At 40.8% G+C, this 144179-nt stretch overlaps 3 protein-coding genes, 2 long non-coding RNA genes and 1 pseudogene across 11 annotated transcripts; 3 read left to right on the top strand and 3 right to left on the bottom strand.

The window, feature by feature from the left end:
- Positions 1–3244: 3244 nt before the first annotated feature.
- On the top strand, positions 3245–6562 carry LOC147316948 (uncharacterized). Of its 2 annotated transcripts, XM_086313485.1 has the most exons (6): positions 3245–3903; positions 4394–4439; positions 4797–4888; positions 4978–5088; positions 5206–5424; positions 5748–6562. In XM_086313485.1, exons 1-6 carry the CDS (start codon positions 3245–3247, stop codon positions 5959–5961), a joined length of 1341 nt encoding a protein of 446 aa, XP_086169611.1. In that variant the 3' UTR covers positions 5962–6562. The 2 variants fall into 2 exon arrangements, with proteins under 2 accessions (XP_086169611.1, XP_086169612.1); XM_086313486.1 differs by lacking the exon at positions 4978–5088 and having other exon boundaries at positions 4797–4878; positions 5384–5424.
- Positions 5384–10207, bottom strand: LOC147316947 (uncharacterized). Of its 4 annotated transcripts, none has more exons than XM_086313480.1 (15): positions 10061–10206; positions 9814–9953; positions 9381–9606; positions 9193–9268; positions 8790–9070; positions 8672–8710; positions 8492–8565; positions 8311–8388; positions 7837–8042; positions 7656–7755; positions 7396–7558; positions 7187–7293; positions 6951–7095; positions 6687–6813; positions 5384–6535 (listed from the first exon to the last, which is right to left on the bottom strand). In XM_086313480.1, exons 1-15 carry the CDS (start codon positions 10106–10108, stop codon positions 6198–6200), a joined length of 2148 nt encoding a protein of 715 aa, XP_086169606.1. In that variant the 5' UTR covers positions 10109–10206; the 3' UTR covers positions 5384–6197. The 4 variants fall into 4 exon arrangements, with proteins under 4 accessions (XP_086169606.1, XP_086169609.1, XP_086169608.1 ...); XM_086313483.1 differs by having other exon boundaries at positions 5385–6535; positions 9814–9877; positions 10061–10207; XM_086313482.1 differs by having other exon boundaries at positions 5385–6502.
- Positions 10208–51849: 41642 nt separating this feature from the next.
- LOC147316946 (uncharacterized) lies at positions 51850–71181 on the bottom strand. Its single transcript, XM_086313068.1, has 5 exons — positions 69835–71181; positions 68803–69765; positions 53218–53290; positions 52845–52863; positions 51850–52300 (listed from the first exon to the last, which is right to left on the bottom strand). The coding sequence occupies exons 1-5, from the start codon at positions 71179–71181 to the stop codon at positions 51850–51852; spliced, it is 2853 nt and encodes a 950-aa protein (XP_086169194.1).
- A 6515-nt stretch (positions 71182–77696) lies between these two features.
- LOC147316945 (uncharacterized) lies at positions 77697–80543 on the top strand. Of its 2 annotated transcripts, none has more exons than XR_015131761.1 (3): positions 77697–77836; positions 78552–78740; positions 79698–80543. It is a non-coding gene; the product is annotated as an uncharacterized LOC147316945 (long non-coding RNA). The 2 variants fall into 2 exon arrangements; XR_015131760.1 differs by having other exon boundaries at positions 78552–78754.
- Positions 80544–87128: 6585 nt separating this feature from the next.
- Positions 87129–87849, bottom strand: LOC147316944 (uncharacterized). The gene is made up of 3 exons (XR_015131657.1): positions 87665–87849; positions 87454–87578; positions 87129–87371 (listed from the first exon to the last, which is right to left on the bottom strand). It is a non-coding gene; the product is annotated as an uncharacterized LOC147316944 (long non-coding RNA).
- A 3344-nt stretch (positions 87850–91193) lies between these two features.
- LOC147316943 (uncharacterized) lies at positions 91194–96358 on the top strand (annotated as a pseudogene). The gene is made up of 6 exons (XR_015131697.1): positions 91194–91266; positions 91652–91712; positions 94562–94688; positions 94846–94998; positions 95284–95367; positions 95465–96358. The product of XR_015131697.1 is annotated as an uncharacterized LOC147316943 (transcript).
- The last annotated feature ends 47821 nt before the right edge of the window (positions 96359–144179 follow it).

Here is a 144179-nt window from a genome sequence, read left to right as displayed (position 1 = left end):
TTTGTGTTAAATACTTTTGAGCTGGTTTAAGTTTTAACAAACCAATAATGCGTAAATAATTCTTGCTTTAATTTTTCCCTTCATCTTTACATAGGGGAGATCTCTAAATAATCCCTTCAGGCTTCTTTCTGCTCCTGCACTGTAATTATTGGCTTTTGTATTGTATGCAATTTGCATAGTTTTTTTGTGTGTGTGTGTGTGTGGAAATGAACTAAACTAAACTAAAATTTTTAAGTCACCAACGACAATTATGTCTCATGGGGGTGGTTCAAATGAGAACTTACCCTCAAATTAGCCTCTGTTAGTCAGGCTCAGTAAGTGATTGCATGTATTATAGCCTCGAGAGTGACTCTAATTTTATTGAAGAGTCTGTGCAAACATTTTGTTAAGGGGACTGACAATTTAGACATTAGTTGTGTAGTTATGTATTTTCACACAATTAATTTTTGAAATTATATCATTTGATAGATCCCTCTTTATTTTGACTGGCATACATGGTACACTTTTTAAATACAGATCAGAGACTGGATACACATTACTGCTGGATCCAGCGCACTCAAATGCTGGTTGGCCTTTTAGGGCCAATTGCAAAAGTAGATTTGATACATGCATCACATATTCTCATATTTAAAATTTCCACCTACTTATGTGTTTGCATTTCTGTATTTCTTAAATAAACCAAGATACACCCTTGTGACAAAAAAAGTTTTTAGTTAGAGCGTACTTAGTTTTTTACAGGTCTGCACAAAGTCCTGTGAAAAACAAAGTACACTTGTTTTTTACCTGACTAACACATTCAAAGGCTTCAAAGGCTAATATTGACAATTACATTAAGTTTATGTAGAGTCAAAATTGACAATGTTGGCTGTTGTTTTTCAAGACCTCTTCAGTTCATCCTGTCATGCAGTTAATCAATTTCTAGCCCAAATCCTGACTGATGGCGGTAATGAATGCTTGACTTTGTCAGAATTCGTGGGTTATCGTTGATCCACCAGCCACTTGAGAATTGATCCTCATATTGGCTATTGGCTGCTGAGGATACCATTTTTTATTCCTGGCTGTGTTCTTGGACAAAATTGTACGTGAACCCACTCCATTGGAATGAAAAGCAACCCATCCATCCATCCATCCATCCATCTTCATCCGCTTTATCCGGGGCTGGGTCGCGGGGGCAGCAGCCTAAGCAAAGAGGCCCAGACCTCCCTCTCCCCAGCCACCTCCTCCAGCTTATCCGGGGGAATACCAAGGCGTTCCCAGGCCAGCCGAGAGATATAATCTCTCCAGCGTGTCCTGGGTCTGCCCCGGGGCCTCCTCCCGGTGGGACATGCCTGGAACACCTCACCCAGGAGGCGCCCAGGGTCATCCTTGTCAGATGCCCGAACCACCTCAGCTGGCTCCTTTCGATGTGGAGCAGCAGCTGCTCTACTCTGAGCCCCTCCCGGATGGCCGAACTTCTCACCCTATCTCTAAGGGAGAGGCCAGCCACCCTTCGGAGGAAGCTCATTTCTGCCGCTTGTATCCGCGATCTCGTTCTTTCGGTCACTACCCACAGCTCGTGGCCATAGGTGAGGGTAGGGACGTAGATCGACCGGTAAATTGAGAGCTTCGCTTTTACACTCAGCTCCCTCTTCACCACGATGGACCGGTGCAGCGTCCGCATTACTGCAGCTGCAGCCCCAATCCATCTGTCGATCTCCAGCTCCCTTCTCCCATCACTCGCGAACAAGACCCCGAGATACTTGAACTCCTCCACTTGGGGCAGGAACTCATCCCCGACCCAGAGTGGGCACTCCACTCTTTTCCGGCTGAGAACCATGGCCTCAGATTTGGAGGTGCTGATCCTCATTCCCGCTGCTTCACACTCGGCTGCGAACCGTTCCAGTGCGAGCTGGAGGCCCTCACCCGATCAAGCCAACAGAACCACATCATCTGCAAAAATCAGAGATGAGATTCTGAGGCCACCAAAGCGAAAGCCCTCCGCCACTTGGCTGCGCCTAGAAATTCCGTCCATAAAAATTATGAACAGAACCGGAGACAAAGGGCAGCCCTGGCGGAGCCCATCACCCACCGGGAACGAGTCCGACTTATTGCCGGCAATGCGAACCAAGCTCTTGCAACGGTTTTATAGGGATCGAATGGCCCGTAGCAATGGGCCAGACACCCCATATTCCCGCAACACCTCCCACAGGACACCCCGAGGGACACGGTCGAATGCCTTCTCCAAGTCCACAAAACACATGTAGACTGGTTGGGCAAACTCCCATGCACCCTCAAGTATCCTGGAGAGGATAAAGAGCTGGTCCAGTGTTCCGCGACCAGGACGAAAACCGCATTGTTCCTCCTGTATCCGAGGTTCGACTAACGGACGAACTCTCCTTTCCAGCACCCTGGCATATATGGCGTTATTTTTGTGCCACTATTCTGAGCGGACGTAAAAAAAAAAATTGAGCGCACGTAAAAAAAAATTGCAGGTGCAAGTGTTGCATTTTGAGGAGAAATTTATTTTGAGCTTACAAAAGCTGAATTTGAGTGAACAAAATTCATTGCTGCGTGCAAAAAACGTATTTCAGTGTTTGCGCTTATCCATATACACACACAATAGCACCCCCTCTCGCTCAGTTTTTTCATTTGCGCTTGCTCGCAATGTGTTGCTTGCGCTCACAACATTCTCTGCTTCGTACGCTCAACTCTCTGTACACCGTTATAAGTGTGCCACAAAACCAACCAATCACAGACTTGGTTTCAAAAATTCTGATTGGCTCTTACGGTCTCCAATCAGCTGGCTAGCTACTGCTTTCCGGAAACACTGTCCGAAATGTAGCTAAATCCAGCTAAAATCTCTTAAACCCCAATTTGCGGATAATATCTTTAATCATTTTATTTTAAAATATATTATTTTTTAAGACTATTGTTGGTGTAGTAGAATGTAGTTGCATCATACAACCATGCCAACTGACTAATTTTTCCAAATTATACTTGAGTAGCTCTCTTTTATGTCGTCGAATACTGAATAGCAGCACGAAAAGAGCATGTCCCGGCCACATGTAAGTAATATAAAATCATTTTGTTAATTATTATTCGCTTGATAACTGACGTTAGCTAATTTGCAAACTATGCAAACTTGAAAAATGATGTACCTCATGTAGTTTGTTTTATGGGTTGTTTATTTTTGTCTGAGATACATCATTTCATTGTACTTGTCCATGTTCCTTGCTGCTTTTAACAGGACATACTGAGACAGCAAATGATGCATAGACTCCTCTCTAAACTGAAAGCTGCTTTAAACCAACAACCACTAAATCTGGATTATTTGGAGTTCTTGACTCGTCATGAGCTTGTTCTGTTTGAATCTTTCTCTCAGCAAATAGGCGGTCTGTCAGAGATTACAGAGGCTCTACAAAACGTTCATCATCTGGTTCAGTGTGAAATTAACATCAGCTCTGTGGCCATTATTGAACTGGAAACAGAAGTTGGTCTGGGACCTGGCCACCCCAAAATCGTACTAGAGAGAGAAAGACTCAAGAATTTGTTGGACATTCAGCTGCCAGTCAGCTGCATTGCTAAATGTCTTGGTGTTTCAAGAAGAACAATCTACAGGAGGATGCAAGAATTTGACTTGTCTGTGAGAGGAACATACAGCACAATGAATGACCAAGAGCTGGACAACATCATATCGGCTATCAAAAATCAGATGCCAAATGCTGGCTATCGAATGGTTCAAGGACATTTGGTTTCTATGGGTCTCCGTGTTCAGTGGTGGAGAATGATGGCCTCCATGCATCGAGTTGATGCTGTAGGGATCTTCAAACGGATCACAGAACTAGGCTGTGTTGTGCGAAGAAGCTACTCGGTGCGAGGCCCTCTCTCCCTGGTCCACATAGACACAAATCACAAGCTAATAAGGTAAAATACCCACTTATATAGCTCTAACACAAGTTGGGCAGAAAGATGCACGTTATACTTTAAATCTGCTTTAATCAACCTTATCTGATAGGTCTTTCAGTGTATTTATAATATTTTAAAAAGCACTTGATAGAGTAATATTAAGTAAAAGGAATACAGGATGTGTAACAAAACCAGCAATATTGTTAATTGTAAATTTTCTTGAGCAATTATTTACACTTTGTATATCGATATTTTCCATGATAACAAGCCTATCAACACATAATATGTTAAGTGCTCCAGAAAACTTAAAAAAAATCATGACAAGAGAACTAAAATATTTAGTCTCATTGAACTTATAAACATATAAAAATGTTGGTATTATTTTCAGCACACCTGACAAGTGTCCAGTTTAAGTCAGTGGCAAGTGTGCATACTGAAAAATTTATTTTCAATGTCTTACATGTTCTGCAAATCAAGCCTTAGTGAGATTGTTTTCCCTCTGAAACAGGTACAATGTTGTGATCTTTGGTGGAGTGGATGGCTACTCAAGGAAGGTAAAAGTGTAACTGTTATGTAGAATATTTGGTAGTTTTGAAATGAGAGCTTTATTAGGTTGTTTTTTTATGAACATCAATTATTCAGCAAGCCAACATAGTGGACGATTTGCAATTATTATTTTTTTAAATTTCTAATCAGTTCTTTACCAAAAAAGGTTAAACTAAAAGGCCATTTTCATTTTTTGATAAGTACTACCAATATTGATGTATAGACTACTCAAGCTTTGAATTATGGTTATGAACATAGAACCGTACAATATTCCTTGAACACTTATTATGAAACTGCATTATTAACTGAAAAACTATACATGATCTGAAACCAGATCTTTAATTTTCCATTTGTTTTTACTGCAGGTCCTGTACTTGGATGCAGCAACTAACAACAGGGCAAAAACTGCATTCTCATTTTTCCTGAGATCAGCCCAGCTTCACGGCTTGCCATCAAGGTTTTATGCCCTGATTTAATTTATATGCTAGCAACAAGTATCATTAAAGAAAACTTTAAAAATTCCTTAAAAATGTATTTTTATCATAGGGTTAGGGCAGATCAAGGAGTAGAAAACCTGGACATTGCACATTTCATGTTTGCCACAAGAGGAACAGGGAGAGCGAGTTTCATATCTGGAAAGAGTGTCCACAATCAGAGGTTAGTCTTTTGATGTTTTTTATATTATTATTGACTGCATGGGTAGATTGTTGTAGCAGTTCTGATATTGATTTGAAGCATGAAATACCTGAAATCCAAATTCAAATGTATTTACAGAGTAGAACGACTTTGGCGTGATGTCTGGATTGCAGTCACTAGCAAGTACCATGATATTCTTCACTCACTCGAGGAGGATGGCCTGCTTGACATTTCAGATGTCATTCATCTTTTTGGTGTCCACTACATCTTTGTCCCTCGACAGAAGGTGGTCTCACTCCTGAACAGCTCTGGTGTATGGGACATCTACAAGAGCTGGACGAGGGCGAGAGACTTGAGGTACCAGCTCATAATCTGATTTTTTTTTTTTTTTTTTTATTTAAATGTTGAATTTCAAAATTTTAGTTAGCAGTTAACTCTGCTCTTCTGAAATTAACAAATTAAAACACTTGCAGCACATCTGGGAGATGCTTCTGGTGATTTTATACATTCTTGCTTATCAATTACCACTAATCTAAATTACAGTAAGAAGAACATGAAAACAAAGGCATTCTTTTTAAATTGTTGTATTTTAATGGAAAAAACGCTTACACAAAATAACATTCCTCCCAAAAGTACCTATTCTGGAATAATGACCATTATATATGTTTGTGGATTTGAAGGAGCTTCGGGATCCAGGCATTGACTGGGAGAGTGCTGTACTGCAAGAAGAATCTAACAGCACAGTTGTGGTTCCTGAAGTTGAATGCCCACTGGATGAGGAAACCCTGGAGGGGCTTCAGAGAACTATTAATCCCTTGGAACATTCTGAGTCACACGGTCGTGACCTGTACATACAATTCTTGCTACAGGTGTCAAACCAACAGTGACACTTAACATGGACGTGAAAGTCAACGTTCTTTTAAGTTCTCAAATACTGGATTTCTTTGCTAAAACATTCAGATTACAAGTAGACAAGCAAACAAAGCACTTGCTTATTATCTATCAACGTAGGACCCTACACAAAGTTTTGAAGTCTTGTCATTTTCATGAAACGGCTACGAACATCTTAACAGCTAATGTTTACAAACATTTTTACTCATTTAGTTTCCAAATTACAAGACAACAATGTGTTAAACTCTGTGGAATCCACCACCATATTTAACTGCTGCACTCATTATGGTTTTAAACACTGTGTAAGTGTCCAGATGCTGCACTGGAAAAGTCACAGTACAAGTGCATGCACTCACAACTGGGTAACAAATGGAGTGATCTCCCAGCCGCTCCTTACATTCATGGTCAAACTTGCATGTTATTTTGAAATGTCTCTTTTCATCAGGAAGGATGGGAACATGGGACTGGCCGGTCATCCACTGGAGCACATGGTGGACAGCAAGAGACTCTGATTTTTCACCACCTGCACCGCCTGTGTTTCCATCTGTGATGTTTGAAAATGTTTCTGAAGTCTTTTCTAAATAAAAAGCAATCTGGATTACAATGTTTTAAATTAACAACTAAGAATACTTTCTAGTGCCCTGCATGTTAAAGCAAAAATATTTAACAGATGCATACGGTATATATACAATACTATAGGTATATACAATACTAATACTATATAGTACCTGATACTTCAATCTCCTGCAAGAAATCTTGCAAAAAATTTATGATCTTCCTCTCAGTTCTCTCCCTAGATGTCCCTTTTTCACTGAAATGTGGTTGGCAGCTCATCATAATGAAATCAGCGTCTGGCTGTAAATAAGGAAATAAAGTAGATTATATTATAGATATATTGTTCATTCAAAACTAATAAATAAATACAGGATAACTACAGTACAGATAAGTGGACTGTCTTTGGATCAGACTGAAGCTGCTATGTTAATACTTACTTTGAGGATTTTCCCAGGAACAAACAAACTGTGGCAAGCTTCAGGATTTACAGCCATCAGGTTCACAAGACCATACAGTTCCATGCCCTTTCGGAGCTGCTGTAGCATTGGAATCAGTCTTGTTGTAGAGTGTAAGACAATAGCACTTAAAAAAAAAAAAAAAAAAAAAAAAAAAAAAAAAGAAAAACTAGTTGGGGAGGGGGGGTTAATGATCTCTCTGATTTTTTCTCCCTTACCGGATCATGCTTTCCTTACTATCCATCTTTATCTGGTTTGTGTATCCACAGCTGACAATTTCATCAGCCCACATCATCAGAGACTGTATGTCTGCTGCATCTTCAACCTGGAAATGTATAATGTGAAAGAGGAAATACAGAAGGTTAAAAGTGTTTAAAAACACCATACTCATAATATATCATGTGCCAGAGCTAAACCAGGTGCTCACTTTGCGGATGAGCAGGGAAGATTCCACATCTGCAACATCCTCCTTAGACAGACAGCTGAAATCAACCTCTCCTGAGCAGAGGAAATTGTAGCACCATTCTTTGAAAAAGGCAGGAGATGGGCCTCCTTGGGCGAGGCTGACTGCAATTATTTCACCAACAGTTCTGTGTAGACAAATGATTATAATTCATTTTCAGGTAACATTTACAAAAATATCGGATGCGTATTAAATGTAATACACAAAGCTCGTATGTAACCAACCTGAAGTTTTCATTATCAAGATCGGTCAGAGAATACTTGGGGTTTTTGCCCTTGTTCTCAAGTCCTTCAAAGAATCTGCTTTCAATACCTGAAATCATGTCTTTCATACAAAAAATATCCGCATTTTTAAGTTATCCATTATTTATTGACACTAGGACAAAACAGGTAATAGGCAACTCACCACTCAAAAACTCTTTCCTAAGTGCTCCTGTATCCACGCCTGCCTCTCCAATGAAAACCACCCTAAGAACACTGGTGGGAGATGCAGCTTTTTTTCTCTGCCACTGGAGAATGCCTCTGTCTGGAAGGTCTTCTCTGTCCACACACAACTTAAATTCTGTTGTGGTGTCGACTTGTTGTTCAAGGCAATGCAATACATCTTCCACGCTTAACAAAAACAGGGTAGAAAACATCCTAAGCTCTCAAAGAAAAATAATCATCTTTAGATTAAAAGAGGCTACCACATTAAACGTGATTAGAAATTATTGCAGCATGTTCTGTGCAACAACCTTTAACAATAATTTAAAGTAGTGTGATCATAAAATGTTTTATATGAAATTAAACCCCAGGTATTGTGTAAAAGATCTTACACATAATTTTAACAAATGGTTCTGCATAATAGTGTGTATATGAATTATAATAGAGCAAAAAGTACCTGTCTGTTGTGCATACTGAAGTTTGAGCTGGTGTCCCTGTAGTTTGGTCATTTTCTTCAGGCACCATGCATTGAAAGCTGATGACAAAACAAAGTTTAAAAAAAATAAAATAAAAATACATATGTTTGCGTGGACTGTTACTGATTAACATTTTTTCATAAACGGCTGAAAAAAGATTACCTATCCCCACACAGACTCGCATGGACTGTGATCTCATCTTCAGGAAAATCCTTAGTGCATATTGGACAAATAACCTACAATTCCAAAAATGGGTACATGTTAGGCATAGTGGGAAAAAGATCATTACCGATACAAAATTCATTGTAGTTACTATGGTTTTTAGTAATGTGCTAGGTTTACCTTGCATTTGCTTTTCACAATGCATAACTCCGATTCCTGCTGAATCAAAAAACAGTAATTGTGATACTATATTATTTAATCAAAATTGCTCATTTTGATTTCATCAAAATTGTCTCACCTCATCATCAGTCTCATCAGGAGAGAATTTTCCTTTGCACGTATTGATGTGTACTGCAAGCATCTGCAGAGGCATAACTTCATTACACTGGTAACATATCTTCTTTCGCATCTTTGAAAAGTGCTGTGAGTCGGGAGGTAGAGGAGATGTGTCTAATGTTTCCTGAAGAGGTACTATGTAAAAAGTGGATTTGCCACCTCCTGACACAGCTTTCAGTGTTTTGACAGAATATCCTTCTGTTTCAGGTGGAATTACAGTGAGCTTTCGTCGACCACTGCCACCTTTATTGACAGAAAAATAGCATAAACAATCAAGCAGCAAAAGTATCAACTACATAATCATAATGCAGTATGAGCACGCAAGAATGCCAAAAAAATACATAAAAACTGAATTAACAACAAACCTGTTGCCTTATGTAAGAGCCATCCTCCACAAAGATATTCCATTTTTGGAAAGGTTTCTTCCAGAAGTCTAGAAATCTTAGTTAAAAACACCGTTAAGCAGAATGGAACACTAAATGGACTGTGGCATATGATTCAGGCTAAATGCGTCTGCCAATGACTGATTTTAATACTGACTACACAAACTTACCTCTGCATGGTCACCATCTTCTGGAAGAGACACTGTTTGTCTCCCCATGCCAGCTTGTAGGAGTTCAAGCTCCTCAGCTGGCAAAGGTGTGTAGGATGTGTTTTTTGACAGCAAATAAAAACTGAGGCCTGTGGTCTTACTGCCTGCCTTAACAAGCTGCTTAGTAGATGTTAAACATCTCTTTTTACCACGGCTCAAGTGTGATTTGAAATATCCTGGAAATGATCTGTGGGATGAAAATGCATGAGTTTAAAAAATGCAGTGTTGCATAACATAAGGGTTATTGTTTAATAAAGTTATTAAATATGACATCAGTCCTTAATAGCACATTTTAATTTAAAAATCAATGTTGATAAATCCACAAACCAAATAACTTTAACAGAAAAGATTGCAAAAAGTTAAAATAAAAAAAACACACAAAAAAAGCAAAAACCTTGTCATCTCTTGCTGGATAGTCAGATTTCTAGGCTCCGGCTGCCCACTCTCTGTTGGCCTCCCTGAAGGATTTGTGGATATGTTGTTAAGCAGCAAAGACACCAGATTTCTTACTGCTGACTCAACTGCACCATTACCCTAAAAAACATGATTAGGATACACTGCCTCAGTAAGACAACTACGCTGGTATATTAAACAGAAAGGACAGCAAATTACTAAATTCACACAAAAAAAATTAAACTCACCTGATACTGTGGTGTAGTATTATTGGAGCCATTGTTTGATTCTGCCATCTCTTCTTTAGCTGCAGAGTAAATCAAAAATCCCTCTATCTGCAAGAAGCGAGGCTGAGTGGACAGTGTTTCCGGTGTCCGGAAAGCAGTAGCTAGCGAGCTGATTGGAGACTGTAAGAGCCAATCAGAATTTTTGAAACCAAGTCTGTGATTGGTTGGTTTTGTGGCACACTTATAACGGTGTACAGAGAGTTGAGCGTACGAAGCAGAGAATGTTGTGAGCGCAAGCAACACATTGCGAGCAAGCGCAAATGAAAAAACTGAGCGAGAGGGGGTGCTATTGTGTGTGTATATGGATAAGCGCAAACACTGAAATACGTTTTTTGCACGCAGCAATGAATTTTGTTCACTCAAATTCAGCTTTTGTAAGCTCAAAATAAATTTCTCCTCAAAATGCAACACTTGCACCTGCAATTTTTTTTTACGTGCGCTCAATTTTTTTTTACGTGCGCTCAGAATAGTGGCACAAAAATAACGCCATAGGCATAGACTTTCCCAGGGAGGCTGAGGAGTGTGATCCCCCTGTAGTTGGAACACACCCTCCGGTCCCCCTTCTTAAAGATGGGGACCACCACCCCGGTCTGCCAATCCACAGGTACTGCCCCTGATCTCCACGCAACATTGCAGAGGCGTGTCAACCAGGACAGCCCTACAACGTCCAGAGCCTTCAGGAACTCGGGGCGGACCTCATCAACACCAGGGGCTCTGCCACCAAGGAGTTGTTTAACTGCCTCAGTGACCTCGCCCCCGGAAATTGGCAGGTCATTCCCCTCATCCCCAGACTCTGCTTCCTCCTCGGAAGACGTGTCAGTGGGATTAAGGAGGTCCTCGAAGTATTCCTTCCACCGCCTGACAATTTCCTCAGTCGACGTCAGCAGCGCTCCGCCAGCACTATACACAGTGCAGGTAGAGCATCGCTTTCCCCTCCTGAGACGTCTGACGGTTTGCCAGAATCTCTTCGAGGCAGTCCGAAAGTCTTTTTCCATGGTCTCTCCGAACTCCTCCCACACCCGAGTTTTTGCTTCAGCCACTGCCCGAGCCGCATTCCGCTTGGCCTGTCGATACCTGTCAGCTGCCTCCGGAGTCCCACAGGCTAACCAAGCCCGATAGGACTCCTTCTTCAGCCTGGTGGCTCCCTTCACCTCTGGTGTCCACCATTTGGTTCGGGGTTTACCACCACGGCAGGCACCAACCACCTTGCGGCCGCAGCTCAATGCAGCAGCTTCGGCAATGGAGACGCTGAACATGGTCCATTCAGACTCAATGTCCCCAGTCTCCCTCGGAATGCTGTTGAAGCTCTGCCGGAGGTGTGCGTTGAAGATCTCGCAGACTGGGGCCTCTGCTAGACGTTCCCAGCACACCCTCACTACGCGTTTAGGTGCACCAGGTCTGTCCAGCGTCCTCCCCCGCCACCTGATCCAACTCACCACCAGGTGGTGATCAGTTGACAGCTCAGCCCCTCTCTTTACCCGAGTGTCCAGAACATATGGTCGCAGGTCTGCTGATACGATTACAAAATCGATCATCGACCTACGGCCTAGAGCGTCCTGGTGCCACGTGCACTTATGGACACTCTTATGTTCGAACAGGGTGTTCGTTATGGCCAAACTGTGATTAGCACAGAAGTCCAATAACAAAGCACCGCTCGGTTTCAGATCAGGGAGGCCGTTCCTCCCAATCACGCCCCTCCAGGTCTCGCTGTCGTTACCCACGTGAGCATTGAAGTCTCCCAGCAGGACAACAGAGTCTCCAGGTGGAGCACCCTCCAGCACCCCCCCCCCCCCCAGGGACTCTAAGAAGGCTGGGTACTCTGAACTGCCACTCGGCGCATAAGCGCAGATGACAGTCAGGACCCGTTCCCCGACCCTAAGGCGCAGGGAACAAACCCTCTCGTCCACCGGGAAAAACCCCAACGTACCGGCAGCAAGCTGAGGGGATATTAGAATACCCAGCCCGCCGCCTCTCACCAGGGGCAACTCCAGACTGAGACAGAGTCCAGCCCCTCTCCAGGAGACTGGTTCCAGAGCCCAAGCCATGCGTAGAGGTGAGCCCGACTATATCTAGCCGGTACCTCTCAACCTCACCCACTAACTCAGGCTCCTTCCCCACCAGAGAGGTGACATTCCATGTCCCTATTGCCAGTCTTGGCAGCCGGGGGTCAGTCCGCCAGGGCCTCCGCTCCTGGCCGCCACCCGGCACACAATGCACCCGACCCCTATGGCGCCTCCTGCGGGTGGTGGGCCTGCGGGAGGATGGGCCCATGTCTCCTCTTCGGGCTGTGCCCGGCCGGGCCCCATGGACTAAGGCCCGGCCACCAGACGCTCGCCCTCGGGCACCCTCCCCGGGCCTGGCTCCAGGGCGGGGCCCCGGTAACCCTATCCCGGGCAGGGTAAACTGTTCCCTCGGTGTCCTTTTCATAAGGGTCTTATGAATCGCTCTTTGTCTGGTCCCTCACCCAGGGCCAGTTTGCCATGGGAGACCCTACCAGGGGGCAAAAGCCCCCAGACAACATAGCCCCTGGGATCCCTGGGACACACAAACCCCTCCACCACGATAAGGTAGCGATTCAAGGAAAAGCAACCCCACAGACGAATTGTGCCAGGATCAATACTGCCCTAGTCCTGAAGCTGAATGTCTTTAGGTGATGGTCCTAGCACTTGGTGGACTTACGTTGGTTGTTGAGTGGTTGTGAAGACTTCTACAGAACACCTGTCCTTGAGGTTCTTGATGATCTGACAATTGGCTGATTTAGGTGCAATCTTGTGCCAGAAATATCTTTCCCTGTAAAGCCCTTTTTATGCAAAGCAAAGATGACTCCACATGTTTCCTTGCAAGTAACCATGATCAACAGAGTAAGAACATTTATTTCAAGCATCAAACATCCAGTTGCTATTCTACCTCAGTCAGCATGACAGAGTGTTCTTCAGCCTCATCCTCATCAACACTCTGACCTGCGTTAATGAGAGGATCACTCCAATGATTTCAGCAGATCTTTTTGTGAGAATGCTGAAATGTACTGGAAATGGGGTTTTTTTGGGGATTAACTTGCTTTTCACGGCGAAGAGGGACTTTGCAATTAATTGCAATTTATCTTTATAACATTCTCAAATGTTTGCTAATTCCCATCATAAAGACTGAAGCAGCAAGCTTTGTAAAAACCAAGGTTTTCTGCTTGGTAGGTGGCAGTCAGTTTAATACTCCTTGCCAAATCCAAAATATCTGAAAACAAGAGATAGGTTACTTGTCTATTAGATTGGTGAATTTTGGGAAGACTATAAAAGATTAGGGTTAGTAGGTACTGATTAATTAAATAAGCATACTCCTTTTTAAAATGAAATGAAAATATGCATTTTTAGTTCATTTAAGTGACACTGTTTAAATATATTTTTGTAATGGTAAAATTCACTTTTTACCAGTTATGAAGACGAGAGAAAAAAAAGAAAGAGTTATTTCATGAATATTCTCTGAATGGCAGTGACTACCACCAAAAGACACATCTCATTTAGTAATCTATATTTTCCATCATTCGTTTGATATTTTTTGATTACTACTCTCAACTTTTGTTCCTTTCTGAACAAAAAACTGACAAATGTTACTGCCACCTTTCATTTTGCTCATAACGACACTGTGAATGAAAGCTGACGGTAATAAAACTGCACTTGCACTTGAATCAATAACTGAGAACACTATCTATCATAAGACCGTACAATTACCCAGTACACTATGAATATGCATTAAATAAGAAATACTGCTGTCTACATAAATTACAGAAGCAGAGCAACCGAAATGATTGGTAGTTGTTGAAAACGTGAAATACTGATATAGGGGGGATTTCCTAGTTTCATTGTCCTACTATACTGACACCTGTGAGTTAATTCTTAAGCAGCTGATGTGAAAACTTTGTCACTTTGTTTTAAGACAAAGAAGTGAAGTACAAATTAGCACACCAAAGTGTCAGACTGCAGCTTTTATGATGAGACTTGAACAAGCTCTCATTGTAAGCTGGAAACAGAGACAGTTCAAAATCCCAGCAGCAGTTGCATCTTTTTTCTACACCAAAATAAACTGAAAAAATAATGAACATAAATCACAGGGTGTGCCTAAACTGCTGCACAGTCATGTTTGTGTCACTGTTCAACAACTGACTGCCTGTGAGTGTGACCGCTTGAGTGCTGTGAGTATCGTGATTCAGATATGTTTGGAATGACTCAGTCATTCATTCAGTCTTTGTCTGTTACTTGGGGTGAATATTAAAGCCAGTGGTGGTGCGACCCGTGATTAATCTGACTCAGAGTTTATTTGTCTTCAATATGAACTTTATTGCAGTGGTTCCGTTGTCATGACAACAACATCAACCTAGCCATTAAAAATCCAATAATTTTCTCATTGCACATCACATTGCAGTGGACAGTTAGTTGCTAGCAGCTATTCCAGACTCCAGTTGCCTAGGTAACCGTGTAAAGCATTTCCCACCCTGTTGTGTGTCAGTCACTGAAGCAACTACCAATGAGAGGCAGGATACCAACCACTTGGCTTGAAGTTGAGAAATGTTTAACCCATAAAGGAATCAATTCACAATGCAGGTGTGTCAGTCACTTTCTCTTTTATTTCTAGTTGCCATGTCACTGCAAGTCACTTCTTGCATATACACAACTTAAAAGAAATCCACATAAATGGAATAAACAAGCTTTCTTTCTTTCTTTCTTTCTTTCTTTCTTTCTTTCTTCTTAAAGAGAGTTAAATATGTGTTTAAAATCTTGGATGTCATCAAGATAATCAGCAGTGTTTTTCACCTTGGAACTCTACCGTGAGTGTTATTTTTGTCAGTGTCTTCATTATTGCTGAATTACAACCATGACTGTAACTGAGGCAAGTGAGGCCTGCCTTCTTTAGATGTTGTTCTGGGTCCTTCTGTGACCTCTTGGATGAGTAGCTGATGCGCTCTGAGTGTAATGTTGGTAGGCCCGTCACACCTAGCGAGGTTCACCATTATTCCAAGTTTTCTCTATTTGTGAATAATGGCTCTCACTGTGGCTCACTATAGTCCCAAAACCTAAGAAATGACTTCTAGAATGATGGCTGTCAGTGCCTTTGATTCTCATTTGTTTTTTCAGATATTGGCATGATGTGTGGGTTTTTAAGATCTTGTTACTTCTCTTTGTCAGAGAGGTTTTTTTTTTATTAAAATGATATATTGATTCTAAAGGTCTGGCAGTAATCATGCCAGAGTGTTGCCAATGAAATTTAACTTAGCTTTCACAAATATGTGGTAATTAGGTTGGTTTCAAACCGAATGGGACATCCCATTTGAGTAACAATCCGATCGTTCAGTCTGACGTCACTAGCCGTGTCTGGGCCTAAACTCTGCTGCAGGTCCATATATCAAATGATCACTGTGGCATTACTGAGAGTTAAAAACTGCTGTGCGCATGCGCCAACCAGCGTGCAGCCTGTTACAGTCGCTCCTGCTTTTTCTCTTAGTTTAGCTCTTTTTTCTTACGTATTCTTTTTTTTTCTGACTTGTATTTTCATCCGTTTATTATCTTTTACTCAATCATGTGGATTGAGAGAGTTTTTGTTCTTCTGGTGGCTGTGGAACTGTTACTTTTATCAAGGAACGGCACCGCGGCACATCTCCTACACTCACGGACTGTTTACTCTAAAGATCAGCTGATCGCCCTGATGCCGGCCAGCTCGCTGGCCAGGCCCGCAGTAGCACCAGCTGAAATTTGGAGGAAAACACATCGGGGATGCAGAGGTCAAGGACAGAAGAGAAGAAAGAAGGAGGCGGTGAGACAGCGGAGGCTCGAAGCAAGGAGGAGGTATAAACCGTGTCTGCCGTCTATCGTGATGGGAAATGTGCAATCGTTGGCAAATAAAATCGACGAGCTCTCAGCACTGGTACGGAGTCAGAGGGTGTAGCCTGATGTGTTTCACCGAATCATGGATGCACCAGGACATTCCTGATGAGAATGCTTCCGTGGAAGACTTCCACACTCTTCGGGCGGACAGGGACAGCATTGCTAGCGGTAAGAGGAAAGGAGGTGGGCTTGCTGTTTTAGTTAACAACCGGTGGTGTAACCCTGCCAACATAACAATCAAAGAAAAGATTTGTTGCCCGGACATTGAACTGTGTGCTGTTGGACTCAGGCGGTATTATTTACCCAGGGAATTCTCTCACGTCATCTTGGTGGCTGTTTATGTTCCTCCCTCTGCTAACCCCACAGCTGCATGTGACACTATCCACTTCTCCTCCCTCCCCCCACTTGGTAGGTCAGATCATAACCTGATTCACCTCACCCCCCGCTATGTGCCAATTGTGAGGAGGGAACCTGTGACCACCAGGACTGTTAGGAGGTGGTCAGAGGAGGCAATAGCGGAACTACAGGGCTGTTTCGAGGTGACCAACTGGGAAACACTCTGTGAGCCTCACGCCGAGGACATCAATGGGCTTACTGAGTGTATCACAGACTACATAACTTTCTGCACCGACTCCATTGTTCCAGCTCAGACTGTTCATTGTTACCCAAATAACAAGCCGTGGGTGACTAAGGACATCAAAGCCCTCCTCAACAACAAGAAGAGGGCTTTCAGAGGGGGCAATAAAGAGGAGGTGAGGAAGGTCCAGGTGTTACTAAAGGACAAGATCAGAGAGGCTAAGGACAATTACAGGAGGAAGCTGGAGTGGAAACTGAACAGCATGATAGAGGTGTGGAGGGGCATGAAGACCATCACTGGATTCAGGCCAACCAACAGCAGGGGAGGTGAGAATAGAGCTAACGAGTTGAATCTGTTTTTCAATAGATTCGACACCACAGTGTCTGCTCCCACACCCACAACCTCACCTGTAGTCAGCCTGGAATCCAGAGCCACACCACTGTGCCAGCCTCTCTCTTCACATGGCGCTGTTGCCTCCTGTGAGATTCCTGACACCCCTCCCCCACCCATCACCTTCACTCAATACCAGGTTGAGATGCAAATGAGGAGACTTCACTCAGGCAAGTCTGCTGGACCAGACGGAGTGAGTCCCCTCGTCCTCAAGACCTGTGCCCCCCAGCTGTGTGGAGTCTTTCATAAACTGTTTATGCTGAGTCTGAGTCTGCAGAGGGTCCCAGTGGTGTGGAAGACATCATGCCTCGTCCCTGTACCAAAGATGCCACGTCCCAGTGGCCCCCAAGATTACATGCCCGTGGCACTGACCTCCCACATCATGAAGACCCTGGAAAGGCTCATCCTGGACCAGCTGCGACCCACAGTAAGACCACACCTGGATCCCCTTCAGTTCGCTTATCAGCCTCGTCGTGGAACTGAGGACGCCATCATCTACCTGCTCAATCGTGTCTACACCCATCTGGACCAGCCGGCGAGCACTGGGAGGGTCATGTTTTTGGACTTTTCTAGTGCTCTCAATACCATCAGGCCGACCCTCCTGGGTGATAAGTTAGCAGCGATGCAGGTGGATGCTTCTCTGGTGTCCTGGATTGTTGATTACCTGACAGGAAGACCACAATATGTACGTCTCCCACAGTGTGTGTCTGACAAGGTGATCAGCAACACAGGGGCACCACAGGGGACTGTCCTCTCCCCCTTCCTCTTCACCCTCTACACCACAGACTTCAGCCACTGCACAGAGACCTGCCATCTTCAGAAATTTTCTGATGACTCTGCGGTGGTTGGATGCATCAGCAGGGATGATGAGACAGAGTACCGGGCTGTGGTCGACTCCTTTGTCACGTGGTGTGAGCAGAATCATCTGCAGCTCAACGTGGCAAAGACCAAGGAACTGATCGTGGACTTCAGGAAGACCAGGAAACACTTGACCCCTGTTTCAATCCAGGGGGTCAGTGTTGACATTGTGGAGGACTATAAATACCTTGGAGTACACATTGACAATAAACTGGATTGGGCTAAAAACACCACAGCACTTTACAGGAAGGGCCAGAGTCGTCTTTATTTTTTGAGGCAACTGAGATCCTTCAACATCTGCCAGAAAATGCTCAGGATTTTCTATGAGTTTGTTGTGGCCAGTGCGATCCTCTATGCTGTTGCATGCTGGGGGAGCAGGCTGAGGGTCGCAGATGCCAACAGACTTAATAAACTAATCCGTAAGGCCAGCAATGTTGTGGGGGTGGAGCTGGACTCCCTCAAGGTGGTGTCGGAGAGGCGGATGCTGTCCAAGATAAAGACAATGTTGGATAACACCTCCCACCCACTCCATGACATGCTGGTCAGTCACAGGAGCACGTTCAGTGAGAGACTGAGATTACCAAAAAGCACCACTGAACAACACAGGAAATCTTTCCTGCCTGTGACTGTCTCCCTGTACAACGCATCCACTTAACACACTGGTTACTGCTACAACTACACGTTTCTTTTCCAGCTATTTATTTATGAGTGACTTATGTATATATATATATGTATATATTGTACTATTCTTAGTTAGCGTATTGTCTGTCTTGTCTTAATGTTGGTTTATGTTGGTTTATATTGGAGCACTGTAACAAAAAATAATTTCCCCCAGGGATCAATAAAGTATTCTGATTCTGATTAAGTCTTTCATCTTTAATAAAATGATCAGCGTTCTGCTCTACCAGGTGTAACAACTGAGTTTAACATCCAGGCATCCATGAAAACGGAATTTATGACATTTAACGGAGTTAGAAGTTAGCAGGAAGTTAGCTCGCTAGCTTCTATCTAAATACAATATAGCATATCCTGACTGCGGGGTTTTGGAAACAAATTAAAACATACAGCTTTCTTATCACTTCCAACATAAATGAAGACAGAAAACTAAACAGCAGTGACGTTTGTAGGGTTACTGAAGTTTGGCTAGCTGGTATATAATGATGTGCTATGTGACCGCTAGCGACACAGCTATGTTAGCATAATATAAACAAGCTAACCTTTTTTCCACTCGATAAAAGTTAACGTGAGGGTTCTCAGTGGTCAGGAACAAATGTAATCGCATGGCAGGATGCTGTAAAAGGACCAAACTTCAGCCAGGAGAACAACTGAGATAATCCATCCACAATACGAGGTTAGTCATTCATATACTGCTGCATGGGCTGGGCTGTAGTTACATCGTAAGGTTTTAAAAACTGAGCTTAAATAAATGATTAGTGGTAATAAAAGCCGAGGGAGGTCAACGGTGATCACTGACTTTTTTTAGGAGCTTTTTGAGATTAAATAGAAGAAAATACAAAGCATTAAACATGTTAACAACACAAAAGCCATATTAAATGCAGACTACTTTAGGCCCGGAAGTAGGATTCGTCACGTCATCACTTAATAATCGGATAGGATATCACTTAAATTCATATGTGTGAAGGTAGACAAGTGTATCTGTAGTCTTCTGAGTTTTGTAGTTTTTTGAGTGTTTTCCTTTTCCAAGTGCTTCCTGTGTTCCCCCTTTGTGTCCAACTATTGTCTGTGTGTGTTTGTGTGTGTGTTTGGCCTTTTGTCCACCCATCCACTTTGCTTCCTGTTTTAAAAGTTAGAACCTCACGTGGCTTTTAGTTTTCTTACTTACCCACTTTGTTCTTTTTCTTGCACTCATTAGTGTCTGATTGAGGTCACTTGCTCCTTATTAGCCTCTACTCCATGTTGTGTATTTACTGTGTGTTTATTCCTTTGGTTTTTTGTCATGCTGTTGTCTCTACTCTCCCTTATTCCAGAATCTCTGTTGTTGTTGGATTTTGAATTAGCATGTCTAATGTGGTGCTTTTTCTATTTTTAAGAAATTCCTTTTTTTCCCTAGCCATCTCTCATCGGCGTTGTGAGTCCTATTGAGAGCATTTCAGAATTTGAGAAGTGTGACATAATTATTTCCTCCACCTGTATATCATTCATTAAAATTGCATATATCCAACATGACAACATGTAATTTATTTCATCCCCTGCTGAATTTGTAAGTTTGCTCACTTACAAAGAAAATTCTATTGCAGTTTTGGTTTAATAGAGAAAGAATATATATATTAAAAGTCCAGAAATACAATCTGGTTAAGAGTTTTAAATTGATATCATTACATGAAATAAGTAGTTGATCCACAACCACGTTCCTTGTTCGTGTATTCAAGGCAGAGTCAATGTGTCAAAGCTCTAGCAGTATATCACTTGACTTGGCGCTGGCACGGCTGGCAGCCTTAACCCAATTTCCCTCGGGATGAATAAAGTATGATCAATCAATCAATCATTCTCGAGCATTCTTTGCCCTTTCCTCCATGTGTATGTAGTGCATTGTTCTCTTACATAAATCTGGGGTGGCTGTAGCTCAGGCGGTAGAGCAGGTCATCCACGGATCGGAAGGTTGGTGGTTCGATTCCTGGCTTCCCCTACATGCCAAATATCCTTGGGCAAGATACTAACCCCAAATTGCTCTCCGATGCATCCATCGGAGTATTTGTGTGTGAATGTTAGCTATGAAGCACTTAGAAAGATGTGCTTGTGGGAATGGGTGAATGCACAAGTTGTGTAAAGCGCTTTGAGTGCTCAGATTAGTAGAAAAGTGCTATATAAGAACCAGTCCATTTACCATAAATATCAATTAAGTGTTATTAAATGTTCTGGACATAACTGCAAAGTTCAAAACTGTGTCAAGACATTTGGACCTTGCTCACCCTCAAAATGCATACCTATAAAATGTTACATTGGCCAACTTAAGAGCATTAAAAAGAATATTTACAGCCGGAAAAGAAAGTTTGGGCCTCAATGGACAGTTTCTGATTTCAGACGAATGCTGAGCGAATTTATTCACAGATAGCTAGAACTGATCCCTTTCTGCTAGGTCTCTTCGCTGCATTTGTACTGCTGGAGGAGCCTTTTGGATGGATTATTAATAAATAATAAATAAATAATAATAAAATATGATAAAAACATAAATTATGGCTTAATGTGTGGTCCATTCCAGAAGAAGGACCACATAACTGTGTTTTGCACCTATATAGTTACTGAATTAAGCTGCTGATCAAACTAGGCACCTGTAAGTGATACCGTAGAACTCTTATCCTCTTATCCAAATATAAGGATTAAAAAAAAAAAAATCAAGGTGGCAGCAACAGTGCCATCGAGGCATCTTAAAGAGTAATATGCTTGTGAGGGCTGTGGTTTTTTTTTTATTATCTATTGTGATTTACAGTAATCAAAAAAATCTATTACTCATAACATCAACCCCCTGGTCTTCTTGATGAATTTTGTTTGGGATGTGTAATTTGCTTTTTCCTGTTTGTTGTTAGAGGCTCCAGTATTCACTGTGTGTAGAAATGTCCTAACCTTGTGCCTAAAAATTAACAGTAAAGCGTGTGCCAAAGTCTGGGTATATTCAGAATCTTCAGTCTGCATATTCACATATCTAGTGTGTCTATACTGAAAAAAACCATTAACCTTAGGGAGAAAGCTGTAGAGCTATTCTAAGAGAGAAATTTTGCCTAAAGGCTAAAGAAATAAATAAAATGAGAATTTTGAAAAACCGAAACAATGGTGACCAAAGAGGAAGCCAAAAAAGGCACAGCTTTCTGAACTTGGGCTGCAATAACCTAGATCAGGGGTGTCAAACTCAAATACACAGTGGGCCAAAATTCAAAACTGGAACAAAGTCGCGGGCTAACGTTAATATTTATTGAAATATATTTATTCCTCCAGATATAAGAATGAATCTTTTCTTATGGACTCAAACACATTTTGCTAAATATGGAACAAGCAAAGCTTAATACTAAATATATGTATTAGCTGTAGAGCAGGGCGATATGGCCAAAAATATTTATCACGATATATATTTGAAAATTTGCGATAACGATATAACTGACGATATAATTGATGCGAGACAAAATACAACTCCACAACATTACTAGCACAAAAAGACAACCTTCCATTTATTTTCACTTAAACAAGAAGCTGGTTTTTATGTACATTAAAGCTTTATAAAAATTTAACAGTGCAAATGCAAATTCCTTGCTGAAAGTTTAACCAAAAGGCATTTCCAGTAGAAATGGGCTGACATATCCTGAGCATAACCATGTATAATATCCACTGAAGTTAAAAAGAGGTGCTTTGCAACATTAAACTGCAGTGTGCAGTACGTATTTTTCGGACCATGAGGTGCACAGGATTATATGGCACATTAAGCGAAACAAAGCAGTCAGATAAATCAAACTTTATTAAACTCATTCTTCTTGCTTCCTCCACTTCTGTACCATTGATTCATTAATGTTGAATTCTCTGGCAGCTGCTCTATTCCCATGTTGTTGCAGTATATTAATGACTAACCTCGTATTGTGGATGGATTATCTCAGTTGTTCTCCTGACTGAAGTTTGGTCCGTTTACAGCATCCTGCCATGCGATTGCATTTGTCTCTAACCATAAGGAACCGTCACGTTAACTTTTATAAGTGGAAAAGTGTTAGTGTTCGTCCTCCAGCTTCACTGTTTATGTTATGCTAACATAGCTGTGTCGCTAGCGATCACGTAGCACATCATTATATACCAGCTAGCCCAACTTCAGTAACCCTACAAACGTCACTGCTGTTTAGTCTCCTGTCTTCATTTATGTTGGAAGTGATAGAGCTATACGTTTGATTTTTTTCAGAAATCTCTCAGTCAAAACATGCAATATCATGCTTAGGTAACTAGCAAAACTAGCGAGCTAACTTCCGCTAGCTTCCTGCTAACTTCTAACTCCGTTAAATGTAATCCTTTTTGTTCTCATGGATGCCTGGAAGTTAAACTTCATAGTTACACCTGGTAAAGCAGTAAAGAATTTAGACAGTTTTTAACTCTCAGTGATGCTGCAGTGTTCGTTTGACCTGAAGAGGGGGGTTTAGGACCCAGATTACTCCCAGATTTAAGAGCATCTTAGTCCGACAAATACGACAATAACGACGGCCGCTTGCATCATCTGCAAAAAAAATGCTTTGTCATGTATCTGACGGACAAACACCAAACCAGTTCCACATCACTGAAGTTGCACCATTTTTACAAACCAATTCTGGTTCATCTGTTTCACTCAACAATCGGCCATGTACGTATGAAAACAAAGGCACTGCGCATGCGCGTTTTACTTATATTCTATCGCGATATTTCATTTTCCTATCGTTGCCTAACATTATACCGGTATTACCGTGAACGGTATAATATGGCCCAGCCCTAATTAGCTGTATAAAACCAGTAGGCCAGCTCTGATAGTAATTTGGTATGGCTTCGCGGGCCAAATGTAATTAGGCTGTGGGCCAAATTTGGCCCGCGGGCCAGAGTTTGACACCTATGACCTAGATGGTAAATGTTGTCTCTCTTGGGGGGGGGGAAAGTTTGCCATCAAAAAAGAAAAACAGACCAGTAGAAAAGCAAGGAAGTCAGGGAAGAAAAAGGACCACCTGAGCTGTCTTCAAAACAACAACAATTGGCTCAAGGCATTTTATATGGTAAGGTAAAGACCCTACAATTGTACAGAGAAAACCACGACAATCAGATGACCCCTACAAGCAAGCACTTGGTGACAGTGGGAAGGAAAAACTCCAGTTCTGATAACCTCCAGTCTGCAAAGTTCACCATCCAGATGATGAAGACAGCAAGGGCATCTGATTTGTTCTCTTTAAAATGCCCGACCGACTGCCCCTGCATCTCTGGACACTGTAGGTTACTTTTAGAAACCTTGACAAATATTAAGTGAGTAGTAGTGCAATTTATTAAAACTGTGTAGGCAGAATTTCATATTTTTGACTGAGGTCCTCAGGGACTCCAAAGAGGTTTGGACAAAATGGCCATATTTGATGCCCTGGGAATGATAACAGGGCCCAGCAGCCTGATAAAATATAAATCCAACTGACCAAACATAATCCTGTTTATTGGAATATTAAAATACTCAGTTTTAAATCCAGGAATAGTTTTTTTGGCTGTTGCAGTGTGTTAAAAACAGCCATCTCTGACATGAGTGCTCCAGTTCTTTTTGCAGTCTTGCTGTCAGATGATTTGTGTGAACACAGATTTCACACTTTATGACCCACTGAGAGACAGATTTGAGAAGACTCAGTGAGCCGTAGATGCAGTAATAAAAACTAGTCCACAGAGCACATACAAATATAATTTGTTCGCGTGGTTTGGAAGTCGTCTTCCTGTTTGTGAACTTTTCTGCAGTCTCAAATGTTAGAGGGAAAAAGGACTTTTTTTTTTTCCCGAATGCATAACTCGAGAGCGGAGATGTAAGGCACAAACACAGGGCTTTATTTTCCTATTCATATCATTCATATTTTCCACATGGTGTCCCTTATAATCCTTGTGATGGCATTTTCCACAGGTAACCTGAAAGTGTCAGAGAATCTTCCCCCTGTTAATCCACTAACTCATTACTAATGCACAGCTAAACCTCAGACACAGCCCAAGTGTCTTATAGCAGCTGCTTAATTCATCTGCACATCACACTCCACCCCCTCCATTTGGGGCACGCTGACAGATATTCCCTCGTTATTTTGCATTGATTGCTGTTGTAGCAACTCAAACAATCACTCCACTTGCCTTTACTGTGGGCTCAATATAATGTTGCTGCCACGTTATTCACATTTAATTAACCTGCTCAACCCAAGACATAAATCAATATAGAGAACAAGAAATCCAGCAGCATTTGGCTTAGGCATACAGAAATCCTTCCCCAAACAGCATTGCTTTACTGATGGTTATGCAGATCAGGTTGGTTCAGAGTTGAACTGGGACTCTTGTTAGGATTGGACTCCCTCTACATGTGACTCTCAAATGACTGTTCTTGATTTCAGCACCACGTGGATTTGTTTGCTCGCTAATAGGAAGCTGTCAAAAGCCTTGCTCATGGCTGGTTGAACTTACCAGGGGGGCCAATTGAAGCGAGGGAAAGAACTCAGAAGTCATCCATGTTCTACCCTTTATCTGGATGTGGCTCCCTGGGAGAACTGTCCTCCCTCCTACCAACTTCCAGCTCCTCATGGGGGATACTGAGGTGTTCAAAAGCCAGTCAGGTGACATAAACTTTCCAGTCTGTTCTAGATCTGCCTCAGGGTTTCTTTCTCCTAGCCAAGATGTTTCTTGCATCGTCCAAAAAGCTGCATGAAATACCTCAGCTAGGAGGTGTCTAGGCAGCATTTCACCTGATTCCTTTTGATGTGGAGGGCCAACAGTGCTACTCCAAGAAAGTTAAAAGCGGTGTGACAAGTTCAATCTTCCCCTGAAAGATTCAACTTGTCACACCGCCTTTAATGGTGCATTCACGCCGAAGGCCAAGCAAAATCATGTTGGAAACCTAGACGTTCACCGAAAACAGCCAGCAACAGAAGCACAACGCAAAGCAAGAATTAAATTACAGTAATATATTTTCATAACTTCAGAACAACGTCTGCTCAATAGCATGAAACATTGTGTTTTTGGCCCTTTTTTTGGCATGGGAAGAGTGCAAGAGCTGCAAAGCATACTAGGTCTGGTTATTCGCAGATCAAGTTTTCTGCATTTGATGCTTACAAATGATCACCATACAAGCCTGGCAGTGCCTTGCTTGTTTGCCAGGCAGTCCCATCCTGGTCTGTGTCAAGTGTTCTCTGTCTGTGAGGTGCCCACACTTGAAAAAAACCAGACTTTGAATTTCACTCAATTTATTTTGACCAGTTTCAAGTTCATTCAGTCAATCAGGTAGTTAGCTAGTTAGATAGCCGTTTTGCTAGATAGGTAGGTGAAAAACCTTAAGAACCCAGACCTATTTCTACTTTCATGAAAATTACGGGGGTTGTAAGTTATATCAAATGAATCATATATAACACATTTCTGAAGTTTTTTTTGTAATAGCTCCACCCACTGCCCCAGATCTGAAATGTCACATATGCGTCACATTGGGCATACAAGGTACATTTGTTCCATATTTAGAAAGTAATTCTGTAAACACTTTCTTGCTTTTAAAAGCAGAATTCTGTTCTGTGATGGGCGCCCCCTGTGTGATTTCCAAAGGATCAGGCTTGTGGCAACTTCTGCCTGGAAGCTTCTTTCTTTCAGTGGCTTTTGGACACCAAGTAGCTTGCAGTCACGACGGTAAATCAACCATGCGTTGACAACACCGAGCATGGTGGTTTGCCAGAACAGAGATACCACCTCCGTGACTTCATGTGGTACTTGTACCTTGCAATGCAGGCGTCAAGCAGGTCAATACCCCCCATGAATGTGTTGTACTCCTTCACAATGTGTGGCCTTTTGACCTCAACAAATGCCTTGCCCGATTTGCTCCAGCGACGGACTGTATCTTGAGGCTCAGTTGCACAATAGGATGAGATGAGGGTAACAGATTTGTTGTCATACCACTTCACAATAATCATGCTCTCCTCCTTAGTCACCCTGGCATCAACAGATCCTCTGCCTCTCTGGGCAAGACTTTTTTTCATCTTCAAGCTGACAACCTGCTAAGCGATTTCCACGAAGTGTTCCTACAAAGCAGATCTGTCGCTGAAGAAGTGTGAGCACAAGTGGGGCTGAGGAGAAGAAGTTATCAGCAAATCTTTGTAGTTTTGCTCAGCTGGCAGAGTTTCACACAACTTCACCACAACATCTCCTCCAATCCCAAGTAAAGTCTTCTTCCCAGTACCACCTTGATAAACAACAAAATCATGGAGCATACCAGAGGATGAGCACTGGGCCCAGATTTTCAATCCCCAGGGGTGGGGCTTTCCCTTCACATACTGCCTTCTTGGGCTGTGTGTCCCCTTGAAGGGTACCATTTGCTCATCAACAGAGTTGTACTCCTCTGGGACGATATCCAGGCATTGTTTGCGAAACATTTCAAGCCATGGACAGATCTTCCAGCACTTGTCTTCTGCATCTCTGTGTAATAAATCTGTATTGTCAGTGAAATGTAGAGATCCCAACAGGGTTTGAAATCGGTTGCGGGACATGTTATCTGCTACCATAGGACACCTGGTGTCATTTTCCCAGTATGCTCGATTTCCAGGCATTTGGCATAGACCCATCCTCAGATAGAGACCAATGAGTATTTCTAGTTCTTTAACAGTGGTATTTACATTTCTCAGGTGGTTGGATTTTTGTACACTGTATAAATTTGTTTGTTCCATTAACAACAGCAGCATATCATGAAGTTTTTGAAGTACTCCAGTGGAGTGTGGATCTCATCTGGAGGTTTGGCACAGGGTCCCTTGAATGTGGTCTCAGAGGTTTCGAACGTTTTCTTTCTCCAGGAGAATTTTTGTCCTTTGATAGCTGCCTTGGGCTGCCCAGTGTCCATATGGCTGTGGCTCTGTCTCTAAATCACTTGAATCACAACTGTCTGAATCACTGGATTCACTTGATTCATCACTCTCCACATCTTTGTGGGGGATGTAATTAGGGTCTCCAGAATCTTTCACATCCCTCATACTCACTCTCCTCTGCAGTGATAAACTCTAGCGCATCTTGAACACTATATTTTTTTCTTTTTATCCATTCTACCAAAGAGTGAAAATGACAAAAAAAAAAAGCTAAAGTAAAGTTCCATCACAAATTTAGGTAATTTAATAAATTAGTTATGCTTGAATTTAGTTAAATATGACTGAGAATTAACAACAAAGAATACATTTACTTAAAATAACTGAATGAGCTAAACTGACTAAGCAAATGATCAGTTTTTGTCTTTTTGTGACAAATATGTCACAACATTTTTTTTAAGAAAATTTGGAGTTTAATGCCCGATGTGACATATTTGTCACAGCGATATTTAACAAACTGATTCTAGATCAAATTGTTTCAGAAATATTACCAAACTAGGTTACAAATGACCTATGACATCTTATCTATAGTTTAGAATTGCTGAATGAGTAAAAGCTTACCTTTGCAAAAAGAAAAGAAAGTTTTTAAAATTAGCATAGTGGTCTCATTAGCTAACCAGGTGGACCAAGACTTTGAAAATGGTGTCTTGAACACCCAGAGTGCCTCACTTGTCACATGACTGAACTAGTTTGTGCAGTAGATGTCACTTAGGGACTTTATTAGTTAAAAGTCAAAGTTAAACCATTATAAATAGTTTTTCTCTAAGTGTAAAGGGGCGGTGACACCAGTGTCACTGTGGGTCCTTAAGGGTTAAACACAAAAAATAAAGAACATTTCGTTAATCATTCAGATAAATTAAATGCATTATACCGTAAAGCCATTTAACATAGACAAAAGTATTTAGTTTTAGCTAAACTATCATTTAACCCAGTTTAAGTTAGTTTTACATTCATTGGTTTTTTAATCACAGAGCTGGGTAATGTCAAACAAACAAAGATGAAATAAACTGTGGTTCTTAAATACACAAAATGTGTCTACCTTGCCTTTTATACTTTTTATAAACAATTACATTTTTAAAGTATACATTATAAAGGTGAGAAAGGTTCAAGGAGCGGTCTGGGAGTGAAACCACTACAACTAGCAAGCAAATACATTTGCCAGTACCACCACATTTTACGTCCATTTTACACGTCCATTTAAAAAAAAATGTTTGGTGTCATGTAATATTAATAGCATTATGTCCAAAACTGTAAGTGCCTGACATCTGCATTAGCATTTGACTATATTAGACTTTTAGACAGGTTTTCAGTGGAATCCTAAATCACTGAAAATGAGGTAAAAGAGAGGCATAGCAGATCCTGTGACAGTAGCCAAGTCAAAATTTCAGATAAGGCCCAGCCAAGATTGAGACATGGGAAGGGATTACCCGACGAGCTTTCTTGAGTTGTCAGTAGTGATGTGTGATACCACTGATTTCCTTTCCAATCCAATACCAAGTAATATTCAGGGTGGTATCGACGATACTGATCCGATACAGATACAAAAACTTATTTTATTTATTGTATCTCAAATTATAGCGTCATAATGATTACAGGACATCAGATTTCTTGTTCTTATCACTTAATAATGCAGAGTTCAGTAGAAATAAAAAAAACTGAAGTTGTGCGCTATTTGAACACCTTGCCTGCCTGCAGCACTAAAGGACTCCGTGAGAGACGTCTGTCTCGCCCTAGCAGCACCTGTCCCTGTCCTCCTCTTCAGTTTGCCTCAACATACGCTCATCATATTCTGTGATATGATTTACTCTGAGGTGTTTGACAAGGTTAGTGATGTTGCCACAACCATACATGCCAACCCTCCCGATTTTTCCGGGAGAATCCCAAATTTCAGTGCCCCTCCCGAAAATCTCCCGGAGCCACCATTCTCCCGATTTTCCACCTGGACAACAAAATTGAAAAACCATATCGCAGAATTCATAGCGCAGCCCAGCCAATTCCAGTCTCTAACAATGGCGGCAGATACTTAGTTTTAATATTACTCTTATTTCTCTTTCTGGGTCGCAAAAAAACTTTTAACATATTTTCAGGTGATAATGTAGCCGTGTAAACTTCAAATATCTGAGCCAACCCGACACATCGTTTTCAAACCCCCGCGGTCTTTCGCTACTCGGGTTAAACATGATATATAAGTCACTTTGATAACTTAAAAATGTTATTGTTTGGCTTTTTCAGTGTTTTATTTATTCGTGAGTAAATCGGTTTGGCTGAGATTAAAGTTATTAGATTAGATTAAATTAAATTTAACTTTATTAATCCATCGGGTGGGTTCCTCTGGGTTTTCACACAGCTGAATAAACGTCAAACAGAAAACTGATTAAACAGAAGTGTGAGACGGTCGAGAGTTTACTATTTTAGATAGCAAGGAGCAGACGGCAGAGTTTCACTCCACCGAGGGAGCTCGTGACGTATACCCGTCTTTCTTTAGACCACGAAGTCCTCAGGTGGAAGCAGCCTCTGAATTTGGACACCCCCGCTGTTTCCGGGCCGGCCAATAATAATGGTGACATTTAACGTATTTTATCCGATAAATAAACACTGTAAAATTTATTTATCACTCCCCCCCACCCCAACAGGTTGGAGAGTATGGCCACAACACCTCACTTTTTTGCCACATGTATCGCAAACCATGTCTCAGCTGTTTGTGGAGGTAAAATATGTGAGTGCGCACGCCAGCGACTGTGAGACATTTATACAGCCGTATTTCGCACACAACTATGAAAGGCGGAAGAGGAAGTAGTTCCTTTGAATGTAGACAATCCGAATGATATAGTTTCTTTCCACTGTGTTCCTGTTAATGATAAACTATAAATTTACCCTAAATTACTAAAATATCGATATTTTAATGTGAGAATCGATTCTAGAACATAAATGATTGGTATCGGAGGAATCGATATTTCCGGATCGATCCGCACATCACTAGTTGTCAGACAGTTGACAGTATTTCCTTTAAGTGTTGGAAGTATGCGTGCATACTTGGGAACTGTATATCTTGCACTTGGTGACAATTTCTTTAGACAGCCAACATCTGTTTGCCGTTGGAGCTTGTGGGACAGCGTGACTGAATGCCCTAGCAGTAGGTGGATACGCAATGGCCAAATTTGCTTGTGAAAGTGATGGCTACAGTATATGTCAAGTGGCAACTTTAAAAACATGAAGGTGGTGCTGAAATTCCAGTTTGTTAATGTTTTATTGCTTGAAAAAACTAGTTGACCAAAAACTTTACCAGATTACCTGCAGTTATTGTGTTACAAAATGTTGGTCAAATAGTTGTGATTCATAAAAACTAACATTAGCGTACAGGCCCAATTGCAGTGACTGATAGAGGACAGACCTGTAAAACAGGAGAAATGACTGTTGCTACAAACAGGCAGTGTTGGGAAGGTTACTTTTAAAATGTATTCCACTACAGATTACAGAAAACATGCTTCAAAATGTATTTTGTCACGTATTCCGTTATGTTACTCAATGAGAGTAACGTATACTGAATACTTTGGATTACTTAATATATTATCATGCTTTTTAAAACCACATGAATGTACTATTTCTGTGTGATTTATTATTATTATTGAAGGCTACTCGTCATACCAATACCAACTAGATTTTTAAATCTTAATAAAAATGAGTAACAGTAGGGTGGACATTAGGTAAGGCTACACTTTTTGCAGCGCTTTCGTATAGAAAACTATTCCGCGCATATATAAAACAGGTCCACGACTCCGAACCGTAGTAAATGGACCTCTGGCTAATATGTCGGGTTCTGTGTCGGGCTCGTAACCAAAAACTAGCTTTACTTTGTTGTCTGGATCAACTTTGCTAGTGAGAGACAGAGAGAGGCGCTGAAAGTACAGTTGTGTACAGTCAAGTCTTAACAGCTTACTTACAACTACGCTATACTGCCCATGAGGCTTCATTCTTTAGGGCTATACCTATAACACTCTGCCTATTGCCTTCATATTAAATAATTTGTTTGAACAAGAATTTAACATTCTTTTTCTTCATGTCATTATACGAGCTGCAAGTAGAGGTGACATGAGCCGCGAGATTGAGACACGGGCATTAGAGCCTCTTAATGCGTGTTTTGTTTGGGTTTCCACTGGCGTGGAATTACTAAACATAGAGAGGGGACAGCCTAACATATGAAACAGGAAAATCCCTTTATTTCCACAAAGTAACTGTTTTCGGAATACCACATTTTTAAACGGTAACTGTAACATAATACAGTTACTCATATTTTGTATTTTAAATACATAACGCCAGCACATGTATTCCGTTACTCCCCAACACTCCAAACAGGACAGTCAGTCGTAGGCTTTGTGTATACTTTTCACTTTTATTCTTAAAGCTGTTGCAGCTTCAGATATTCCGCTGATATCCATCCACTCATACTTGCTTGCTTACTACTGCAGGGCAAATCAGTTAATGTTGAACGTGAACCAGGTAAAAAGCTACTTGCTGTCTATCATCAATATCTGAACTTAGAAAAGTTTTATATTTTGTTTCATCTCTAATTTTCACATTTTAGGATTTCAAATACAGCAACAAACAAAAGTCACAAAATACATCATATATGCTAAATTATAGGACTAGAAGCTAAATGTCATGTCCACATAACAAAGAGGCAACTTTGAGCAAGTGACATGGATTGTTTTAAAAACATTTTAGTTCTTTCAAAAGATATTCTGTTTTCTTCCATTCTATAAATATCACCAACATTTTTAGACATATAACATTTTATACCTTTTTATTGAACCATACCAAGCTTGTATAAATGAAAGTACAAACAGTAGCTGCTCATAATTGTTTTATTTACATTCATTTATGTTTGATAAATCTTGTTTGGATTGTTGTTAAATCAAACCGTTAGATTTTTCTAGTTAAACGGGAACCAGGTGCAGCAGTTCATTTAAACAGGACATGATACATGGAAATGCAGTATATAAATGAAAAATGGAGTTTATAAAAATTCTAATAAGTTTCAAAGTCATAGCCTTTGGAAAGATATTGTTTTTGGAAAAACAAGGTTGTGGCTGCACCAAATACTTTCACCAGAAGAATATTGTTTGACAGGTTGTCTCTACGAAGTATTGCCACAGCTTTGAGGAAACAGAAGCGATATTGTTTTAAACAGAGCAGGATATCTTTATATCCCAGCTTGATCATTATTTGTTGCGTGTACTGTACAGTAACATACTAGGCATACTGAGAAACACTTGCACACCTGCTCCAAACTCTGCAGTGTAAGAGCAGCATGTGAAATGAAGTCCATCAGTCTTTCCATGAAAAATTATGTTCTTAAATTTATAACCCTAAGTGTGGCAATTTGTAAGATGATTGAGGTCTATTCACCATTTGCGAGGATACTCAAATCTGGGCATTATTAGAATTGGAGATTACTTTCCTGTGACTCAACTGTAGCAGGTACAGGGATCATTGCTGCTGTGATTGAGCACGTGAATATGTCTGCATGACAGGTGACCTGCACATAGCAGCTCTCTTCACAATGAAGGGTTGGGGTAATTCATTCTGGGCATAATTCACTGCAGGTTGCTTTTAATGAGCTCAATCCATGAGATTAAATTGACTTCACAGTCAGAGCATTTACTTATTTATAATTTTTTTCTCTTAGATACATTCTAGAGGGATTAAGCTTCTTTGCAACTTAAGCTGACTGAATGTAGATAAATTGCCTGGGGAAAAAAATGTGCAGCCCTCCTCCCAAAGGCTGTTGATAGAGGATCTATCTTTCCTGCTCCCCGGCAGCTGCCAGGGAAATGAGACCTTGAGAGAGGCTTGGGGAATTTCACATTTTGTCATGTTCATTGTTTGCTCCTTCATATTTCCCTGCGTGCAAGTTAATGGCAAAGGCACATCCGGTGACAAGATAACAAGGCTGTTTAAAGATGAAAAATGAGTGCCTCTCTCTCCCCCCCACCCACCCTGTTCATATTATTAATGTTTATTTATGATATTAAGATTTTCTTTTTATTCAGTTTATGAATATCTTCCAAAAATAGCTTATCTAAGTGAAGAATATTTAAAAGCATTAATAATGATAAACACTTACCATCTGATTGCATGTGCTGATATTTGATTGATCTCCTAATCGTCTTAAATATGTAATCACCTTCTATATAGTAAATGTTTTGTATATAATAGATTTTTTCTGCAAATTCTGTAAATGCTGTGTCATGTTCATCCTATCCTTTCATAAATAATATAAATATCGTATGTGGGTCATATCTAAAAGCGAAAACATAGTCTGACAGTACAGTACAGTGACCACCATGATGTCACTGTCTCTGGAATTTGTTAGGTTTGTGTGTTTTAGTCTTTTGGTTTATATTAATAAATTTTGGTTTCGGTTTTTACTGCTGCTTAAGCTTATGAACTTTTTTATGAATATTTTAAAAACGTTTTCCTTTTTTTCATTTAAGTTTTAACTTGCTTTGCTTTATCTTCCTTGATTCATTTCAGCTGTGTTTTATTTTTGCACTTTGGTTTCTTTCTTGATTTGATCAAAACAAATATTGAAATTTTTTTTTTTTAATTGCATTCTAAAAAAGTAAAGCATGTTGTAAAATTTTCACTGGTGCCAAAAGGCCATTTCATGTTAACCAATACCTTTTAAATCTGAGCAAACATTTTTTACAAAAATGTAAAAAACAAAAAAACAAACAAAAAAACTTTGTTTAACTGTCTTTTGCATTTTATATTATTGTGGATGCTAAATTTTGGTTATCGTGAACCTGCATGATTTTCTTATGCTATTTTTATATTTAAACCAAAAATCTCAATTTAGGCTTCATCACTGTTCCAAAATTATTGTTTGAGACTTTTTTAAGGGTGTCTGAAAACGTGCCTAATTCGCATGTGGCTAAAAAAGCAAAACACAAAACAAAAACTAAGCCTAACTCAAACCTTCTTTACTGTAACCTGGCATTTATTGAACCAGGTAAGTAATCAGGCATTCATTTATATCCACACTGGTAACTTGAAAAAAAGCCATATGCTCTGAAATGAAAATATGATTAGGGCTAAAAGTAAATATGAAAAGTTAAAAGAATAAATCATCAAAAAGCATCTATGCCTACACAGCTGTCAAGCGGTGATGAAAGTTTTACATTTTGCAAAGTAAATGAATGGATCTTCATAAACCTATACAGATAACATGTAGTAGAGTATGCAACAGTATTTACTGGCACTTGTTTCCATCTTAAAGTTCTTAAAAGTCCTTCAGTTTGACCTTTCATATCCTAAACTAATAATAATAACAATGATAATAACAATAATAATACATACATACTTACATACAATTGTGACTAAGGCATTCAGAATTCGGCCAATATGGTCTTACGACAGTTGGTACAATAGTCTAAATTTATATCTATTGATTTGTGTCAATGTTCATTTGCGGCACGAAACTAAAAACATCAGATAACCACATTTTTATCTTGTGGCTTTGTTTTAGCATCAGCCTAAATATTCACATGAATTTGGATTTACATGTGGTTCTGGAGGAACAATGTAATTAAGCTGCATAAGAGAGTTATATATCTAAGTTATTTGCTGCTCCACCACTTGATATTGCTTCCTTAATTTTCAGTGTAAACCAAACAATATTATTTTTTCAGTACGTGCTGAGTTTCGTGGAAAGATTGAATGTCCATATTCGCATACAACAACCATCTATTGATTCTATTTTGTAACTGCTTTTGCCGGGCTGGTTGGGCAGTTGCTTAAAAAAAGCAATCCCAAGTTGTCTATTTTTTCCTGTCGAGGTTTTGTGGTATTGCTGACAAAGTGCAGCAGCTCAGACTCTGACTACCTCCCATCAGGTTCCATTGACAGTTTGAGTCGATAGAGGATGTTAGAAGGTAGGGGTAAATATTCTATGACATCTGTCATGTATCAAATATGAGGAGGCCAAGAAAGGAGTCAATACAGAAAAAGGAATTTCTTATGTTCTGGAGAGTCTTTATCTTTAAGGCTTCCCTTGTCCCATCAAAAGAAGAACCGCACTTGTGCTGATGCACTTTTGATGTAATGCACTTTCATTTGGCTCTTGATGTGTCTCTTAGTTAGACAGGTGAGACAACCCCCAGCTGGAAGTACACACTTTGAAATGTAGAGCTTCTTTCACAGACGTTAATTAAATCTAGCCTTTGAGTAAAATGTCTTTCTCTGGAGACTAGCACTCAGTGGGACTAGGATGGGACTTAATCTAAACTTCACTGTTGCACTGAAAAGGATGCTACATGCTGTCTAATTAAGATCAGGTACTGAGTACAATTTCAGAGCTGGGATTTGGATATTAAGGATTTATAGAGCCATTAGATCAGTTAAAGTCTCCCAATGTTTAATAATAGGCAGTATACCTAACACACCTCTGCATTTTTCAAAATATACTTGAGGTGATTTGTTTTTTTATGCATATAAAATATGCATAATCCATACACTTCAATATAAGTGGTCCACTAATGCAGAATATTCTACATAACGTTTCATTGTTGATAATATCTGCTTCAGTCTCCCTGTTAGATTTGTGGACCTCTCAAATTTGCCACCATGGTTGGGTTTGGCAGAGACTGACCTAAAATCTCATTATGGGTCTGGGGTTGCTGGCTGCTAGCTAAAAGGGCAAATTTGATATGTTATTTTTTACTTTCAGTCATTCAATGGTTATTGAAAAAACTGTATATGCAAGTAACAATATAATTGCTAAATTAATGTGTTATGCCCAACACAGGTTTTTACAGTTGCTATGTGGTGTGCTTGCATTTAGTGTTTGGCCACAGGATAATTCAAGTTGCCAATACAAATGGTATACATATAGTGAAGGCACCTGTGCCTATTCTATGTATTATTTTTTTTACTAAAATACAACAACAGGTTGATGTTTAAAGTCTTTAGCCCAATCAAATAAAAGCATTTTCTAATGTTATTTTAATTACTTTTATTACATCATTATAGCTTAAAGATGAAATCACTTTACCACTGGCTGTGTTTCAATGCCTTGTAAACATTTGGTAGTTCTTTTAAGCTAACCCATCCCCCACCCTCCCCCAGGCCACTGTTCTAATGGGGATGGATTCCCAATGATTTCCCTGACTAAGCTTACTTGCCATAACAACTTGCCATAACAACTTTATTTTTTTCAATTATTCAATTAATAATAAAGACTCAAAAGACACAAATGGTGTTTTGCAATAACATGTTAAAACGACTCGTTATCAACTCTAAACAGGAGTTTAGAGCACTGTATCGGGGCTATACTCAGTCCAATCCAGATTTAAAATTCCTTGCTCTGTTCTCCTGCAATGGATTGTACAAAAGAAAATGAATAAATAAACAAATAAAGGATGGTAATGGAGCAGTTTCAGGTAGAGAGTAATTATCTTTTTTGCTGAGTATTTAAAGGTGACATTATTAAATTCTCACTGTTGAAATGAAAACTATAAATCGTGATCATATTCCTGCACGTGTAGTGATCAGCTTAACATTCCTGTTTGTCAAACAAATTCAAGTGCAGGCCTAACAGTCTCTGATTAACATGCACCCAGCTGTATCTAACTACACGAGTAAAGCAAGCATTTGTGCGTGTGCATAATGTCCACAATGGAGACACTGTGAACCTGATTGTTCCCATAGGTGCAGTACATCCCTTTTACATAACTGCATTGTGTATCAACTCCCCGCAATGAGCTATGCTGTCTGCACATATCTGTGAGTAATTAAACCCTAACAAATATTATACCCTTATATACAAAAGCAATTTGCAAGTATTATTAGCTCTTCAGTGGAGAGTTTTGAGCTTTTAAAGACTGCTGGAAGACATTTTCCTATAATAGGAGTGTAAGATGAAACATCATTATGTTGAGCACACAAGCTCACTTCTACAGGGAGTGCAGAATTATTAGGCAAATGAGTATTTTGTCCACATCATCCTCTTGATGCATGTTGTCTTATATAGGCTGTATAGGCTCGAAAGCCTACTACCAATTAAGCATATTAGGTGATGTGCATCTCTGTAATGAGAAGGGGTGTGGTCTAATGACATCAACACCCTATATCAGGTGTGCATAATTATTAGGCAACGTCCTTTCCTTTGGCAAAATGGGTCAAAAGAAGGACTTGACAGGCTCAGAAAAGTCAAAAATAGTGAGATATCTTGCAGAGGGATGCAGTGTAGCTCCCGTCAGCCACCACGCGGACAAGTTCTTGTTTACAGATGATTTATTCAATGTTCGGCGACAAGATCACTCAGCGTCGTCATCATCATCATCATCATCATCGTGAGAACTACCCAAACAAAACAATTACAATAAGCAACATGTTTACAATAACTCTTATCACAGTAAATCCAAACAACAAAGGTATAGACACATAAATGCCTTTTTATGGCACTTTCATTGAAACTGAAATTAACAGAGGCACCCTGAACACACCTCATTGCCTGCTGTAGCCAAACGGGAGAAAGTCCGTTCTTCGCGCAAGCCGCTACTCCTCTCAACGGTAAGTCCACAACTGGGTTTAATTTAACTTAACTTAACTTATGTGTTCTTTAAAACTTAAGTCCAGTTTAAAGCAGTAGGACGATGCAGCTGAACTCACAGAGCGCCATGCTTCTCTGCTCTAGTGTCACCACAAACTCAGTCCGTGCTGCACGTTACTTCCGCTACCACCAATTACAAAACAAAGTTCCACAATTAAAGGAAACTTACAAATATAAACACAAGAAAAACATTGGAACACTTCACTGTTAGTTACACTCCCACCAAATCACCTGTGATTTTCCCATAAAACTTAACATGTATGGATATAACAAGAAATCACATTTAATATTAATTGAACTGGTGGATTGGCAAAGTGACTCTTCAGTTAGCCTCCAGTAGAGTTACAGTCTTTTGAATGGGTCTCTCCAGATGGGTTGGTTTTGTGGTGCGCCTTCCTCTAGCATCTAGAGTTGAGTCACTGATCAACAACCTCACACTTCTCACCTTTCCATCCTGTCCCAGATAGACATCTATGATCCTTCCCATCTTCCATTGACTACGTGGAGCAGAATCATCCTTGAGAAGTACAATATCATTGACTTTCGCATTTCGTCTTGCTCTGTTCCATTTCAAATTCAAATTCAAATTCAAATTTTATTTGTCATGTACACAGTCATACACAGTACGATATGTAGTGAAATGCTTGGACAACTGCTCGTGACCTAAAGAAAACAAAAAAGGAAAAGGCTATGAATAAGATAGGAAATAAATATGAAAAATTAAAAAGGGTAAATTTAACTAGGAAGGAATAGAATATAAATTAAGGTTAAAAATGAAATAACTGTACAACACAAATTAGAATGAAGGGTAAATTTAACTGGGAAGAATAAGATAAAGATAAATATATAAATTAAAGTTGAAAATAAAATAACTGTACAACAAAATACACAATATAGAACTATATAAGAATGTATGAAGAAATCTAAATCTAAATAAATATATACACAATAACAGCAGCTGTACAAGTATTAACCGGAAATGAAGAATATAGTGACCAGTGTTGTGCAAAACCAAAGTCCAGAAAGTCCAGTGTGTGTGTAAGAACTGTATGTGTGGGTCAGTACTGTGTGGTGGTGTGATTGAGAGACCGTATCGCCTGCGGGAAGAAGCTCCTCCTCAGTCTCTCTGTGTTGGTCTTCAGGGAGCGGAATCGCTTTCCTGACCTCAACAGAGAGAACAGTCTGTTGTTGGGATGGCTGAGGTCCTTCACGATCTTCCTGGCCTTGGTCCAGCACCGCCTGCTGTAGATTGAGTGCAGGTCAGGGAGCTCGGAGCGGATGGTGCGCTCAGCTGACCGCACAACCCTCTGTAGAGGGTTTTTGTCTGCTCTGAAGATTCAACAGATATTCCCTTTTCCACCGTTCCCAGAAGCTGTTGGCTAAGAACTGTACTCTGCGCCATCGTTTTTGCAGGTACACATCTTCCTTGATAAACTTTCCAGGAGGTGGGGGAATAATGCTTGACTTCATTGTCAGAATGTGGTTAGGTGTCAAGGGTTCTGGACCAGATGGATTGTGCAAATGCTCTGTTGTTAATGGCCTGCTGTTCACAATTGCCATAACTTCGTAGAGGAAGGTTCTTAACGAACTGCTGTTGAGCCTTTTAACTGCTTGGTCGAGAACGGATGCCAGAACATTACGCACGGTGCGTATTTGGCGTTCCCAAACCCCACCTTTATGACTTGCAGATGGTGTGTTCATGACAAACTCACATCCAATTTTCTTGAGGTTCTCTCCATCCATCTCTTTCATGGAGGTTTTGTAGTCCTGGTAATATCTGCTGTTTCTCCTTAATTTCCTTTCTAAGTGCTTAAGGCGATGGATAGCACACACCATATTGTCTGGCAAGCTCGGCCTTTCTCGTTTAAATGGAAGAGGCATCTCAATATGACCATCTTCTTTGTGTTTGATTCCTTGTTTCAATTTCGACAAAAACTGGAGGTCATCTTGAGAGAAGTGATTGTCCTCAGCAACTCTCTCATTAAAGTCACATTCAAGCGCTTTAATTATGTCAGATGAGATGACTTCCTTGATCTGTGTTCTGCATACATAGTGAACTTCCTGTTTGGGACTTGATGGAAGCTGAAGTTCCGGTGTCACTTGCCTTGTGATGACTTGATGACTCACTCCAATAGTGTCTCCACAGTCTACGTATGGGCTGCCATGTCCAATAATGCTCCATCCCAAGTCTGTTCTCTGTGCAAATGGTTGATTTTCTTCACCGCACACCACATCTCTAGGAAGAAGTGCCTGAGAACAGTTGTAGCCAATTAGTAGACCAACATCACACCCTTGACGAGGAGCAATCTTATCTGCAATCTGCTCAAGATGGGGCCATGCCATTGCTGTCTCTGGTGTGGGTATGTGGTCTCTGATCGCCGGAATGAACTTTCTTGTGTAGGTTGTAGGAAGAGTTATTTTCTTCTCCGAGTTGAATCCTCTAACTTGCAACCCAGAAATCCTTTGGCAAGCTACAACTTTGTTTGTAGAGGCCATAGTAGATAACTTTAGCTTGACCTGTTCCCCCTTTGCATTTAGAGAATCTGCTGCCTCCTCAAGAATGAAAGTTGTGTCACTTTGCGTATCAAGGAGAGCATACACAAGTGTTTCTCTGTCAGGCTCTTTCATTATTGAAACCCACACAGGAATGATTGTAGATGTCTGAATGTTTGTGTTGTCATGCTGAACTCTGTTGGATGTTGCTTCACTTATTACTATAGCTTCCCTTTCTTCTAGATGTTCATTGCTTTGTTCTCTGTGTCTAGCTTCCTGCCTTATTCCTTCAGTCTTTCGTGTCTTCTGTTCTTCTCTTCGATCATCGTGTAAGCAAGTTGGATGCCTTTTCTGGCATGTACTGCAAGTGCTTCTGTACTTACAGTCTCTCGAGTGATGTCCAGGCTTTAAGCAACCAAAGCATAGCTTATTATCTTGAAAAACCTGTGTCGTTCCAATATTGGTCGTTCCAAAAATTTTCTACATTTGTACAGACTGTGGCCTGGTCTTTCACAAAACAGGCAACTGCTGGTAGCAATCTTCTCATCAGTGTTTGTTGTTAGAACTTTAGCTGCAGGAGTCTGGTTTCGTTGTGGCTTGGCCCTTTCTCCATCGCACTGTTTCAAGGCATGGAGTGAAGTCACAGGATTGCATGCGATCCTGGCTTCCCTTATGAGAAACTGCACAAACTGGCTAAAGCTTGGAAATCTGCCAGTCTCCTCCTCTATCGTCAACACTTTCCTATTCCACCTTGATGTCAACCAATCGGGGAGCTTGGAGAGGATTTTTTGATTCTCATTGCAATCATTAAGAACCTCTAGCCCTTTAATCTGGCTTTTCGCAGCTTCACAGCTCCGTAGAAAGTCCACAAATTCCTGAAGTTCCAGACTGTCCTTGGAGCCAATTCTGGGCCATGCACTGAGTTTGTCTCTGAAGGCTTTGGCAATAAGGAAGGAGTTTCCAAATCTCTCGTCTAATACTTCCCATGCTGCCTTATAAGCAGCCTCAGTGCCTAACAGGAAATAGTTTTCAACAGCCTTCTTAGCTGGTCCACTAACGTACTTGCACAAATAGTAGATTTTCTCAGAGGCTGGTATGTTTTTTCTTTCGATTAAAGTTTGAAAGGCAGCCTTCCAGTTCTTATATTTTAGCGGGTCACTACTGAATGTTGTCGGCTCTGGCATAGGAAGACGACTGGCACTAATAGAATCTGCTAATACCATGGCAAGTGCTGCGATGCCACCATCATGCTGTGGATGTATAACAGCTTGTTGTGGTAAGTGTAACTCTGGTGAGTTACGTATGTGACTTGTGTGCTGAAATCGGTCCCCTTCACTTTGGCTTTCAGTTTTACATTCATGCAGTAACTGCTTAATTTCTTCTTCTGAATCTTCATCTTGCTCATACACTTGCATGGTTGCCTTAGCCACCCTTAACTGTTTGAGTGCTTCCAATCGTTCCAGTTCCTTGCGTTTGTCTTCCAAAAGCTTTCGCCTGGCAGCATTTTCAACCTCAAGTTTTGCTTGTAACTGTGCTTCTTCTTCCTCCATTCTTAAACGTCGTCTGCAGGCTTCAGCTGTTTGTTCTGCAATCTGTCTTTTATCTTCAGCCTCCAGCTGCAGAAGCTCTGCTTGCTGACACTGTTGTTCATGTAGGATTTCCAGTGTTGCTTGGGCTGCAGCCATTTTAGCAGCAGCTTCTTGTCTGCTCATGGATGACGCACTGGAGGACTTAGAAGCGACTCTTGCTGCAACGTGTGACTGTTTGTATTGACTGGAAACCTGTGAGTGCTTACTGACACCATATGATTTCTTAGACATTAAAAAGGATTCATCTACATTAAACTGTGGTTTGACTGGTGCCTTTCCTCTCAAACGTCTTTGTGCAGTCTTAATAACAGTTCTTGTTACCTCCTCGCAGGTATCAATTCTGCGGCGTGCATTGTTATCAGGAATGTCCACCTAACGCCAGTTTTCATATGCTGCGTTTAGTTCGCTGGAAGCAGTATTAATGTTGTTTATTATTGCTTGCAGCTCTTCATCTGAACAATTGTCAGAAATTGAATGGTTAGCATCCTTTGCTAGAACCTTCCACTTTTCGTACTTGATCTTAAAACTTTGCTCCAACTCCTTAATCCTTTGGTTTAACATTCCTCTTCCCTTTTCAGTTAAGGTTCTTGACCTCTGGCTTTTACGAGGTGGGTTTTGAATTTTTTGTTGTGCACACTTACTTGTTGATGGATGAACATCTGATGTTACTCGAACTTCTTGTGGACCATCTGTATTTTGCAGAGGAGAACTGGACAGTGGAGGGTTTTGCTGAGGCCTGGTCACAGTCTCTGCCTCAGGATTGTCACTCAGTTTAGAGAGACTTGTGACTGACATGTTAGGCTAAGTAAAGGAATCTGATAACATAAAATAACACTGCCTTATAGCTTGTAACAAACTTGGTTACTTCCTTTAGATAAAACCTTGCATAAAATCCACGACTGCTTTAGTAGCTTATTCTTATAACCCTTAAACACATGTCTGAAATCACAAACAACCCTTAAAGAAACAAATTTTTCAAACTCATGATCAATTGTAAACTTGAACCTTCTTGCTTGCAGCTACAATGAAGCCACTTCAGGACACCGTTATTAACACTTTAAAGCATCCAAACTTGCAAATGGTCTTCAAGTTAATTTTCTGCAGCACACTTGAGAAGATCAATATGTCCTTTCTTTGAATTGTTAGGATGAGCAAACCCGTTCTTGGCTTCTGGTAGGAGCTTGGGGACCCTTGTAGACACGCTATGAGATGACTTATGTTCCTTTCTTTCTCGCCCACTCACAAGGAGCAGTTGAGTTCTCACTGTAGCTCCCGTCAGCCACCACGCGGACAAGTTCTTGTTTACAGATGATTTATTCAATGTTCGGCGACAAGATCACTCAGCGTCGTCATCATCATCATCATCATCATCATCATCATCATCATCGTGAGAACTACCCAAACAAAACAATTACAATAAGCAACATGTTTACAATAACTCTTATCACAGTAAATCCAAACAACAAAGGTATAGACACATAAATGCCTTTTTATGGCACTTTCATTGAAACTGAAATTAACAGAGGCACCCTGAACACACCTCATTGCCTGCTGTAGCCAAACGGGAGAAAGTCCGTTCTTCGCGCAAGCCGCTACTCCTCTCAACGGTAAGTCCACAATTGGGTTTAATTTAACTTAACTTAACTTATGTGTTCTTTAAAACTTAAGTCCAGTTTAAAGCAGTAGGACGATGCAGCTGAACTCACAGAGCGCCATGCTTCTCTGCTCTAGTGTCACCACAAACTCAGTCCGTGCTGCACGTTACTTCCGCTACCACCAATTACAAAACAAAGTTCCACAATTAAAGGAAACTTACAAATATAAACACAAGAAAAACATTGGAACACTTCACTGTTAGTTACATGCAGCAGTCTCAAAATTGCAAAGCTTCTGAAGCGTGATCATCGAACAATCAAGCGTTTCATTCAAAATAGTCAACAGGGTCGCAAGAAGCGTGTGGAAAAGCCAAGGCGCAAAATAACTGCCCATGAACTGAGAAAAGTCAAGCATGCAGCTGCCAAGATTCCACTTGCCACCAGTTTGGCCATATTTCAGAGCTGCAACATCACTGGAGTGCCCAAAAGCACAAGGTGTGCAATACTCAGAGACATGGCCGAGGTAAGAAAGGCTGAAAGACGACCACCACTGAACAAGACACACAAGCTGAAACGTCAAGACTGGGCCAAGAAATATCCCAAGACTGCTGCTGCGGAGTCGGGGCGGTCTGCCTCTCCCCACCGCAGGGAAAAGGGTAACACCACCTGGGTCTGGGTGCAGTTCCCCCCTCCAGGGGCAAGGGTACCTAGACCCGGTTCGTAGAGTACGCTTGGGGAGTGTGATCGTGTGTACAGCGTCTCTTTATGTCTGTCTCCATGTTGGTTGAGTGTGGAGTAAGTGCATATGAGAGCATGAGGGTGGGGATGGATGTTTGTGTCTGTGTGTGCCTGTATGTCTGTGTCTATATGTCAGGTTGGGTATCAGACGCCACCTCTCTGGGGACATCTCAGGCCCTCCAAGGTTTGGAGGCCTATCTCCACCCACCACTTCCCCTGCCAGTGGCGGATTCCCTCAGGTGTCGGTGCGTTGGTGGTTCTTTGTGTCTGGGGGTGGGCGTCCGGGTACACACCGGCTCACTCCTTGGCGGCCGCTTATCGGGGCCTGGAGCCTGGGGCTCGCTCGGGCCACTTCGGAGGTGGGGTGCCCCCGGCCTCTCGGCCTGGGGCTCGGTCACTCAGGCACAGCTGGCTGCCGGCGGAGCTCACGGGCGCGTCACTGCAACTCCCCCTGGCTTCTGCTCCGCGGCTGCTGAGTGAGCCCTCATCTGGGACTCTCCTCAGCTCTTACTGGGACAGTTGTGCGGCTGCCCCTCTGTTGGTCTTCCTTGGTCTCTTGTGTTCTGGGGACCTCTGGATGTCTGGAGTTTTGATCTCCTCCATACTAGAGATGGCACGATACCACTTTTTTATGTCCGATACCGATACCGATATCATAAATTTGGATATCTGCCGATACCGATATGAATCCGATATAGTGTTTTTTAATCAACAAAACTGTTTTTTAAATATCTTGCTGCATTTTGGATAAGTTCATACTCAAGTTTAAAACAACAACTACACTAAAGCTATTCTGTTATACCTGTATGCAAAAAAATATATTTCATAGTTCAGCAATACTGATCAATCTAATAAACTTAAACCTACACCATCCTCCCTATTCTGGTATTTTAAAGAGTACTTAGCATAAATATTAAGCAACCTAACTAATAGGGTTCCAACTCCCAGCAACAACAAAAATAAATAAATAAAAAATAGGGAACCACCCCTCACGCTCCACCTCATGATGCTTAATCGACGTAATCAACCTTAATTTGATGCAGTGTGAAAAAAAAATGCACAGAAATCAATTATTTTTCAAGAAATATTAAATAGATTCAACATCTTTCTTCAACAAAATTGCAGACTGCACAGATGGTACCTTCCCAAAGGAAAAAGTACTATAGCTTACTAGGGTATATATATTAGACTTAATAGTTACTATATACAGTAATTGACTTCTATTCATTTTACATCAAATTAAAACTTTGGGTGTCAGATAATTATTTATTAAAAGCTAGACATTTTAAATGAGAATAAGAAAGAAAAGTATGTCTTTGTGCCCCCTTTTCCCTGTTAATGCCCTATCGGCCCCCCTGGCTAAACTTTGCTAGATCCGCCCTTGCACAGTTACCAGCGTCAGCTACGTAGAAAAAGATCCTGGAGTAGAAAGTAATATTAAATACATTCTAACAACAGCTGATCAAGCTTAAACGTGCTGCTGTTGTTCAGCCGCTGGTTTCCTCTTTCTGGTGCAAAGTGGGCCAAAAGCAAACTAGAGACATGGACTCGTGACAGAAAAGCCGATCAGCTGATCGTTAAGCAGTTTCATGATTGAAGTAGCAGCAGGAGAGGCAGTCGCTTGTTAAGCTTAACGCAGGAATGCTTTACAAACATTCAGAGATGGACTTACACACTTGCTTTACTTCTCTCGGGATAACTTTGTCGGAGATGAAATGCCGGGTTGCTAGCGAAGCTCCAAATGCTATCCAGACCACCCACAGGTCCCGCATGCCACAGCCGCTCTATCACGTGATGCATACTGCTCTGACGTGCTAACGTTCTGAGGTGAGTTACGGCGTGTTGCAAGTTTTGTGAGGTGCTTTCGTGATATTTAATGGATCGGATTACATTTTTTTAATTTTTCTCCAATATCCGATCCAGTAATTTAGGTCAGTATCGGACCGATACCGATACGTAATATCGGATCGGTCCATCTCTACTCCATACCTGCTTCATACCCTGGAGGACGGGGCTGTGGCTCCCCACACTCCCTAGCAGATCGTTACATGGAGAAACCTTTGGAATGCAAGCATGCTGATCCACACAGGTATGCACACAGGTGTACACACGGGTATTCACAGACGCGGACTACAGCTTTCTTGGCTACTGCCTCAAAGCACATTGTACGCTGTCTATCTTGCGTGCTGCACAATATCGTTTATTATTTAGTATCTACTGATATCTACTGCTAGCTAGTTTATTGTGATGGTGCCGTTTTTTTTATTATGTTGCTCTTTGTTGTTTGCTTTCTCTTCTGTTTTTTTTCTCCATACAGGTGACCCAGGTGTTTTGTTTTTTTTGTTTGTTTTTCTTTCTTTCTTCTCCCCCTTCTCACCATCTCTTCTCCCCTTTGGTTTTCTTTCTCTCCCTCTCTTTCTTTCATTCTCTCTCCCTGTCCTATCCCCCAGTCATGTCTGTCCCGTTTGTAGCAACTGAAAATAAAATAAATTCATAATTATAATAAAGGTCAGTCAAATGGACCAATATGGCAAGGCCATGATGATCCACTTGGTAAAATAAATCCGCTTGGCATCTTTCTTGGCCTTAAGACAACAATTCTGATGGCTAAAGATCCAAACGGGACACAAAAAAAGAAAAATAAAATCTCAAGACTGATTTTTCTAAGGTTTTATGGACTGATGAAATGAGAGTGAGTCTTGATGGGCCAGATGGATGGGCCCGTGGCTGGATTGGTAAAGGGCAGAGAGCTCCAGTCCGACTCAGACGCCAGCAAGGTGGAGGTGGAGTACTGGTTTGGGCTGGTATCATCAAAGATGAGCTTGTGGGGCCTTTTCGGGTTGAGGATGGAGTCAAGCTCAACTCCCAGTCCTACTGCCAGTTTCTGGAAGACACCTTCTTCAAGCAGTGGTACAGGAAGAAGTCTGCATCCTTCAAGAAAAACATGATTTTCATGCAGGACAATGCTCCATCACACGTGTCCAAGTACTCCACAGCGTGGCTGGCAAGAAAGGGTATAAAAGAAGAAAAACTAATGACATGGCCTCCTTGTTCACCTGATCTGAACCCCATTGAGAATCTGTGGTCCATCATCAAATGTGAGATTTACAAGGAGGGAAAACAGTACACCTCTCTGAACAGTGTCTGGGAGGCTGTGGTTGCTGCTGCACGCAATGTTGATGGTGAACAGATCAAAACACTGACAGAATCCATGGATGGCAGGCTTTTGAGTGTCCTTGCAAAGAAAGGTGGCTATATTGGTCGCTGATTTGTTTTTGTTTTGTTTTTGAATGTCACAAATGTATATTTGTGAATGTGGAGATGTTATATTGGTTTCACTGGTAAAAATAAATAATTGAAATGGGTATATATTTGTTTTTTGTTAAGTTGCCTAATAATTATGCACAGTAATAGTCACCTGCACACACAGATATCCCCCTAAAATAGCTAAAACTAAAAACAAACTAAAAACTACTTCCAAAAACATTCAGCTTTGATATTAATGTGTTTTTTGGGTTCATTGAGAACATGGTTGTTGTTCAATAATAAAATTATTCCTCAAAAATACAACTTGCCTAATAATTCTGCACTCCCTGTATAGTGCAACATGTTAATAATGTGACACAGCTGTTTTAACTTTGTAGAGATTTAGGGAAAGGACATGTCTTTGGATAAAATTATTGTTGCGTCCACTTCAGTTGAATTACAGATAGAAATGAAAATCATGTGTATTTGGATAAATATAACATTGTTTTGCTTCTACGGTAAATTGTTTTTACTTGTTTGAACAAATAATTGCATAATTTTTCATGAATAGTACGAGACTGTGTCACAAACTATAACCTTGAGTGAGCTCTAAAAAAGCTTTGTTTTCCCAGTATTATGGGGAAATGAAGAGGACATTGATTAAGTTGACACTGAATGAGGAAGATAAGATAGAGGAAAAAAGAAAGAGGACAGAACTTTAGTAGTTGGTGCGTTAAAAGGCTGTGAAACACCTTACTGGCCTTGTGGATTTAGAATACTTGTTATGTTTTATGCTCTTTCCCTTGCTTGCTGATGGGCTGTGTTATCTATGCCAGTAAAGTACACCAAAACACAAGCCAACATTTCAAGGCACTTCCTTAATCTTATCTAAGTAACATAGCTTTTACATCTATTTTGATTGTACTATCGTCAGATGAAGCCACTTTGAGCATGACAACCATCATTTTTTGCTTACATGAAGCCCACTGCCATCCATCCCCACAAAGACACTTTCAAACATGCACATTCTTGCCGCCTGTGTTTCTGACTCAATACTTTACAGAAGGTAAAGTTTCTCAAGCACCTCATTAATTTGTTTGCCACATTGTTAGGATACATTTTTCTTGTCCCAACAAATGACACACTGGTCAGGTTCAGGTGAAATCGTAGAAGAGGCAGCTTTGGAGGTAATTCCAGGATGAACCGGGATGTTCGACTCCTCCTCAACACCGCCTTTAGGTCAGGAGTTGCACACGCCTACAGTACAGCCAGGGCTAATCTAAAGAAGGGCATCAAAAAAGCCAAACACCATTACAAAAAGAAGGTAGAAGAACACTTCTCCAACTCCAACCCCCGACGCATGTGGCAAGGACTCCAGACCATCACAGACTACAGGACCACCAAACCCTCCCCCGCATCCTCTGATGTTTCCTTCCTCAACGAGCTCAACAACTTCCAATCCTGGTGAACTTCTATCATTGCAACATCAAGAGCATCCTGACCAACTGTATAACAGTCTGGTACGGGAACTGCTCTGCCTCGGACCGGAAGGCGTTGCAGAGGGTCGTGAAAACTGCCCAGCGCATCGCCGGAGCACCACTTCCTGTTATAAAAGACATCTACAGGAAGCGGTGTCTGAAAAGGGCTGGGAAAATCATCAGAGACCCCAGTCACCCATCACATGGACTCTTCACCCTCCTGCCCTCTGGGAGGCGCTACAGGAGCCTCCGGACTAAGACCACCAGGTACCGGAACAGCTTCTTCCCCACAGCCGTCAGACTCCTGAACTCTGCCTCCTGACATCTGACCCACGTTAACTCATGGACTGGACATACACACACCCACAATGGACAACTGTACCCTCAAACACACAATAATAACATGGACTGAACCACCACTCACAACCACTAGCACTTTATATAGTCTCTGTAGAAATTATCCACATATCTCACTTATCTTAACTGCACTACTGTATAGTTCTGTGTAAATAATCATTCTGTACATACGATAATTTTTAACCCTACAACTGTTTACAACTTGCATAGTTCCCATTTCTGTATAACTGTATATCTCAGATTTCTGTAAAGTTATTTATTTCATATTCTGTATAGTTTTTCATATTTATATCCTGTTCATAGCCTGTACATACTTATAGTTATAGAATATTCACAACATACTTCATACCGTGTACATTATAACATACCATAATAGACCCATTTTTGTAATATACTTACATATCTATATTATTGCTAATATATATTGTAATATATCTATATCACTAAAGCACTTCTGGATGGATGCAAACTGCATTTCGTTGCCCTGTACCTGTGCATGTGCAATGACAATAAAGTTGAATTCTATTCTATTCTATTCTATTCTATTCTATTCTATTCTAATTCAACCTGATTTTTCTTTGTTTGTTTGTTTTTCCTGTATCTTTAAGTTGTTTTATATTTTTCAGGGCATTTGATGTGCAAAGTTACAGTCCTAATGTCCTAAATCCCAAAGAACGTCTGGACTTGCCAAGTATACTTTATATATCATTATACTGAGCTTCTTATTATAGTTAGTGTGCCTCAATGCAAGCACTGAACTATGTTGACACCTAGCTACAGTGTAAAAACTGTGAATAGAGGTTACTTAACCCTTTAAGACCTACCATAGAACCAAGTCCGCCAGAGCTTATATTATATTTTTACATGGTGTGGAGCCATTTTTGGGAGCATTTCAAGTTGCTATACATCAATACAACAATTATAGCCCAGATTGTAATAATATGTATTCATTAAGTGCATAGTAATTACATAAATTGCAAAAAAGTGCAATAAACTACAAAAAAAGTTGAAAATCGTTTTTGCTTTTTTAACATATATTTCTAGTTAGAGAAATTTAAGAGGCTTATCCCTCAAAACTGTAAATACAAAAAAGTTGCACAAAATATTTTCCCACCACAGGAAATTTATTTTGAGTGTCTTCATAGTTTTATTTTTGAAATACACCAATTTTTATACACTGCAGGAAAAACGAAAATAAATATTATAGTGCAAATTTGCAAAAAAGCAGCATATGCATCAAAATAAACTATTTCCAGCAGTGCAATATGAGTCCTAAGCATCCCAGAAATGACACAGAAAGTCATAAAGTCAAACATAACTTTTAAAAAGACCAGCATAGGCCCTGAGGCCCTGATGGTAAAAAAGACTACATTTCCGCGAAAATGACGTCACTTCCGGTTTCGGGCAGGTAATGGCGGACATGCAAAAGTTCGCGCTGACGTCTATTCCAACGTAGGAAGTGTTATGACCAGCTGATCGGATCAGCAAAGCGTGTTTCTGGAATATTATGTTTTTGTTCCTGCAAGCGCTTTTTATGCAGTTTTTGCAAAGCTTTATGTGGAAGGAAACCGTGACCTAGGACAAGCTGATGGCATAAGATGTAAGTACAACTCCTCCGGTTTCATATGCAAAAAAAATTATTGCGCTAGCTTACGTGGTTGCAGAGCTACCGGGATTTAAAAATAGTTATGCAAAACAGAGCGTGCCCGCTCCGACCGGCTCTAAAGGGTTAAAAAACCTATGGCAACAAAGTGACACTTAATTTACAAAAGCAGATTTTAATTTCCAGCGATTTCTGTAAAATGTATATGAAATGCTAATTAAATTTAAACAAAAAACAAAAGTAGATATTAATAAAATTCAATTGTAAATATGTGTTGGATTTAGGGAGAAAATCTCAAATTGAAGGTTAAAATTGCCTAATTGTAACAAAAAATAAATTCGTTTGAAATAAATCTCTGAGAAAAATTACTTCGAATTCACTAACAATCTGGCAAAGGTTTAGTAAGAAATTACTAAAATATCCATTACAAAGAAATGAAATTTTTGTCAATTTTTTTATTAACTTTATAAAAAATGAATGAAATTAATTTAACTTCTTTTCTGAGTAAAATTAATCAATTTCAGAAAGAGAACATTCAAACAGTAATTGGTTTTATTGTGGAATATAAAACGTATAAAAAATGTATCATATAATATTTTTCTGCTTAATTTACGTTGTATGCACTGAAAATCTTCACTAGTGCTTGCCCCAAAATAATAGGAAGAATAGTCCATAATTGAAAATACAGTTTCAGCCAACTTCTCGAGAATATCAGCCTTTTCTTTGGAGGTGGGCAGAAGATTTCCTTTCTTTTTATACTCTCAGTGGCTCTTTCCAGTTACATTTCAGTTTCGTATGCAGACTGTGGAATGGGGAACAGCTTCGGCCAGGGCTCACAACGTTCTCTGAACTTCTGCCTTTTGAGAATAATGGTGTCCTGAGAAGATGTGGTTGCAGCAGAGTCTGCATTGAATACAACTGGATTGGATGATGAGTCATAGTCAGTTGGCAATTGATCAGAGGGGCTGCCGAAAACTGGCAGAATGACCAGGGTGATGCCAACAACCTTCACAGCGTATTTGTGTTTTATCTGGTCACTTCTGCGAATAGTGAAGTAATCCTGAAATTCTGGGTCAAAACAGTGAAGACTGAAGTCGTTTGAAATCCCAAAGGTGTTCTTCACAACACTTTGCAGCTCCTCTACTGTTGGTGGGATCCCTGATGGAAGAACCAACTTCTCGATTTGGTTATGAATAATTACACAGAACTTTGCCTCCATCTTGTTCAACCTAGAATAAAATGTAAATGGGCAGAGTTAAGTTAGATTAAGTAGGGTCAACTTGGTCATTTTCTGCTGCTTTCAAAACTAGTAGTTTAATTTAATACAATCATCCATCACAACCTATTTAAAATGCGTAGTCTACATACTGATCAGCGGAATTTAATTTGAGGGATCTTCCAACAACTGAAAAGAACACAACATTAATAACAATCGCACTCTCTGAAGTAAAAATTTTACACACACAAATTGTTAAAGACAAATTAGAATTAATGCTAACATTTTTAAAGGTGAGGTTCACATATAAAACAATGAAACTCTTTATTAGATTAAAAAGGGGATAGACCCTATTTTCTGATCGTGACAGATCATAACATGAAATAACACTATTTATGTATTTATATACTGTATATATCTTCCCATACTTGAAAAGAGGTTCTTTAATCTACACAATGTCATCTCTGTATCCAAACACCATTGGGTGTTAAACATAGAAATTACGAAAGACTTATGTTAGATTAAAAACGTATTACTATATTATTTCCTGAATGTACCTTTGTCTTGAAGATCGTTCTACAGAAACATAAACATCGTGACTGAGCATGGGTCTCACTGATACACGACCAAGTTTAACTGAAAACTCGCATCATCCCTCTATGTGAGCTGTGCCTGCACTAAAGTCACAGGGCTCTGACAGCATGAAAATGAAAACCAGTTATGTCGCTCGACTGAGCTACTTTAGCTTAATTACCACAACTGAAAAACTGCATGGAGACAAAAGCTTCGAAAAACTGTGACTGACAAAATCCCACACAAATGATTTTAACTACATCACTCCACTGAGTGCGAAACTTTTTCATAAAATTAAGTAAATGAGGTTGACGAAGCTGGCATCTGTGTGCCCTGGCACGAAGCACGTAATCTCACTGACTTGGACTTCGCAGATGACATTGCCCTGCTGGGCTCGACTCAGGAAGACCTCCAAAAGTTGACCGCGGCCCTGCAGAGGGAGGCGACAAAAGTTGGATTAAGAATCAGCGCCAAAAAATACAAGGTAATCCGAGTTGGCTATGCACGTGCCCGCATTCCTGTCATGATCAACCAACAACGTGCTCCCTGAAGACCAACACAGAGAGACTGAGGAGGAGCTTCTTCCCGCAGGCGATACGGTCTCTCAATCACACCACCACACAGTACTGACCCACACATATGGTTCTTACACACACACTGGACTTTCTGGACATTGTTTTTGCACACATTGTTTTTTTGCACAACACTGGTCACTATATTCTTCATTTCCGGTTAATACTTGTACAGCTGCTGTTATTGTGTATATATTTATTTAGATTTAGATTTCTTCATACATTCTTATATAGTTCTATATTGTGTATTTTGTTGTACAGTTATTTTATTTTCAACTTTAATTTATATATTTTATCTTATTCCTTCCCAGTTAAATTTACCCTTCATTCTAATTTGTGTTGTACAGTTATTTCATTTTTAACCTTAATTTATATTTTATTCCTTCTTAGTTAAATTTACCCTTTTTAATTGTTCATATTTATTTCCTATCTTATTCATAGCCTTTTCCTTTTTTGTTTTCTTTAGGTCACAAGCAGTTGTCCAAGCATTTCACTACATATCGTACTGTGTATGACTGTGTACGTGACAAATAAAATTTGAATTTGAATTTGAATTTGAATAGCTGGAGAATTTTACATATCTTGGCAGCATCATCTCGAATGACGGGGTCTCTGCCTGCGACGTCTCCAACCTATTTGGAACCCTGACTGTTAGGGTCAAGATCAGACTATTGAACTCTATCGTCTTCCCTACTGCACTTTACGCTAGTGAAACCTGGCGCTCAACAAGTGCAATTATTTAACACCTGAACGTGCTTCAACAACGTGGCCTGCGGCGAATCCTGAGAATTTCCTACCGGGACCGAATAACAAATGAGGAGGTCCTACGAAGAGCAGGCACCTGCCCATTAGCCGATGTTGTTGCAGAAAGGCGCTTCCGCTTTGCAGGCCATATTTTACGCCTACCTCCTCATCGCCCAGCTAAGATTGCCATGACATGGCTTCCACGCACTGGCAAGCGAAAGCAAGGCCGACCAAAGACCACATGGCTTCGAACATTCATGGACGATCTGAGAACTGTCGACATTGCCTGGCACGAAGCTGAAGCAGTCGCTGCTGACCGACATCGATGGAGATCACTAGCTGCCCGATGTGCCGCCCGGCGTAGGAGGAACTAAGTGCTAAGTGCTAAGTAATCCTATTAAAACACTGAACCACTGCAAATCAGCTCACTTTAAAAGAAATCTTGATTGCCTGCATATGCTTTGTATTGTGGCTCCCCTGTGGTGCTCTGATCAGAATCAGAATCAGAATCAGAAAGGGTTTTATTGCCAAATGTTGAGCAGGTTTACAACATTAGGAAATTGCTGCGGTGCTTCAGTGCAAACATGCTGTCATAAATTGCGCTTAAATAGACATGAAAAAATAGAAGTAAGAATAAGAATTAAAAGTGCTACATAGAAAGATATATGCATGAGATATACATGAGATATATACATGAGAATAAGAATTAAAAGTGCTACGTAGAAAGATATATACATGAGTGCAGGTGGTGATCAGTGCCAAAACATGGAATCATGCAGTGAACACAGCGTAGGGTCATGTGTTAGTGGTGGGAACAGTCATACGGTTATTGTTCATGTGACCAACAGCAGAGGGGAAGAAACTGTTCTTATGGCGAGAGGTTCTGGTGCGAATGGACCGGAGCCTCCTGCCTGAGGGTAGCAGGTCAAACAGACTGTGTCCAGGGTGAGAAGGGTCAGCTGAGATCCGAGCTGCACGCCGCAGTGTCCTGGAGGTGTACAGGTCCTGCAGAGATGGGAGTCTGCAGCCAATCACCTTCTCAGCAGAGCGCACAACACGCTGCAGTCTCTGTTTGTCCCTGATAGTGGCTCCAGCGTACCACACGGTGATGGAGGAGGTGAGGATGGACTCGATGATTGTGGTGTAGAACTGCATCATCGTCCGTGTTGGCAGGTTGAATTTCTTCAGCTGCCTCAGGAAGTACATCCTCTGCTGGGCTTTCTTGATGACGGAGGTGATGGTGGGCTCCCACTTCAGGTCCTGAGTGATGGTGTTACCAGGAAGCGGAATGAGTCCACAGAGGTGATGGGGGTGTCAGTCAGGATGATGGGGGGGAGTGGGGCTGTGTGCTTCCTGAAGTCCACAATAATCTCCACTGTCTTCTGGGCATTCAGCACCAGGTTGTTGTGGCTGCACCAAGACACCAGACGTTCAACCTCCCTCCTGTAGGCAGACTCATCCCCGTCTGAGATGAGCCCAATAACGGTAACGGTGATAGGAATACGCCTACAAATAATGTAATGAGGTCAACAGCAAAAATAAATGCCAATGGGCCAGATTTACTAATGCTTTGCCACAGAGCAAAACCTTCTTTGGCTACTGTCAAGATCTTCTAAAGTGTCACAGTGTCAGTGTTGTGACTGAAAGGGACACAGGTATTTTCTGTGGCTGGCCTTATACATATGTGTATTTGTAGGAGTTTCCCTTTCCTGCTACAAAACATTGGGAGAATATTTAAAATAATCATAGAAGCACAATTTAGTAAGGTTTGCATAATGACATTTAATGCTAAATTTAATAGCAGAAAGAATCATGATTTGTTTTGGCTGTGATAGCTAGTATAATTGAAATAGTTCAGGTGTTCGTTTTTTGGGACTTAGTGGGGGATTTGTTATCAGAACGAGTGTATAATTGTTACAGGTGGACAAATTGCTCTAACTTCCTCCCTATTCCTCTTTATTGAGTGCTAACCCTGAATGTTGAGTGCTGAGCCCCTTTCAAGTCTTTAATATGCTTCTGTTATTTTATTTAAACTGAACTGTGTTTCAGTTTTTTAGTCTCATTTTCACATTGACATAGGTACATAATTAAAACATCTCTCCACATCTTTCTCAGCAGTGTACACAGAGAGCTACGCTGAGTTATTTTCATGCAGCTATTAATAAGACTATGACAGAGTAACATATTAATGTCTGAATCTTAAAATATGTAATATCAACTTTAATGAAAACCTGCAGCCTCATGTAGCCTGCAGGGAAAACGAAAAACACAACAGCAATGTGCACGTTTACACACAAGGCACACACATAACACAGAAACAGCTCAGCCTCTAAAAGTAAATAATATTTAATGTTCTTGTACACAACACACAGATCAGCTGTTACATGGAGATTCTAGGTTTATACTGTGGAATAATTTGTGACTGAAAGGCAGCTTTCCTGGGGAATTCTGTGCTCCACCAAGGTTTGTAGTTCTGGGGACCACAGACAGCCTTCTTTTATTGATCTAGCTGTCAGGACATTACTCTTCTTGGACTTTCTCATTAAGTGTGCTGGTTTTTGAACCACTAATTTACACTACTCTTTGTAGGTAATTATTCAAATAAACTAGCTACATCTTTATACATAAATTACAGCACTGTAAGTATGCTAACTTGCTCTGTCGCTTTAAGTCGTGAAAATGGCACCAACCTCCAAAATAGCATTTTGATATGGTCCTAAATTTCATGATGATAGCTCTAACTCTTTGTTTTGTCTTTATAAGTTTTCTTGCATGAACTACCATTAAAGTGACATTTGTGTCAAAAAACAAGTATGATAGACTGACGTTAAACTTTATTTCTTATCACTAGCCTCTAAACTGCAGTCTAGACCTATCTACATGCATCATGGCTAACCAAAGTACTTCTGTATAGTTAAAATTATTCACTATTCTGTGGCTGCAGCCACTTACACCTTCACATACTGAAAGTTCTCTGTGCTTTCTGAGTGCTTTGAGCTAATACTAGCTTTTTTGTTAGGGTGTGTTACTGTGCCTCGACTCACAGGTGTGTCTAACGTTTGTGGATGGCATGAATCACTGGTTTAGCTTCATGATAGTTAGCATTCAAACTCTGGATTTTTTTTATGTTAGTGATAATATTTTTTGTGCTTTTTGCATTGTTAGAGATGATTTGAAACAGTCTTTTTAAAGTAGTTTTTAACAGTTTAAATGTCTTTATATATTTGATTGATGCTGTTTTATTCTGGTAATCATATTTATAGATTTGATTTGACAGCTGTAACCACCACAACCCTTAACCCAGACTGCCTTTACATCAAACCTCTTGTTCCTCAAACATTGCAACAAATAAAATGAAAGATAATCATTGCAAATACTTATTGTTTAAAAAGTTAACACAAATATGAAAAGTTATCAATAAATAGTATATTTTCAAATCAAATCAAATCAAATCAAATCACTTTTATTGTCACATCACATGTGCAGGCACACTGGCACAGCACATGCGAGTGAAATTCTTGTGTGCGAGCCCCACAAGCAAACACAACAACACAAACGAGCAAAATACAAGAATGGCCAACCTGAAACTAATAAATATATGTACAATATATAATAGTGTATGCATTTCTGGATGTGTATACTAAATATTTTCCTACGTGTGTGTGTGTGTGTGTGTGTGTGTGTGTGTGTGTGTGTGTGTGTGTGTGTGTATACACATTTTTACAAATTAAATAGTAAAATAAATAAATAAATAAATAATAATAATAATAATAATAATAATAATAATAATAAAATATATAAAATATACAGAGTTGAATATGTGCAAAACAAGTGGCATTTATATACAGTGTGGAGTGCATAATGTTGAAGTTCCAGTAGTGAAGCTGAGGTGTCTATGACGTGTTCAGCAGTCTGATGGCCTGATGGAAAAAGCTGTCTCTCAGTCTGCTGGTACGGGACCGGATGCTGCAGAACCTCCTTCCTGATGGAAGCAGTCTGAACAGTTTATGGCTGGGGTGACTGGAGTCCTTGATGATCCTCCCCGCTTTCCTCAGGCAGCGCTTCCTGTAGATGTCTTGGAGGGAGGGAAGCTCACCTCCAATTATCCGTTCAGAGCACCGCACTACTCGCTGGAGAGCTTTGCAGTTGTAGGCGGTGCTGTTGCCATACCAGGTGGTGATGCATCCAGTGAGGATGCTCTCAATGGCACAGTGATAGAAGGTCCTGAGGATGCGGGGGCTCATGCCGAATCTTTTCAGTCTCCTGCGAAAGAAGAGGCGCTGCTGCGCCTTCTTCACTGTTTTGTTTGTGTGTACTGACCACGTAAGATCCTCAGCCAGATGTACTCCAAGGAACCGGAAGCTGCTCACTCTCTCCACAGCAGCGCCGTTGATGGTGATGGGGGTGTGTACTTCTCTGCACCTCCGGAAGTCCACTATCAACTCCTTTGTCTTTGCGACGTTGAGGGTATTTTAAAAAGAAAACAACTTTTGAAAGAAAAATCCAAATCTTGCCGTATTTTTCTGTAATACTAATAACAGAAGATTGTGCAACAAACCAATATAACTTTTTTTTTCAGAGTAAATGTCTTAAATAATTGTGGGTATAGCTAAAATTATATTAAAAAGTAATAGCAACCACACATACATGAAGACATTTCCACACACAGTAGTAAAACGATGCCCCTGGTGGCAAAATTTGGGTATTCACACAACTTAATTGTGTGGATGCCTTAATAGGCATCCACACTATTGAGATTCTGTTTCTCTTTCTTCTTTATTATTATTCCGGGTGTTTCCGTACACTTTTCGCCGTGGATCTACTTCCACAATTTTTGTGCTATTTTCACCGTTCAAACTCTAAACTGTTCTGCTCTTTCTGCTAATGCCGGCTATGACTTTTGGTGTTTATTACTATTATACTTTTTAAAATATTACACTTTTTTCCTTTAATTTGTCCCATTGAAATGAATGGGAAACTTCCACAATTCTGCTAAAACTTGCTTGTCTTTGAAACTTAACTACTGCCTCATACTTTCACCTAGAAACTCCATTCAAACTTTAAAATGTTCTCAAATGATTTGGCTATTCCTGTATGATTCAGCTTTTTCAGATCTTCTACCGTTTTAATCTTATCCCTCTTTTAGTTTTCAGTTGCAAAATTGTGATTTTTCAGAAAATACATGCGTTGCTATGGTTGCTATGCAATTAACTCAGAGGGGACAGTGAAACTGTTTGAATTTTCTCTTCATGTCCAAACAACTTCTTGCTACTCGCTCAATTTCCACTCAAGCCCCACAAATTATACATCAAAACGTAGGTATTTTTGCTGGCTTTCAGAAAATGTCCCTATCATTGTTGTGGGACTCATAGATATTTTGCAAATCTCCTCAGAGTAACACAAAGTCAGAAAACTCTCCATATAAACTCAATGGAGAGTTTGTTCAAAATCACCGCTGGATTTCTCTAATGAGAGGCATTTTCAAATTGTCATATCTCCTTAACGAAGCAAAGTTAAGACATGAGGCTTGTCCCCGTATATGTTCAGACACTCCTGACGCTCACAATTCAAGAATTTCTTTCTCACCTATTACCGTTCTGAAATGAGTTGGACTTGTTTGAGGGTAGGAAATTTGTCCCTCGCTCAGATTTCATCAGATTTCAAACACTGGAAATGAGGCACTTTTTTCTCTCGTCATATCTTTTTGATGGATTTCCACAGAGCCCTGAAAATTTCCATAACTGTTCACCAAAGCCTGCTGTTTCTTACGGTGAAAGAATGATTTTGATGCTCCATATAGATTTAGAGTTACCAAAGGTTGTTTGAGCGCAAGTCAAGGCAGTTTTTGCTTCGCCTCTACTCAGTTACAGTGTATTACAAGTCATATATCTTTAATAATTTATGTTTTATCTCTGAATTATGAAGACCTGAAGATTCCCCCATCTCTTCTGAATAAAACGATGCCTGAATGACCGTTCTAGCCTCTACGGTTAGGGAATTATGGCCATTTGTTCGAGTGGAATCCTGAATGTCAGAAATACACTGAAGAAAACTCACACCTCTCTCTGTGTCTGTGTCTGTGTCTGTGTGTGTAAGGGCTGACTACAGCAGGTGCAGCTAATTTAACTGACCTACATATACCAAGCCCAGACTCTCCACAGCTCCTGTTCCCTTTACTGTCTGTGTATGTGTGTCTGTGTATCAATATTTCTCCTATGTTTAAGTATTACTCCTCAATCATAGTATTTCTGCTAAAACAAAGTACTTCTGCTACATCTCAGTACTTCTGCTAAATCATAGTATTTTTGCTAAATCATAGTATTTTTGCAGAATCATGGTATTTGTGCAAAATCATGGTTTTGAGGCCAAATCATAATATTTCTGTTATTTTATAATATATGTGCTGAATATATTATATGTGCCAAATCATAGTATTTATCCCAAATTATAGTATTTATGCCAAATTACAGTATTTCTGCTAAAAAGCAGAAATAGTCCTTTTTAGCAGGAATTTCTGCCAAAACGCAGTATTATTGCCAAATCATAGTATTTGAACCCAATCATAGTATTTCTGCTAAATCATAGCATTTGTGCCAAATCATGGTATTTGTGCAAAAACATAGTATGTCTGAAAAACCATAGTATATCTCTTATGTTATAGTATTACTACTAAGGCATAGTACTTGTGCCAAATAATAGTATTTGTTGCACATCATAGTATTGGAACCAAAACATAGTATTTGTCCCAAAGCATCGTATTTGTATGGAGTAATAGTATTTCTTCTAAATCATAGTATTTCAATCAAATCTCAGTAGTTGTGTTAAAATGCAGTATTATTGCCAAATCATAGTATTTGTACCCAATCATAGTATTTTTGCCATGTCATCGTATGTGTGCCGAATCATGGTATTTTTGCCAAATCGTGATATTTGTGCCCAATTAATAATTCTGTTATGTTATAGTATTACTACTAAGTCGTAGAATATCTGTTATGTTATAGTGTATCTGCGGAATATAGTATGTGTGCCAAATCGTAGTATTTATACCAAATCACAGTATTTGTGCTAAAACACAGTATTTCTGCCATAGTGTGGTATTTGTGCAAGAACATTGAACTGTTATGTTATAGTATTATTACTAAGTCATAGTATTTCTGCCAAAACATAGTATTTGTGCCAAAGCATCGTATTTGTATGGAGTCATAGTATTTCTTCTAAATCATAGTATTTCAATCAAATCTTAGTAGTTGTTGTTAAAACGCAGTATTATTGCCAAATCATAGTATTTGTACCCATTCATAGTATTTCTGCTAAATCATAGCATTTGTGCCAAATCATGGTATTTGTGCAAAAACATAGTATGTCTGCAAAACCATAGTATATCTCTTATGTTATAGTATTACTACTAAGGCATAGTATTTCTGCCAAATCATAGTATTTGTACTGAATCATAGTACTTGTGCCAAATCATAGTATTTGTTGCACATCATAGTATTGGAACCAAAACATAGTATTTGTCTCAAAGCATCGTATTTGTATGGAGTAATAGTATTTCTTCTAAATCATAGTATTTCAATCAAATCTCAGTAGTTGTGTTAAAATGCAGTATTATTGCCAAATCATAGTATTTGTACCCAATCATAGTATTTTTGCCAAATCGTGGTATTTGCGCCCAATTAATAATTCTGTTATGTTATAGTATTACTACTAAGTCGTAGAATATCTGTTATGTTATAGTGTATCTGCGAAATATAGTATGTGTGCCAAATCATAGTATTTATACCAAATCACAGTATCTGTGCTAAAACATAGTATTTCTGCCATATTGTGGTATTTGTGCAAGAACATTGAACTGTTATGTTATAGTATTACTACTAAGTCATAGTATTTCTGCGTTGTTATAGTATTTGTGCTAAAACGTAGTATCTCTGCCAAGTCATAGAATTAATGCAATTTCATAGTTTTTTTTAGGAAATCTGTTATGTTATAGTATTACTACTAAGTCATAGTATTTCTGCCAAATCATAGTATTTGTGCCAAAGCATCGTATTTGTATGGAGTCATAGTAGTTCTTCTAAATCATAGTATTTCAATCAAATCTCAGTAGTTGTTGTTAAAACGCAGTATTATTGCCAAATCATAGTATTTGAACCCAATCATAGTATTTCTGCTAAATCACAGTATTTGTGCCAAATCATGGTATTTGTGCAAAAACATAGTATGTCTGCAAAACCATAGTATATCTCTTATGTTATAGTATTACTACTAAGGCATAGTATTTATGCCAAATCATAGTATGTATGCCAAATTACAGTATTTCTGCTAAAACGCAGAAATACTACCTTTTAGCAGGAATTTCTACCAAAAGATAGTACTTCTGCTAAATCAGAGTATTTCTGCCAAATCAGAGTATTTGTACTAAATCATAGTACTTGTGCCAAATCATAGTATTTGTTGCACATCATAGTATTGGAATCAAAACATAGTATTTGTCCCAAAGCATCGTATTTGTATGGAGTCATAGTATTTCTTCTAAATCATAGTATTTCAATCAAATCTCAGTAGTTGTGTTAAAATGCAGTATTATTGCCAAATCATAGTATTTCTACCCAATCATAGTATTTTTGCCATGTCATCATATTTGTGCTGAATCATGGCATTTTTGCCAAATCGTGGTATTTGTGCCCAAATAATAATTCTGTTATGTTATAGTATTACTACTAAGTATTACTACCCTGTAAAAAGTGGCATCAGACTGATTTGTAGTGGAGGAATTTGTTGCCAGTTTTCTTAATCTTTAATCTGTATGCATGTTGTAATGCATACCCTGTTCTTAATCATAGAAACCACACCATATCACCTCTCCACATCCTCCTACTGTATGCCATACCTCCCTGTACCATCCATCTGACCGCAATAAACTCCACCTGTGGTAATCTAATCCCTGGATGTCAGCCTCTCCTTCTGACCGAGGATAGTTATAGTATTTGAGCCAAATCATAGTATTTGTGCTAAAACATAGTATTTCTTCCAAATCATAGTATTTGTGCCAAAGTATAGTATTTCTTCCAAATCATAGTATAACTGCACAATAAAGGTTCTTGAGCCACATCAGTGGTTGTGCCAAATCTTAGTATTTCTTCTAAATCCTAGTAATTCTGCTCAATGATAGAATTTCTGCTATGCTGTAGTACTTTTTTCTAGATTGTAGTACTTCTGCTAAGTCAAAGTATTTCATGTAAATCATAGTATTTCTACCAAGTCCCAGTGTTTCTGCTAAATCATAAATAATGTTTTAGTACAAATTGTATGATTTGGCAGAACTTTCTGTGTTCCAGCACAAATGCTATGATTTGGCAGGAAAAAAATATTATTTAGTATAAATACTAAGTTTGAGCAGAAATACTATGTTTAAACTTTAAAAAATTCTGCTATTTCTGATGATGTGTGTTATGACTTTTGACCATTGAAATGAATGGAACACATTATCAATGTGGTCACTGATTTTGCATGATGGGCTGAGCTGTGTTTTAGCTCAGTGAGATAAGCATCCGTTCTCAGACTGGGAGGCCTGGGTTCAAATCCAGCTTATGGCAACATTTCTTTCACTTAACAGTTAAACTTTTTTTTAACTCTTTTCAACACAAATTTCATCTTTTTCACCCCTTTTCAGCAAAATTTTCAGTTTTTTAAACCCCTTTTCAGGACAAATCCAAACTTTTTCAGCTCTTTTTCAGCAAAAACCTCTTTTCAGCAGAATTCTGCTCATTCACCTCTTTTCAGCAGAAATTCTGCTGATTGAACTCTTTTCAGCAGAATTTTCACCTCTTTTTTTGCCCAAATTCTGCTTATTCACCTCTTCTGAAAAATTTTCAGCCTTTCCACCTCTTATCAGCACAATTCTCAGCAGCTTCTGCTCATTTCAGCACAATTGTCAATCTCTCCACCTCTTCTTTGTGAGAAAGTGTTTGGCTCAGTTAGCTCCTTTGACCAGGAGGGCCAGGTTCAAATCCTGCTCAGGGCAGCTTTTTTTTTTTTTTTTTGTTTCAACTTTTTCAGCTTTTTTCAGCAGACATCTTCAGCGTTAAGGCATCCACACTGCATTTTCGCAGGAAATGCAAATTTTTTCTAGTTACTTTTTGGTATCCCTTATTTCCCAATGAGTCGGTTCACCAGATGCAACTCGTACTTTGATTTGGCATTCGATTTATGCCAGATGCCCCTCGTGACACATCCCAAGGACTTTAACTAGCTTGACCTCCTAAGCTGCTGTGTGTGCTTTATATTACAGTTACTGTCCTTTGGTGACATTAATCATGTAGTGAAAACCTGATAGCATAACACTTTAATTCCTGGACTTTTTTTTCTTATTTGTATTTAAGGTGAACTGGGGTTGTGCTGCTGGAACCATAATTTCTCTGAGGGGACCTCCCCACGGGATTAAGTTCTATTCTATTCTAACAACCCCAAAGTTTTACCAAAGTTTTTAGCTTTTATGACATTGTACAAGATGTGGTGTAACTTCTACTATGAATATAAAATTCCTCTGTTAAATCTGTTGCCACAAAGCTGCATGCTCACCTGCCTCAGAACAGCTTCTGGCCTTTGAGCTTGTATGTTGCCACTGAGGTAACAACAGTGAGTAACAGAACATTGTCTCATATCTCCAAGGGCTTCTGTGCTGTGGCTGATTACTGCCTTGAGGATCACGAGCCCAGCTGTTCTAATGTTACTATTCCTCAAAGGAAAGTGTGCTACTTGACTAAATGCATATATTAAACGTGTTAAAAATGGGAGCAATTATTCTAAAGAGCCATTTAGCTATCCAGGGGGGATTTCCTCAAACACATTTCATGGTGACAGCAGTGTGTTGATGCATATCTGTGAGATATTAGTGCGCTAGTGGAGTGGACTGGATGGCTAAGGTAGTGAGATTGCTCTGAAATGAACCTTTTGTTTTACTGACGCTGGATGTTGTGTTTTCCAGGTGATGGGGCATGCTCCCCTCAGAACAAATGCAGAACCATTCAAACATCTTATTTTTGTGCTCACAGGCCAATGTGTTACAGCTAAATGCAAAAAAATACATTTTCAAAATTCAGTCCTCTTGTCTGCTGCTACGAAGGTCAGACTTAACCAAAAAAGGACGCCTTAGATTGCCAGAAATTGAACTGCAGCTTTGTCCCCAGTTCAGGGAAAAGCGATCAGATGCTGACGGCATGTTTTGAAAGGGCATATGCATAAGCGTGCACTTGTCACTTAAGCTGGGGCTCATAAATGCAATCTCGATTCCCCTAAGATCCCCTGAGGACGACACCGAGCATACAATTCACCTCTCAGCAGACGAGGCGGCAAAGAACAATGGAGATGCAGAGGTGTGAAAAAAGATGGTGCTGACTCTCTGACAGGTGAGACAGTGGTGTCACACCGAGCATGCCCACACTGTGGAAACACTGATACTCATTGTAAGTACACTGTTTCTGTCATACAGTACATCTTTACAGAAAGCGGCTTTATTTTCTCACGGTGCTGTGGGCTCATACACTATATCTGCTTTGTGAGATTAAAAGCACAAACCTACCAGGCTTTGGGGATTAACTTGTTTGAATAGATTAGGAGGCTACATCGGAATTGTTTTACACACTACTACTTCTTTTAACTCTGCATACTCATATCCAGAGTTAGCATCAGTAGTATAAATTATTCAGAGGTAGATTATCAGTCACAAGATTTTTCACAGTGGGGACCAAACCTAAAAACACAGTGTTTAAAAAGAACATATAACGAATTATGTAATCCAGTTTATATTAAGTATTTTATATTCTTCAATGTAAACACTTCTTACCTCAGCAATAGCTCTGCACACTGAAATGGGCTGGGAGGGGGTGGGGATTATGCTCTGTTGTAGGTGAGTAGTCGGTGCACGCATTGATTTATAATAGTTTTGAAAAAAGTTAATAACTTTTTTAATAATAACTTTTAATAATGCTTTTAATAATAACTTTCTTTCCGTAGTCATGGCAAAGTCTTAACATGACCATCAAAGCTTCATAGAAAGTGTTGGTTTTTTTTAACTTAAATTGTTTTTTGTTTTTTAGTTTTTAGGTTTTTTTATTTAATATTTACACAGCAGCACTGACTTTATTGTGCTCCTGTTTGCTTCTTATAACTACATATAGAATGCATTTAGTCCTTAAAGTAACCACTAAATTATGACAAGTAGAAGCATGAAGTACAATTACAATGCTGACAATACTGGAAATTTTATATAAACACAGGAAAGTAAAGTTGTTCAGCAAGCTTTTTTTTCTCTACACAGTCCAAGAAGAAAGTATCCTTGCTGCTTCCATAGGATGCATAATGATTAACTGATAATGAGCAAAAGTGAGGAACACTAGAAAAACAGAAGTTCTGCCAGTTTGCTGGTGTGGAGCATTCAGGGATATGCCTCAGTCTATAGTGCTCCACCCCAAGAGCTATATCTCAGACTCTGCAGGCCTCAGTTAACATTTTACATTTATTATTTAATTAGAAAAAGACTGAACAAGTATGGCTTGTTTGAAAGCTACCAGTCTACTGAACTGATATTATTTTGTCATATCTAGTGAAACCAAACCTGTTAATTAATTTGGTTTATTAGGTTTCTTTGTTCCCCCAAAACAGTACTATTATCCTGTTGGCATTAAAAAAAAGAGGTTGATTAATGTTCGTCTGTTCTTGTGGATACAAGCCTAGTATAAATGACTTTGGGTCTCATGAAATGTCTTTGGTGATGGTTCTTACATGTCATTCTGACAGACCTAACATGCTCTCATATAACTGCACAACAGAACACAGTGAAACAAAGATCCAGCACACTGGTTACTTATCACCAGAACCCCCTCCTACCAGCACATCACCCCTGTTCTTCAGGAACTTCACTGGCTCCCTGTGAAATTCCGGATAATTTTCAAACTTCTTCTGCTCACCTTCAAGGCCATTCATAACCTCGCTCCTTCTTACCTTTCTGATCTGTTAACCACCACTTGTTCTGCCCGTTCACTTCGTTCTTCTTCTATCCAGCTTACTATACCTTCCTTCCGCCTCACCACCATGTGAAGCAGAGCTTTCAGCTGCTCTGCTCCCAGGCTGTGGAACTCTCTGCCGCCAGAAATAAGAAATATTGGTTCTCTCCCCCAGTTTAAATCCCAACTCAAAACTCATCTGTTCAAATCTGCATATTCACTGTGAATCCACTGTTTGTTCATTTTATCTTGTGCTTTTGTTTTATTGTTCTTATATTCTGCCATTGTTTTACTAAGTGTTTTATCCTATTGTAAAGTGTCCTTGGGTGACTTGAAAGGCGCTCATAAATAAAATTTATTACTATTATTATTATTACTGAAAACTGTTAAAAAAGTAAGAAATCATGCAAGCATATGTAACCACTGAAACGTTAAAATAAAAATATACTAGACACATGTATTTACCGCACCCAGGGAGAAAGTACTCATAATAATTGGTTTCACAATAATACCTCCGCAAAGGTTGTATTTTTCTTCAACTGCAAAGGCTGCATCATTTTTATTCTTCAGAACACAGAGCAGTGTTCATTATACAGGGTGGGCCATTTATATGGATACACCGTAATAACATGGGAATGGTTGGTGATATTAAAGTCCTGTTTGTGGCACATTAGCATAAGTGAGGGGGCAAACTCCTCAAGATGGGTGGTGACCATGGTGGCCATTTAGAAGTCGGCCATCTTGGATACAACTTTTTTTTTTTTTTTTTCAATAGGAAGAGGGCCATGTGACACATCAAACTTATTGTCACGGCTGGGGCGGCAGTCGTGTGGAGGGTGAGAAAGGAGGATCCAATAGCAGACAATGGCGGAGGTGCAAGTGGGTTTATTTACAGTGCACAAAACCAAGGTGTGAGCAGAACCGAACATAAACCTAAACTGGGAAAACTAATGCAAAAGGGAGGACATGAAACGAGGAGGAGAGAGACACTAAGAAACATGGAATAATGCAGACTACATGGAATTAAACAGACGACGCGACAGAGAGCACAGGAAAACACAGGGCTTAAATACACGGGGAGTAATCAGGGAATGGGCCACAGGAGGGAGACACAGCTGGGAGCAATAAGGCTAACGAGACAGGGGAGAGGTAAAACTGAACACACTGACATGAGACATGAACTTTCAGAATAAAACAGGAAACTAACAGACACAGAGAATCAGACAGGACACTGAACATGACAGGCAGACTCATGAGCAGACACAATAACACCATGGACAGACAGAAGGAACACAGAGAAGTGGGAGCAGGCAGGCAAAGAACAGAAACCTAACAAATGGCAAAATCACAACAGAATACACACTCGGAATGAACAAAAGCATAAGGAAACACAAAACACTGAGTCCTCAGACTCAGGACCATGACAGTACCCCCCCCCCCCCCCCCCCCCCCTCAAGGGCTGGCACCAGACAGCCCAACAGAAACACAAAAACGGACCAAAACCAAAAAAAACCCCCACGAACCAAAAAACAGAAAACGACCCGACCAGGGCGGGCGGTGGGGGTCCAGGACGGAGGGACACAGTCCGAAAAGGCCCAGACGGACAAGGTCAGGGGGCCGACCCGGAGGCCAAAACAGTTCAGTTCCGGGGGCCGACCGTGTGAAAGGCAGCGGCAGTGGGGCAGGTCCGGATGCCGGCCACGCAGTAGGCAGTGGCGCGGAAACAGTTCTGGGGGCCGACCGTGCAGACGGCAACAGCGGCGTGGAAACAGTTCTGGGGGCCGACCGTGCGGACGGCAACAGCGGCGTGGAAACAGTTCTGGGGGCCGACCGTGCGGACGGCAACAGCGGCGTGGAAACAGCTCTGGGGGCTGACCGTGCGGACGGCAACAGCGGCGTGGAAACAAGTCCGGAGGCCGGCCACGTGGAAGGCAGTGGCGGCGTTCAGGAGGGCGTTCAGGAGGGCGTCCACGGTGGCGGAGATGCCCAACAAGCGGCCTGGCAGATGACCGACGATGTGAAGGTGGTAGTAGGGGACCTGAAGGCTGCGTGGCCCCTGCAGCCCCAGGCGAAGCGGAGGCTGGACCAGACGAGGCGGAGGCGGAGGCTGGACCAGACGAAGCTGATGAGGACGCTGAAGCAGAAGCTGGACCAGGCGAGGATGATGAGGATGCTGGAGCCGGACCAGGCGATGCTGATGAGTATGCTGGAGCCGGACCAGGCGACGAGGATGAAGACACGGAGGCTGGACCAGACGAGGATGAAGACACGGAGGCTGGACCAGACGAGGATGAAGCAGTGGCTGGACCAGACGAGGATGAAGCGGAGGCTGGACCAGACGAGGATGAAGCGGAGGCTGAACCAGACGAGGATGAAGCGGAGGCTGGACCAGACGAGGATGAAGCAGTGGCTGGACCAGACGAGGATGAAGCAGTGGCTGGACCAGACGAGGATGCAGAGGCTGGACCAGACGAAGATGATGAGGATGCAGAGGCTGGACCGGATGAAGCCAAAGCAGACGCTGGACCAGGCGACGAGGATGAAGCCAAAGCAGATGCTGAAACCGGACCAGGCGAGGCCGAAGACTCTGAGGCCACAGCAGGCGAGGGTGATGAGACTGCAGTTGGTGATGAGACTGCAGCTGGTGATGAGACTGCAGCTGGTGGCTGGACGGGCTCCTCGGGCCCCCCAGCTGACGAGGCAGAAGGCTGGACGGGCTCCTCGGGCCCCCCAGCAAAAACAGTCTCAGATCCAGTGGGCACTGGAGCCCCTGGCACACACAGAACAGAACCAGCAGGCACACGGGCCTCTGGCAGGAACGCAACAGAACCAGCAGGCACGCGGGCCTCTGGCAGGGACGCAACAGAACCAGCAGGCACGGAGACCTCTGGCAGGGACAGAACGGAACCAGCAGGCGCACGGGCCTCTGGCAGAGACAGAACAGAACCAGCAGGCGCGGAGACCTCTGGCAGAGACAGAACGGAACCAGCAGGCGCACGGGCCTCTGGCAGGGACGGAACAGAACCAGCAGGCGCACGGGCCTCTGGCAGGGACAAAACAGACTGCAGCTGCGCGGAGCACCGACCCTGCTCAGGCAGCGACAGCCGGGTGCAGTTCTCAGCTGGGTTCTTAGCCTCCAGGGGTCCAGAGTCAGCTGAGGGCTGTAACTTAACCTCTGGTGAGGCCCTGGAGCAAGTAGCAGTCTCTAAACCAGCCAGCTGTTGAGGAACGATTGCATTTTTAACGTGTTTGTCTCTCTGCAAATAATACGTACTAGAAAAAGAGTCAAAAATGGGAGGCACAAGCGCAGCCTCCCGTTCACAGGGAGTCTGTGAAGACAGAGACGGCATAGATGACTGGGCTAGCGGGGATACCGGAGACCGAGTTGAATGCTGCTGTGCAGCTAAACGAGGTAAAGACAGCTGAGCAGGAGAATGAACGGGCAACAAACAGTCCTCCTTGTCATCTGCTGCACCAAACAAAGCCCCTGAATAAACTGTCCCACAGTCCAAAACAGAAAAAGAGTCCTTCTCACTCACCACAGTCGGCAGTTCTAAAGTCCTAATATCCGGCTGCGGGGTGACGCACCGACGGTGCGATCGTCGCTTCCTCCATGCTGACGGATCCAACGGGCCGGGCAAAATCACATCCGGCGGGCCGGGCAAAATCACATCCGGCGGGCCGGGCAAAACCTCCGGCGGGCCGGGTAAAACCTCCGGCAGGAGAAGCTCACGTGACTGCTCCGGGGTGGTCGTAGTCCGCTGCTGCTGGACAAAGTCTGTGGTTTCCCGAGCTTGCACTACCCCCCGGGCTTTATGTAGGGTGCAAAGGAAGGCGGAAACTCCCTTAAGCTGGCAGAGGTAGGGATTTCCCTCCAGGATTGCCTCGATGGCATTTAACCCCACCACTTTTGCCCTTGTGTTGGTGGTGTGAGTTACCCAGTCCATCAGGCGTTGGATGCGTGTGAGGTCGCTCTCTCCGGACAAAGCTGCTGGATCCATCTCGTGGTCGCGTCGTACTGTCACGGCTGGGGCGGCAGTCGTGTGGAGGGTGAGAAAGGAGGATCCAATAGCAGACAATGGCGGAGGTGCAAGTGGGTTTATTTACAGTGCACAAAACCAAGGTGTGAGCAGAACCGAACATAAACCTAAACTGGGAAAACTAATGCAAAAGGGAGGACATGAAACGAGGAGGAGAGAGACACTAAGAAACATGGAATAATGCAGACTACATGGAATTAAACAGACGACGCGACAGAGAGCACAGGAAAACACAGGGCTTAAATACACGGGGAGTAATCAGGGAATGGGCCACAGGAGGGAGACACAGCTGGGAGCAATAAGGCTAACGAGACAGGGGAGAGGTAAAACTGAACACACTGACATGAGACATGAACTTTCAGAATAAAACAGGAAACTAACAGACACAGAGAATCAGACAGGACACTGAACATGACAGGCAGACTCATGAGCAGACACAATAACACCATGGACAGACAGAAGGAACACAGAGAAGTGGGAGCAGGCAGGCAAAGAACAGAAACCTAACAAATGGCAAAATCACAACAGAATACACACTCGGAATGAACAAAAGCATAAGGAAACACAAAACACTGAGTCCTCAGACTCAGGACCATGACACTTATTGGTAATGTCACAAGAAAAAGAATGGTGTGCTTGGTTTCAACATAACTTTATTCTTTCATGAGTTATTTACAAGTTTCTCTTTGTTCACAGCCATTGACATGTCGAAGAGGTTAACACGTGAGGAGTGGATCAAAATTGTGTTGATATCTGGTGAACGCAGTAACCGGGTCATTGCAGCAGATTTCAATGCAAGACACCCTACGAGACCACCCATCGCCCATGCTACAGTTAGCAAACTGCTTGCTATGTTTCGTGAAACTGGTTCAGTGTTGGATTTGCCAAAATATGGACGCAAAAAAACTGTCACTAATGAAGAAACATCAGTGGCTGTCCTTCATTCAGCAAGAGCCCACAGCGTAGTACTCGCCGCATGTCACTGGAGAGTGGCATTAGTCGAACATCCCTTCAGTGGATATTAGCTACTCACAAATGGCACCCTTACAAACTCCAGATACTGCAGCATCTCAACGAGGATGACCCAGATCGGCGCACAGAATTTGCAGAATGGGCAAAACAAAAATTGGAACAGGACCCTCAGTTCATGCAGAAGATTTTGTTCAGTGATGAGGCAAACTTTTATGTGAATGGTGAAGTTAACAAACAAAACCAGCGCTATTGGTCTGGCACTAACCCACATTGGATGGATCCCTCCAAGACTGTTGGAACAACAAAAGTCACGGTTTGGTGTGGTATATGGGGTACAACGATAGTGGGTCCATTCTTCATCAATGGAAACCTCAAGGCCACTGGATATTTGAAATTGCTACATGATGATGTGTTTCCTCTTTATGCACTGAAGCTGGCACTGAGTTTTTCCAGCAGGATGGTGCACCACCACATTATGGGTGCCAGGTCTGAGCATTCCTAGATGAACAGTTTCCTGGAAAGTGGATTGGTCGTCGTGGGCCAGTTGAATGGCCCCGAAGGTCTCCCGATCTGACCCCCTTAGACTTTTATCTTGGGGTCATCTGAAGGCAATTGTCTATGGTGTGAAGATACGAGATGTGCAGCACCTGAAACTACGGATACTGGATGGCTGTGCTGGCATTTCTCCTGCGGTGTTGCTATCAGTGTGTGAAGAGTGGGAGAAGAGGGTTGCATTGACAATCCAACACAATGGGCAGTACATTGAACACATTTTATCAGTGGTCAGAAACTTGTAAATAACTCATGAAAGAATAAAGTTACATTGAAACCAAGCACACCATTGTTTTTCTTGTGACATTACCAATAAGTTGGATGTGTCACATGACCCTCTTCGTATTGCATCCAAGATGGCCGACTTCTAAATGGCCCCCATGGTCACCACCCATCTTGAGGAGTTTGCCCCCTCACATATACCAATGTGCCACAAACAGGACTTTAATATCACCAACCATTCCCATGTTATTACGGTGTATCCATATAAATGGCCCACCCTGTACAATAATAATAATATGTTAAAAAAACTGACCAAGGTTGGACTGTACACTGGAACAGTACACTGGCACTTTTGTAAAACCACATCAGGCTAGGTCAAATTGGGCAAGGTTATTTTTTTAAGGACCTGAAATTCAAATTATAAAAAAGAATGCCTACATTTTCAGCCAAGTTGAAGTTCATGGAACTTCACAGGCATAAATCACTTAGTGTGATATAATTATTAAATTTTATATTATTCAGAAGCAGGAATGGGTTTGGCTCCTCGTACAAGTTCAAGCAGAGCACAAAAGACTGAGAAACCAAAAGCAATCAACCCCCTGAAGACTTTATAGAATGCTGCACCTGACTTTCAATACTATATGTGAACAAATACAGACTCCTTTAAAGAAGTCAGAAGTAGAAATCTCGCCTGAGAATTTATTACTGGAATTGTCATAATCACTATGCTACACATTTAGTGGGAAGCAAAGGGATAATATTAACCTTCAAAATGAACAAAGTTATCCTGTTTTGATGTGTTGATATTCACACCAGATAACATTAACGTGTTTGAATGCTTCCCTGAGCTGTCTGTCATGTTACATCCGTCTTTCATCTTCTGAGTTTCTCATACACCTGTAAATCCCATAAGCCTCACATGTGTACAAGTGTTATTGGGAGAGTGGCTGACATTTTAAACAAACTGACACCTAATCTGTCTGGGTAAGGGCAGCACTTGATAGGTGAACTTGGAACTTTGAGGGAGATAGCTTTTGAAATGTCAGCCACAATGAAAAATAACACAATGGCTCCCAGATAAAGGAAAATATGCTTTGTGTTCCCAAGGGCTCAATGCACAGTCTGGCGCTGCCATGAATTAAATGCAGTAACTACATCACAGCCCTGGAATCTGAGAGATTCATGCTCAGTGAAACCGAAGTGGTTTTGAAACCAGATCCCATTTCTGTGCAAATTCCCTTTCCAATCTAGTGTGTGTGTGTGTGTGCTTTTAAATATCTGACAAAAATAATCACATCATCTGCAGTTTGAAATTAGTGTGCACAATATTTTTCTTATGACTCTGCCAGATGTACAGCTCAACTATGGCAACAGTAATAGAAGTAAGAGGGATGAGACCATCCAAAGACTGATAATATACTGGCAAGTGGCCTCACTCTGGGACAGAAAGAAGAGCTGGCTGGTAATCTACTTCAAAAGTGGCTTGCACTGAGAAGCGAGACACGCCGAGTTAAAAGCAGGAACAAATCCACCCGCCCAATGACTGACAGTTGTTGCAGTGAAATACTGGGCTCCAGGCACTGCCAGAAGGAATAAAACCTCCACTGATTCTGATCCAATTTGTGCTAGCCAGGTTACAGACCGGCGCATTCATTGAGAAAGACAAGAGTTTTGGAATTGGCATTCTGTGAGGTGCTCTTGGATTGTGCAGGCGGGCAGTGTTGCATTTGGGAGATCGATGGCATTTTCTGGCAAGGAACACTCGTCAGTCAGCAGCTCTCCTGATTGTGGACCCTTTACTGAAGATGAAATCCAGCAGTCCACTGTAAAGCCACCGCCCTCCTGAAAATGCTCTGTTTTCACAAGTTCCTGCAGTAATTGGGATGGAAAGAGACCTCTGGGTGGTGGTTTGCACTGTTCTGCTGGGGAAAGTAATTTGCTGTTTCCACTGTGAACAAGAATATAGTGATGTAATTCAGGTCCAATTCCTCAATCATTTTACACCTTCTGTCTCCAGTGACTCTCCTCCTGACTGTAATTATTGCAGCAATGATGCAACATATACATAAGTGTAGCTGCTTATGCCACATAAAGCAGACGCTGAATACAGGCTATACTCACACTGTAAAAGGTTGTTGTAAATTTTACTGAGAGCTGGTAAATTGCTGTAAAATAACAACATTAATGTTGTATTTTCATGTATAGTATTACAACCATGTTTTTAATTACAACACAATAGCTGTTTTCGCTTTTTTAACCTTACAACTTTTTCTCATGTAAAGGATTATTACTGTATGCACTGTAATTAATACACATATTTAAGTAAAAAATACTCCTATCCTGTATCTCAATGTATAAGTACCTTTTGAATATGTGAATGAGCAGCAGTGACTGAATCCATCTCACACTGCTGCTTTTGCCAAAGCCAGTGGCACTTTCACCTGCTAATAAGAAGTCACAGCCAAGTACATCTACTGCATCTGAATCTCGAGGTTCAACATCATGAAAAAGAAATCATGATGTGGACAGGACAGGACAGGTTTTTTTTCCCACCCTGTCCTGTCATTGCTTAATTACAGAATTAAAAAAGAAGACCCTCTTCCCCTCATGCAGACGTGTATTTCATGCACTCTAACGATTTCTGGAGGATTCTTTCAAATGTCAGTAGTTTGTCAGGGTTAACACGTAGCAAAGTATATTTTATATTGCACATTGTCAGAAGCAGGTGTGGACTCAGCCCTACCCACAGGCAGGCATGTTCCACACAGTCAAATGACTTCTCGTATGTGCACATATCACATTTATCTTTTGCTGTATTTTTACCCACAAACTCACCGCTGACCTTTCAGGAAGCACCGACCCAGTCAGTAGCTGCTGCTGTGCCTGTTGAACAAACAAAAAAACAGAAAAGAAATGTAAAAGGGCCACATTTGCCATTCCTCTCATTTCTAGCCAGTGGCCACAGTTTTGCAAGCTGAGATGACAGCTGTTACTTTTACATATTTTATCAGCCAGACAGGTTATGCTGGCTGATAGTTTTCAGGCACCTCTCTGTTTTAGTGAGGTGGCCACCAGCAACTTTATACATTCTAGCCAGTTTTGTCATACTAGGATAATGCTCATTAGGATGATCTAAGCAGACAAAAACAAGCCACACTGGGATTTAATCACAAAGAAAGACACTTTAATTACCACTAAAATAGAGAAAAACGAGACAACACTGAGCTCGGTCAAAAATAACCAGAAAAAAGTCTACCTGAGACACAAAGATGATACAGGAACAACACGGAGACTTGACGTCAATATGTCACAGGAAATTACATGGTGGTTCAGAAAAAATATAAATATCTTTAAGCTTGGTCCTAATGCTTCTAATTCTTTTTTTCCCCTACTGCTGGAATTGTAGCTAATTTAGCACAGACTGGAAAATTGATCAGGGACAATTGTAGGCTATTTTTCCACAGAAAATACTTATTCAGTCAAAGCAGATGAAAAGAATATGAAGGAAGCAAGAAGTAAAGATTTCCAAACAAAATCATGAATCAACACAAAGCCCATAAAACCTCTTCTTTAAAAAACAAGAGAGTCTTAATTGTGACTGACTGAGATGTACTTCCTGTTATGATTTCAGATATGATCTGCATCATATAGATTAAAATGGGAATGCAAGCAGTTTGGATGCACCATGCTGGTATGCTTGGTAAGTGGTTTCTTGGTGATGTCCGCCTGCATATTTGGAATCAAATATATTAACATTAGTGATGTGCGATACCACTGATTTCCTTTACGATCCAATACCAAGTAATATTCAGGGTGGTATCGACGATACTGATCCGATACCGATAATTTGTACATAAACGTATTTAATTTATTGTATATCAAATTATAGCATCATAATGATTACAGGACATCAGATTACTTGTTCTTATAACTTAATAATGCAGAGTTCATCATATAGAAATAAAAAAACTGAAATTGTGCACTATTTGAACACCTTGCCTGCCTGCAGCACTAAAGGACTCCGTGAGAGACGTCTGTCTCGCCCTAGCAGCACCTGTCCCTGTCCTCCTCTTCAGTTCACCTCAACATATGCTCGTCATATTCTGTGATATGATTTACTCTGAGGTGTTTGACAAGGTTAGTGATGTTGCCACAACCTGAATTTCAGTGCCCCTCCCGAAAATCTCCCAGAGCCACCATTCTCCCAAATTTCTCCCGATTGTCCACCCGGACAACAAAATTGAAAATCCATATTGCAGAATTCATAGCGCGGCCCAGCCAATTCCAGTTTCCAACAATGGCGGAAACGACTTAATATTACTCTTATTTCTCTTTCTGGGTCGCAAAAAAACTTTTAACATATTTTCAGGTGAGAATGTAGCTGTGTAAACTTCAAATATCTGAGCCGACCGACACATGGAGTCATTGGAGTCACACAAACCACCTGCAACTCAACACCTCAAAGACTAAGGAACTGGTTGTGGACTTCGGGAGGTCCAGAGAAGGTCCACTGCCGGTTCAGATACACTCTAAAAAGTAATTAATGTGACCTTTAGTCATTACTTACATATATATGTTGTTGTGAAATGAAAAATCAAGTTCATAAATACTGTTAGACTTCCTAATTAAAATTTTTATTTTATTGAGTTCGGGTGACACATAAATTATGCCTCTTTACTCAATATATAATCGTGATTTGTCTGAATTTAAAATCTTCTTTTAATCAAAAAACAATATAATTTTAAGTTCTGTCGATGTAAAATACAACTTGATGATGTGTAAACAGCTCACAGTTCCCTTCTTCTACTCAAGCGGACATATTCAACAGCACGTGTTCAAGGTTTATCAAGAGCTGTGTTCGTCGCGAACGGTGAGTAATTTTATGCGAAATTACACATATTTGCAGTCGCTCTGGATTTTGTTAGTTTACTTTAAAACAACGACGTAACATACATAACATACATCTTAGCTTGCCCCCGCGTTTGTGTGTTTTAATATACACACAGCAGCTAATTCCACGATAGCATAAATTGTTGGGCTCTTTTTGGAAAATGTAACACTGACGTTACTCTAATGCAGACCACTGTAATTGTCTTATAATTATTAAAAGATAGCGGACGTTGTTAGCCCCGGCGCAAACTACTATGCTAACGTAGCTAGCCAAGCTAAGTTGTGTTCACTGTGATTTTATTTTTGAAATGTGAAATTTATTTTTTGAAGGGAAGCATTTTATGTTAGTAATTGTTAAGAAACGCTTCTAAATTTTCGTAACGTTACGGGGTGAAGTTCAACCCCATTGGCTTCTGCGCAGGAAGTGCGGTCGCCATTAGTCCGGTGTGTCTGTTGACCGCTAAGAGCGGTTCTTCACCGGCTGCTCGGCCTATTTTCACAGGTAAAAGACCAGACTTAAGTGCACTGTGCCGCATATGGTAGGGTAGTTAGTTTTCCAGCACCCAGTGTATTCAGGTCTATGTAGTTTTGAATGTTTGGTTCTAGCTCACACAGCTTTGACAGGTGAAACTTATTCACTGTATTGAAGACTCACAGGTGAAGTTGAAAATACCATCTTTTGTATTTTTGTGCAGGCACGACTTTCTGGTGTTATACACTGTCCTGGCGTTGCAGATCTAGGGGTTCCAGTTAAGACGTGGTCAGCCTTCTAAAGAAAGTGGGAATCTCACCGAAATATTCAGTTACTTTGCTGTGTTTCTTGCCAGGACAAAGGCTCAAACCATCATCTTTTCCTGGTATCGAATACCAAGGGACCTTCTGAAGTAAGCTTTAACAAGTAAGCTTGAATTGAGTAATTCAGAATCATGAATCATGCTGACTGCAAATGAAAAGTATGAATTGACATGAAGGATTTTCAGGAGCCGATTTAGACTTGGGACTACATTACGACAAAGCACTGCTGTAAGCCTCCACATGGTTATAACACAGCAGTTGAAGCCACTGCCGACCAGTGTCTATAAACCAACATGCTATTTGTGCAATATTTCTTCAACAAATCAAAGACCCATCCATTGTTACTGCAGCTTACTATGCTTGTATAGTAGTGGCTGTGTGTGTTTGTTTATGGAAGCTGGAGGCTTTTTCAACTGTTGCGTTATATCCATGCACCATGCAGTGGATGTTTACAGCGGTGTTTGTCGTAACTGCAATGTAGTCTCAAGTCTAAATCAGCTTCTGCAAATCTTCCGTGTTACTTTTGCACTTTTCATTTGCCGTGAACATGATTACTGAGCTCCCAAGAAATATTTGTTTTCATTACTGAGTCATTTTAATCACTTTTGCACACAACATGCTAGCACCTGCTATTCACTTACATTGTTTATGCTCTGCTAAAGCAAATGGATTGCTTCCGGATCAGGAGAATTAGTGTGCTGTTTACAAAAGGCTTGTTTCTCACTTTCTAACTGTGACAATATGGCAATAGATAAAATTTCACTTAGAAGTGGAATAACCCTTAAAAATGATTTATTAGATTTTCTTTTCAAAGTGGAAAAACAAAACTGTGAAAAACAAGACATTTTTTATTTTAAACGTTGGATTATGGTTTAATTTAGCTTTTAAAAATTACAGAATGACAAAGTAAAATCACTGAAAAACACAAAAGACAACCTGTTTTAGCTTATTTTCCTACCTGTAGTAGTTCATTCCCTTATGCACGTCATCCTGAAGTGCTTGAGCTATGTATTTTATACATCCTAACATTTTATTTCTCCTACAAGGATGAGGAGGAGCTCAACGCAGACCTTGCAATGCAAATCATGAAGATTGCTATCATTGGTGATGGGCCTGCAACCATCATCGTTGAGGGATCCAAGATCCTGGAGAGGATTGATGTTGCCAGATCCTGTGCTTTGATGATGGGAGTAATCTACGCTCTGAACCTTACCTATCCCAAGCAGCTGAAATTTACCTTTGAGGTATTTCAAAAGCTATGCCTTGAGCTTGATGGACAAAAAGCCAGCTCTAAAGTAATGAATCTTAAGTTTGGTATTTTCTAAGGCAGACTTGATAGACCATTCGTGAGTGAGTTTCACAAAAACCTTATTCCTGCATTTCTGGCACTACATCAATGTGTTTTACTAAATTTTAAAGCGCTGTTCTTAAGTCTTCTGAGTTAATGTTTTGCCGTGTCTTAAATGCTGTTATTTGCACATTTTTAAGGAATGCGTTTAATTTCTCCCATGACCTGTGTTCTGAGGGTACTGGTGTGTTTTAAAGTTTGTGTAATGCCCTCTTTAGCTGGCCTTAATCTTGAGGGTGAAAAGTCAAATATAGAAGAGAATCAAGAATACTTTGTAAGAGTGCTGACAAAGTTGAATGAAAGAAGCTTTGCTCATTTTATGTTTAAATTAGTGCATTTAATGTCTGCCTGTCATCTTTTGTTTTGATTCACTGTCACATGTTAAAGTAAAAAAAAAAAAAGAGGATTCAAGTAGTAGCTTGTATTACAATTTTAATACACAGTTCCTTAAGTTTCAGCGGGCAATTTGTGTTCTAGGAAACGGAAGCCCACAAATCTTGCACTTCACACGCACGTTAAAGAATTGTGATGTTTGTTATTGTAATTAAATGGGTCTAACTCATTTGAATACATCTGTCTGAATTTCTATTCTTTCTGAGCACCAGGTACGAGTCCCTTAGCTGATGTCCAGGTATTTGGCATCACATCTGCCGCATTCAAACAAATACACACAACATCCATTTCTTTTTCTGAAGGTCATGACACAAGAGCACACACAGCGCATGTTAAGGCTGACCTTCGTTTGGGGAAAAAAGTGATCGACAAGTTTCTAAGGTCTTAGAACCTTGACTTCTTTGTGGGCAGGCACCACCATGCATGAGCCTGCCCACGCGGTAGTCATGGTTATAAGACACAGCTTTTGATCAAGGTTGTATTTTGGAGCGACTTAGCCTGCTGGGAAACAGGTAAATGCCCTTATAGAATCTCCTGTAGGACCAAAAAATTACTACACTGTAACCAAAATATCATATTTGACCAACATAAATACTATTTATGCCGACAGTTAAGTTCATTTTAATTATAAATGTGTTTTATTTTGATCAAAAAGTTACTTCACCATACATAAATATAATCTTGGATCAACTTAAATTCCTGTGTATTTGTTGACAATTATTAAGTTCATGTTACTCAGAATGTGTTTTTTTTTGTGGCCAAAAAGTAACTTCACTATACATAAAATTCACGTTGGATCAACTTAAATTTTTGTGTTCTAGTCGAAAATTATTAAGTTAATTTTACTTAAGAATGTTTTTAATTGTGGCCAAAAAAGCTACTTCACCATACTCAAAAATATTGCTTTGAATTAATGCTATTCTGCCAGAAGTTGGCTTAACTCAAAAATTCTAGTGGAAAACGTTAACATGCTTTTTTTATTTGAACCAATGTTTTATTTAGAGGGGGAGGAGGTGGAGGTGGTCAACAAGTACAAGTACCTCAGGCTGTGGGTGGACAATAAACTGGACTGGTCATGCAACACAGAGCACCTGTATAAAAAAGCCCAAAGCCGACTGTACTTCCTCAGGAGGCTGAGGTCTTTTAACATCTGCAGGAAGCTCCTGAGGATGTTTTACCAGTCAGTGGTTGCTGGAGTACTTTTCTATGCTGTGGTGTGCTGGGGGAGCAGCACAGCAAAGAAGGACTCATCCAGGCTGGAGAAACTGATCAGGAAGGGCTCTGTGGTCGGCATGAAGCTGGACACTCTGGTGACAGTGGCAGAGAAAAGGACACTAAAAATACTGCTGGACATTATGAACAATGCTGGGCATCCTCTGCACACGGCCATTAACAACCAGAAGAGTCTGTTCAGTGACAGGTTGCTTCTCCCCAAGACAAGAACTAACAGACTTAAAAACTCCTTTGTCCCACACGCCATCAAACTGTTTAACTCCTCTCTGGAGGGGAGAGGGAGGGGAAACAGGTGGACAAAGGAGGGGGGAACAACTAAGCTGTAGTGCCTCTTCACCTCACTGTGCAATACCTTTTGTGCAATACTTTTGTTAATAGTCAATGGTGCAAATAGACCTCAATACTTGAAATGTGCAATTCACTTGTATTTTTATTTTTATTCCTATTTATTCTATTTATCCCCTTCGTATATTTTATTTATATATGTCTCTGTATTTATATATGTGTGTGTGTGTGTGTGTGTGTGTGTGTGTGTGTGTGTGTGTGTGTGTGTGTGTGTGTATATATATATATAATATTCTGTAACTGTAACTTCTGTCGGTGCTGTGCTTTTGGAAACCGAATTTCCCAGAGGAACCCACCCGAGGGATTAATAAAGTTTTATCTTATCTCTTATCTTACATCGTCTTCAAACCCCCGTGGTCTTTCACTACTCGGGTTAAACATGATATATAAGTCACTTTGATAACTTAAAAATTTTATTGTTTGGCTTTTTCAGTGTTTTATTTGTTCGTGAGTAAATCGTTTTGGCTGAGATTAAAGTTATTAGATTAGATTAAATTAAATTTAACTTTATTAATCCCAGAGAGGATTAAAAATAGCCTGTTTCATTCTGACGATGAACTGAAGAGATACATAAATGACAGTGTGAGACAATCTAACTTTTGAACACTAAATCATGCAAAGAAATGCCATTTGAGCCCAAAAATAAAAAATAAGAATATACACCAAGTAATATTATGTCTCCTTTTTAAATATATAACAGTCAGCATCCTCACAAGCTGATGACTCCTGTAGAAATTATGGAAATAGAGGAAGAGTATTCATGTATTGCAGAGTGAACAGGCATTTTTCTAACCTTTAACCACAAATAATAATAGAAGAGGTAGTTGATACCAAGTCTCTCTCCTGGTTGGGAAGATTTATTTCCTGTTTAGAATGCTGGCGTCCTCCATGCTATTACTCCGGTCTTTCTTGTCTGATTTTTCTTGAGATGAAAACTGAATTTGTGCTTGTTCAGCCATCCTAACTGAACCCAGTTTTCTTCTGTTTATTCCAAAAAACAATGGGCTGTCACTTCCATTAAGGTAGGTGGCCTATCCACAGAAACAGCATTTGCCTTGTGAATTTGGAAGTGTATTTTCTTAAAATAAGCTTAAAATACTCTGAAGAATAATGGATTGTATTTATATAGCGCTTTTCAAGGCACCCAAAGCGCTTTACAATGCCACTATAAGAAATCCAAATGCAGCTATAATGTCTTATACTCATGGACCTACTGGTATGTTTATCAGTCTCACGTGTTTCTGTTTTGTTGTCAAACAAAAATGACAAAAATGAACCAGTCTAAACGGAGTGACGCATAATCGAGCTCCACTTGCTGTGTTTATTATTTTTAAGTGTTTTGTGAAAGATGGCTGAGAGCCTACTCACCCCTGCCTGTAACTTAGACTTCTGGCGGCCCACCTTCTCATAAACATTGGTCATATTAGACGACATGCATCATATTAAAGGGACGGCATTGGTTCACTGGACATGTAAATATGAAGATAGTGAAGAATAACATCCTTGTGGCTGCAGTTTACCACAGGCTGAACTGCAGTGCAGAATGGGGTTAGGCTTATTCGCCGCAACTAATACCTCTTAAGGGTAGAATTATCCCTGTCATCTATTATCAATATCAATAATCCTCAATAATCCTTTTAGAAATCATAGAAAAAGAAGCTGACAATCTGACACTCATCTGGTTTAATTTTTTCTGTCTGCATGGCAACTTTGCAGACAGGTAAAGCTAGCTAATACATTAGCATTTGTCTACTTATAATAGCTTTAATTTGCCAAAGAATCTGAACAAATACAGGTATTAAAAAACCCATAGTAGTTTCAGATTTCCTCAGTTTGTCAGATTAACAAAAATATAAAAAATTACTTCATCCACAGTCAAGTAACAGTAAAATTTCACACTGGTCACATCAGAACAAAGCTGAACTGCAAGGATGCTGACACGGTGAGAGCAGAGAGTTCACAGAAAAACAATAAGTAATTGAGGTGGTAATTCTTTTGAGTTGCGGGTGAAAAAGTAGTCACCTGCGTCAATGCCACTTCCCCTTAAAGGCATTCACATGGTGTGAATTTGACTTAAGGTGCTTTAAGTATAAAGCTGAATCCTAAAAGCATAAAGCATAAAGAATGGAAGAGAATAGCATCTAATTATCTTACACCACACTTTTATTTCTGTACAGAATAAAAAAAAAATCTGATTTGTTTAACCAGTGTTGTGATTACTCTTTCCTCACCACAAAAATGCTGTGATATTAATAAATCCATACTGTGTAAGCATTGTCTTTTACATCATGTCAAGTTCTGCAGCTGTAGTAGATGTCAAATGTAATGTTTAATTTAATGTAATCAAAATATTTTTGTCTGAGCCTAACCCATATTGTTACACCCAATTTCCAAAAACCTTGGAGCACTGCAGATTTGAAAAAAAAAAAAAATGGATATTATCAGTATTGTAAATGATAAAATATTCATATTTACAATTCTACGGTTCTTTGCAGATTCATGAATCTCTGTTCACATATGTTAAATCAGTCTTTAACACGCTTTTTTAAAGGGATAACTTGATAGGGTGCCAGAGAGGAATCCAATCCAATCCAATTTTATTTATAAAGCACTTTAAAATACCCAGCACAGGAACAAAGTGCTGTACAGAAAATAAGTTAAAACAATAGAATAAAACACATAAATAAGAATAAAATAGAATAAAACACATAAAACATAAAATTAAAACAGCCCTATATTAAAACAAAAACAAGATAAAACAGCATCGAATCACCTAAAAACAACTAAAATAAAAAATAAAAAACCAACATCTCACGTGGTGTCAAAGGCCAGGGTAAAGAGGTGGGTTTTCAAGAGTGAGTTAAAAACAGATAAAGAACTGGCCTGTCTAATCTCTAAAGGAAGCTCGTTCCACAGTTTTGGATCTCCTCTAAATTTATGCCCAGTCCTGGGTATCTTCAGGAGCAGCTGATCAGCTGACCTGAGAGAGAGGGTGGGTGTATAAGGCTGTAGCAGCTCAGAGAGATAAGATGGGGCTAGGCCATGGAGAGCTTTAAAAGTAAATAAAAGAATTTTAAAATGAATCCTAAAAGAAATGGGCAGCCAGTGAAGTGAAGCTAAAACAGGGGAAATGTGCTCAAACTTTCGAGTGCCAGTTAAAAGACGAGCTGCGGCATTTTGCACCCTCTGTAGATGACTAATATATAATGCACTGACCCCAATATAAAGTGCATTGGTGTAATCCAGCCGAGTGCTAACAAAGGCGTGGATCACTGTCTCAAAGTGCTGCCGTGAAAGAATTGGCTTTATTTTTGCCAGCTGCCTGAGGTGAAAGCTAGATTTTACCACTGCCTTAATTTGATTATCAAACTTCCGATCACAGTCCACTTTGACCCCCAGGTTTGTGACAGTTGGCTTAACATACTGTGTCAGGGAATCTACATACACATTGGGGGTCTCAGTGGGGCCACCAAAAACCATCACCTCTGTCGTCAAAGGAGCTTGCAAAGAAAAGCGTCTGGACTTCTTTAAGTTGCTTGAAGACGTTTCACCTCTCATCCGAGAAGCTTCTTCAGTTCTAAGGTCAAATGGTGGAGAGTCCCAGATATAAACCTAGTGGGAGTAACCCCCCACAGAGGGACAAAAGGACCCCCTGATGATCCTCTAATCGCCTGAGCCAAGGTGTGAAACTGGGTGTGGGTCCCAATCAGCCAGAATTTCGGGTGTGTTCATTGTGAAACCTGGCCCCACCTTATCATGCGAATTCCTGAGGTCAGATGGCCCAGGATGTGTGTGGGCGTTAAGGCGTCTGGGAAGGGATCTCAAAACTGGATTATAGATGGCAGAGAGTTGGTGTCGTAAACCACCGCCTCTGTTCAAAGATGGTCGCTCACAGTGGACATACAGTGGGGCAAAAAAGTATTTAGTCAGCCACCGATTGTGCAAGTTCCCCCACCTAAAATGATGACAGAGGTCAGTAATTTGCACCAGAGGTACACTTCAACTGTGAGAGACAGAATGTGAAAAAAAAATCCATGAATCCACATGGTAGGATTTGTAAAGAATTTATTCGTAAATCAGGGTGGAAAATAAGTATTTGGTCAATAACAAAAATACAACTCAATACTTTGTAACATAACCTTTGTTGGCAATAACAGAGGTCAAACGTTTACTATAGGTCTTTACCAGGTTTGCACACACAGTAGCTGGTATTTTGGCCCATTCCTCCATGCAGATCTTCTCGAGAGCAGTGATGTTTTGGGGCTGTCGCCGAGCAACACGGACTTTCAACTCCCGCCACAGATTTTCTATGGGGTTGAGGTCTGGAGACTGACTAGGCCACTCCAGGACTTTCAAATGCTTCTTACGGAGCCACTCCTTTGTTGCCCGGGCGGTGTGTTTTGGATCATTGTCATGTTGGAAGACCCAGCCTCGTTTCATCTTCAAAGTTCTCACTGATGGAAGGAGGTTTTGGCTCAAAATCTCACGATACATGGCCCCATTCATTCTGTCCTTAACACGGATCAGTCGTTCTGAGATTTTCCTTGTTTGAGGTGACCAAATACTTATTTTCCACCCTAATTTACGAATAAATTCTTTACAAATCCTACCATGTGAATTCATGGATTTTTTTTTCACATTCTGTCTCTCACAGTTGAAGTGTACCTCTGGTGCAAATTACTGACCTCTGTCATCATTTTAAGTGGGGGAACTTGCACAATCGGTGGCTGACTAAATACTTTTTTGCCCCACTGTAGATGGCTTCTTTCACTCCTCTTTCAAACCATCTGTCCTCTCTGTCCAAAATGTGAACATTGGCATCCTCGAAAGAGTGTCCTTTATCCTTAAGATGCAGATGGACTGCTGAGTCTTGTCCTGTGGAGGTGGCTCTTCTGTGTTGTGTCATGCGCTTGTGAAGTGGCTGTTTGGTCTCTCCAATGTAGAGGTCTGAGCATTCCTCGCTGCACTGTACAGCATACACCACATTGTTAAGTCTGTGTTTTGGCGTTTTGTCTTTCAGGTGAACCAGTTTTTGTCTGAGCGTTTTGCTCGGTCTGAAATGCACCGGGATGTCATGCTTGGAGAAAACTCTCCTGAGTTTTTCTGATACACCGGCTACATAGTGTTACGGCCGAGAGGGCCAGGCAGTGGGTGTGGACTCAAATGCAGACACAGAGGGAGGCAAAACGGGCGTGAGCACAGAGTTTATTTACAGAGCTGAGCGAAGTTACAAAACAGAAAACTAAGAATGCTATAACCTATGCATGCTATGAACTGTGAAAGCTATGAGCGGAAAACTGTGAGGCAAAACTGTGAACGAGAAACTCTGAGGGCTGGATTCCACAGAGGGATCCGGGGAATGGAGAAAGGGGGCAGCGGCTTGGAGGGAGGTGTGAAGTCACTATGATGAGAGGAGGAAAGTAGTCAGTGGTAGTCTCAATGAATCACAGCTGGAGAATTAGGCTATGGTGGTTTGGGCTTACGCGTTGCAGATTTGAAGTGTCAATCGAGGAGGGAGTGTCCAGGGGGTTCCGGGTGAGGAGTGTCCAAAGCAGATCCAGAATAGGCTTGGAGTGGGGAGCTGAGCAGGGAGGCAGGCAGATGGGTCCTATGGCGAAAAAGGAAAGAAAACACGGTGAGGAGAAAAAACAGTAATCCAGAGTTCTCGCAAGGGCTTGGCGGCCTAGCACTAACATGTGTTAGCAGAAGATCTGGCAGGGGTCTGTCGTGAACGCTGGTCTTATATGCAGGTGACTTGATTGGAACCAGGTGTGGAAGCTGATTGGAGTCTCCGTCTGAAGGTGGAGCCCAGCAGAGTGGAAACACCCCGTATTCACCCGGACCATGACACATAGGGGATGACAATGTTGTTGCGTCTGTCCTTCTTATCCTCCCTCGCTGGTGTCTGATCTTCTTTTCTGTGCCTCTTTGCTGACTTTAAGAACGCCCATTTAGGATAGCCGCACGTTTTGAGTGCTTCCTTTACATGTGTGTGTTCCTTCTTTTTTCCTTCAGGCTTAGAGGGAACACGTTCTGCCCAGTGGTGTAGGGTCCTAATTACTCCAAGTTTGTGTTCCAAAGGGTGATGGGAGTCAAAGAGGAGGTACTGGTCCGTGTGTGTGGGCTTCCGGTAAACTTCGATGTTGAGTTTGCCGTTCTCTTCAATGTGCACAGCGCAGTCCAGGAAAGGCAAACAGTTGTCCTTTGTGTCTTCCCTGGTGAACTTGATGTTTTTATCCACAGCGTTAATGTGCGCAGTGAAGGATTCCACTTCTTGTGTCTTGATTTTGATCCAGGTGTCGTCCACATATCTGTACCAGTGGCTGGGTACTCTTCCTTTGAAAGAGCCAAGAGCCTTCCTTTCCACTTCCTCCATGTAAAGGTTGGCTACAATAGGTGACACGGGGGAGCCCATGGCACAGACATGTTTTTGTCTGTAAAAGCCTTCGTTGTATTTTAAATATGTAGTGGTGAGGCAGAGGTCTAACAGTGTGCAGATCTGATCGGGTGTGAAGTTGGTCCTGTCCTCCAAGGAGCTGTCTTCTTGTAGTCGTTTTCTGACAGTCTCCACGGCCTCCGTGGTGGGTATGCAAGTGAAGAGAGAGACTACATCAAAGGACACCATGGTTTCATCTGGATCCAGGGTAAGTTTCTGGACCTTGTCGGTGAAGTCGGTGGAGTTCTTGATGTGGTGTGGGGTGTTCCCCACAAGAGGAGCAAGGATGGTAGCAAGGTGTTTAGCAATGTTATAAGTGGCTGAGTTTATGCTACTGACTATGGGTCTGAGTGGGACAGCTTCCTTGTGGGTTTTAGGAAGTCCATAGATGCAGGGTATGGCATCCCCTGGGTAAAGGCGGTGATATGTCGATTAGAGGATCATCAGGGGGTCCTTTTGTCCCTCTGTGGGGGGATTCTCCCACTAGGTTTATATCTGGGACTCTCCACCATTTGACCTTAGAACTGAAGAAGCTTCTCGGATGAGAGGTGAAACGTCTTCAAGCAACTTAAAGAAGTCCAGACGCTTTTCTTTGCAAGCTCCTTTGACTACGATGACCTGGATGACTGAGAACCTTCACAGACCCATCACCTCTGTCTTTTTATCATTGAATTTTAAAAAGTTAACAGACATCCAAGTCTTAATGTCATCAAGACACTGAAGTAATGGCTGTGTAAGGTATCTGCCTTTTTTCTTTAGAGGGACATAGATCTGACAGTCATCAGCATAAAAGTGGAAAGGAATGCCGTGCTTTCTTAGTACAGAACCAAGAGGAAGCAGATATAAAGAGAAGAGGAAGGGGCCTAGAACTGAGCCCTGTGGGACACCACACAAGAGGGGAGCAGAGGACGACACATAGTCACCAAGGCTGAAACAAAAAGTTCGCCCCGTCAAGTAGGACCCGAACCACTCCAGTGCTGTGCCCCTAATGCCCACCCAGTGCTCCAAACGAGAGAACAAAATGGTATAATCCAGGGTATCAAACGCAGCTGTCAAATCTAAAAGCACAAGAACAACACAGTCCCCAGCATCAGTCGCTAAAAATATGTCATTAAAAACTTTTAAAAGGGCTGATTCAGTGCTATGAAAGGGTTTAAAACCAGATTGGAAAACCTCTAAAACATTTTGCTTTTCCAGGAAGGCCATTATTTGGCTGTAAAGAAAAGGTAGTTTGGAGATAGGCCTGTAATTTGTAAGAACCGTAGGATCAAGAGCAGGTTTTTTAATCAGGGGTTTGACTACTGCATGTTTAAAATCTTTGGGGACAACACCTGACATCAGACTATGGTTTACCAGCTCAAGAACCAAAGGACCAACTGTAGGTAACACCTCTTTTAAAAGTCGAGGAGGGACAGCATCATTTGGAGACCCTGCAGGCTTAAGATGACCAACAGTCTCCTTTAAAAAGGACAGAGTCACAGGCTCAAACCTGTCAAAGACAGCAGAGCAGGAAACAGAGACTGAGAGGTCATGAGCACAAGGAGAGATTTGAGCCCTTGTGGAGGAGACCTTCTCAATAAAAAAGTGTATAAAAATTTTCACAGGCTTCTGATGAGGGCTCAATACAGTCAGTATACGGTGCATTAAGAACAGTTAATAGTTTTAAATATAACACGCGGGTTTGACAAAATAATGTCAGATAAGTGTTTTCTTTTGGCATCTTTTACAGTTCTTTGATATTGACGCCAACAGTCCTTCAGCATCTGGAATGACACTTGTAGTTTGTCCTTTTTCCACTTGCGCTCAGCTCGACGGCAGTCGCGTCTGACAGCTCGGGTCATGTCGTTCAGCCAGGGCTCAGATTTAGTTTTAGGCAGTCTGGTTTTTAATGGAGCCACAGTGTCCAAAGCAGTCCGACAGGTAGAATAAAACCATGAGCTCAGTTCCTCAGTCTGGCTGCATAAAAAATCCGGGATCTTACAGATCTGGTCAAAGACTGTTGAATAGTGTTCAGCAGTGGAGGAGTTAAAAACACGACAGCGCTGAGCAGCAGCGCGAGGTTTAACTGAGGCACAGGCAAGAGGAACTTCAAACATCACAGGACTGTGGTCAGAAAACACAGCATCACAAATCTCTATGTTAAAAACAGAAAAACCATGAGATAAAACAAGATCAAGTGTGTGTCCACGTTCATGTGTGGGACCTGTCACACATTGCACCAGATTAAACGAATCAATAAGGTTTAAAAAGCCCTTCGCCATGGGCATATCAGGACAACACGTGAATATTAAAATCCCCAACAATAAGAACACGATCATATTTTGGCATGAATTCAGCCAAGAAGTCAGCAAAGTCACTCACAAAGTCCTTATTGTATTTTGGAGGCTGATAAACCACCGCACACAACACTGTGTGAGAGCAGCCCAGTTCAAACACAGACAGTTCAAAGCTGGTGAATGATGGGGTTGATAGCTGCTTACATTTAAAATGACTTTTAAAGATCGTAGCTATTCCTCCTCCTCGGCCCAACATACGTGGGGAATTAAAATAGCAGCAATCGCCAGGTAGAAGATCTGAGAAGATGCTGCACTCACCGGCGCCCAGCCACGTCTCGCACACACAGAGAAAATCCAGTCCTCGGGATGTGAAAAAATCCTTCAGGATAAACGTTTTGTTCGCTAGGGACCTAGCATTTACCAGGCCAATCCTAGCGGTAAGCAGTGGATCCCGGTCGCTAGCCGTCCTAGAAGCCCGACACAGAGGCCGCAGGTTCCGCAGATTCACACCATGCCGGCGGGAGCGAGGAGAGCAGGGTTTTCGGGACTGGAACATCCCATCCAGGCCGATGACAGGTACACAGGTGCTGCCGTTTGCCCTTTCTTCCTTGCCTTTCTTGTCCCTGAGTCTGCTTCGGCAGTAGGTTTCTCCTTGCTAAAGGGAGTTTTTCCTTCCCACTATTGTCAGTCTGCCCCAGGGCAGCTGTGGCTACAACTGTAGCTTGCCTTCACCAGTGTATGAATGTGAGAGTGAATGAATAGTGGTATTGTAAAGCGCTTTGAGGGGTCCCGAAAAGCGCTATATAAATGCAATCCATTATCATTATTATTATTATTATTATTGCCAAGTCCTTGAACTGAAGGGTAAGGGTGACATTACTTTGGCTCTGAGCCCATTCTTGTTTGCAGTGCTGACGGACAGATTGGCAGATGAGGTCTCTGTTGTGTTTTCTCTGTGTATGTTCACAGATGACCTTGCGAGCTGTACAGAGAGTAGGAAGCAGATAGAAGAGAGCCTGGGAAAGTGGAGGTATGCTCTGGAGAGAAAAGGAATGGACATCAGGGGAAAAAGACAGAATACGTGTGTGAATAGGAGAGAGGTGGGTGAAATATCAAGGGTCAACTGCCCAAAGCCATGTATAGTACACAAAAGCTGTATAGAAGCTGTATAATGTAGTGGTAGTGAGATCTGCTATGATGTATGGTTTAGAGATGATGGCACTGACAAAAAGACAAGAGGCTAAACTGGAAGTGTTAGAGTTGAAGATGTTAAGATCAGAATCTGAATCAGAATCTTTATTGTCATTGTCAGAGGTACAACGAAATTAAAAATGGTCCCTGATCATTGCATCATCCCTAACGATATCAAAATATAAATAAAACAATAAAATTCAATAATAAAATAAATAGAATACTTAAAGTATAAGAGGTATCAACAAACATTCACATACGTTCCCTCATACATGCTTCAGTCAGCGCATAGATTAATACAAGAGTGGCATTTGTTTTGTAGCAGTATTCAGACGTATTATTGCAGTTAGATAAAAGCTGTGTGTGAGTCTATTACTCCTTACACTAATTGCTCTGTACCGTCTGCCTGAGGGCAACAGTTCAAACAGGGAGTGGCCAGGATGTGAGGTATCTTTTATGATGTTTTGGGCCTTTTTAAGAAGCGGGTTGCAATAGGTTAGAACACTCTCAATGGTGGCTTTATAGAAGGACACCAGCAGTCTCTGTGTGATGTTATTCCTCCTGAGAATTCTCAGGAAGTACAGTCTCTGTTGTGCCTTTTTCAGTAGCTCGGAGGTGTTCCCACTCCAGGAAAGGTTCTCCTCTATGTTGACTCCCACACTGAAAAAATGGGAATTGGCAGGCTTTTGAATTTGCACAAATGAATTTAGTTAATGCTACACAAGCCTCTCATGTTTCTCTTATTTACATGATTAAATAAAGTACCATTTACTTGATTATAAACAATACTGAGACTACTCATTTTTCTTGCATTGATTTAAAGTGACTAAATTAGAATACTAAAACCATTGTAATCATGTTTGACCACAACCGGAAATGATGCAATATATTCAAAGACAACAACTAAATGCGATTGGATAATAAGACCTAGAGTCTTATCCAATAAGACAACAACATAATTTAAGGAGAGCGCAATTGACTGCCAGATTCTGGAAGACTGTTCAGCCACATGCAACCTTTGGCACTGAGTCAGGCATAGTGAGAAGGTAAGTAATTTAAATACATTTGTTTTAGTTGGGTACGTTTTCACAGAATTGTTGTAGTGCATGCTATATGAAACGTAATCTGTAATGCATCTACATGTTGTTTTTACAGTGCTAGCTAAAGTTGGTATTAGCTTTGTGGCTAAAGCTGAAAAATATTAACAAATTGCACATAGTCGGGAGAAAGCAGCTGTTGTCGGTCAGATATGGAATTTATGCATGTGACAGAGAGCACTGACGTTTTTGATGGCTTAGCAAGTTAAAACGTCACTGAGAGCGCAATAGTGTTTGTGTTACTCGTGCTAGCTATGGCTACATTGGCTAATTAGTCCGGCTGTAACCGTCAGAGTTTCAGAAGCTGGGAGGGCCACAGTGCCATACCTTAATTCTTGCTGATGACATGCACTAAGTTATAAGGAGGATCCTGCCACCATGCCCAAATAATACAGCAGCTATCTACAAGGAGATAAGTTTGTTCAACAGACTATGTCTTATTAAGTGATGTATAGTGAATTTTCCAAAATCGGCCCAAAACAAATTAGGACCCTTTCCCCCCCCCCCCCCCCCCTCTTTTTTTCTAGTTTGTGTAGAACATATGTGAGCTGCTTCTCAAAACATTATGTATAAATGAGGGAAAGACTGGTACTTTAAAGAAACCATTGATGCTCTTCTGGACTGGAATACCCTTTTTCAATTAAAATTAATGTTTTTTGTGATGGTGGAATTTTTACCTTTATGATTACAGAAGTCAAAACATCAGATGATTATAGCTTACCATCTAAACTCCCCATCTCTTGGCAAGTCTGAATTAGAGAGCTCAGCTGTATCGGCCTTTCTAGTGGATTTGCTTAAAGAGGAGATAGCTTAAGTCATTAGGTACATATTCCCTGACATTCTAGAGGTCAACCTTGCACAGTGTGTGACATAAAGAGTATAACTTATAGAAATGGAATGATACTGGCCCAAAGGGCAGCAGGTGGATTGCCAGAATACTGAAAAACCATATCTGCATTGTACCACAGCATATTCTACATTGTCAGAGAGCTTGATGGCTGGTACAGAGAGCACGACAGAGCTTTTGAGCTCCGCCCAGTATCCACAAGAATATTCACTCTCGCTTCACTCTGTGAACTCCTTGATACTTATCCATTGGTTGACTATGAGATTGGATCAGTCCACATTGTGACTTTAAAAAGGCATATAGAAATAAAAGGTGTTCATATAAGTGTAATAGGTTCAGTCGCATGTATTTCATTAGATAAATTCTACTTTTTTATGTCTGATCTTTATAACTTTGAGTATTGGGTATGGATAGCTTTATGAAAACTAAACTGAAAGGATTCTTTCTGAATGTCTGATATTTAATTATTTTTTTCCTACAGAGTCCTATGGGGAGTCCTATGGTCCTAAAGACTGTTTTGGCTGACGGAACCTGTCGAAGGCTCACTCTCTAATGAAGCGCCTGAATCAACTGAGGATCTCATCGTTGAAGTCAAGAGACAGTGTTGTCTTCAGGGCAGCTTCAGTTTATGGATTCCTTGTTTGGGAATGAGTTTCTTAACCTTACCTCAGTTTCAGAAGTAGCAGACAAGGGGACTCTTAAAGCTATTGACATGTCAAAGCCCACCACATGGACATAAAAAAGAGTAACAGAGTTGGTGAAACTCAAGATGGAAAAGACTTTTTCATACAGAAGACATGAAGTTGTTCGTGCTGCACCAATGGTGGAGGCTTTCATGGCAAGATGGCCTGGTCTATTTGATTTCCATGAGGTAAGGTTTGCCTCATACACGGTGTTCTTGTGGTATTAGCCTAAAATGGTTAAGGCACAGTTGTTATTTGACAGCCCATTTCTTCAGCATGAGTGATTGCGGCCTTCTTCCAGGTATTAAACCTTTGAAGCTCATTTCTCTGTGCTCATGTTTTCAGATCAACGCTGAGTTTAAGAGAATTGCCACTATCCCCCCTCAAACAAAGTTCCTGGCTCAGCTGGATCTCCACTTGGACAACCTGGTGAAGTTGGTCAACAGAAGAGGAGAGCTTGGACTAATACTGAAAAGAATTGTGGCATAAATGGATAATGTAAGTGATAAAGCCTCAACATTCACTTAACATGATCCTCTTTGGATGAAATTTTATAATTGTGGAAGATTTCAAATGTTTCCCATGATAAATTCTCTCATTTTGTATTTTTACATCTACTTGTTTTTTTAACCTTCACTTTGTCAACTTATTATTAATTGCCAGTAAACCTATTATTAATTTGTGTGCCTTTACTTTAAAAACATTCATGTAAAGTACACTATTAAAACTTAAATGAAGGACAAGAGCTGAATGAAGATGCTAATTACATACATTTCATTTCAGTGTGAAGATGTTGATGCTGAGTGTGTTAAGGGAGTGTGTATCTACATGGGTGAAGACCCTGGCATGCTTATCCAGGAGTATGTGGTATGTACTTGTCTTTTTTTTTTTTTTTTTTTTTGGACTTTCCACAGTGTGTCATATTACTTACTTGGAAATGACTAACATGGCTTCTTTTTTACAGGGCATGGAAGAACGTGCCATCAGTGAGACTGTTGAAGACACCACTGTTTGAATTTATCTTCTTAAAGAGCAAGCTTCAGCAGATGAACAAGAGTTGTCCTTGCAGGCATCAGGGTGGCGAAGACTTTGGATAATGTAGCAGTTGCTGTGATAATGCTATTTGGACTCATGTATGCATTAAACCTTGCCTACCCTGCTGACCTTTGCTACAACTTTGACGTTTTCCAGAAGGTTTTCATGGAACTGGATGGAGCTAAACTCTCTAAAGTTCTTGCTTTCAAAAACCATCTGTTTCATTGAGAAGTCAAAGACTGCACTTCTGCAATTCTTTGCAGTTTTTCATTTTGTGTTCAGTAATGTTATACTGCTTATGTTTTTATTGCTTTCCCCTCATGTGACTGCAATGCAGGATAATTTTTCCTTTTGGTATCATGTTGTAAGAAATTTTTACTGACGATTTTTAGCAATATGTTCTAAGTCAACCTTAATGTCCTGCTTACATGTTTAAAATGAAGATTAAAATTCATGTAGGTGTTTGGTATTAGTTATGTAACAATGTCATTTAAGGCTCAACTTAGTTGAAATCTTATACAGGTAAATACTTGTACAGAAGCTGAAACTGTTGTCAAATAACACACAAGTTATATTTGGGTAAATCTGTTTATTCATAAAAGCGTGTTGCTTTTTTTCAGGTAGTCTTAATTTAGTTTACATTTTCAATTGTGTAATTAATACAAATGTTATATGTAAGAGATGACAGGATCATCTATAAGCACTTTCTTTTATTTGCTGCTAAGGTCAGTTTTTTGTGAAATATTTGCAAATATATTCCCAAACTAACTTTTTCTTTTAGTTATTTCTGCAGGCTATCTTTAAAAATGTGTTAACAAGTTTACATGGATGTGATTTTGGACTTGTTCATGGCAGAATTGCTGCTTTCACTGCTGTTACAGTTTAATAAAGGTGAATTGTTCAGTAGCACTCACAGTCTTTGCCTTTTTTGTCAATAATAATCAGTTAATATTTCAATTGAAAAAATTAAGTAGGATTTAAAGCCATAATTTGTGTTGCAGGAACATAATTGCAATGTGTTTACATTACATAATATCATTGCGTACCACTGGCAAATAAAAATAAGTTGGTGTTAAACATTAAAATATATTGACATTATGCAATACATTGATATTATGATAATAGATTAATATTAGTACATCAAACATGATTTTTTAAAGTAATCTGATATAAATAAAATACTTTGATCTGACAAGCATTAATTACTTGAGGGAAAGTGGAAAATTAAGTCAGTCATACTTATTCATATTATGTGGGACCGATGTACACAATAAAATCAAGTAAATTGAAAGAACTTTTTTTTTCAGTGTAGGAAGCAGAAGCCTGCCACCCTTTCTACACACACATTAATGAATAGTGGTTGGATCTCTGCCTTTTTCCTTTTCTATTATGAGGTCTTTGGTTTTTGAAGTGTTGAGGAGGAGGTTATTGGCATTACACCATAATGACAGCTGCTCCTCCTCGTCTCTGTATGCAGACTTGTCACCCCTGGAAATGAGCCCCATCACGGTGGTGTCGTCTCACAAAGATGTTGCTCCGGTGGAGAGGAGTGCAGTCGTGTGTGTAAAGAGCGTAGCGCAGTGGATTAAGCATTGTCATGTTGGAAGACCCAGCCTCGTTTCATCTTCAGAGTTCTCACTGATGGAAGGAGGTTTTGGCTCAAAATCTCACGATACATGGCCCCATTCATTCTGTCCTTAACACGGATCAGTCGTCCTGTCCCCTTGGCAGAAAAACAGCCCCATAGCATGATGTTTCCACCCCCATGCTTCACAGTAGGTATGGTGTTCTTGGGATGCAACTCAGTATTCTTCTTCCTCCAAACACGACGAGTTGAGTTTATACCAAAAAGTTCTACTTTGGTTTCATCTGACCACATGACATTCTCCCAATCCTCTGCTGTATCATCCATGTGCTCTCTGGCAAACTTCAGACGGGCCTGGACATGCACTGGCTTCAGCAGCGGAACACGTCTGGCACTGCGGGATTTGATTCCCTGCCGTTGTAGTGTGTTACTGATGGTGACCTTTGTTACTTTGGTCCCAGCTCTCTGCAGGTCATTCACCACGTCCCCCCGTGTGGTTCTGGGATCTTTGCTCACCGTTCTCATGATCATTTTGCGTGCAATAATCCTTTCTGTCATCGTTGTATTTTTACTCAGTTGTATATAGTATTTGTATTTGTATTCTATTTTTATCTTATTGTATATTTATTTTATTTTATTCTACTGTATATAGTATTTTATTTTATTCTATTCTGTACAGTTGTGTACTGTATTTATTCTTATTGTATTCTAATTTTTGCCTCATAACTTTTGCACTGTCCACTTCCTGCTGTGACAAAACAAATTTCCCACGTGTGGGACTAATAAAGGTTATCTTATCTTATCTTATCTTATTTTGACCCCACGGGATGAGATCTTGCGTGGAGCCCCAGATCGAGGGAGATTATCAGTGGTCTTGTATGTCTTCCATTTTCTGATGATTGCTCCCACAGTTGATTTTTTCACACCAAGCTGCTTGCCTATTGTAGATTCACTCTTCCCAGTCTGGTGCAGGTCTACAATACTTTTCCTGGTGTCCTTCGAAAGCTCTTTGGTCTTGGCCATGGCGGAGTTTGGAGTCTGACTGTTTGAGGCTGTGGACAGGTGTCTTTTATACAGATGAGTAGTTCAAACAGGTGCCATTCATACAGGTAACGAGTGGGGGACAGAAAAGCTTCTTACAGAAGACGTTACAGGTCTGTGAGAGCCAGAGATTTTCCTTGTTTGAGGTGACCAAATACTTATTTTCCACCCTAATTTACGAATAAATTCTTTACAAATCCTACCATGTGGATTCATGGATTTTTTTTTCACATTCTGTCTCTCACAGTTGAAGTGTACCTCTGGTGCAAATTACTGACCTCTGTCATCATTTTAGGTGGGGGAACTTGCACAATCGGTGGCTGACTAAATACTTTTTTGCCCCACTGTAGCTCCCATGCTCATCCAGGTGTGTTACGGCAGCATTCCATGCTGCCGTAACACTGGTGAGGATCCAGGCTGCGGGGCAAGGCTGCTGTAATGTGTCTGCGGACCAGCTTCTCAACGCATTTCATTACCACTGGGGTGAGTGGCATTGGTCTATAGTCATTCAGGCTGGTGATATGGGACATCTTAGGCAAGGGGACTATGGTGGAGGACTTCAGGCAGAGTGGGACAGTCGCCTGTGCGAGGGATTTGTTGGGGATCCTGGTGAAGATCCCATCCAGCTGTTCTGCACAATCCCTCAATATTCAATCTGGCACACCATCACGACCCGCCGCCTTCCTCGAGTTAACGGGCTGCAGCGTGCGCCTCACCTTTTGCTCTTCCAGGGTGAGGGTGGTGCTGCTGTGGGCGGCATGTTGCTGCTGTGGCTCCAGCAGCACCTCCAGTACCATGGCCTCAAAACAGGCGAAGGAGATATTCCGCTCCTCCGCCTGCGCCAGGTCACCTTCCGCAGCTCCGAGATTGGGCTTATAGTTGGTTAGATGCTGGATGCCCTGCCACACCTGCCGGTTATTGTTACTCTCCAGATGGTCCTCAATCCTCCTCCTATTCTCCCCCTTCGCCTCTCTGATGCATCTCTTCAGGTTGGATCGGGCTGCGGTGTAGTGGCCCCTGTTGCCAGACCTGAACGCGATGTTCCTCTCCTTCAGCAGCTGCTTGACCTCCCAGGTCATCCAGGGCTTTTGGTTGGGATAAGCCCGGATACATTTGTCTACTGTAACAGTGTCTATGCAGTGTCCAGGTCCTGATGTTCAAAGATATCCTAGTTCTGTCAAAACAGTCCTGCAGCTGCTGAGGGGCACCTTCTGGCCATATGGTAATATTCTTTGTGTGTTATTCTGTGTGAGCTTTTCTTGAGGGGGGCATATGCAGGTTTTAGAAACAGTGACAAGTGGTCAGACTGACCCAGATGTGGCAGAGGTCTGGCCCTGTAGCCCATTTTGATGTTGGAATAAACTTTGTCCAGAATCTTGTCACCCCAAGTGGCACACTTGACGTGCTGGTGGAATTTGGGGATTGCTGCTTTTAAGTCTGCATGATTAAAGTCCCCTGCTACGATAAGTAAAGCGTCAGGGTAAATGCTCTTTTTATTATTGATGTTTGCGTGCAGAAGTGCGATCGCCAACTTAGCATTAGCATCTGGTGGTATGTAAACAGCTGTTATTATGACAACGGTGAACTTCCTAGGTAGGTAGATGGGCCTGCATTTGACAGTCAGATATTCATGTCTGGTGAATAGTGACGGTCTGTTATCACTGTGTTTGTACACCAGCTGTTGTTCACATACATACTCCTTTGCACTTACCGGAGTCCACTGTTCGGTTATGTCTCTGTGAGGTGTAGCCTGCTAGCTCAATTGCAGAGTCTGGAATGGATTGGTGTAGCCAGGATTCGGTGATAAGAAGGATGCATGAGTCTTTGATGTAGTTATTTGCTCCTATTTGCAACCTCAGTTCATCCCACTTGTTCGCGAGGGATCTAGCATTTGCGATGAATAGACTGGGGAGCGGTGGTTTAAGTGGCTGCCTCCATAGCCTGGCTAGCGCGCTGGCCCTGCATCCTCGCCTTCTCCTTCTCTCACGACGCCACCTGCGCCTCCACCCCGAAGGGATAACAATCCATGGGGAGCCTGGACTCCTCGCTATTTCCACCAGTATCTTGTGTAAGCGGACAAATTTGCTAGTCACACTCTCGCGGTAACTTACTCCAATCTTGAGGAGACCATGTCGGCTATAGATGTTATTTGCTTGGCTGGTAGAACACAAAAACAAATACAAGGTGTACAAAATTATCCAAACATAGCATCGATCGGTGGGACACTGAGCTGCTGCAACTACATGCGCCGCCATCTTGGTTCTGTCCAAGATGATTTTCAGTGGAGTGACCAGGAGGGACAGGATTATTAAGAAGTGCATCTGAGGGACAGCTCAGGTTCAGCAGGTTGGTGTTAAAGAGGCATGGCTGAGATAATTTGGACATGTGCAGTGGAGAAATTGTGGATATACTTGACAAAGAATGTCAAAGATGGAGCTGCCCGGCACAAAAAAAGAGGAAGACCCCAGAGAAGATTCAGAGGGTTGGTGTGATGCTGTGTCACACCAGGTAAGATGGAGGCAGATGATCCGCTGTGGTGACTCCTAATGGCAGCAACCAAAATAAAATAATTTTTTTTTTACATTTTTTCCTAAACAAAAGCACCCAGTGATACAACTTATTGCAAATTCCTGTGTATAAAGATAGTTTAAATCTTTCTAAAATTAACTAAAGCCTCCAACAAAATGTGACGGAACAACGAGTCTAAGTTTATATTGAAAATGTCTTTATATTGAGATGAGGTGATATGAGTTAAAGTTTAAATTTCCTCACTTTCATGCCGTAAGATTAAAACAGCCTTTGAAAGGCGCAACACTTGTGACCAATTGCTTGGGAGTTGCAGATTTAAGCCCCTGTCAATAACATAGACCTCATAAATATTTCCACATCAGCGTCACCACTGTAGGCACTAATTGAACCACTTATGTACTAAAATATATTCAGAAATCACTGGAGATGCATGTCTCCAAAACAAATCTCAAGCCTGGTTTTATAAATTGTTTAAATGTGCTGCAGTGGAAAGGTCGAGGGAGAAGACAGACACGAGGCCTGTTTGATCCCGCTAGTGTCTCCCCTCTCAGGGCTCACACCTGGTTGATGGAAGCTGTCATGTGCTACACAGATCTTTTTTTGGCCTGCCGCTTCATATGCTAAGGTTAGACTGTAGCCAAACATGCTATTGACATACTGTGCTCTAGACATCGACAGCCCCTACCCACCCGACCCCTCACCCACAGTTCCCTCCCTCCCATCACTTCATCTGACCCTTGATCTGCTGGAAGAACCTTGTTTTCTTTCATCGATTTTTTCTCCCCAATGAAAATGCATGTTGCTATTAGCACAAAATGGACAGCTAACTGCAAAAACTGAGCTTTCTGATGTGTGCTGCATACATCACTGCTGTGAACAGGATATGGTGTTAAATATTAAATAGGAGAACCTTGACAGAAGGCCCTGACTGCTCCTCTGGGAAAGGCCATTTGCTTCAATACTTGTGCTTCTATTCTACCCATTTGGCTCAAATTAGTGCGTTAGAGCTCTATTAAATGGAGGACAGAAAATGAAGATTTGATAAAGCCTGTGCCAGTGTCTCAACAGGGGCATGTTATATGGATGTGTGGTACAGCAGCTGAATTCCACCCTGCATTTCACTTTCTCTCCCTTTCTGGTTTATTCATGGCAGCCTGATGTTTTGCTGCTTTGCTTGCTGCTTACCTTTTTATTAGGGTGTTAATCTCTCCAAAGTGGAATGGCAGCATAAAACCAGTTAATTTGGTCCATGCAGGATGACACACTCTTTAGGCTTAGGCCTCATTTTACTTAATGTCTCAGAAAACAATGCAATATCATTATGGGCACAGACTAAGGTACAAACATTTGGAAATAAAAACAAAAGTGGCATTGAGGTTGATTCTCTGAGGGTGTAAGGCAAAATATAAACAGTAGGAATAGTTCAGTTCAGTTGTTGTTTGAACAACACCACTTTGCTTTCAAATTGCATAGTTGTTGTAGACCTGTGATATACTTTACCTGGTCGAATTTGCACGCGACCAGTTTTCATTTATTTTTCCTGAAATATCTGGCTCTTGAATTGACTGGCTTTCTGTTTCTACATGCTTTATCAGTCCTGTGCATAGACTGTAGATGAAAGATCGGTGTTGTCAGTCGTCCTCATTTTGAAGTGAAGCAACTGCTGCCATGTTTGTTTTTTGGGGATGGAAGAGAACATATTGGGATTTCAGGGCAGAGTTCAAAGTTATCAGCAAGCTGCTTCCATTAGCTTGCATATGTGGGTAAGTAGTGCAAACTAATAGAGTAGTAAAACACTAGACTGGCATGTGCTTTATTTTTGAAAATAAAGCACGCATTTTGAAAATAAAGCACTTTATTTTTGAAAATAAAGCACATACCATATGACAGGGCAAGATTATTTGCCATTAAAAATGTTTCAAAAGGGACCAATGTGGTGAACAAGATGAGTTCAATGACTTTAGATGGTGAAAGAAGAGTCATAAAACAATTCACTGAGTGTAATCAAAGGACTGGCATTTATTTAGTACTTTTCTAGTAATATTGAACACAGGATGAAGGTTTTCCAAAGGAGTTGGAGAAGTTTTATTAGTTGTACAAAGTTTCACCCCAGCAACAAAAAAACATCAGATGTGATATTTAATGTCTTAAAAAATCTTTTGAATATTTCACCTGCTGACGATACAGTGGCAAGGTGAATTATGCAAACCACCTGGAATGACTTGGGTTTCTTCATTAATTGGTGTTAAAGCGTGATGTGATCTTCGACACAGACTAACAAAGTTGAAATGTTTCCAGTGTTAGTCATTATCCCGCCACATTATCCCAGCTCCTAATGAGCTTCAGCTGGACAGTCACCCTGACACATTTCCCCCTCGTGCACCCTTTTTACACCATATGTAGCACCACAAGTTCTTTCTCAAACAATTCAACATTAGTTTCATGTGTGCATAAAACACTTTCTCCCACAGGCCCAGAGCAGCCGTGTGGTGTCCTGAGATAGACTCCATGCTGCATGCATGATTTGTGTATTACAGCCTGATAAGCACAGATTTCCTTAGCTGTTACTCTGGGCTTCCTTCACACCTCATTGAGCATTCTGTGTTGTGCTTTCAGAGTCTTATTAGATGGGCTTGAGAGAGCAACAACTAAATAGTCTCCATTTATAGATAAACTGTCTATAAATGGAGAGTTTATCTATAAATGTCCTTTTGTGGACTGAAGAATAAATCTAAATTCCATGAATGACTTTGTAAACATTTCAAGATTTATGTAAATCAACTTTCATTAACTGCAAGTCTTGACACATCTTCCATGTTGGACTTGTGTTACGATGTTTTCATAACTCAGAGACATCATGATACTGCGCCTGTCCCAGGGTTTTGAGTTCTTTGAAATTCTGAATTCATTGTGATGCCGTGTTCTTAGTTTTGTATTTTTAGGTTTTACTTCCTGTTGCTGTTTCCACTTCCCTGATTAACCTGCATGAATAAATATTCCTGTCCTTTCTTCATTCTCCTTGTCATTGGCATGTATCTACTCCCATGTGCTGTTTGTCTGTCTCCTTGTGAAGACTTGGATTTCTGTTTATTCCCTTTTGGACTTGGCTCACCCTAATAAAGATTAATGTTATGTTTGTTTAATTCTTGTTTTGGACCCATTCCTGTACAACACAAGACATAAGAAGCAGTAGCCCAAACTGATTTCAATGACTGTCCTTCAGAAGCCTGTACTATCTGGAGCTTGGCACAGTAACATAAGGTTTAACCTTGGATTTTCAGTCTTATGAAGGTGGTCCATTTCTTACTGGGGTATATTGCCATGGTAACTCGTGCTGCAGATATAACTTGCACCAGAGCAGGTCCTAGAGAAGCAATCAATATGTATAAAAGCCAGAGTTTACTAAAATGGTAAATGGCCTGTATTTGTATAGCGCTCTACTTAGTCCCTAAGACACTACATTCAGTCATTCACCCATTCATTCACACACTGGTGATGGCAAGCTACATTGTAGCCACAGCTGCCCTGGGGCGCACTGACAGAGGCAAGGCTGCCGGACACTGGCGCCACCGGGTCCTCTGACCACCATCAGTAGGCAACGGGTGAAGTGTCTTGCCCAAGGACACAACGACTGAGACTGAACCGGAGCTCAAACCTTCCTCAACCTTCCTATTACAATACGAACTCCCTAGATGGTTGAGCTGGTCTCCAGAGTGAAGGAAAAAGTAGCCAAGCTCTTTCAAGACTGATGAAAAATATCTAGGTGATGGTTTCATGAAGCTGGTTGAGAGAATGCCAACTATGTTGAAAGCCAAGTTGTTGTTTTTTTGTTCTCTTTGAAGAATCTAACATCCATTCGTCCATTCGCTTATCCTTTTCAGGGTCGCGGGGGGCGCTGGAGCCTATCCCAGCTGTCATAGGGCGAAAGGCGGGGTACACCCTGGACAGGTCACCAGTCTGTCGTAGGGCTAACACACAGGGACAGACAACCATTCACACTCACATTCACTCGCACATTCACACCTAGTGGCAATTTGGATTATCCAATTAACCTATCCCCACAAGCTGCATGTCTTTGGACGGTGGGAGGAAGCCGGAGTACCCGGAGAGAACCCACGCAAACACGGGGAGAACATGCAAACTCCACACAGAAAGACCCCGGCCTGATGGTGGAATTGAACTCAGGACCTTCTTGCTGTGAGGCAACAGTGCTAACCACTGTGCCACCGTGCTGCCCAGATTTAGACTTTTATTGTCGCTTTTGTTTTTCTGAGAGTAGATGAGAAAACTTAAAATTTACATTTTTAAAGTTTATTAAATGGTTCAAGTTACACAACGCCATGGTCTGACTGGGACTGGATAGACCATTAACTCCATTCCCTTGTGAACCAAGTTTTTAAATATCATACAAACAAGACATGAATATGATTGGTTAAAAACCTAATGAGAAGCCACAGTTTAGACTGGTGTTCGGTCCAGTTTCCGCTTTTCTCTGCTCCAATCAGATGCTTTCTCCCTGTAAAAATAAACTCTTCTTTATCGCCCTGATGCTATGCAGGTTAATTTTCCACAGCTGCTTCACCCTGACTGTCCATGCTTATGGGTTCTTCCCAGCACCCATCTCACCCCTGTGCAAAACTCACCATCTGCCTAATGAAAAGATGAGACTCTGAGGCAAAAAATAAAAATAACAAGTAACTGGTTCATGGCTTATTTTTACTAACTACTTTAGTTTAGTTTATTTTAGTTTTTTAATCATTGTTATCGTGGCTGCACTGAACGAGAGGCACAGCCTGAGGGGGCCACAGCCAATATGCTGTTTGTTGTTAGAATTAATCTACCTAAGTTCTCTGGTAAAGGTGTTAGAGTTAACTAAACATGAGTACAATATTTCAATTAAAGCAGAGTATTAAATGGACAGTATGTAAATTCATTACAGGCCATATTATTTCTCAGATCATGTCAGAAGTTTAGGTGACTCCTAACCTGCAGGGACATTTCTTATTATAAGCTACCAAATCAGTAACTCTAGTATCCACATGGAATTGTCAATGACCCCCATGAAGGGGGACATTACCAGTGGGAGGCCGAGGGGGGAAAAGTTCTTTAGTAGTGTAGCCTTGCGAAGAGGGGGCCGCTCTTTTGAAATTAAGACACCAGTTGCATATCTCCAGTTCAAGCACTGCTACAAGCAGCTTTATTAACTATTCCCAAAAAAATGTCATTAAAAATAGCGCACATGTTGGTTGAACTAAAAAACTCAGTTAAGAAACAAGGAAACAAACAGAGGTCGGAGCACGGTGTGGAGCACTATTGAGTTACTACTCTCTAGTTCTGTGATCACACACTGAAACCACTGCACACAATTCAGTTAGCTCACCCGGTGCCACCAAAAACCTGACTCCCTGTGTGAACACTGGCTGCTACCAGGAAACCCTACAAGGGACGGCCAGGGTTAAAGCACCACTGACACAATTTCTAAAATAAAACCGGAAACAAAAAAAAAAAAAATGAAGTTTAAAACTTGCAGGATGATAATCAGCACTTGACAAACACTTAAAGAAAACAGTTCAGGCAGCTACAGATTAAGATTCTTGAGCATGCAGTTCATTATCAGAAGTTATCAGTTAATCAGTTATAGTAACTCATTAGCTGATAATACATTTGCTGCACATAGCTTACCATGGCAAAAAGGCCTACCACAAAGGGTGCACGACCTTTTGCTACCTACAAATCTCCCACTATTTTCAGTCAATCTCCTATACACTACACCAGCTTTGTGGTGAGGGTTTTTACATGGGTGTATATGAGGACTGACTGAATTTTTGTATTCAGGGACGATTGTGGCTCAAGAGTTGGGAGTTTGCCTTATAGTTGGAAGGTTGCTGGTTCGAGCCCCGGCTTGGACAGTCTCGGTCGTTGTGTCCTTGGGCAAGACACTTCACCCGTTGCCTACTTGTGGTAGTCAGAGGGCCCAGTGGCGCCAGTGTCCGGCAGCCTCGCATCTGTCAGTGCGCCCCAGGGTGGCTGTGGCTACAATGTATCTTGCCATCACCAGTGTGTGGATGACTGGATATGTAAAGCGCTTTGGGGTCCTTAGGGACTAGTAAATCGCTATACAAATACAGACCATTTACCAGCTTCTTGTGGACTGTTTTTTGAACTGCCTTGCTATTTAGTCCATCCTCACTTCAACGACCACTTTGCCTAAATCTGCCGATGATGTAAATGGTAAATGGACTGATTCTTATATAGCGTTTTTCTACTCTCCTGGAGTACTCAAAGTGCTGTATACAACATGCCACATTTACCCAATCACACACATTCTCACAAGCACTGACTCTAACGACATTCACACACATTCACACTCCGATGAAGGCTGCTCTAACATGAACCAAACCTAGCTGTATGTCATAAATGTATGGGGGACTGTAGTTAGATAAAAGATGATTAATTACTGCTGGAATGAGGATGGGATTTTGAGCCGGAGCTGTGTGTGTATGACTGAATACATGGAGAACTGTTGACTATTTTGAGCAGCAGGGTAACGGTAGCTGAACTGAGCAGAGTCTAGACTGTGGTGCACTATGCCTTGCAAATAAAGAGTGAAATCCAAAGCAGTGCAGTCAAGCTGAGGAGGTGAAGCAGTGTGGACAGTCGATGAGAAGCTGCAGAGTTGATCTGGATGAGAAGTTATTGTTCTACTTTTACCAAAAATTATTTAAAATGTGTTTCTCTCTTTCACAGTGGCTGTGTGATTATGCCATCTTTATTGCGGGGCAGCTAATGTTACACATTATTCAAAATTAATTTTTAACTTTTTACAATGTTTTTATTTATTTTATAATCATTCATTATAATTATTTATTTTTATTATATTATTTGTTATAACTTTTTTTATTAGTTTGTGATTTGATAGCATTTATAAACCCACTAAAAGTTAGCCTTAAAAATGTCTTAATTCAAATATGAAACATTAGATGACAATAAAAGCTTTTTCAAGAAGTAATTTATTTCTCAAAATGTAAAAATACACCTTACATTCTGATCTGTTCCATTCAATTTTGTGATGTTTGCTGTTCACTTTGACACATTTCTGACACATGGCCTTGGTCGCTAAGAGAGCTACTATAGCATGGAGGAAGTCAAAGGCTCAGTGGTGCTAAAAGCTTTTCTTTGTATGTGTGCAAAAGTTTTTGATCTAACCACAAAAAGTAAGCGACGGTACTTCCCCTTACTGGCTTCTCGCTACCTCTTACTCTTGTTTTGTGGAGTACAACACTTGTTGGGTACCTTTTATTAAAAAGTTGAAATGGTGCATCCCAACAGTAAATACTCTGCTAAAGCATTGCTAGAGTCGAACATCAAAGATAACGCAGCTACTGACTTGATTTTTTATTACAGCTATCATCATGCTAATAATGTCCCCCGCCATTACCACCACTTCTGAAGCCAAAACTATGCCCTTGCATCCAGTGCATAATATATCATTCTGAATGCGTCCATTAAACTTAATGAGGTTAAATTTGGCTTCTAGTGGCGAGGCTACCTTTACTGTAGGAAATGTTGTGAGCCCCGCACCCCTACCACCACCACACACACAGATACAGTAGTGTGATAATGTGATTTTTAAAACAGTCATTAATAACAATCTAAGAACTATGCAAAACACAGAATCCTACAGTGAGGCATTAGGATTTATTAAGACAATACGAGGTCATGAATTTCTGTGTGTAGGCTTTCATTTCAGGAACTCGATAATGACCTTGATTCAGAGACAAATCTTGTGATGCAGCCATGAATAATTTTGTGCAGCACTAAATCTGAGAGCACTACATTTCCTGCTGGCAAATAATAAAACGCTTCTCACCTCATATATTATAATCTCACCTTCCATAATCTGGTTGATGCATCATCATTTCAGGGGAGGAAGTAAGTCTTCTGAGGTGTCTATTTTAGTTAATCATGCCAACTCTCACAATATGTTGCTACACACTCTTAAATGCATTATTCATCAGAGAATTATCACTCGTTTTTAGACTGGTCCCCCGCACGCTGTGGAAATCATGTTTCTGTAAGAATAAAAATCTCATTTAGCTGTACATACATGTTGAGGATGTAATTTAGGAAAGCCCGAGTTGCATATTTGTAGAGGACTCTCATCTTGTTTGTGCTGGATTAGCATCTGAACCCCAAATGTCATTATACTGAAGTAAACAATGAACTTTGCAAATAAAGATATTGACCTTTTGTTATCGATCTTCAAATACATCCCTCTGTTGAAATTAGATTTAATTAGATGCTCAAAATAACCTGGACTTTAATTAACTAGATCTTCTTAATCGACACAGTACACAAACATCTTAATTAAAATCGTTTTATCTATAGCGCTAAGATGACCGTTAATACTTCCTCCTCCACCACCTAATCGTCATTAAAAAGCAATACTGCAGTGAAAAGGGAAGCAGAGCAAAACACAAATGAAGAAAAGGGGCAAATATTGGAGAGAGGAGGGTTTGTTTGGTTGACTTGTAATGAGGATGGTGCTGCTGATGGGGGTGCGGTGTGCAATATGTTATGGATTAGTGTCATACAAGACAGCATTTCTGGCCTGCAAACATTCACACTGCATATTCAGTCGAGATGATGTCTTAATGATTTCACAATTGCTCATAGCCTCAGGCTCCCTCACTTCACTCGATTTATAGCTGTGGGCGTTCCAGCCTGTATATAAAACTGCGTTCAAGTTCAGTGTGGTTTATGGGTAACAAAGTCATCCAGCAAAAGTAAATAATATGTAAATCTCCATGACAGGAAGATATATGATCATTACTCCAAAATAAGAGCCCTACCCTGTCACGAAATCATTTAGAGTGGATTTATAGCATTTGAAAACATGATGGTGTGGAGTTTCAAAGAAAAAAAAAGAATATCAAGATAATTTTCGAACAGCTGATGGCCTTGTTAACTGGAAAAACAAAGATGCTGAAGATGTTTCTGAGAAAGGGGCTTACTTGTAGGTGATCATGATGTTTATACATGCACCTGGAAAAACCTGCTTATATATATATATATATATATAAGCAGGTTTTTCCAGGTGCATGTATAAACATCATATATATATATATATATATATATATATATATGTTATTTAGATTTCACTACAATATTCATTCATGCAATTTTATATTTCATTTATTTTTATTACTTCTGTTACCTTTTGGTATTTTGAAGTATGCAAGATTTAATTAGTGTGACTTTTTTCAGGAGATCTACTAACAACAGTGCCAGTTCCTTTTAATAATGACCAGGCCAAGGGAAACACCGATTAGTGGGTCAGAAATGAGCAGACCTGATAAAGGAGCAAGTAATCTACAAACAAAAAAAGTATAAAAGTATAAGAGAAGGAAGCAGCATGGCAATTAAGAAATGAGCTGGTGAATGTGTGTAGATAAATGTGTGAGATCTCTGGATAAAGTTACAGTTCAGGTGGAGTGCATGAATCATTCGAAGGAGGGCTGTGTTATTACAAACAACTCCACCATATAAACCTGAAACATAACTTTTAGAATCTGTAGAAGAAAAAAAGATTGTGACACAAAGGACTCGCATGTACACACTGACCCAGTTAAAGCACTGCACTGTTCCAAAAAATAGTAATGTCAAATTATTTTTCTGTGTATTTTACAGTTGTGTACTGTTTTTCTAGAATATCATTACATTTACATAAGTAGACTGTGATCTGATGTAAAATAACATAACATCACTGTAAATGTAATAAAACACAATTTACCTGTTTTCTAATATATTTTTTTGTACATATGCATATTTAGATTGTAAAAATACATCCAGAAATGTATCATAATTTCATGAATATTTGTCTGTTATGTGAGAGAATGATCTGTTAAAGTCAAATGTAATACTATGGAAAAATATATAAAATGATCGAAAATTAATGAGAATAATCAATCATTAAAGGAGTATTTGAATTATAATTTTGCTGAAAATTTCATGTCACCTAGGTCTGATTCAATAATTCAGAGGTAACAAGTGAAAATATAATTAATAGGAATAAAAACTAAAAAAAACATATTGTGGTGTGTTGGGGGAACAGCTAGTTCTCTCCCATCATGCCTTGGGACATGTGCTGCTGTTTAGATGTTCTTGTTTTATTGTTTATGGTTACGTTACTTTTAACTGTTATCTTGAATGTTGTGTTTACGCCGTGGTGCAGCGTCACTGACAGTTGTTGTTTTGTAGAGAGAGTGCTGTACCATGAGTGACTTCTGTTGTGCTGTTGTTGAACCTTGAGGCACATTATAGCACTGGCAAGTGTTTTAATAAGGAGCTCCCCCTACCAGCTTGGGGTTGAACAACAAGCTCTATCTTTCTCTGTGAGCTTCTTTGTTAAGATTCCTCTGCATGCCACAATGTGCTAATTACATATTTTGAAAAAGAAATATAGAAGTAGGAATTGCAATTAATATAAATAACGCTAAGCATCGGCCAATGAATGTGAACTAACAACAACAAGGTCGTGGGTATGGCTGCGACCGTAGGAAAAAACCCTAATATGAAGGTATTTTACTGTGAATTTGACAGTAATGTTCTGTTCTTGTAGAATATCATTAAAGTTACGTAAATAGACTTTGACTTCACATTTTGAATGTAAATTAACGTTAAATCACTGTAATGTAATACAACATAATTGTCTTGATTATTAAATGTATCTGTCTGTACATATGCATATTTAGATTGTTAAAATACATTCACAAATGTATCATGATTTCACAAATATCTGTCCATTATTTGAAAGATTGAACTGTTGAATTCAAATGTAATGCTATGGAAAAGCATATAACATGATCCCTATGAGCTTGTGTTACATCACATAAGTATTATTATCATTGCTAGTAGAGCGATCGTGGCTCAAGAGTTGGCAGTTCGCCTTGTGATCAGAAGGTTGCTGGTTCGCGCCCCGGCTTGGACACTCTCCGTCATTGTGTCCGTGGTCAAGACTCTTCACCTACCTACTAGTGATGGCCAAAGGGGCCGATGGTGCGATATGGCAGCCTCGCCTCTGTCCCAGGGCATGCAATCCATTATTATTTAAACCAGCTGTTAACTGTATATTTCTGTACATTTACGTATTATGATTCATATTTCCACATTCAGTGACCTTGTTTATAGGTAATTTCATTGTTTGATCACGTTAAAATGTTCCTAATTTAATGTCTAAAAGCACTTGGAAAAGGCAGAATCCCATGTAAAATTATCGCAACAAACTCTATTTTCATTACTGAAAATGACCGTATTTTTCTGGGACAGTTATTTTCTGTTATTTTACGGTCGTATTTTGGCACCCCAGCTGCCGGAATATTACCGTTTTTTAAGATGTCTTTTTTTTCCTATTTATAGATGATTTCATTGTTTAATGACATCAACATGTTCCTAATTTAATGTTTAGCGGCACTTGAAAAAGGCGAGATCCCATGTCAAATTAGCGCAACTAATTGTATTTTCATTACTGGAAATGACCGTATTTTTATGCGGGAGTTATTTTCTGTAATTATATGGTCGTATTTTGGCGCCCCAGCTGCCGGGATATCACCGTTTTTTCAAGATGCTTTTTCTAACAGTGTGGTTTATGTTTTATTTGCAGCCTTTTCCAAGTTCGCTCTGAGCAGCTTTTCAGCTGACTTTTTCATCATGGAACCTTCCCCTCCAGCAGGTAACTGAAATAGCAAGACTGATCACACAAATCAGTCCAAGCTGCTCTGCCCACCAAACCCACTGCCCCACCACTTCTCTGCAGACCACACCCTTGCCACATACCCCTGCCACAGTCATCTGCACCCTTGAACTTAAAAGGCTGGAGGGCCAGATACCACTGGGTGATCCAGGCGTTCGCATCCTTCATGCAGTGGAGCTATTGCAGAGGTGCATAGTTTGAACAGAGGTTGAATGAGGATCCCAGGAGATAATAACAAAGAGAATTGACTTCCCACCGGATGGTCAGACACTCCTTCTCCCCTTTCGGATGAGATCGGTCAAGGGGCTGGTCACTTCCGCATAGCCAGGCACAAACCGGCGGTAGTAACTAGCCAATGCTCACCTCTTTCTTGGTCTTGGGACGTGGCCAGGATGCAACGGCTGTTGTTTTCTCCACCTGTGGGCACACCTGCCTCCCTCCCAAGTGTTACCCCAGATGCTGTATGTCCCTCTGTCCAACCACACACTTCTTCCAGTTGGCCGTGAGCCACGCCTGCCTCAGATACTCCAGGACTGCAGCCACCTACTGCACATGCTCCACCCAGGTGTCACTATGGACGTCATACAACTAGGAGGTAGCATTTGCAGCTTGTGGATGCAGAGCCGGGTCCATGAGGCGTTGAAAAGTGGCTGGGGCCTCAAGCAAGTTGAATGGAAGTGTAACAAATTGGTACAAACCATATGGAATGGAAAAGGCCGTTTTTTCGTTGGACTTACATTGCATATAAAGGAATCTGCCAGTAGCCTTTGGTTAAATCCAGTGTCATGAAAACCGGTCCAGGAGCTCGTCATCCCGGGTCATGGAATAAGCATCAATTCACAAGCATCATAGCGGTAGTCAGCACAGAAACGTATAGACTCACCTTTCTTCACTACAAGAATTATAGGGCTACACCACGTATAGTACAATTCTTCTATTACACCTTGTCTATTGCTGAAAATTGCCTAAGGGGGGTGTGGCTTCCTGCTGAACAAAAACTGCCTTCACACTATGGATTTTGCCCTTGTATTGTTATTTGCAGTGGCACTATGGGATATTTGTGTATGTCCCCATGCACACACCTGACCTTCACCCACTCTGCCTCCAACAATGCCTCGGGCTGTACCAGGGTATGGTGGACCATGGTCTCTGTGCTGCCCAAGTCCACCATAGCCTTGCATACACCCGCTTGACAGCTTACTGCAGGGGTCGGCAACTCTGGGCAATAGTGATGGGTCGGTTGCAAACGAAATGGCTCTTAGAGCCGGATATTTGAGGTGAACGATGCGAGCCGTGGGTTTTTTCTTTTTCTTTCTCTTGCCCTCTCTTTCACTTTTTTTCGCTTCACGCTGCAAGTCACCCTTGTGTTTGCGCTGAGCAGAGCCTTGCGTTTGCGCCCCTCCCCCCTCTGCTCAGCGCTGAGCTGAGGGGGTGGGGCGGTAGTTACACTCGCAACAGCAGTAGCACACAACAAGAGCAGGAGGGAGATTGAAAGAAAGAGACAACACCATCACATTGGAAAGGTACAGTAAAGAAAATGAGTGACACCAAGAAAAGAAGCAAAGTCTGGAACCATTTCAATCTTATTGACAAAACAAAGGCAGAGTGTAGAGTCTACAAGAAAAGGATATCATATAGAGGCGGCTCCACATCAACATGCACAGGCACCTGAGAACTATCTACCCAACAGTGCAATGGGAAGATAAAATGCAGTCAGTTGAGTGTGATATTAATATTTCTAAATGCCAACTTTTCCCTTAATTAAAGACCTGGGCATTCTTTCCCCCCCCCCCCCATATTTTAATTTATATTTTATTGTGTTGTGGTTTGCAGTGTTTTGTGTTGTTTCACTTTAATTTGTTTAAAAGGAAAAAGCTGAACATTTAAGTAGTTAAAAGTTGAAATGTATTAAATGTAAATAGTTTTTGTATTTTATAATTTATAATTTATTTATTACATTTTATGTGGAGTGAATAAATAAGAGTATATTTACAGTGTCCCCTAGAGACAAAGCATGTATAAACTCCAAAACACGTTCAAACTCCAAAACACAATGGAAGTGCTCCAGGATGCTAGGGGCAGTGATGAGCTTTTGTTACCTGGTGATTACACAAGCCAGGAAGTACCAACAATCGGATTGGGTGTGTGGTAGTAACAGATAAATTAAAGTTTTTTTTTAATTATTTGAATATATATATATATATATATATATATATATATATATATATATATCCATGTACCTCCTGTACATGGATGACATCAAGCTGTATGCCAAGAGTGAACGAGACATCGATTCACTGATCCACACTACCAGGCTATACAGCAATGACATTGGAATGTCGTTCGGACTGGAGAAGTGTAGTCGGATGGTAACAAAGAGAGGGAAGGTAGTCAGAACTGAGGGGATTGAACTACCAGAAGGCAACATTGCAGACATAGAGGACAGTTACAAGTACTTGGGGATCCCACAGGCGAATGGGAACCATGAAGAGGCCGCTAGAAAAGCTGCAACCACCAAGTACCTGCAGAGGGTCAGGCAAGTCCTGAGGAGTCAGCTGAATGGTAAGAACAAGATCCGGGCCATCAACACGTACGCCCTGCCCATGATCAGGTACCCTGCTGGGGTAATAGGCTGGCCAAAGGAGGAGATAGAAGCCACTGACATAAAGACAAGAAAGCTCCTTACCATGCATGGAGGGTTTCACCCCAAATCCAGCACCCTGAGGCTGTACGCTAAGCGGAAGGAAGGGGGCCGGGGACTGGTGAGTGTCAGCACCACAGTCCAGGATGAGACAACGAACTACCAAGAATACATTGGGAAGATGGCCCCAACTGACCGAGTGCTCAGTGAATACCTCAGGCAGCAGAAACCCAAGAAAGAGGAGGGAGACGAGGAACCATCATGGAAGGACAGGCCCCTGCACGGTATGTACCACCGGCAGATAGAGGAGGTGGCTGATATCCAGAAATCCTACCAGTGGCTGGACAAAGCTGGACTGAAAGACAGCACAGAAGCACTAATCATGGCAGCACAAGAACAAGCTCTGAGCACAAGATCCATAGAGGCTGGGGTCTATCACACCAGGCAAGACCCCAGGTGCAGGCTGTGTAAAGATGCCCCAGAGACAATCCAGCACATAACAGCAGGGTGCAAGATGCTAGCAGGCAAGGCATACATGGAACGCCATAACCAAGTGGCCGGCATAGTGTACAGGAACATCTGTGCCGAGTATAACCTGGAAGTCCCGAGGTCAAAATGGGAGATGCCCCCAAGGGTGGTGGAGAATGACCGAGCTAAGATCCTGTGGGACTTCCAGATACAGACGGACAAAATGGTGGTGGCTAACCAACCGGACATAGTGGTGGTAGACAAACAGAAGAAGACGGCCGTAGTGATCGATGTAGCAGTTCCGAATGACAGCAATATCAGGAAGAAGGAACACGAGAAGCTGGAGAAATACCAAGGGCTCAGAGAAGAGCTCGAGAGGATGTGGAGGGTGAAGGTAACGGTGGTCCCCGTGGTAATCGGAGCACTAGGTGCGGTGACTCCCAAGCTAGGCGAGTGGCTCCAGCAGATCCCGGGAACAACATCGGAGATCTCTGTCCAGAAGAGCACAGTCCTGGGAACAGCTAAGATACTGCGCAGGACCCTCAAGCTCCCAGGCCTCTGGTAGAGGACCCGAGCTTGAAGGATAAACCGCCCGCAGGGGCGTGCTGGGTGTTTTTATATATATATATATATATATATATATATATATATATATATATATATATATATGAGTGTTTGTGTATTAATACAAAAACAATAGAAATGCTTTCGATTGTGTAATTTAAGTGATCTAGGTAGCTCTGTTTTGGAAGTTCAGTTAACGTGAAATGTGTTTTGCAGTTTGTACGTGTTTCATCTCTAGGGGCCCCCATAAATATTTACATAAAGAAAACCACTTTTTTTTTACATTACTAATTCCTTTTGTGCATAATTTTATATTTTTGTTGATAATTAATTAATTAAAGCAACCAAACAACCTGAAGAGCCGGTTGGGAGCCGAAAGAGCCAGCTCTTTTTAGTGAGCTGAGCCGGTTCTCTAAAAAGAGCCGTAAATCCCATCACTACTGGGCAAGCGCGCCACAGCTGGCACGCAAAGGGTTAACTGATGGCACAACCATAGCTGGACTGGCCATCGGGCCTACCGGGCATTTTTTTATTATTCAACATTTTTTTGTAAAAGTATAAACAAAGAAAGGTTATGGATTGGCCAGATGTTGGTCGATGTGTAAAAATAACTCAGTTGTTTGGTGGTGGCTATGGCGGAGCTTCCACAGAGGCCAGCAGGTGGATGAGGCAAAGGGGAGGCAGGAGGAGGAGAGACCCGCCGGTTCGTATTGAGCTGAAAAGGAGCACAGTTTGTCCCGTATTTCAGCTAGAATGGAAAAAGTTTTTCTGTGTCTTTACGCTGCAGCTGTTTCTTCTTCTCTCATTCTCTTCCCCTCCCTCTCCTGTTGCTACTTCAATCATGAAACTGATTAATGATCAGCTGATCGGCTTTCCTCTCTTGTTTGTTTATCGCCCACTTTACGCCAGAAAGAGGAAACCGGCGAATGTCGCGCTAAACAACAGGTTGATAAGGTTGATCAGCTGTTGTTAGAATTTATTTAATATTAATTTCTAGTGTCAGCTGATGTTTGCTGGAGCCACAGCTCTAAAAGCTGCTGGTCATGATATCGGTTTGGATATGAGGTGAGAGGGAAACATAAAGATGAAACCAGGAGATGTCCTTACTGAATCATCAGAGCTGAACAGGTGATGGAGAAACAGGTTTACCTTTTAGGTGACATGAATGAGTTGAAGTTATGAGCCGTTTCTGAGAGACAAATAACACCAGGATCCTTTTCTAAGTAGCTGACAGCTGGTAACTGTGCAAGGGCGGGTCTAGCAAAGTTTTGCCAGGGGGGCCAGGTAGGGCATTAACAGGGAAAGGGGGGCACAAAGAAATACGTTTCTTTCTTATTCTCATTCAAAATGTCTCGCTTTTATTAAATAATTATCTCAATCTTACACATTAAGTTTTTATCTGATGTAAAATGTATAGAAATCATACATATACCAACAAGACTGTACATCACTGTCACAACAGCGTTTGTTTTCATTCAAAGGCTTTATGGCTTTTCCCATAATACCTGGTGGACCGGTCTCTAGTCAAAATGCCCGGGCCGATTTTTTGTCCCAGTCCAGCCCTGGGCACAACACGCAGTGAATTAATCTGAGAAGGTGCATTAAAAAATAAAAGGCCGGGTCAGTGGTGCACATCGCAAATTAGCTCGCATAGACACATTAGTTGTGCCGCTTCTTAATGACGATATCTTAGCTAACAACCCCAACTACCAGATTCAACTTGTAATTGGCTAAAAATAACTTAACCTACCGGTGAGAGGGACGTTGCTAGCTGGCAGTTTTTTCAAGCGATGTTGAAATTTCCACATTCCGACACTTCAAATGCTTCAGGAGCTCTCCGCTCAGCGCAGCATCAGCACTACGGAAATACATGGATACATCGGTAGATTCACGACTGATCAAACCAGAAAGCTTTAATGAGCAGCTGGATTTGTCTCGCATTAACTGGCTGGACACAGAGGACATCGAAATCCAGCTGATTGAAATAAAAAGCTCGACTCTGTGGGGGTCAAAGTTTGCAGAACTACGAACGCAGCTGGAATCCACAGCTGTGCATGTTCATGGAGCTTGCATTTTCAGCTGCTGGACATCACTACCTGACAAGTTTAACTGTCTTCAGAACATTGTGGAGGCCTTATTGACAGTATTTGGCTCTCAGTATTTTTTTTTCAGTATTCAGTATTTTTCTCTCACACGAAGAGTGTCCTCAGGTAGCCGTCTGAATGTTGGCCACTCGGAGACCTGTGTCTCTGAGTGGGAGACCAGAGATCACATTAACATTTGTATCCCTGTATTAACAAACATGCCATATTGGTTCAGTTTATTTTTCCTATCATTGTTGTGAGGAGACCATAAATAGTAGGGGTGCAACGATACACAAAATTCACGGTTCGGTTCGATACTTTGGTGTCACGGTTCGATATTTTTTCGATACAAAATAAAATGTTCATGCCTTTTTAATTTGTCATTTATTAAAATTATAAATATATATTTTAACTCAAAAGTACAGTTTTTAAATTTAACCCTAACCCTTGTGCGTGTTTTTTATTTTGACAGCGAATGCGCACCTGCGGACCACTTATGTGCACCCCTGGTTATTTAGCTCATCATATCGCAGCCACAGAAACTTTTTTGTCCATGAAACCATAAAGCTGCACTTTCTTTTTGCCTTATAGTCTGATTTGTCATAACTTTTCCGTTTTGCGGTAAGCTTTTCTTTGGCTGTCACTTCTTCACCCTGACCTGTCTTATTTGGCTCAGCAGAACTGAAATATAAATCCTGCTGCTTTTACACACACACTCACATAAGCTCAGCGATTCTCTGCGCGATCAACCTCTCACATGTTTAAGCTTGCTGCTGGAGATTTCACTTGTCATGTTTGCATAGTAAGCTAACGATTGATAAGACGATGTCAGAGGAATTGGTGCGCAAATTATCATCACTCACCAATCAGTACTGTCGCTCTCTATACACAGTTCACGCGATTGCAAAGTGAAAGCAAAAAAACAAGCGCAAATTCAAACGCGATTTCAATATGTGACATATTGACAGTGGCTCACCGATGCCAATGACATAATTACCCAGCTACATTTCCGAAAGAATGCAAAAGCATTGACATATATTTTTCCTTCCTACAATAGCCGGACGGGCAGAGATAGATTTTGGTAGCCCGACTGGAAAAATCGCTAGCCCCAGGACATCGGGCTAGCGATTTTGCGAGCCCTGTATCTGATTGAGGAATCACTCATCTTTGGAAAAGAGAGTTTATTACAGAGAAATGTCTCTTTCCAAAATAAAAGCTATACTATCTGCTTCTTCTGGGCTATATTCTCAACAGCATATTAAACATATCAGGTCCCCATAAGGAGAATCATGTGCTAACGGCTGTCTAAATGACTCGGGTAAAGTTTGTAGCATGCATGCTTGTTGTTTTTGTCTTTGCACTAGGATGATGTCGGCGTAAATGTGCAGTCATATTCGTTGTGTTCCCACTAGTGCTTTCAGGTTAATCTCGTTGAAATGACCTTAACGCCACAACACGGCAAATCTCCGTTAACGAGCTACCCCTGATAGCCCCGTGCATGGGGCTAGACGGCCAACACGTTAACGAGCTAACTGCGCTAACACACTAGCTCCCACCCATGTAATTGAGCATTGCGTGGCACATCCAACATACTGTTTTACTTTAGTCCATGACGCGCTTACCTTCAGGGTCATACGTCACATGAAAACCAAAATAATTCCAAACGCCAGATCTGAATGAGGGTGGGAGAGGTTCAATTTGCCATGTTGCAAGGAGAGCTTAACTTCTGTCTCGCTAGCTTGCCCTGCGCTCTTCCTTCTGACTATGCTGTCTGTGTGGAGCGCTCAGTGGATCTGCGCTCGACAGTGCAACCTAGGCGGAGTAGTCGAACGCAGATTCACTGAGCGCTCCACACAGACAGCATCGTCAGAAGGAAAGTTGATAAAATAAATTACAAATGTTGTATTGTTCGATACATATGCATACCGAACCAAAAGCACTGTATCGAACGGTTCAATATCGATACAAATATCGTTGCACCCCTAATAAATAGCATTTGCATTTTCTGTTGTACAGTTCATTTGCTGTTATGGAGTTCTTGTTATGGATAAAATGTCTCTTTATTTTGTTTCAAAATAGCTCATAACTATTCACTGATAACTGCCAACATCTGCGAACAAATCTAATTGTATAAAGTTGTTCTATATAGTGTGTAACTGTTGATATAGAGCGTTATTAAATTTATTGCTAATGCAATCATATGGCACATTGACTTCTGAGGAAACTTTAGATGGCACTCATCATCAAAAAGGTTGCCTACCCCTGGCTTACTGGTATGCTGTACATCCCTCCCTGACTGGGGAAAGGCTGTGGCTGGGACTCCTGCCGGTGTTCCAGCCACAGTGTTGGGAGGGTTTAAAGGTTTAAAATGTAGACTTCCACTACAGATTACAGAATACATGCCTCAAAATGTGTTTTGTCACGTATTCTGTTACGTTACTCAATGTGAGTAACGTATTCTGAATACATTGGATTACTTAATGTATTATCATGCTTTTTACAACTGCATGAATGTACTATTGCTGTGTGATTTATTATTATTACTGAAGGTTAGTCGTCATACCAATACCAACCAGATTTTTAAATCTTAATATAAAATGAGTAACAGTAGGGTGGACATTAGGTAAGGCTGCACAGCCTAACATATGAAACAGGAAAAGACCGCTGTGTAATCAATTTATTTTAACAACTGTATTCTGAATACCACCTTTTCAAACAGTAACTGTAATGAAATACATTTACTCATATTTTGTATTTTAACCTCCTAAGACCTGGCGTCCACATATGTGGACATCACATTTTGGGTATTTAGACCAAAATACAGAATTTTGCTCTACAAGGGCCTGATATCCACTTACGAGGACATTATACTGCCACTGTTCAATTAAAAATTTAAACGAATTTCCTCATATGTGGCTCTTATTTTTCTTAAAAACAAAAATAAGGTAAAAAATCTGGTAATTCTTTGTTTTTACATTCATCGGGCCCCAATGTGACCAAATATCAAAGAGATATTAAAAATGCATGCCATCGAAGAGTACGGGTCTTAGGAGGTTAAATACGTAACACCGGTAGATGTATTCCGTTACTCCCCAACACTGCATAGCCACCTCCAACATACCCGCCTCAGCTTTTGCAGAGCTTCCTGTGAGTTGGGGGCAGGCATATAGTGCGAAGAAATGATAACTAAAAACTAAATGTCTTAAACCAAAAGTGACAAAACTGTTTGTTTACTATAAAGACACCTCCTGTGTTGTACCAGTGCCAAAGACTTCACACCCCAAGGACCTCAACAGCTACAGGCCGGTGGCTCTGACATCCCACCTGATGAAGACCCTGGAGCGGTTGGTCCTGGCTCAGCTTCGGCGCCTAATAAGCTCATCACTGGACCCACTTCAGTTTGCCTACCAGCCTGGCATTGGAGCGGATGATGCCGTCATTCACCTCCTACATCGTTCCCTCGCTCACCTGGAGACCACTGGAAGCACTGTGAGAATCATGTTCTTTGATTTCTCCAGTGCCTTCAACACTATTCTTCCCTCGGTTCTAAAGAACAAGCTGGTGAACTCTGGAGTGGACCATCACCTCACTACCTGGATCCTGGACTACCTCACCGACCGACCACAGTATGTGAGGACTCAGGGCTGTGTGTCGGACAGGGTCGTCTGCAGTACGGGGGCCCCACAGGGAACGGTTCTGGCTCCGTTCCTCTTCACCATCTACACTGCAGACTTCTCCCACAATTCCACCCAGTGCTTCCTGCAGAAGTTCTCTGATGACTCTGCAATAGTCGGCCTCATCACTGATGGGGACGACAAGGAGTACAGAGGTCTGACCCAAGACTTTGTGGACTGGTGCCAGCTGAACTACCTCCAGATCAACGCCAGTAAAACCAAGGAACTGGTGGTAGACTTCCGCAGGCACAAGCATTCTCCACTGCAACCACTGAACATCCAAGGTATGGACATTGAGGCTGTGGACAGCTACAGGTACCTTGGTGTTCATCTGAACAATAGACTGGACTGGACTCATAACTCAGACGCCCTCTACAGGAAAGGGCAGAGCAGGCTGTACCTGCTGCGGAGACTCAAGTCGTTTGGAGTGGAGGGCCCACTCCTGAAGACCTTCTATGACTCTGTTGTGGCTTCTGCTATCTTTTATGGTGTGGTCTGCTGGGGCGGCAGCATCTCTGCTGGGGACAGGAAGAGACTGAACAGGGTGATCCGAAGGGCCAGCTCTGTTCTAGGATGCCCTCTGGACCCAGTGGAGGTGGTGAGTGACAGGAGAACGGCGGCTAAGCTGTCATCCCTGATGGACAACATCTCCCACCCCATGCAGCAGACTGTGACAGCACTGAGCAGCTCCTTCAGTGGGAGACTGCGGCACCCACGGTGTGGGACGGAGAGATTTCGCAGGTCTTTCCTCCCCACTGCTGTCAGACTCCATAATAAAGACTTTAACTGATCAAGCACACACATCCATACATATGCAATAATACTAAGTGCAATAATCCTTTCTGTCATCGTTGTATTTTTACTCAGTTGTATATAGTATTTGTATTTGTATTCTATTTTTATCTTATTGTATATTTATTTTATTTTATTCTATTCTGTACAGTTGTGTACTGTATTTATTCTTATTGTATTCTAATTTTTGCCTCATAACTTTTGCACTGTCCACTCCTGCTGTGACAAAACAAATTTCCCACGTGTGGGACTAATAAAGGTTATCTTATCTTATCTTATCTTAAAAAGAAGCAGACAAAAAATACTATACTGTACAATGCAGCTGAAAATTCTACAGTAACAAACCACCTACCTCTGATGTTAATATGATGATAGTGAAAATAGATATATACATGTGATGTTTAACTATCAGCTGAACCCAGATTATAGAGGTGTCACTTTGTATAACAGATTACACTTTAGGACCAGATTGCGGCATGATTCAGCAAATTGTGTGTTAGTTTAAGAACAGTGCACCATAGCATTAATATATCAAATATAGCAAACAGTATAAACTAGCAGAGACACACTATCAGACAGATGCAGTGATATTGCCGACTATACTCACCTGTCAAGTAGCTCAGTAACATGATGTCACTGTAAAAAAAAAAAGGGGGAAGGCGATGATTTCTACACCTGTTAACATGTCCTGTGAATGTTCTATATCTGTCACCTTGTGACATGCTACTGAAATAGAGTTGGAGAATGTTTCACAATGCTGATATGACAGTCCTGTGGATATTAAAATATTCACCCAATTTTGCTCTGGATGCTTCCTTTTCCCCTCCAGCACTCAGGAAATGTGAGCTGTAATGTAATATCTGACCTTTGAAGAAATCAAATCTATATCACATTTTATGCAAAGACTGGTATTATTGTATATGCCAGGCAGAGATAAGGTTCACATGATATGAGGCCCCAAATTTATTTGCTTTTACAATTTTTATGAGGGATAGAATCAATCCATGCGGCATCCTTTCTCATCAAAATGTGAATAAAATTGTAACAAAACGAAAAATTTGTAGAAAAACATTGTAAATTAAAAATAATTATAAAGCAGTATGTAGTATTCATAAGTATGGGGTCATGGCAGTTCATGAACTACAAATTTGAATTCTGTTATAGAGATGGATTTTCCTTCCCTTTTTGGTTTCTGCAGGTTGGCATTCATTCAGCTTTAACATCACTTTGGGTTTTTGGCTAGCTTCATGTTAGCAAGCTGTCTGTGCAGGTGCTTGCAAAGAGTTGATGTTGTAATAACATAATGCAGCTGTTTCTGTCCTGCAGTTTGCACTTAACATTGCACTCTTATCCTTTTGTGCAATAAAAATAAAAGTAATGTCCATATCAATGCTGTAGACAGCCTTGGAGACATGAACTGAAATAAGCTAATTGTAGTGCAAGTGCAACCGATAAGGTGGGATCAACAGACAGGCTAACAATTCCAAGGGAAGTGAATTACTGGAAACCAGTTGTCCACAGGAACTCATGCATTTCTCTCCTTAACAACATACCTACCCAGCATATCATCATTTCTTTTTCATTTACCTGTCCTGAAAAAAATCCAAATAAAGATTTGACCTCACCATTAAAGTTACCACAACACTATAAATTCACATCAAGTGCTCAAGTGCCCTCCTACGTCGTCGCCTGCACCATCATATCAGCCAGCTCTCTCCCTTTACAGTTATAGTCCCTACATTTAGATTCCCTACTCTCACCTCCACCTCTCTCGCTGCCTCCGAACATGCCTTCCCTTCTTTGTCCAACACTAGCACAGCTGACACAGCACAGGAGTGTGGGAGGCAGCTATTGTTAACCCCGGCCCTGGCTAATCCAGTACGGAAAGCTCGTTCTTTATGATCCACTTGATCTGGCTAAGATTTTATACTGAATGCCCTTCCTGACTCAACCATATCTATCCAATGGTAGTTGTGGCGCACAGAGTCAGGAAGGGCATCCATCCACGCTGAGTTGTGGCCCCCTGTGGCTGCATTAGCTAATGTTAATACACTAATTTAACTGAAATACAATGGGTACTATGGGAATTGTAGAAAGAAGATGAGTAGTAGTGTAGGCACAGTAGTTGTATTTCAGTTCAATTAACATATTACTATTAGCTAATATTAATACACTAATTGAACAGAAATACAACTAACATACCCACACTACTCCTAATACTCCTACTAATCTTCTCTCTACAGGTCCCAGAGAGCCCGTTCACTTATCTGGATCATTTAATCTCATCTCTCCAAAAGACCTGCTTGATTAGATTTTTGATTAACATCATGCTAGAGTGGCCCTTGGTGCTTGTGATAGCAGCTCCATCCCTGAGCGTTAACTGCCCTACTATGGCTTGGATGCATTGTGTCAGTGCTATAGTGATTACAGGCCTTCTGCCGGGCAGTATGAGGCTATTGGCGGCAACAATTACTTAGCTCTAGACTTGCTCCACACACTTCAAACAGAATGCCATGATTGGTGATGATTTTACAGCTATTTGAAACTATAAAATAGGCACTGTGATAAATTGACACATCTGTGCTTAAGGGTTAAGACTCCAGCATGTCAGGATTCAGTAAGCAGCAGCAGTTTGCATATTCCTGTTGTACCGTGTTTCTTAAATGCTATCATCTCATCAGGAGAGCCACTGATCTCTCTGTTGTTATTTTGTTTTGGTTTTTGGGGAAAAAGTGGATGGGGGGACCAAGTCTGGCCCCCTGCTGTTCCTGGCGCTGCTGTAATTATTCTCGTTTGAGGAATATTTGGCCTGACATTTTGTGTTCCCTTTGCAAGCCAGGGAGATTGGAACAAAAGCAAGCATTACGGTTTGCCATGTGGCAAGCTTATTGCTTTGGAGGTATATGTCTTCGTTTTTACTGAGCTGGATTGCACTGTTAGATCATTGTTGACACAATGCTGTGTTTATTAGTTTTTATGTGCATCTTCTTTCCAGCTATGTGCAATGATTTGAAAAAGCTTCAGGCATTTCTTTCTATGTTTGTCTGTACATACGTGAAATCATAGTCACCAGCCTTTGAATTTGCTTTATATTTAAATATAATTATCAGTATTTAACAAAAAGCTATGTATTGTAAGTATATATGGTCCAAATGTTGATGAACCCTCATTCTTCCACGGATTTTTTTAGTGCACTCTCTGAACACCTTGATTGCACAATTATTCTTGGAGGCAACCTCAACCTTGGACTAAAGGAAGAAATGGATAGGCTCAACACAACAGGAACTCAGCGCAATTGGCAGTCCACAAATATAATCAAAAAGTATATGAGTGACTATGGCCTTTGCAATGCATGGCACTCCCTTCACCCCAACAGTAAGGAATATTCTTTCTTCTCACATGTCCATCACTCTTACTCTCGTCTGGATTATTTCCTAGTCAGCAGCTCACTGCTGAGTGATATTTCAGACACTGAGATTCACCCTATAGCTGTCAGCGATCATACACCTGTATCTTTAACACTAATACATAAGAAGAACGCTACACCAAGTAAAAACTGGAGATTCAATACAACGCTGCTCAAAGATGAAGACTTTGAGATGAAGAGTGGACTTCATATTTAGACTTTAATGACACTCTCGGAACATCAGCTTCTGTTCTATGGGAAGCAGGGAAAGCTGTGATGAGAGGTAAAATAATTTCTTTCTCATCACACAAAAAGAAAGAAGAAAACAAAAATATTCAGGAACTAGAAAAAACCGTCAAATCCTTAGAAGAAGCCTACACGTGCGACCAAGATAAAGAAATAATGAACAAAATATGCAAAACAAAACTAGAATTAAATGAAATTATTAATTAAAAAAACACAATTCCTGGTACAAAGACTTTGCTTGCAGAATTTTGAACACAGTAACAAATCAGGTCGATTTCTAGCTAACCAGTTAAAAATAAATAAAGAAAAAACAACTATATGTGCTGCTAAAGATTTATCGGGGAACACAATATATGACCCTGGAAGAATAAACAAGATTTTTAGGGATTTCTATGAAACTCTATATTCACCATAAATAAACCCGTCTAAAAATGAAATTGATCAGTTTCTTGACAACGTAACTCTTCCAAAATTACTGGCGCCGGTGCCCACCTCTCAATTTTAAATCCATGTAGACATTGAGGGTTCTCGGGAGGGGCCGTGCTAACACCTGCTGCTCTCTGGCAGCAGCACCATGCTCTCCCGTGTTTTAAATGCACCTTAGAACAACACGCAGCAACACTACACATGAGCGAGAGGAGGGAGGTTTGGGGTCTTCACACACCTCAGTTCTCTGCTGGCCATCGGGGCGGGGGGGCTGGAAGGAGGTGTTGGCCGTCCGATTGGGATCTGGGATGCGGGGCCTCCCTGCTGCTGTGGAGCCTGGGGCGGTCTGCTTGCCTCCACCCCGGGGGAAAGGGTAACATCTCCTGGGTCTAGGTGCCGTTTCCTCCTCCAGGGGCGAGGGTACCTGGACCCGGGGTATAGAGTTTGTTTGGGGAGTGTGATTGTGTGTACAGTGTCCATGTATGTCTATCCCTATGTTGGTTGAGTGCTGAGTATTTGTATATGTGTGCATGAGGGTGGGAATGCATGTTTGTGTCTGTGTGTGCCTGTTTGTCTGTGTCTATATGTCAGGTCGGGTCTTACACTCCACCTCTCTGGGAACTCCCAGGCCCTCCAAAGGTCTAACTCCTCTCACCACACTCCCTGCCGGTAACTGATGCCCTCAGGGGTCGGTGCGTTGGTAGTTCTTGGTGTCCGGGGCTGGGCGCTCAGGTATGTACCAGCTCACTCCCGGTGACTGATTGACGGGGCCTGGTGCCTGTTGCTCGGTCAGGCCTCTTCTGGGGCAAAGAGGGCCCTCGGGCCTCCGGCCTCTGGGCCTGCGGCTCGGTTCACCCTGGCACAGCTGGCTGTCGGCAGAGCCGGCGGGCACGCCACTGCAGCCCCCTCTGGCTTCTGCTCCGTGGCTACTGGGTGAGCCCTCATCTGGGGCTCTCCTCAGCTCTTCCCAGGAGGGTGGCACGGATGCCCCTCCGATGGTCCTCCTTGGGCTCTCGCACTCTGGGGCCTCTGGATGTCTGGAGCCTGGATCTCCTCCATGCCTGCTTCATGCCCTGGGGGACAGGGCTATGGCTCTACATCCTCTAGCCTCTAGCAGACCATTACATGGGGAAACCTTTTGAATACAAGCGCGCTGATCCACACAGGTGTGCACACGGGTGTTCACTGTTCATAGACATAAACTACACCTTTATTGGCTGCTATTTCCAAGCACATTGTGCGCTGTCGGTCCTACGTGCTGCACAACAACATTCAATATTTAGTATTTACTGCTGTTTACACTTAGCTAGATTAATGTGATGGTGTTGTGTTTAGTTTGTTGCTCTGTTTTTTTCTTGTTTTCTGTTCTTTTTCGCTCAACAGGTGATCCAGGAGATTTTATTTCTTCTTTCACTTTTTAAGTGCCCTTTCTCTCTGTCCCTCTTCCCTTCTGTTTTTCTTTTCCTCCATCTTTCTTTCTCCCTTCTGTATCCCTCAGTCATGTCTGTCCCGCCTGTAACAACAGAAAATAAAATAAATAATAACAACAAAGGTTGATCAAATGGACCAATACGGCCGTGATAATCCATTTGGCAAAGTAAATCCATTGGGTATCCTTGTTGGTCCTCAGACAACAATTCTGACGGCTAAAGAACCAAATGGGACAGGCAAAAAATAAATAAATAAATAAATATAAAGGCTCAAAGGATACAGTGTTTCTCACTATGATATCCTGTTAAGACCTTTTGTCAGATTTGATGGGAGCAAAGAATTGAGAGTTCTTCCATTGGTATAGATGGCATAAATGAAGGAGAACCTTCTATACCAGACCTGCCCTCTTGAATATCAAGGTTTTATGGTTTGCTAAACTGGAAAAAGGTTTTTGCATCAATAAATTCACCAAGCAGAAAAGTGCAACAGAAGTCGACCTAGTGACAAAATTATTACAGCCATGAAATTACTGACAAGTCCACCAAAAACAGGATTCAGCCTGGTGTCACTGATAGCACGTTCATCTGTCTAAGTTTCATGCTGTGCAGTGATTGTTGACCAGTGTTGTACATGCCTTTTTTTCCTCCCTGTGGATCATTTGAAAATATTGTAGGAAGTAGTTAGTAATGTGCAGCCGAAGATAAAAAGCTGCTCCACAGCAAGGCTTCCTGTGCTGTGATCTGCCGTTTGTACGCTGTATGTACAAAATTAAATGAGGTCTCTGTTCCAATTATTTTGCTACTGACATCATGTTCTTCTTTTTTTCTTTAAATCATCTTGGGTTAGCTTGGCTATGGTGCAAAGAGAAACGCCAGCTGCTCTTCTGCTGGATTCCTTACAGAATGGCTCTAAATGAGCATTTGCTGCCATGTTAAACTACATTCCCAAATCAACTAAGACTGAAATTTTGGAGAAAACAACTAAAGTTGGCCCACACATAACAACTGTTGAATTTTTTAGCAGTTAAGATTAAAGACAATTCTTTTTACCGTGTACAGTGCAAGCTATCTGTGTTTGGGAATGAGGAATTATTGGATGCTTTACACCTAGTAAATCCTGTTTTTCCTAATCAGTTTTTTCTAGTGCTTAGTCTAGAACAAGAATCCTTCATAAGAATTCTACCCTGACTGTCAGAGGGGTTTAAGGTGAACCCCAAGCTTTACATTAACTCAAACAATTATTTTTAGACTTTCTTTTGAGGTGTTTTATGTTCTTAGTTTATTAGTTTCTATAAAAGGCGCACCTGTTTGCCAAAGACAAGGAGGTAACAGCAAGACCTCTCAAGTAAGCTTTATCTCAAATATTAAGCATTTAAGGAATGATTTATATTGATGAAGGGACCGCATGGGGACATATACAGTAAATATCTTTTTGGCCAATGAAAGGTACATATCAATACCTTGGGGTTCATTTATTTGCACTTCATCTAGATTGCACCTGTAGGGACAGAAATGGACTTTTACTGTACCCCTGTTGTTATAAGTATGTATATAATATTTTACCCAATACAAGATTTAATGGCAAATTTGTTAAAATCCTTTGTTACATAGCTACTAGACTCGAGTTTTGATCTTAATCAAGGTTTTTAGATTTTGTTTTGTAACTTTTAGTAAAAATCTCTTTAGTTCACATAAGTCAAACAGCTTATTCTTAGTAGGTTTATTATTTTATTTTCATTATTTTAATGAGGTTCAAAGTCAATATCTACCGGTAATTTCTGTTTTATTAGAATCTTTTTCATAACTATATAAAGGAGGTGAACTTCCTGACAAAATAGTCTACAGGTAGCCTAGCAACAATAAGGACACATTTAAATATACCACAATTAGCTGTAATTAAAAAAGATTATATTATAACACTTGGCTAGAACTTGCTGTGTTTTTTTAAGTAATAAAAAAAAGGAAATGAAGCTTTTAATTAACTTATATAAAATATAAGTAAGCACGACAGAGAGCAGTTTGGGTTGATGCTTATTGTTACATTATAATGGGTTGTTACTGTCTTGGTTCTCTGAAGATAGATACAAACAAGCAATACCTATGATCAATTCAGTTTTCATTGTTAGAACCACTTGGGCTAACTGGACCAAGCCACTCAGAGTAAACTGAACCTATTTGAAACAAGACTCTTGGAGAAAGAGAAACTAACAGAGCAGAGAGCTGTGTGGTGTACTGAGAGCAAACTGTCTGTCTCGTAACAAATTAAATGGGAAGAACAAAACAGTCTGTGAAGATAAAGTGACGAGCTGAGACAAGGACAGAGGACACCTGTGTGCTGTGCTCTGCTGCTGTGGTCCATGATGGTGTTGAGTAGGACATGAAGTGATTAAACTCTCACTTGAGAATATGCTAAAATTACACAACCATGTAATTAGCTGCTCTGTTTAAATCCCTCAGTTTTTATTATTTGTTCTGATCTTTCAGAATTATAATTATTTATAATTACTTATTTTCCAATATCTTGGATCTGCTAAGAATGCCCTCACAGTGCCAGTACTGGACCCTGACAGAAGCAGTACTAATTCCAATGAGGCAGACCTTTCAAAGCAAGCCTCTCAGATTGAAAACTGGAAACTGACCTGATTTTAAGAATTTCAGGGGAGCCAATCAGAGCGTGTCCAGCAGTGATGATTTCTGGGAGTCAGACAGAAACAGCCTGGATGGAAATATTGGCAAAGCTGTGTGTCTATACCTTTAACCTGAGGTTAATTTTTAAGGAAGTAAAGATGCATTACGATTCATTTAGGAGCATTTTTGTGCTGGTTATTCAAATAAATAAATATTTACAGCAAGTGCAGGCTCTGAATGAACCTTTTCGTCATTGTAAAACCTACTTTTTTTTCTTAATCTGTAAATACTGTGATTTTTGAAAAGTAACTTGTGTAACTGAAGTTGTTTTACAGATGACAGAAACAATTCTGATTGCTGATTTATTAATGTTAGCCATGTGACAATATGGTGAGCAACAAAGCAAAGCAGAGGTTGTTAGTGATGTGCAGATCGATCCTGAAATATCGATTCCTCCGATACCAATCATTTATGTTCTAGAATCGATTCTCACATTAAAATATCGATATTTTAGTAATTTAGGGTAAATTTGTAGTTTATCATTAACAGGAACACAGTGGAAAGAAACTATAACATTCGGATTGTCTACATTCAAAGGAACTACTTCCTCTTCCGCCTTTCATAGTCATTTGCGAAATAGGCTCTGTCTCGCAGCCCCTTGGCGTGCGCACTCACAACAATGGCTGAGCGTAATTGGAGTCATGTGCGAACCTATTTTATGGGGAATAAATAATACATTTTACAGTGTTTATTTATCGGATAAAATACGTTAGATGTCCGGATACAGCGGGGCTGTCCAAATTCAGAGGCTGCTTCCACCTGAGGACCCGGCCTTCGCGGTCTAAAGAAAGCCGCGTATACGGCACAAGCTCCCTCGGTGGAGTGAAACTGCCGTCTGCTCCTTGCTATCTAAAATATAACCGGACGCTGGCGTAAACTCTCGACTGTCTCACACTTCTGTTTAATCAGTTTTCTGTTTGACGTTTATTCAGCTGTGTGAAAACCCAGAGGAACCCTCCTGAGGGATTAATAAAGTTAAATTGTATTTAATCTAATAACTTTAATCTCAGCCAAACTGATTTACTCACGAACAAATAAAACACTGAAGAAGCCAAACAATAACATTAAGTTATCTAAGTGGCTTATATATCATGTTTAACCCAAGTAGTGAAAGACCACGGGGGTTTGAAAACGATGTGTCGATCAGCTCAGATATTTGAAGTTTACACGGCTACATTATCACCTGAAAATATGTTAAGTTTTTTGCGACCCAGAAAGAGAAATAAGAGTAATATTAAAACTAAGCAGCTGCCGTCATTGTTGGAAACCAGTACTCTGATGTCCTGTAATCATTATGATGCTTTAATTTGAGATACAATAAATAAAATAAGTTTTTGTACAAAGTATCGGTATCGGATCAGTATCGTCGATACCACCCTGAATATTACTTGGTATCGGATCGTAAAGGAAATCAGTGGTATCGCACATCACTAGAGGTTGTTCTGCAGCCCTGTAAGGCAACTAAAGGTCACTGTGATAAGTTTAATACTAAAACAATTCCCTGTGAAACTCCTTTTGGCCTTCAGCTCTCTTAATTATTCATGACAAAATGTCAACAAGGTAAGTCAAGTCAAAGTTTGTTTATATAGCACATTCTGAACAACCTCTGCTGACCAAAGTCCTATACACGGTACCCTGCCTCTCGCCCTATGACAGCTGGGATAGGCTCCAGTGCCCCCTGCGACCCTGAAAAGGATAAGCGGCAGCGAATGGATGGATGGATGAGAGACTGGGCAGCTGTTATGCGAAGGGGTAAGTTGCTCAAAAGATTAGGAACCACCACTGGAAGGTTAAACCTGAATCTCAGAATCTCCAGCAGTGCTGAGGTGCACATGCAGCAAACAAATCTCTATTTAAAAAAAAAAAAAAAAAAGAAAGTTGCTGCAAACAAATGTTACCTCTACTTTTTCATGTGTCTGAGCGAACACACAAACTCCATGAGCGGTCCTTTAGACCACTGTGAGCAATAGCAGACGTATGCACTTTGGACACGCCAGCATCGAATCCATCCAAGTTACATGGTTTATTAAAAAGATCAAATTACAGCATTTACATTTACACTTTTAATTAACTGCTTTAGCCCACTTACAATGAAAATTAAAATAAAAAAAATCTTGTTCTGATCTGTGTAGTACGTTAACACTATTGGAAGTAAAAATAACTTGAACTCCAATTTTGAAAACACAACTTTATTTGTGTTTTATAAAGCTCTGACTTGTATTATGAGTATGTGGTCTGGGAGAGAGTCCTCTAACTCTGTCTGCAAAATACAGTATATAATGACCAATGTTGGGCAATTAATTATATAGTTACTTCTTCAAAAAAAAGTAACTGAGTTTTGCAAGCAAAGTTTTTTGCAGCCGTTTACATAAAAATGCAGCCACGGCGTTTTTTTAAACAAACATTTCAAGCCATTTACAGAACAATCGGCAGTTCTGCATCAAATCTGATGCCACACAAATTATTTGTGTCACTCCAAAACACAATTTCTGTCAGTATGAGATAAAGGAGAACATCAAAAACCTGATACCTGCAGGCCAGACAGCAGGAGATGTATCACTCCTGTAACACCGGTAACATGCAGCAGTCGCCTCATTGTTCTGACACACACAACAAAATGCCCTAAACAACTAAATGCCACGTTTTGATTGGTCGACATCGTACATTTTTCGAAAGGGTGGGTTTTTTTTTCCCCCATTTTGTTTTTGCTCACAGGCAGAGAGCGCTTTTGAGCGTTTTCCTTGTAAAACGCCATTTTTACCGTTTCTTCCCGCAGTAAAATTAGTATTCAGGAAGAAAACCAAACATTGCTTTTTTTTTTTTTTTTATCATAACTCTGGTTTTATGTGGCCTATCAACACAATTTAAAAACTGGTATGAAGTCCACACTTTTCCCAATTGTTCCGTCTGTCCTTCTCACATCTTAAATGGTTGCACACGTTGTCATTAACGTGGCTTCCCTCCACATCAGCCACGCCGCTTTGCTAGCTAAAACACCGGTGTCGGCACATAAGGACGCTGTCATAGCCTGTCAACGACGTTGATTAGCTGCGTATTTACAAATGTGAATTGCGTGATTGGCTGGACTATGGGATAAGGTGGCATCATTCTAATCCCATACTGGAGCAGCCAGTCACTTACTGACTACACAATTGTTAACGTATTTACTGTAATTTCAATTCAGGTTAGATTATTTTTGTGCGCAACGCAGATTTTTTTTCTGCGCAGAGACCGTGCCAGCCGTGCGCAATTGCGCACGCACGCAGCTTAGAGGGAACATTGCTGCAAACCACAAAGCTGCCAAGTACAAGACCCAAAATAAATTGCTTCGCCTACAGTGAAAGTGCTACAGAGAAAAAGTCATTCAAGAACTCCAAGAACTAGAGGAGGCTCACAGGAACAGACCGGTCCAACATAGAGAACTTCACCCCTGAGCTGATTGAAGCTCCTGACAGCAACACAGTTAACACTGTTGCAGACCTGCATGTGGAGGCTTTAACACAAACTACAGAGGCTCCACACAGAGATTCTGGAGAACTGAAAATCATTAGAAAAGCTGAGTTGGGGATCCAATGTAAGAAAAAGCAAAAGGAGATCGACCAACTTCACAAGCAGATCCTCAAAACTCTAAAAGATCTGGAAGAAGAAGATACGCAGAACAAAAAGAGAGAGCCTGCTGTGAGATCCCAATGCCAAATACTGCACCAATGAAGCCCTTTGTGGAAAAAAAAATGATTTGAAGGCACAGAACATCAAACAAGAGCTGAAAAATACCAAAACTTCCTACCTGGAAATTGTAAAGAAGCAAAAACTGGAAAATGCAAACATCACAAAAAAAAAAAGAAAAGAAAAAAAAAAAACTTCCAGGAAACAGAAGCAGAGAAGATCATACTGCAGCAGCCTTTGCAAGACAAGCAAAAAGAAAAAAGAAAAAAAAAAGGCCAACATTACAAAACCATATAATTCTCAGGCTCAAAAGGAGACACTGCAGGGGAATCTGCAAAAAAACAAAAAAACAAAAAAAAAAAAAAACAAGAGGCCAACACTACCTGTTGGCCTGTTCCTGCGACCCAAAGTGAGATAGAGTTACCAAACAAGTATGTCCTGAGGCCCAAGATAAGAACATGTTAAAAGGCAAAGCCCAAAAAAAACAGAAGACAAAGAACCGCAGCTGGCTGTTTAGACTTTTTACTCAATCCTATAAACTCAACTAATTATCAATAGCACATAACTGTATTAACCAGAGAGTTACTTCCATTGACTAAACATTAATTTTAAGGCATATTTGCTGTGGGGCAGACCAAGTGGGGAGAGTGAGGTGGACCCAGGAGCAGACACAGGAGAAGAGGCAGAACTGAAGTTTAAACAGAAGGCGAGCCTTTATTGTGGCTGTTACAAAGGAATGACAAAACAGCAGGGACAGTGGCTACCTAAGCTGGAGAAACTAAGAACAGTGAAAACTACGACAAAGATGACTGAGACAACTATAACCAAGACTTAGTGCTGGAACATGAAAGAACTACAAAACGTATGCTAGAACAACACGACTATGACCGGCACAGAGTTTTGAAACCTGACATGACCTGAGGGAAGAAACACAGACAACACCACACTGACAAAGAGAAACACGGAGCTTAAATACACAGAGGGATAACGAGGGGAACTAGGCACAGGAGGAGAACACAGCTGGGAGTAATCAGACATGACAAGACCAGGAGGATGCAAAACTCAATACATTGACATAGGACACAGACTTTCAAAGTAAAACAGGAAACAATTCACAAAGACCCAGGCGTTACACAGGACAAAAGCTATACTAAACATGAGGGTACAAGAACAAAACCCTTAACTGAAACATAGACTAGGAATAATAATAATCAACAAAACACAACCTGAGATTAAGAATAACCCATAATACAAAATCAAACCAAAACATAAACTTAAAATGCTGGGTCGAAATGACCCAGAGCCGTGACATGATATTAGTCATATATAAGTTTGTCCTCAGCTATACAGCACAACCGGTCACGGCAGATGACCACCCCTTCCCAGTGTTGCCAACTCCTTAGTAAGGAAAATCGCTATTGGTTGTCCTAAAAGTCATCGCCTAATTTGCATAATTGGTCATGCTAATCTAATTGTAACCTATGTTGTTGGAGAGAGAAATAACATCGTGGAAGAGACATAAAGTGAGTAAAAAATGTCCTAAATGCATTTAGAGTTTATTTAGAACTACAAATTAAATTTCTTTTAGCAATTGTTTTTTTAATGTCACAATTCCAACCCTGCTGCTTGGACCGGCAAAAGTGACCCGAAATAGGCACTCTGGTGGAGTTACTTTGTGTGTGTGTTTGTAAGTAGTTTTAAACCTTGTGATCCACAAAACAGCATAAGAGTAAAAGAAGAACTGACTGCGTTACAGCTCCTGCTGCTTGTTGAGAGTAAAAGCGATACGCACTTTCACGTCTTTTTTTAGTGACTTTTTTTTTTAGAAGAAAAGTATAAATAATAGCTAAATATAGCGACAAAGTCGCTAAGGTGGCAACACTGCCCCTCCCTGAGCCTGGTTCTCCCAGAGGTTTCTTCTAGTGATGGGTCGGTCGCGAACAAAATGGCTCTTAGAGCCGGGTCTTTGATGTGAACGACGCGAGCCGGCTGCTTATCGCAAGCCGTGGGGGTTTTTTTTTTCTTTCTCTCTCTGGCACTTTTTTCCGGCTTCACTCAGCATGCGAGCCTTGTGCTTTACGCTGGGAAGAGGGGGAGGGGCGGTAGTTACACTCAGTAACACAGGAACAGAGCAGGAGAGAGAGAGAGAAAGAGAGCCAGGGACAACAACATCACATTAGAAAGGTATAGTAATCATCCACAACTATTTTCAGTTGCAGATGATAAAGGATTATTATTATAGAAAGTTTATTCATGCAGGTCCATATGACAGAGAATTTGCATGTTCTTTTTGTTTTCATATTATAATTTATATTTAATTGTGTTGTGGTTTGCAGTGTTTTGTGTTGTTTCACTTTAAATTTGTAAAAGGAAAGAGCTGAAATCTAAATAGTTAAAAGTTGAAATGTTGAATAGTTGATTTTTGTATTATATGATTTATTTATTACATTTTATGTGGAGTGAATAAATAAAAGTATATTTACGGTGGCCCCTACAGACAAAGCACATACAAACCCTGAAGCACGTACAAACTCCAAAACACATACAAACTCCAAAACACGTAAAAACATGTACAAGCTCCAAAACACGTAAAAACTCAGAAGCGCATAAAAACTCAAAACACGTACAAAAGACAACAGAAATGCTCCAGGATGCTAGGGCGCAGTGTTGAACTTTTGTTACCTAGTGGCTACACAAGCCAGCAAGTACCGGATTTGGTGAGTGGTAATAACAGGTAAATGATTTGACTATATATGAATGCTTGTGTATACACAAACAATACACACATGCTTTCAATTGTGTAATTTAAGTGATCTAGGTAGCTCTGTTTTGGAAGTTCAGTTCATGCTAGAAATGTGTTTTGGAGTTTGTATGTGCTTTTTGGAGTTTGTACGTCTTTTGTCTCTAGGGGCCACCGCATATATTTATATACTGTATAAACATATATAAATAAAACCACTTTTTTTTTTACATTAGTAATTCCTTTTGTGCATAATTTTATGTTATTGTTAATAATAAATTAAATAAAGCAACAAAACAACCTGAAGAGCCGGTTCGGAGCCGAAAGAGCCGGCTCTTTTTAGTGAGCTGAACCGAAAGAGCTGGTTCTCTAAAAAGAGCCGGAAATCCCATCACTAGTTTCTTCCTTGTTGAAAGGAGTTTTTCCTCCCCACTGTTTCCAAATACTTGCTTACAATGGAACAGCTCATTCTTGGGGTTTTCTCTTTAATTCAGTTCAATTCATTTGTATGTAAATACTTTTGAACTGAACTGAATTAAAGATAATTTTTTGGAGATGTTGTCAGTCACTGAGTGAATCAGGGAATTATAACCCATAACAATGACCATCAAACAATTAAATAGAAAAATTGGCATTACAAAAAATCTAAAATGAGAATATTTAATTTTGTCTCATTTAAACAGTATTTAAATGTCAAATTACAACAATCTAACAGCAGAAATAAACATGTTTTACAGCCTGGTTAAAATCTAATTTCCTTTGTGTGGTTTCCACTGTCTGTAATTCTGATGCTTTTTCCTTTTTTAAAAGATTAATCTATTTTAATAGATTTGTCTAGTAACATGCATTGCTCAATGGTTCATGGAATCTTGTCCACCCTGGTCTTAGCAGGTTCAATTCATGCCATTCCAAGCCCTAATTTAGTGCCACTGTTTCCAAACCACACATCATTGCAAGTCTCACTACCATCTTGTAAATCTTCCCTTTAACTCTTGCTGCTATTGTTTTGTACCAAATCACGACTGGCACTCATGTATTCAGTTCAATTGTCACTGCAGTATTTTGGAATGAAGTTCAGGGAGACATCATGATAGTAACGAATTACAGTAGTTCACCCTAGAAGTAATACATGCATGAACTAGCTTTTCAGCGTCACTCTGAGACAGGGTATTTCTAATTTTAGAGATGCTCAAATGGAAGAAAGCAGTCCTACATAATTGTTTAATAATACTTTATAATTTATATAGCACTTTTTAAAAGACAGAGTTACAAAGTGCTTCATAGTTCAATTAAAAAGTTGCACCCTGAAAATAAGTGTAAATGTCAAAAATACACACAAGCAATCAGCCATACCAACAGACAATGAATTCCATCATACACACAAAAATGTGTATTTTCAAGTGTGTATTTTAAAACTATGGCCATAAATGAAAGGGAATCGATTAAGGAAATGCTAACCCTATAAAAATGAGTTTTCTGAAATTGCTTAAAAAAAAAAAAAGTCAGCTGACCTGATTGACCGAGGAAGGCTGTTGCCTAGTTTGGAAGTCAGTCAGGTCAGTATTCACTTTAAACAGTAGTGTAATTACATGTTTAATGACATTTGAATAACTGTTAACCCTTTACAGCCAATCGGAGCGGGCACGCTCTGTTTTGCGTAACTATTTTTAAATCCCAGTAGCACTGCAACCACGTAAGCTAGCGCAAAAATTTTTTTTGCATATGAAACCGGAGGAGTTGTACTCACATCTTATGCCATCAGCTTGTCCTAGGTCACGGTTTCCTTCCACATAAAGCTTTGCAAAAACTGCATAAAAAGCGCTTGCAGGAACAAAAACATAATATTCCAGAAACACGCTGTGCCGGTCCGATCAGCTGTTCATAACACTTCCTACATTGGAATAGACGTCAGCGCGAACTTTTGCATTTCCGCCATTACCTGCCCGAAACCGGAAGTGACGTCATTTTCGCGGAAATGTAGTCTTTTTTACTATCAGGCCCTCAGAGCCTATACTCGTCTTTTTAAAAGTTATCTTTGACTTTATGACTTTCTGTGTCGTTTCTGGGATGCTTAGGACTCATATTGCACTGCTGGAAATAGTTTATTTTGATGCATATGCTGCTTTTTTGCAAATTTGCACTATAATATTTATTTTCGTTTTTCCTGCAGTGTATAAAAATTGGTGTATTTCAAAAATAAAACTATGAAGACACTCAAAATAAATTTCCTGTGGTGGGAAACTATTTTGTGCAACTTTTTTGTATTTACAATTTTGAGGGATAAGCCTCTTAAATTTCTCTAACTACAAATATATGTTAAAAAATCAAAAACGATTTTCAATTTTTTTGTAGTTTATTGCACTTTTTTGCAATTTATGTAATTACTATGCACTTAATGAATACATATTATTAAAATCTGGGCTATAATGGTTGTATTGATGTATAGCAACTTGAAATGCTCCCAAAAATGGCTCCGCAGCAGGTAAAAATATAATATAAGCTCTGGCAGACTTGGTTCTATGGTAGGTCTTAAAGGGTTAAAAAACTGTTCTGCAACAGAGAAATAACTATGTTTTTATCCCCATTTGCCTGACACAGGAGCCAGCAGTTGGTGAAGATCTGCGTCCTGCTGTGCAGTGGGTTGTCCAAAATAAGGCACTTTTCCGTGGACACGTAACAATGCCAAAATATCTGTCCTTAAATCAAGGGGACCAGCAGAGGGTCTTAAGAGACATGTCAGAGGAAGAAGACACTGGAGCAAGGGACTTGTTCCTCTTTGTTTTTCAGTTTGCAGAGGACATGGAGCTCTTTTTGAAAGCATGTGCTGATGAGTAGGGACTAAGGGTCAGTGCTATGTTTGACATGTAATGGACAAATGAAGGCACTGGCTGTGTTTGTTTGTTTGTTTAATATGTCGTTGTTGTTGTTTTTTGTTTTGTTTTTGCATAGTACAAAATTCCAATTAAACTTATTTCAAAATGTTGTTCACTTGATTCTATATCCATACTTATAATAAAGGATTACAGTGTAACAACATTAAATGTAAATGTAACAGCATTTTTTTTAAACTTGTAATTTCAAAATAAAAAGCTTATTGTTGATATTAACAGTAAAGAATTGTAATCAATAATATTTTTATACATTTTAAACATTAACACTCTGGGCCATTTGTGGACACTTCACTTATTCTTTTTTTTTCACTACTGTACTGCATTGGACCAAAAGAATGACACGGGTTTGATCTTAAGGATCTAATAGTTGTGTGTGTTGTGCATGACATTGCCACACAAATATGTATTTGCAAGATAGAGTAGAATAAATTATGACGCATGAAATATTACATAGGCTGCAGTGAATTTCTGTTGATACAGACTATTGAGCTTTGAGTTTCCCAGTCAAACTTAGCTTTGAAGCACATGCTAAAAACACTTTTACTCTTGTACATTTCATAACAAGACACCATAGCCAAAATATTAATAAAATATATATTATTAAAAAATTCAAAGCTGCAGCACATACAGCAACAAACACCGTTAGTAAATGTGTCCTGGAGTTTATGCACGTGCAGAAAGTGCTGCTGCTGTAAGTAAGCCTAACAGCTTCCAGATCACTTATTTTTCTGGAAAGATGGTAGGAAGGGCATCACTGCTCATTTCTACAGTCTCCCAGATCTTGGAATACAATCCGTTTGTACCATAAAACCACTTCGCATACTAGGAGTCCACTAAAACCTATAAAGAGAGTGATCCTGGAAGAAATGGGGCACACACTAGTGACCTCAACAATTGCAAGACAGCCTTTTCCCTGATGCTCAGATGGGGAAAAAAAGGAAGTTTCATGAAAACATTAGGACTTTATCACCGTTTTATCTGAAAAGTTAATGGTAATATATAACCTAACTGGCTATAAAGAGTAAAAAATTTAGATACAATTTTGATTTTGATGAAAAGAACTGGTGCTATTTTAAAGAGTCACGTTGGTAAAAGTAGATAAATGTTTTAAGAAATATACATTTTATAGCATTTTGTGAACATACACAAAAAGTGGCCATTTTTGGCAACAAACAAGCTGAGAGAGAGTTTTATATTTTTTGCTCTCCTTGAACAAAAATAATAGTGCATAATAATCAATGTTGATGTTAATCAATTAGATGTCCCAGACACTACTATTAATAATACAGCAGTCCCTCGTTTATCGCTGGTGTTACGTTCTAAAAATAACCCGCGGTAGGTGAAATCCATGAAGTAGCCAACTTTATTTTTTTTACAATTATTATAGATGTTAAGACTGTAAAACCCCTCGCTACATGCTTTATACACTTTTCTAAGACAGGCATGAACATTTTCACACTTTTCTCTTTTGTTTAAACACTCTTAGAGTTCAAACCTTTGTAGAAACATAAGTCCAGTATTATGGAATGAAACCAAAAGGTGCATTTGAGGGTGCAAAACGTTTCGTCGGCATTGTTGTGTTTGTTTGGGAGAAAACTTACAAACATACAGTACAGCACTTCAGAGTTACACTGCTAGCGATCGAAGATTTATGTAAATTCGACAAGCTAAACGCATTCTGTACTGTACAGCAGGAGTCCCCAACCTTTTTTGCACCACAGACCACTTTAATGTCAGACAATATTTTCAGGGAACGACCTTTAAGGTGTCGCGGATAAATACAACAAAAGAATAAAAAAAAAAGAAACGGTGGTATTTTGTAAATATAATAATAAACGTGACTTGAGCTGTGCGCCAACAACGACAGTGACATCCTCCTCTCTGCCTCTTAATGCTCTCTGGTCGCTATGGTAACGCGTAAATAGTTCTTTCAAAATAAGACACACAACTACAACCATACATTTCACACCGGAGGATCAACTGTCGCGGAACGGTACCGGTCCGTGGGCCTATTAGGGACCGCTCCTGTACAGGAGACACTGGACTAGATTGATTGACAATGGTCTACAGCAATCAGAATGCACAACACAATGTACTGTAAAAAAAAAAAAAAATCAGCGAAACAGCAAGTGTCGTGGAAGGTGCACCGCGTTATAGCGAGGGACCACTGTACACTTTTGGCCACGAACAATTTAGGGGATGGTGAATTTTTTTTGAACAAACCCAGAGTGTTAAAAAAAAAAACCCACTTAAAAACCATTTTTATTTCTCAGCAGCATCAATAGTAACAAAAACGAAATTTAGTTTTCGCTGTCAAAGTCGATTTAACTGGAGTTACGTGTTTCCGGTTACTGTGGAGGTCACGTGTTTCCGGTTACTGTGGAAGTCACGTGTTTCCGGTTATTGTGGAGGTCACGTGTATCCGGTTACTGTGGAGCTCCACAGTAGCTGCAGCCAGGTGCTCTTGCTCGCAGTAGCACAGGAACCGAGTCGGAGGGAAAGAGAGCCAGGGACAACAACGTCACATCAGAAAGGTATAGTAATCATCCACAACTATTTTCAGTTGCAGATGATAAAGGATTCAGAAAGTTTAATCATGCAGGCCCATATGACAGAGAATGTGCATCTTCTTTTTGTTTTCACATTTTAATTTATATTTAATTGTGTTGTGGTTTGCAGTGTTTTGTGTTGTTTCACTTTAAAAAAGCAGAAAATTTAAATAGTTAAAAGTTGAAATGTAAATAGCTGGTTTTTGTATTATATGATTTATTTATTACATTTTATGTGAAGTGAACAAATAAAAGTATATTTACGGTGGCCCCTAGAGACAAAGCACGTACAAACTCCAAAACACGTACAAACTCCAAAACATGTAAAAACTCTGAAGCATGTAGAAACTCCGAAGCACATACAAACTCCAAAACACGTACAAAACACAACAGAAGTGCTCCAGGATGCTAGGGGCAGTGTTGATCTTTGGTTACCTAGTGGCTACTAGGGATGGGGACCGGTATCCGGTGCCATTATGGCACCAGTTCTGACATAAGCGGTAGGAACCAGACCAAAAAGCAGCGCACATTTAGGTGCTTTATTTCGGTACTTTTTTTTTTTTCGGGGATGTCATACACTTTGGATTCTAGCCAATCATTTTACCTTTGCAAGGAAATTAGGCGGGCCCAGGTACGTACATTCTTTTAGAGCAGAGCTACAGATTAAAAATGCCCAAGGCGAAGTGGTCAAAAGTGTGGCTGTACTTCGCAACAAAAGATGGAAACTCAGCAGCCTGCAACAAGTGCTTTAAGGTGATACTGTGATACTGTGCAAAGGAGGTAACAACTCGGATCTGACGATGAACTGGGCGACGCATAGCGTTTTTTTAAAAGCTGAGAAATGCACCGTATTTGATAGCTTGCTGCGAGACTTCACACCGAGCACATCTACTGTGGGTGTGGTGCCTGTTATCGGACCCGGAGTTAGCAACATCCCCCAAGAACCCGAAGAGTAGAGTCCTGGCCCCTAGCCCTAGTGATGGTAAATTTGATTCTTTTTACTGAATCGAGTTTTAATGAGTCACTCACCAAAGTGAATCGGATTTTTTGAGTCATTTGATTCACTGAGTCAGTTGACCAAAGAGTGCAAAAATTTACATTTTCACTCAAACTTAATTTGTTTCTCTTTTCATGTAAATCCCACTGCTAAGATGAATGATTCTGTTTGTTTTTTTTTCCCGCCTGTCCTGTTTGGCTCTTTTGCCATCAGAATTATTGTCCAAAGACAAAGAAAGATGCCCAATGGATTTACTTTACCAAATTGACCATCCCAGCCTTGCTGTAATGCTCCATTTGATTCACCTTTTATTGTTTATTTTATTTTCACTTGCTGAATACGGGACAGACTTGACTGGGGGAAAGAAGGGGAGAAAGAAAGAGGGAAAGAGAAACAGCTGAGAAGAGGGACAAGGGCAAAAAATAAAAACCAACAGAATGGGCAGAAGAAAAAAAATGCATCACCTGGATCACCT

This window comes from Aulonocara sp. 'chitande type north' Nkhata Bay, linkage group LG12 (assembly GCF_057382095.1).
Source record: "Aulonocara sp. 'chitande type north' Nkhata Bay isolate Kocher_YH1m ecotype deep benthic linkage group LG12, A_spYH_male_GT1.1, whole genome shotgun sequence".
In the NCBI taxonomy this organism is placed as follows: Eukaryota; Metazoa; Chordata; class Actinopteri; order Cichliformes; family Cichlidae; genus Aulonocara; species Aulonocara sp. 'chitande type north' Nkhata Bay.
This window is presented reverse-complemented; position numbering and strand designations above follow the sequence as displayed.

Coding starts and splice junctions, on each gene's coding strand:
- LOC147316948 (XM_086313485.1), top strand. CDS start 3,245: ATGATGCATAGACTCCTCTCTAAACTGAAAGCTGCTTTAAACCAACAA. Junction 3,904..4,393: donor ACAAATCACAAGCTAATAAG/GTAAAATACCCA, acceptor CCTCTGAAACAG/GTACAATGTTGTGATCTTTG. Junction 5,089..5,205: donor AAGAGTGTCCACAATCAGAG/GTTAGTCTTTTG, acceptor ATGTATTTACAG/AGTAGAACGACTTTGGCGTG.
- LOC147316947 (XM_086313480.1), bottom strand. CDS start 10,108: ATGGCAGAATCAAACAATGGCTCCAATAATACTACACCACAGTATCAG. Junction 8,711..8,789: donor CTGATGAGACTGATGATGAG/GTGAGACAATTT, acceptor TTTTTGATTCAG/CAGGAATCGGAGTTATGCAT. Junction 8,043..8,310: donor TCAGTATGCACAACAGACAG/GTACTTTTTGCT, acceptor GTTTTTGTTAAG/CGTGGAAGATGTATTGCATT.
- LOC147316946 (XM_086313068.1), bottom strand. CDS start 71,181: ATGGATCCAGCAGCTTTGTCCGGAGAGAGCGACCTCACACGCATCCAA. Junction 69,766..69,834: donor CCGTCCAGCCACCAGCTGCA/GTCTCATCACCA, acceptor GTGGCCTCAGAG/TCTTCGGCCTCGCCTGGTCC. Junction 53,291..68,802: donor TGAACTGTTTTGGCCTCCGG/GTCGGCCCCCTG, acceptor CTCCCTCTGCAG/GGCCGCGGTCAACTTTTGGA.